We start from the raw sequence: 144,179 nt of genomic DNA on the forward strand, positions 1-144,179 counted from the left end.
TACATAATATTCTCAATGTAATCCATTCATGGGGTTTTTTAAAAGTTTTTCAATATTTTAAATATCCCATTTATAGTGGCCGGGTCATTGGCTCTTATTCCTAAGGTCTGACCTTGTCCCACTATATATTTTAAGCTTTTTATTTTATTACCCATACACTTACTCCACTGATATTATTCCTTTGGGGTCTTAGTGGGTATTATCTATACAGCCTTATTATCTGTTACGTTTTATTAAGCTGCTTTTTTCACTGCAGTAGATTCCTATTTTGCGGTTAGCCCCTGTGGAACGCATAAAGGCGTCCATAGAGAGGTTTGGACCGCACAGTAGTTTCTCTCCAGACCGCCCCCACCTCCTCTGACACTCACATCGCAGTGTAGTCATGTGCACCTATCCGCTTGTCACACATGGCTACACAGACTCTCTATCAGAGTGTGGTTTCAAAATGAAGCGTGGAGCGCACGCTCCGCCGCCATCTTGCTATACCCTGGAAGCGCAGAGATTCAGCGCTCCTTATTTCAGGCTACCAGCCCCTTTTAAGTTTTTTTTTTTTTTTCTGATCTTGTCTGCAAATCTGCTATGGGGCAGCCACACCCATGACACTTGGAGCACACACAAGGATGCTATTAGACGCAGGTGCTAATGTGAGTAAGCTAATTGCCTCCTCCCAGATGGTGAGTTGCATTGTGGGGGTTTTGTATAAATATTGTTGCTGGCCACAAGAGAGGGATACCCCTTTGAAAACGTGTGTTGACACGAAATCAGGGATGACCTCATTGTTGCCATCGTTTTTCTGATATGCGCTGTATTCCTTACCGATATGTAAGTGCAAATTTTTTTATTAAATTTTGATTGATTTTTACGGTGTCACACTATGGCGTCCCCCCTTCTCTTTTTTACATTCATGTGGGATCTGTAAACACGGATGTTTATCTCCTGCAATTCCTGAGTGAGAGGTTTTCCAGTCTGGTTCCATGTTCCAGGAATTTCGCTTCACATCCATCCACCCATATTCCCATCCTGCAGAGACTTCATACCTAGTGTTCAAACACTTATCAAGCCCGATCGACTCTGGAAAAGTAATTTTCACAGAGTCCATTCATTCTGGTAAGCCTGCATCTATACCGGTGGTGGGATTTCTTTCTTTATTTGGAATTCTAACTCCATTCACATTCGCTTCATCACTGAAAGTTATTGTTTTAAATCACTCAATTCCGGTTTGAGTTGATTGGTCTTTGGACTATATGATATTCACTTATCACGTGGCACCATTTGGACTTTATATGTATATTGTTTGACGTATTTTTTCCTTTTCATGTGCATTTTTCATTTATTTTGTTTATGCAAAAACAATTTTTCTGACTTCATTGTCACATTTATTTTGATTGTATCAGAGCGCTGCACTCCTTTGTCCACATTGTTTGTTTGCTTCTCACTTTTCAGTTGCCGTGTCCAGCAGCTTGATACTTATATGTTTTGGCAGCGCAGTAATTCATACCACACTAACAAGCTGAAGTTAGAAGCTGATTGGCTACCGTGCACCAGATTCTGAGTGCACCAGTTTTTGTAAAAATCTCTCCCCTTGTGTTACCAATTGAGTCAAATTATGCCAATGAACCTCAGTTATAGTTACAATCAATGCTCCAATCATTATCCCTCCATGGTTGTTAAACCAGCTTTAGTAGCTCATATGATGGCCCAAGCATACATGGATATAAGAAGAAAGGGGAGAGAAGCTCTTCATTAAACACTGCTTTATTAAAGGGGTTGTAAAGGTTTGTTTTTTATTTTCTAAATAGGTTCCTTTAAGCTAGTGCATTGTTGGTTCACTTACCTTTTCCTTCAATTTCCCTTCTAAATGTTTTTTTTCTTTGTTTTCTTTGTCTGAATTTCTCACTTCCTGTTCTTCCTCATTAAGCTGTTCAGTAAGCTGTTCTAAATGACTTTCCACCGCTCAGATGATGGTGGAAAGCTTACTGAGGATAAACAGGAAGTGAGAAATTCAAACAAAGAAAAAAAAACATTTAGAAGGGAAATCGAAGGAAAAGGTAAGTGAACCAACAATGCACTAGCTTAAAGAACCCAATTTAGAAAATAAAAGACGAACCTTCACAACCCCTTTAATCAAAATGTTAAAAGCCAATGCACTTACATATAAATTCTCAATGATTGCTTGTAAAGCAGGAAGTGCCACTTTCACTTTACTCGTTGTGCGTGCAACTGAGCCAATGAGGCGTCACCTGGAAGTCCCACCATACGTGTTTCATAATCAATATGCAACATCCTCAGAAGCAGATACTCCCAGCTTCATCTCTGCCAAACATAACAAACTGCTATCTGTCCTGTAATATTACAATACCTAAAATACTCTTATCACAATATATACCTTCATTATCAGAATGAAAACAGCAGAATAGAATAAAACATGTAAATTCACTAATGGTTATGAATAAATAAGGTATATCAGCCTCATAATTAGAAATAAAATAAATAAGGTATATGTATATATTCAGTACAAAAGTGTGCCCATTTTGTGGATCCAGCAAGTCAAATTTTTTATACCACTTTTTTCAAATTTGGTACCCCTCCAATGTTTTAATTGGTCAATGCCATAAAAAGATAATACTCTAGGGTCCTTATTATGAGACGCGCTGTAATTACGGAAGCCTCTTTATATTATCTGTATGTTCTCCTACTCATACCCCGAATTTTCTGTTTGTTCTGCCTACAAGCTGGAGTCCACAAGGGCATTCCAGCAGATAGGTAACATGAGTACTATCACAGAATGTGATTTATTTTATTTTATTTCATATTGCTTCCTTGTAGTGTTGGATTAGAAGTACATGCTCTACAAAGGATACACCTCCCACATGTGTACATGTTCTACAGGGAATACACCACCCACATCCAAAAAGTTTACAATTTTCTTTGGGGATCAGAAAACTTATGAAAATGTCTGTCCTCAAAGAGGGGGCTTTTCTATAGATGAGTTGTGGTCTTGCATGGAGAATATTCGCTAACATTTCATCTCTAAACAGTATGGGCCAATGTTTTTTTATAATTCTTTTGAATGTCCGTTAATACTCTATGCCATAATCATTCCCTTTTCTTGATTTATCCTTCAGCAATTCTTCCCTATCCAGAGTTTTCACTTGTCTTTTAATATCTTCCAGGAAACTGTTTTGTACCCCTTATTTTTAAATCTTTCTATTCGAATACCAGTCTGTAATTCAAAATCCTCCTAATCCTCACAGTTTCTTTAAATCCACATGAGCTGCCCTTTCGGTATTCCCCCTAATCACCTGACCTACGGTGGTGAAAGCTTGCTCTTGGAATATGTCCATTTCATTCTGTCTCCTTGAACTGAGTGCAGGTACCAAATTTGCTATTTTTTTTATACACTACCAGGTTCAGAAAGATTATTTTTTCTCTAATCCACCTTCCTGTGAAGGAAATGTCATACTTATGTTAATATATCTCCTTCATAAATTCCTCTACCAAACCTTCCTATTCGATGACTATGTCATCTGTTTACCTCTTGTACGACTTCATATGTGGGCGTGGTTTTCCATAGATCTCCACCTACTCCCATGTGCTCATAAAAATATTAGCAACATCATGATCATATTTGGCTCCCAAGTGAATGCCCCTCTTCTCTCTCTAAAATCTCTTATTGTGCCCGAAAAAATACTACCCAAAGCTAGTTCCAGGGCTTCCATTATGAAACGTATCAGTTTGCTTTTGAAACCTGACTTGTTTAATGCTCTTTTTAGCATTTCAAGAGTGCCGGACTGCCTTTTATTAGTATATAATGATTCAATATTTATGGTGGCCAAAATGCAATCATCCTTAATTGATACATCTCTTAAAATCCAAATTCAATTTTTTTTCTGTCTCTTATGCCTCGTAGTTCAACAGGAAACCCGCGTTTTTTTTCTCAGCAGTAAAACTGACAGAAAAAGTGTGATGGAGCATACACACGGTCGGTTTTCCCGACAAACACCTCACATCGCACTTTTCCTGTCAGGAAAACTGATCGTGTGTACGAGGCATTAGATAAGATGGGTGATCCTGTGCCATTGGTTGCAGGCAGTAATCCAAATACTGCCCAGGCCTGGAAAACAATGAGTTCACCCCGCTAATAATACTGTAAGTCTCCATAAGTCTCCCCCGCGTTTTGTTTATTTGTATGCATCTTGGGTACCTGATAAATAACTGTAACCTAGGTGCCTTGGGGACTAGAAACCTAGCTTCCTAAGCATGCCTTCTTTCTGGCCTTTCTTCATAATTTTCTTGCGTTTTACTTTGTATTTGTTACTTAGATCTGATGGTAGTATCTCTCCCTCTTATAATCCACTTTATTTAAAGTGTCACTAAACCCACATAATAAAAAACTATAAATGCTGTTTTCCGTATTCAGCAAAAAAACCTGGTTGATCCTGCTGCTCATATCCCCAATTCAGCTAGGGATTTTTGCAACTGGGGTGGCAACTCTTCACATGCTCAGTTTTCAGTAAGTTTCTATGCTGAGCATGTCCTCCTTATCACATCTGAGCAGCCCATGTTACTATAGAGTCACACATGTAGGCATATACAGTGATAAATGACAGCCCACTACCTCCCTCCCTCTCCTCCATGCCCACTAACCAGTTTAACTCAAGGAGGGCGGGATATTACATGTAGATAAATGTAGGCTTAACCTCCCTTTTATCCCAGGACACAGGCTGGAGGGACAAGACAAAGCCTGTGGCTGGCAGAAATCCACCCACACCATGTTATTTCCACAAAATAATACAGATTTGATTTCAAATATATATATTTGTATGCTAATTTTAAACAGTTTATTGATATTATTTATTGATTTTTACTCTGTATCCCAAAAGCTGTTTTTTTGTGACCAGCAGCAGAGGACTAGAAGTTCCTCCTGCTTATGTTTCCCTTCAGACAGGCTGGGAAAGATCTGGGTCACGTGACAGCTGTATATCGAATTAGGATTTTTTTTACTATTATTAAAATAATAAGAGTGCCATTATCCACATACGGAAATAAGAGGGACAATGTAAATTAAATAGTGTTTGTTTAGTGTCACTTTAAGACCTAAATTCTCCCTCCTTTGTCCGCTGGTCTTATAACAATGTTTTTCCTCTCTTCTAATTCCCCAATGCCTGCCCATACCTCCTTTATATCTCCAATCAGATTTACTGTTATGCCTTTTATATCATATTATACCATTGCCTTGAAAACATCCATAAAATGATTATGATTACCCCCCATTTTGTGCTTAAAAGTACATTGATTCCTCTGCCCATTTAATCCTCTGCTTGTTTTTCCATATAGCATTTTTTTAATATTGAGTTTTCTGACAAATCTCTGGACATCAATATATTGATTTGTTTATATATGTATCTGGAGCAAATTTTAATCAATGCTGTAAATTCCTTTTCTATAAACATTACATCACTGAGATTAAAAATCTTTTCTCCTTGACACCACTTGGGCATCCTGGAGAGACCACATATTGTGCAGCCTCAGCCTCTTCTAGCTTGGATATTGCCTTACTGTCTCTGGCTGATCACCAATTTGAACAATTGGTCTGAGCAAACCACAATTCCACCGATAGCAACCCTTTGGTTGCTGTCAATAATTAAGTGTTGAGTCCGGTGTGAACAGCAAGTTCCTGTTGTGTGAACTACAGTTTATATATATTTCTAATATTCTTTGAATAGTTTTATAATATTTCTGGTCATCTTTATTTTGCTTGCCTTTGAGAACTTATGTCAGTTAAGATGGTGCCTGAATATGCAGAGAACCCCTACTCTCTCCATGTAGGAGGAGTGGTTTTGTCCACAGGGACCGATTGTTCAGGACTTAGGGGAACCCTCACGTATCCTACAACACTGACTCACGGTCTTCGTTATTATTTAACTGTATGTAAATGATGACTATTTTTAGGGATTTATTTATTATTATTTTTTTGCATTTTATATAAGTTTTGTGCATTTGAAAACTTTAAATAAAGATTATACAAAAAAAAAAGACCATTCTCCTAACACTCCATCTTTCTTTATTTGATTTTAAACAGCAAAGCAAAAATTTCACAGAAACCTAGGAGGCATTCCTCTGGTTTAGACCAATCAATTCATATATAGCAGGAATATCAACGTAACATTCAAAAAAAGAAAGTAAATCATTTTCCATCCTGTCATTCTCCATACATAAACGGGGAGAAAAGGAGAACCATAGTACATTACAATTATTCTCTCTTATCCTAATTCCCTTCCCCTCCCCAGCCACCCCAAGTCTACTCCATTAATCTACTCCACTAGTACCATTTTGCCTCAATACACTTTTGCCCCCGTCCCATTGGGAAACCCATGTCCCATCGGAATTGGGGCAATTAATCTGCCCCTCTCTACTTTACCTCCCCTATGTCCCCCCATCCATAACATAACCCAAAAACAAAATCCAAAAACAGATACCCCCAAAAAAAAAAAAAAAGAACCGAGAAGAAGAAAAAAAGCGCACTATCGTTTTCCTATATCGCCTCCTATATCGCCTCACTGACATCTCCATATCCTGCAGCATAAAGAAAGACCACTCATCTGGAAGTTGCTCCCCGCTAAATATTTGCGTTATTTCCCGGACCTTGCTCCAGTAGCTTAAGATCTTGGGACAGGCCCAAAAGATATGCATTAGGGTTCCTCCTCTCTTCCCGCACCTCCAGCATCTGTCTATCATGTCTGGGTAACACTTATTCAATACCTCCGGGGTCCGATACCACTGCGACAAGATTTTGTAATTCATCTCTTGTGTCTTTACACACACAGATGATTAAAAAATATTCAGAATTATCTTATTCTTATTCTTATTATTATTTTTTTGCATTTTATATAAGTTTTGTGCATTTGAAAACTTTAAATAAAGATTATACAAAAAAAAAAGACCATTCTCCTAACACTCTTTTTTTTTTTACTCTGTCCACTCCTACATCCTCTGTACTTCTTTTGTTTTCCTCCCCGGTTAAAGTGGTTGTAAACCCACTTTTTTTACTTTTACCTACAGGTAAGCCTATAATAAGGCTTACCTGTAGGTAAAAGAATATCTCCTAAACCTGTACGGTTTAGGAGATATTACCCTCGCAATGCGGGCGGCGCATGCGCAGGGGGGAATCCACGGCGAAAGGACCGGCATCCGCCGGACCCTGCCGATTTTAAATCTCCCGCGCGCACGCGCGGGAGTGACGTCATTGCCGCTCCAGCCAATCACAGCGCTGGAGCGGCGATACCCGGAAGACACGCCGGAGCAAGATGACATCTCGCTCGGCGTGAACCAGGTAAGTGTTCCTCACCTCGTTCCGAGGTAAGAATTTCATAATCAGCTAGTATGCGGTGCATACTAGCTGATCATGCATTTTGCCTTGCAGGTTTGAAAAAAAAAAAAAGTTTATGCGGTTTGCAACCGCTTAAAGCAATGAGGGGTAGGTGGGCTGTTTTTAATCTTTCTTGTATTTCTGTAAGTGTACACTATTGCTTATATGCAGTATTTATTTCACTTGGCAGAATTGCATTCTTATTACAAAATTACAAAAGCTAATTAGCCATTGTCTTGGACACCAGCTCCCCCCCCCCCCCCCAAAAAAATGTCCTCTAACAAACCAGGCATAACCATTTGTTCAGGAATCTCAAAAAAGCCAGAGGTGTGATGGATCTTGTAGTTACCTGTCTCTAGTGGAAATAATTTTAGAAACATTCAGTAAAAGAAGAGTATGTGCTCTGCTATGTTTTGTTGCATTTTCCGGTGTTATTACTAGCTTAATCAACTGACATAATTTTTACCTATAGGCAATGTCACAGCACCTCCAAGTGGTAATAAAAAAGTAACAAGTCCAATTTCTCGTATGGTGTCTACAGTATATGCAGCATAGAAATACAACCATAAAGATCAATAAATTAGGGAAACGATTTTTAAAAGTATACAAAATAGTTTTGCAGGTTTTACAAAACATTGCATTTAAAGTAAACCTATGTCCTTCTCAATGAGACTGACAGTGCTCTCTAATATTGTATAGCATCAATTATCTTTAAATGAAGTTTTTTTCCACTGCATAATCTGGAACAATACCAAGCCAGAGCAGCAAATATTAACTTTTGTAAAATCTCTTTTCATATATGCATTCGCACGCTTAGCAATTATATTGTGGGATGAGGCCTGGGGTATTTATCTCATCCCTGCTACATGAAAGTAAAGAGATTACTGGGTAATTCCTGGTGGTATTCAAGAAATAGAAAGGACCTTCTGCCACCTGTTGGATGCCGATTTTTTTATTTTTTTGGTATATGTCAAAAACTGTGCCAGTTTGCTGTACGTTTTATTTATACAGGCTGCCTTTAAAAGCATTTTACAATGGAACTAAACGTGCATCGTACAAAAATCGATTTTTTTTTCATCTAGGACCTGTTTTTATTACTGTACTATATTGCAACTAATTACTCCCCCTCTTCTCAATGACATAGTGGAGTGTGTGGTCAAGAAACAGAAATACACATTCAACTGGGCAAGAGTTTGCAGTAACAGCCAAATAAGTTAACCACTTGACCTCCGGGAGATTTTACCCTGCTTTATGACTAGGCCATTTTTTTGCAATACGGCACTTTGTTAATTTAACCACTGAAGCCCCGGACCTTTAGGCAGCTAAATGCCCAGGCCAGGTTTTGCGATTCGGCACTGCGTCGCTTTAACAGACAATTGCGCAGTCGTGCGACGTGGCTCCCAAACAAAATTGACGTCCTTTTTTTCCCCACAAATAGAGCTTTCTTTTGGTGGTATTTGATCACCTCTGCGGTTTTTATTTTTTGCGCTATAAACAAAAATAGAGCGACAATTTTGAAAAAAATTCAATATTTTTTACTTTTTGCTATAATAAATATCCCCCAAAAACATATATACAAATAATTTTTTTCCTCAGTTTAGGCCGATACATATTCTTCTACCTATTTTTGGTAAAAAAAAATCGCAATAAGCGTTTATCGATTGGTTTGCGCAAAATGTATAGCGTTTACAAAATAGGTTTTATTGCATTTTTATTATTTATTTATTTTTACTCCTAATGGCGGCGATCAGTGTTTTTTTTCCGTGACTGCGACATTATGGCGGACACTTCGGACAATTTTGACACATTTTTGGGACCATTGTAAATTTTCACAGCAAAAAATGCATTTAAATTGCATTGTTTATTGTGAAAATGACAGTTTGGGAGTTAACCACAGGGGGCGCTGAAGGAGTTATGCTTCACCTAGTGTGTGTTTACAACTGTAGGGGGGTGTTGCTGTAGGTCTGACGACATCGTTTGTGTCTCCCTATAAAAGGGATGAAACGATCGATGCAGCCGCCACAGTGAAGCACGGGGAAGCCGTGTTTACATACGGCTCTCCCCGTTCTTCAGCTCCAGGGAGCGATCGCGAGGGGGCGGCTATTCGCCCTCATCCCGGATCGCTCCCCGACGATTTCCGACCGCCTCATGTAGCGGGGGGGGCGGGGGGGTGCCCCGATCGGACCCCCGACTCGCGGAAAGGCAGGGACGTACATGTACGCCCATATGCCTGTACGTGCCGTTCTGTGGACGTATATATACATGCGGCGGTCGTTAAGCGGTTAACTGACAATTGTGCGGCCATGCTACGCTGTACCAAAATAAACATTTTCTCCTTTATTCCCACAAACGGAGCTTTCTTCTGGTGAAATTTGGTCACTTCTGCGTTTTTTTTTTTTTGAGCTATAAACAAAAAAAGACCGACAATTTTACTTTCTTACTTTTTACTTTTTGCTTTAATACATATACAATAAAAAATGTAAAAAATCTAATTTCTTTGTAAATTTGGGCCAATATGTATTCTGCTACATATTTTTGGTAAATAAAATATCACAATACGCGTATATTGATTGTTTTACGCAAAAGTTACAGCATCTACAAACTATGGCATATATTTATGAAATTATTATTATTATTTTTTACTAGTTTTAATGGGAGCAACTGAAAATACATAAACATATATATCACAGATTTTTTAACCTAATAACTAGCTTTCCACTGGATACAAATAATAAAGAAAACGCTAAAGCCTAAGAGGCCCATAAAAACTCCTGTACAACTGTTCAAAAAATATTTTAAAGTGTATGTCAAGGCCAAAAAAAAAAAGAATTGGTATCTCATGTTTTATCACCTTACCTGCTTGCTGACCGTATAACTTACACATACGACGGCAAGGCTCTCCTGCACTAGATCACGTGCCTAGTACGTGATCCAGCACTTCCGGGTTGGGGGCACGAAGGTTATTCACAGCGGGAGGCGATCAGCAGGTACCACGGACGCTGGCACCTGCTGATTGTTCGTTACACAGGCAGAACAGCAGTCTGCCTATTTAAGCAAGGCAGATTGCGGTTCTGTCAATGGGGGAGGCATTGATCCTGTGTTCCTGCAAAGCAGGGACACGGATCAATGCCTTTCCCTAGTACAAGCACCTCCCCCGGTTTAGTAAAACACCAGCTAGGCATACAAAACGTGTCAGTGTCCTGACTGTCCTCTGTAATATTGCAGTCCCGCTAAAAAGTCGCTGATCACTGTCATTACTAGTGAAACAATATATATATATCCCATCATTTGCATAATTTGAGGAAGTAAGTATGACATGAAAGTGAGAATAAAGTGTCTTTCACGCTACTATTGAGTATTTGTGAATAGAGGGAAGCTGAAGCTAAAAAGCTGTAAAAAAAAGTATGACATGGTTGTTAATTTATTTTTTTAAACAGACTTTTAAAATCACATTAAGCACGATAGTGTGAAACGCGTTTGCCAACCTCCTCGGAGCTATATGTGAATTGTTTGTCTCTATTTTTGATAGAATTGCAATAAAAGACTAAATTTTTCATGCTGGAAGTGCGGCCATTCTTCCTTTACTTTCTATTTGGATTCAGGCCAGGCAGGCATCTGGCTTTTTTACTGACTGCCTATGTCATTTTTGGAGGCCCTAAAATCCCTAGGACAGTACAAATACCCCCCAAATGACCCCTTTTTAGAAAGTAGACAGTCCAAGGTATTTAGTAAGAGGCATGGTGAGTTGTTTGAAGTTGTAATTTTGTTGTCATCATTTTATGGAAAATTAGGAAATTAAATAAACTTTGTTTTTTTTCACAACGTTGTAATTTTAATAAGTTAATTATCGCACACAACATAAGCATACTTATAATTACACTTCAAAACACATTCTGCTATGTCTCCGGAGTATGGGGATACCACATGCAGGGATAGACTGGCCATTGGGACTACAGGGAGTTTCCCGGTGGGCTGATGGCTCAGTGGGCCGGCTTCAGTGACAGCAGACCGCCGCCCCCCTCCGCTCCTTTGTCTCTCCCTTCCCACAGTGCTCACCTCCTCTCCCTGTCCGCAGCGCTCAACTGGGGGGAGCAGAGAAGCAGGTGGAGGAGTAGGGGGGACAACAGAGGAGCATGGGGAAGCGGACAGACAGCTGACTCAACAGCTATGGCCTGGGTGAGTTTCTCACTTCTGCCTAAACTTGTCCCATAAGGGGGGGCACCGAACTGATTCTTTGCCCCGGGTGAAATAATGTCTAGCTTCCCCACTGGTACTGCCTATAAGAGTACCAGTACCAGCCGTTCTACTCTAATAAAGTAGAATGGCTAGTGAAGGGGGAGAGGGGGCTTGGGTGGCCGAGGGGGGGGGGTGTGGGAGTTGTCCGGCCGCCATGGGAGAGACCTGTCAAAGTGGGCCAGTCTGGATGAAGTCCAGGGCCAAATTTTTGTCCCAGTCCAGCCCTGACCACATGTGTGAGACTTTTTCACAGCCTAGATGTATAGAGGGTCCCAAAATACAAGAAGCATAAATTAAGCATTTAATTTGCTAATACCTATCACACTTTTGGAGGCCCCAGAGCACCAGACAGTAAAAAAAAATACAAAATGACCCCATTTTGGAAAGCAGGTAATTCCTGAAAGGCGTAGAGACTATTTTGAAAATGTCATTTTTTGCCACAAGTTTTTTTTTTTTCCCACAATGTTTTCAATTTTTTCGATATTTCTAACACATACTTAGAATACTTAGAATTACACCCCAAAACATAATCTGCTACTCCTCCTGAGTATAGCTATACCACATGTGTGATACTCAGAGCTTTTTTTCTCAGAAAAAAGGTGCAGGAACTCAACCACGACCCTGTTCAGTTTTCACAAACAGTAGAAGGGTCTTAAAGGGGCATTAAATACCAGAATTGCATAACATACAGAGTGCAGAGTTCAGGGGGGTTACACACAGAGTGTAGAGCTGTCACTTGAAAACACAAAAACCGGACTTCTGTGTTTACAAGTGATTGTGGTGAGCAGGCACCAAAGGGTCTGAGCCAGAGGTGGTGGAACTGAGTTCCCCCAAGTTCCCCCTGAAAAAAAGCCCTGGTGATACTTTTTCACAGCCTGGCCACACAGAGGGGCCCAACATCCAAGGAGCAACTTCAGGCATTTTAGGAGCTTAAATTATGTATCTAATTTCCTGACTACCTATCACATTTTTGGAAGCCCCAGTGCACTAGAACAGCGGGAACACTCTTTCAAAGACTTTATTGTTTTTGGAAGATGCAGAAACAAAAAGAAAACATATTTTTTACACAAAGTTTCCAATTTAGTAAGATAGGGCCAGATTCAGAGAGAAATACGTTACGCTGCGGCAGCGTAACGTATCCCATTTACGTTACACCGCCGCAGGTTTACAGTGTAAGTGCCTGATTCACAAAGCTCTTACCTGTAAACTTGCGGCGGTGTAACGTAATTCCACTTGGCGCAAGCCCGCTTAATTCAAATGGGGCGGGCACCATTTAAATTAGGCGCGTTCCCGCGCCGAACGTTCTGCGCATGCTCCGTGTTCAAATTTCCCGACGTGCATTGCGCACCGAAGTGTTTTTTAAAAATGCGACGTGCGTTACGGCGTTTCGTATTGCCGGACGTCTTACGCAAAGAAAAAAAAATTCGAAATTCGACACGGGAACGACGGCCATACTTTAACATGGCTGATCTAAAGATAAGCCATGTTAAAGCAGGTGTAACTTTGCGACGGGTAAAAACGACTAGCGACGACGTACGGGATTGCGACGAACGCGCGGATCTTCGTGGATCGCCGTAACTAGTCATTTGCATATTCTACGCCGACCGCAATGGCCTCGCCACCTAGCGGCCGGCATAGAATTGCATCCTTAAGATCCGACAGTGTAAGTCAATTTCACCTGTCGGATCTTATGGCTATCTATGCGTAACTGATTCTATGAATCAGTCACATAGTTAGGACGTCCGGAACACAGAGATACGTATCTCTTGCAAGTTGCATGTCCTCCTCCATTCCTGAGGGGGGGGGGGGTGGTTTTGATGCTACTGTGCTGGGGTCATTTACATGCACTGGCAGGCCCTGCAGCATAAAACAGATCAAGACCCGGAGTTGTAGCACAACTTTTCTTTCCTCTTCTTGCTCACACCACCCACCTGGGAGCCTCAGCATGCAGCCGCGGACTACAACTCCCAGAAGCCACAGGGGCGGCCGTCACGTCAGTGAAGTCAGCTAGCTAGCTGACTTCACTGACGTGACAACCGCCGCCGTGGCTTCTGGGAGCTGTAGTCCGCAACTTCCTCTGAGACAGACGATTGACTCGCTCAGAGTGAAGCTAGCTGACTTCACTGACGTGACGGCCGCCGCCGTGGCTTTTGGGAGCTGTAGGGCGGGCCTGCCAGTTAAATGCTTCCACGCATGCGTCAAAGTCATTCGACGCATGCGAGGGATGGCGGGCGCTCGGACATGTACGGTAGGTCTGTACAGACGACCGAACATGTCTGAGCGGGCAGGATTCCAGCGGACTGTTTTAAAACAAGTCCAGGAATATTTGTCCGCTGGGAAAAGGCCCGGCGGGCAAATGTTTGCTGGAATTCTGTCCGCTCGGTCCTACACACGACCGAACATGTCTGCTGAAACTGGCCCGCGGACCAGTTTCAGCAGACATGTTTGGTCGTGTGTACGGGGCCTTAGTGTGACAGGCAGTTAGTGTTAGGTTCAGGGTAGCCCCCGTACCCCCCCTAATAAAGTTTTAACCCCTTGATCACCGCCCTAGTTAACCCTTTCACTCCCTATTGCCAGTGTCACTAAGCGATCATTTTTCTGATCGCTGTATTAGTGTCACTGTTGCCGCTAGGTAGCTAATTTTTTTTTATTGCAATTTTTTTTACTAAAGACATGTGGCTGAATACATTTTGGCCTAAATGTTTGACTAAAATTTAGTTTATTTGATTTTTCTTATAACAAAAAGTAAAAAATATAGATTTTTTTTCAAAAATGTCGCTCTATTTTTGTATATAGCGCAAAAAATAAAAATCGCAGAGGCGATCAAATACCACCAAAAGAAAGCTCTATTTGTGGAAAGAAAAGGACGCAAATTTTGTTTGGAAGCCACGTCGCACGACCGCGCAATTGTCTGTTAAAGCGACGCAGTGCCGAATTGTAAAAACCCCTTGGGTCATTTGGCAGCATATTGGTCCGGTCCTTAAGTGGTTAAGTCAATTTAGCCCTGGTTCACACTGGTGTGGTTTTGAAATCGCGCTACTTCAGCGATATTTCAATGATGCACATTGGTGCGATTTGCACTGCCAATTTCATTGCAGCTTGCTACATCCTTAACAGAAGTCTGTGCAAGTCGCAAGGAAATCTGTAAAAAGTAGTGGAGGAACCTTTTTCATAATCGCTGTGACATGAGAACGATTCCAGTGCTGGCAATGGGTTGCGACTTGTCATGCGCTTTAGAACTGTCAAATGGCATGACAAGTCACATCGGTGTGAACGGGGGCTTAGGTTTTGCATAACTATTTTTCTATTTTACATTTTACCTACTAAAAAAAAATTGTTTCATTAGTACACTGTAACATTTTTTTACATTCATGTTTGGAAAGTGAATACAGGTCAGTTTAAGTTTGATATGGTCTTGAGCAGAATTTACAAACTTTAATGTTGTTCAATATTAAAACGCCTTCAGCTAAAAATAAAAAATGTAAAGAGAGAAACGAAAATATATGCGCCCAACGTGGGGCTCGAACCCACGACCCTGAGATTAAGAGTCTCATGCTCTACCGACTGAGCTAGCCGGGCGACTGAGAAATCTTCTTTGCATAATTTTCTGTGGGTGTGTTCTGCAGTTGAAAACGTATGCACCAATACACAGGAATTCTTTCATAATGTAGCTGAAACTTCTATGTAAAGCATTGGTGGTTCAGTGGTAGAATTCTCGCCTGCCACGCGGGAGGCCCGGGTTCGATTCCCGGCCAATGCAACTAAGTTTTTTTTTTAATCTTTAGTTAGATAAAAAAAAAAAAATGTTTATAGCCATGCCTAACATTGGAGACAAAAAAGGAGGACAATGCTCTGACTACACAGTAGACATGTGCATTCGTTTTCGTCTGAATGCATTTTCGTACGAATTTCGGGAATTTTCATTATCGTTTTAACAAACGAAAACAAACGTGCAGAATCCGAAATCCGAAAGATTTAACAAAAAAAATGCTTTATTTTCGTTTTAGTTGCTGCAACAGTTCGATATAGATAGGAGATTCGACATGACGCTGAAAAAAAAGCAATCTGTGTCTATCGAACCTGTGGTTGAATGTGCCTAACCTTAACTCTATTAATCCAATATTATTCTACATAGAGAGGAAAGATTTGTCATAGAGAGAAAAGATTCAACATTATAGAGACAGTGTTGGGGTAGACCATTCGATGTGAACGATAAAGATTCGACGAAACAGAGAAAAACATACAAATCTGTCATTGAAGGCTTATGGTGTCTGTCGAAAGTTCTAAGAAAATTTGACAAGCAGCTAAACTGTACAACGCCACAATCGTACATTTCTGGACAAATGCTCGGCCCATATGCTATAGAAGAATTCAAATGTTGGTTGACTAGTAATAATTAATTTATAAATATAATTATTACTAGTGTCATACAACATTCAAATTCTTCTATAGCTTGTAGGCGGAACATTCGACCGGAAATGTACGATTGTGGCGTCATACAGTTTAGCTGCTCCGTCGAATCTTCTTAGAACATTCGACAGACACCATAAGCCTTCAATGACAGATTCGACCTTAATTCCAATTTTTGGATGAATGCATTTAACGAAACAAAAAAATGAAAACTAATTTTCGGGAGTAACTAAATACATTTATTTTTCAGATGAAAACGAAATTCCGAAACAAAATAGTGCACATGTCTACTACACAGCAGAATTCTAAAGTGTTTGTTAGCAGGAGATTTAACTTTTTAACTTCCAATTTCCATAAATCAATTTACTGCAAAGAAAGCATTTACTAAGAGATGGGTGGGCGTGGTCACATGTGCCTGCCAGACATTAACCCCTTGATGCTGCCACTTAGTATAAGGTGACCAGATTTTTTAAATGAAATCCGGGGAAATTTTTTTTTTGGCAAACGGTAAACTATTTTATAAGCATATTTTCCTCAAATGATATGTGGTATGTGGTATGTGTTTGAGGAATGATTGTATGATATATACGTTATTTCTCACATTTCGTTCTCGAGATAAAAAAACTTAAGTACAAGAGGGGTGCAAAGTGTATGGCGGTGAGTAGTATGTACAGGAGAGGGGAGTGGAGTGTATTATGGTGAGTAGTATGTACAGGAGAGGGGTGTGGAGTGTATGGCGGTGGGTGGTATGTACAGAAGAGCTGTGTGGATTGTATGGCGGTGGGTGGTTTGCACAGGAGAGGAGTGTGGAGTGTATGGTGGTGGGTGGTACGTGTAGAAGAGGGGTGCAGGGTTATGGCAGTGGGTGGTATGTGTAAGAGAGGGGTGCGGAGTGTGTGGCGGTGGGCGGTATTTACAGGAGAGGGGTGCGTAGTGTATGACAGTGGGTGGTACGTACAGAAGAGGGGTGCAGAGTGTATGGTGGTGGGTGGTATGTACAGAAGAGGGGTGCAGAGTGTATGGCGGTGGGTGGTTTGAACAGGGGAGGGGTGTGAAGTGTATGGCGCTGGGTGATATGTACAGGAGAGGGATGCGGAGTGTATGGCGGTGGGTGGTATTTACAGGAGAGGGGTGCACAGTTTATGGTGGTGGGTGGTATTTAGAGGAGAGGGGTGCAGAGTGTATGGCGGTGGGTGGTATTTACAGGAGAGGGGTGCAGAGTGTATAGCGGTGGGTGGTATTTACAGGAGAGGGGTGCAGAGTGTATGGCGGTGGGTGGTTTTTAAAAGAGAGGGGTGCGGGATGTATGGCTGTGGGTGCCCATCAAATGCACGGCACTTACCTTGTCTCGGTGGGGCAGCGGGTCACGGCTGTCATATAACATATCCCCAAAAAATCGAATTTCATCATAAATTGTATTCTGCTACATGTCTGGTAAAAAAATAAATACAAAAATCCCAATAGGTATATATCACGGTAATTGGTTTGTGTGAAAGTTATAGCGTCTACAAACTATGGTATATATATTTGAAAATGTATCAATCCTGAAGTACTGATGGCTTATCTCGCTTCTTGAGGCCCTAAAATTCCAAGACTGTACGAATACCCCCCCCCCCCCAAATAAACCCTTTTTGGAAAGTAGACAGTGCAAGATATTTAGTAAGATACATGGTTAGTTTTTGAAGTTGTAATTTTTTTTTTACAGTTTTTTTTTAAATTGAATTATTATTATTTTATTTATTTTTTACAATATTTTTAAATACTATAACCAGTGCAGTACATGGCTGATGTGGCAGTGACTGGTGACAGTATGGTAAATAAATATATATTTATTCATTTTTTTTTCAGTTTATACAATTTTTTTCAATTTTACTTATTTTTTAATTTATATACTTTCAGCAGAGTAGTTCATTGTTGCCATAGTAACACTGTACTTCTCTTGGGGGATTAGAAGTAGGGTTGTCCCGATACCGATACTTGTCCTCGGGCAAATGCTCCGATGCCTAATCTGATACTTTGTAATACTTTGTCAGTAGTGCTCCGATCCCCCGCTGTGTACCGCTCCTGTCCCCCGCCGTGTACCTCTCCTGTCCCCCATGTACTGCTCTGGTCCCCCTCCGTGCTCCACTCCTGTTCTCCTCCGTGTACCGCTCCTGTCCCCCATGTACTGCTCTGGTCCCCCTCCGTGCTCCACTCCTGTTCTCCTCCGTGTACCGCTCCTGTCCCCCATGTACTGCTCCAGTCTTCCTCCATGCTCTGCTCCTGTACCCTGCTGTGCTCTGGTCCGATCCCCTTCCATGTACTGCTTGTGTCCCTCGCCCTGCTCTGCTCGTGTCCCCTGCCATGCTCTGCTCCGGTCCCCCTCCATGTACTGCTTGTGTCCTCCACCGTGCTCCGCTTGTGTCCCCCGACATGCTCAGCTCCTGTCCCCCGCCGTCCTCCGCTCCCCTGTGTACCGCTCCGGTCCCCCGCCATTTCACTCTATAGCTTAGTGCTTAATCATAGCTATGATTAAGCACTAAGCTATAGTGTGAAACGCGTCAGCTTGTATCCTGTTTGCTGTGGCATGTATCCTGTGATCCTATTTTTACAATAAAAAGCAATATTTTTGGAGTGCAGCTGTCCAGACATTCCCCTTTATTTTGCATTACTATATGCATTGCCAGCACCCGTGGCTTTAGATCCAGTGAAGAGGCTCATCATTTGCATCTTCAACCTTGAGCGGTGACTTCCTGTCTCTATAGGAAACACAGCTGTTATGTTAGGGAATGTCATCCAACCGTGGATGACATTCCATACCTTATTTAGGAAAGTCAGTGGGACAGTTTGGGTTTATCCAGACTGATAGCTGTTCTTTTTTACCTCAAAAGAGGCTAGGATTGCTTGCACTGTGCTGATCCTTCCACCTCCATATGCACAAACATAGCTGTAATAAAGATTGTTTCAATAAATCCCTATATCCCTACCTATTGAGGGGGTGAAGTAAAACACACAAAGGATCAACACTAGACAACAGCTCGGCTGGGAGCAAGTAATTCAGGCAAGTTTAAAGAATATGGGCAGCTCTTCTCCCTTGGATACTAAATGCCACATATCTCACTGGGAGCAATTTAAACTCCTCTTCAAAGAGTGTTGCAACTGTCTGAAACCCGATGCCCTCGCCTGGTGCCTTCATCCTGCTTGGGTGACGGAGTCCACAGTTGAGCCGTTAATAACAGAGAAACAGACTGCCTATTGGCTGACCAAACTGGAACCCCCCAACTGGTTTGGGATTCCTTTAGGGCGGTTACCCGGAGAGCATACAGTGTCTTGAAAAAGTATTCATAACCTCTTGAAATTTTCATAAATGTATTTTATTGGGGTTTTGTGTGCTAGACCAGCACAAAGTGGCACATAATTGTGTTGTCGAAGGAATATTTTATTTTTGGTTGTAACATGACAAAATGTGGAAAATTTCAAGGGGTATGAATACTTTTTCAAGGCACTGTATATATTGGCCATTAAGACTGCTGGGGTGAATGGGAAGTGCATGGGAAGTGTAGTTCCGTAACAGCTGGAGGGCCGTAGTTTGAGGATCCCTGCTCTAAAGTGTTCAGGTTTGGCATCAAGTAAAGGTGGCAACCCTATTCTACTCTTGTTCCTGGTGAATTTGTAAATGGATCCTTTGGTCCTCTTACTCATTTATCTGATGTAAAACAAAATATTCCCCTATACACTACAGACACCCACCCTCCCCACACCCCTCCCCACACACACTTTATTTACATGAATATCTCTGAAGCACATCTTGTTGTAAGCAATACAACTGTCCACTAGAGGGTGATAAATGATCAGAAAATTATAGATTAATAGTCATGAGCTTAATTATGCTGGTGAACTCAATTATGCCTAATATTTTTCCTTTTATTTAAAATATTGTAACATATATGTAGCACTTTTATGCTCATTTTATTGTGATTTGATGTACGTAGATAGGTTTAAGGGGGCTTTCAGTGTATGGGCTACTTTGGATTAACCAGTTAACAACCGCCCTATAGACAATATACGTCTACAAGGCAGTTGCTTAACTCTGGGAGGACATCCATGGACGTCCTCCCAGAATCGCGCTCCCGCGTGCCCTCTGGGGCGCGCACACAGGAATGTCCGTGACCACCGCATGACGGATCCAATGACGGAGCGATCACTTGTAAACAAACCGGCGTCATGTGATGACGCCGGTTCCTCCCTCCCCTCTCTGTACCGAACAGTACAGTGTGAGAGGAGAGGGGGGGGGGGGAGAGAGCAGATGCAGCACGAGTGCTGTGTGGGCTGGATCTGTGACACATGCAGTCACAGATCCAGCCAGCCATCCAGCACAGGGCAGCACAGTGGTGCAGTGAGTAGCACTTTCGCCTAGCAGCAAAAGGGTCGCTGGTTCCAATCCCGACCACGACACCATCTGCCTGGAGTTTGCATGTTCTCCCTGTGCATGCGTGGGTTTCTTCCGGGTACTCCGGTTTCCTCCCACACTCCAAAGACATGCTGGTAGGTAAAAATTGGATCTTGTCCAAATTGGCCCAGTATATATATGTTTATCTGTGTGTATGACTGTGTGTCCCAAGCGTGTCATGATCCTACGGGGTAAAATGACCGCACCAGCCAAGCAGACTCTGGCTGGAAAAAAACGCCCAGAGGCGATTCAGTTCGCATGAGTTGCGCTATACAAGTCATTCATTCATTCATCCATCCCTGCTCAGCCATCCCTGCCCCATACTGTGCAATACTACACACCTATACTGTGCAATACTTTGCAATACCCCACACTACTCTGCAATACCCCACATTACTCTGCAATACCCCACAATACTCTACAATACCCTGCAACGTCGCCTATGGGGATTTTTAAGTAGTGAAGTTTGGCGCCATTCCACGAGCGTGTGCAATTTTGAAGGGTGACATGTTGGGTATCTATTTACTCGGCGTAACTTCATCTTTCACATTTATGCAAAAGAATGAAGAAAAAAATACTAAATCTGCTAAATTTTATAACAGAAACAAAGAAAAATTTTTTTTTTTTACAGAGTTTTCAGTCTTTTTTCTCTTATAGTGCAAAAAATAAAAAACCCAACAGTGATTAAATACCACCAAAAGAAAGCTCTATTTGTGTGAAAAAAAGGACGAAAATTTCATTTGGGTACAGTGTTGTATGAAATTGTGAGAGCACCGAAAGCTGAAAATTGGTCTGGTTATTAAGGGGGTTTACATGCCCAGTAATCAAGTGGTTAATAAACAGGATTACACTATATTGCTGTTCCTTGATTTAATGACTTTGTGTGGAGCTCCTGTGCCTGCTGTCCCCGCCCTGCTGGTGATGATCCGTGACAAAGTGGCTGATGTATTCGCTTACCTAAGGCTCTGATTTTTCAGTTTTCTGGTGAGTTTAACCCCCTTGGGGAGAGTGCATCACGTGGTGGATTGAGATCATTGTTTTCCCTGGTGGAAGGTGCATGCTAGGATTACTACTACTGAGACACCATTCAGCACTTTGGATTGTTTACATCACCTTGACTACATCTAAGACTTTCTTTATTCAGTGGTTTTTACCACGAGTCTATCATTTTTGATTTTTTAGCGCTGTTTTGTGTATTTTAATACTACAGAGACTGAACTGTTTTATTCTTATACTGTGTTTTAATTTTCCTTTTAATTTTTTAAACGGCTGCTCAATGGTTGTGTATTGAAAAACATTTTACCATTCTTGTCTCGGTTGGTGCTGCGTAGGGATCTGTGGGTTTGATTTGGCGCTGAGTGGGTGTTCTGCAGGCCTTTATTTACACCCCTCTATACATATATGTAGCACTACCCTTGCAGGAGTTGCTGATGTTCAGATCCCCACTACTGCACAGCCAGTGTATCAGTTGTGGACAGGGATGGACTGGCCATTGGGACTACAGGGAGTTTCCCGGTGGGCCGATGGCTCAGTGGGCCGGGTTCAGTGACAGCAGACCGCCGCCCCCCTCCGCTCCTTTGTCTCTCCCTTCCCGCAGCGCTCACCTCCTCTCCCTCCCGCAGCGCTCAACTGGGGGGAGCAGAGAAGCAGGGGGAGGAGCAGGGGGGACAACAGAGGAGCATGGGGAAGGGGACAGACAGCTGACTCAACAGCTATGGCCTGGGTGAGTTTCTCACTTCTGCCTAATCTTGTCCCATAAGGGGGGGCACCGAACTGATTCTTTGCCCCGGGTGAAATAATGTCTAGCTTCCCCACTGGTACTGCCTATAAGAGTACCAGTACCAGCCGTTCTACTCTAATAAAGTGGAATGGCTAGTGAAGGGGGATGAGGGGGCTTGGGTGGCCGAGGGGGGGGGGTGCGGGAGTTGTCCGGCCGCCATGGGAGAGACCTGTCAAAGTGGGCCAGTCTGGATGAAGTCCAGGGTCAAATTTTTGTCCCAGTCCAGCCCTGGTTGTGAATTTGTTTTAACTGATTTATGACAAATGTCCCCATACTTGTGTAATTATATCTCTCACCCACAGGTTGTTTAGTAAGTCGTGTTTTAAAGATGGCTGGCGCATATTGGTACGTATAGACCCCCCCATTAGTATAGACCTCCCTCAGTGCATACCCCCCTTAGTATAGCGCCCCCCTGTACATGCCCATCTACATAATAATTAAGGAAGTGTACAGACCTCAGTCAGTGCAGCGCAGATGGATATAAACACTCACAGTGATGTGTGTCCCTCTGGCTCCTCCTCCTGTGTGGATGTAAACAGGGAGGAGTTGGGGGCGGGCTTCAGTCCACTCCGCTGAGAGATCTGAGAGGTACAGATCACAGTGTAGGGCAGCATGCAGTGTTAACGGTGTCGCTACCAATGGGTGTCACCCCTCTGGTGGGTGTCACCCGGGTGCGGACCACACCCCCCGCCTCCCCCAGCAATGCCACTGCTCAAGACATATTAATATTCTACGACCAAGTTACTTTTATTGTTGTGTGTACATGGGCATGGTGTATTATTCCAGGAGAAGAAAAGAATGCACTATTATTGTTTGTACTGTTCTTTCTGAGGTTGCACTGTAAATTTATATAAGACAAAGTATACAGATGATGTGAACGCTCTTAGCCTTTGTACATTGTTTCTATTGTCTATATGGACTGTATCCTGATATACAGTATATGTATTGGAAGTGCCTTTTTCTTTTGTTTCAATAAAAACTACTTGAGTTAAAACAAAAAAAAAAACATGTGGAAGAAGGTGCTCTGGTCAGATGAGACCAAAATGTAACTATTTTCCTAAAAGCAAAATGCTATGTGTGGCAGAAAACTAACACTGCACATCACCCTGAACACACCCTCCCCACCGTGAAACATGGTGGTGGCAGCATCATGTTGTGGAGATGCATTTCTTCAGCAGGGACAGGGAAGCTGGTCAGAGTTGATGGAAAGATGGATGGAGCCAAATACGGGGCAATCTTACAAGAAAACCTGTTAGGCCGCGTACACACGGTTGGTCCAAACTGATCCAAACTGTCCGTGTGTACGGCCCATCGGTCTGTTGTCCTTCGGACAAAAATGTTAGAACTTGCCTTAAAATCGAACCGATGGACCGCTGACCGATAGGTCCAAACCGATGGTTAGTACACAAAAGCATCGGTTCAATACCCGCGCATGCTCAGAATCAAGTCGACGCATGCTTGGAAGCATTGAGCTTCGTTTTTTTTTCAGCACGTTGTGTGTTTTACGTCACCGCGTTCTGACCCGATCGGATTTTGAACTGATGGTGTGTACGCACATCAGACCGTCAGGCCACTTCAGCGGTGAACCGATGAAAACGGTCCGTCGGACCATTCTCATCGGTTTGGACCGACCGTGTGTACGCGGCCTTAGAGTCTGTAAAAGACTTTAGACTGGGGCAGAGGTTCACCTTCCAGTAGGACAACGACCCTAAACATACAGCCAGAGCTACAATGGAATGGTTTAGATCAAAGCATATACATGTGTTAGAATGGCCCAGTCAAAGTCCAGACCTAAGAATCTGTGGCAAGACTTGAAAATTGCTGTTCACAGACGCTCTCCATACAATCTGACATGGTTTTGGTTGTAACATGACAAAATGTGGAAAATTTCAAGGGGTATGAATACTTTTTCAAGGCACTATGGGCCAGATTCACAAATGAGATACAACGTTTCTATCTATGCGACTGATTCATAGAACCAGTTACGCATAGATATCCCTAAGATCTGACAGCTGTAATTGTTTTACACTGTCGGATCTTAGGATGCAGTACCGCGGCCACCGCTGGGGGGGAGTTCGCGTCGTAAACCAGCGTCGGGTATGCAAATTAGGAGTTACGTCGGATCCACAACGGTTTTTCGCGTTCGCTACGTCGGCGCTAGTCTAGTTTCCCGTCGCAAAGTTACACTTTTTTTTTGGTGCCTTAACTTTAGTCAGCAAGTGTATTGCTGTCTAAAGTATGGCCGTCGTTCCCGCGTCGAGATTTAAAAATCAACGTAGTTTGCATAAGCCGTCCGGGAATACGGAAGTACGCTACGCGCGTCGCCGTTCAAAAAAATTACGTCACGGCGCGCAAAGCACGGCGGGAGTTAGGAAATGGAGCATGCACAGTAGGTCCGGCGCGGGAGTGTGCCTAATTTAAATGGCACACGCCCATTTGAATTGGCCCACCTTGCGCCGGAGACCGCGGGCGTAGGTTTTCATCGCAAGTGCTTGGTGAATCAGGCACTTGCGATGAAAAATTGCGGCGGTGTAACGTATCTAGGATACGTTACGCCGCTGCGATTCTACGTGAATCTGGCCCTATGTGTATATATATATATATATATATATATATATATATATATATATATATATATATAAATATATATATATCTGTCTCTCTCTATATATATATATATAGATCTATATAGATATATATACAGTTGTGCTCATAAGTTTACATACCCTAGCAGAATTTAAGATTTCTTGGCCATTTTTCAGAGAATATGAATGATAACACAAAAACTTTTCTTTCACTCATGATTAATGTTAAGCTGAACCCATTCACTATCAATCAACTGTGTTTACTCTTTTTAAATCATAATGGCAACAGAAACAACCCAAATAACCCTGATCAAAAGTTTACATACCCCAGTTCTTAAAGGGTCACTAAAGGAATTTATTTTTTTTGCTGAAATGACTGTTTACAGGGTATAGAGACATAAAAGTTAACTGATTCCTTTTAAAAAATGATTAAAAATAGATTAAATTCAATCATATAACGTGCCTCTAGTTTCACTTTCGGTTTTAAACTGGTTTCATGTTTCTGTGAAGTAAAGAGACCCACAGAACAAAAACAAACAAATCCAGGGCAGTGTTTTGTTTTTAAAATGAATCTGATTGGTTCTGAGGAGTTTTAGACACACAGTAATGCAGGGCTCGACAAATCCCAGGCGCCAGGTCGCCATGGCGACTAGAAATAGTGTCTTGGCGACTAGCTTGGAAGGTGGGGAAAAAAAAGTTTTTTTTTGTGCGCTGGCACCATCTGGTGGTGAGCCGTTGGTATTACAAGTTATTACCACCAGATGTGAGCTGGCGCCATCTGGTGGTGGCCGTTGGTATTACAAGTTAAGCATTACAAGTTAAACAGCAATTCTAATGTAATTTTTCACTATTTTCACTGCCATCTTCTTCCCTCTAATTAGAACCCCCAAACATTATATATATATTTTATCCTAACACCCTAGAGAATAAAATGGCGATCGTTGCAATACTTTCTGTCACGCCGTATTTGCGCAGCGGTCTTACAAGCGCACTTTTTTGGGAAAAAATTTCGCATTTTTTAATTAAAAAATAAGACAACAGTAAAGTTATCCCCATTTTTTTAAAATATTATGAAAGATAATGTTACGCCGAGTAAATTGATACCCAACATGTCACGCTTCAAAATTGCGTCCGCTCGTGGAATGCCGACAAACTTTTACCCTTTAAAATCTTCATAGGCAACGTTTAAAAAAATCTACAGGTTGCATGTTTTGAGTTACAGAGGAGGTCTAGGGCTAGAATTATTTCTCTCGCTCTACCAATCGCGGCGATACCTCACGTGTGTGGTTTGAACACCGTTTACATATGCGGGCGCTGCTCACGTATGTGTTCCCTTCTGCGCGCAAGCTCGTCGGGACGGGGTGCGTTTTCTGGCTCCTAACTTTTTTAGCTGGCTCCTAGATTCCAAGCAAATTTGTCAAACCCTGCAGTAATGACAGCTTAGACCACCGTGAAAAGCTCCCAGTATGATGGTTATAAGGAGCCAGACAAGCAGGAAGTGTGGAGATCACAGCAGAATTACAGCTACTTCAAAGCAAAAACGAACAATGAGGACATGAAACCAGGACTGCAGTAAGGTAAAGGAAGCTATTTAGCTAAAAAAAAAAATTCCTTTAGTGATCCTTTAATACAGTGTATTGCCCCCTTTGACGTCAATGACAGCTTGAAGTCTTCTGTGGTATTTGTGGATGAGGCTCTTTATCTTCTCAGAAGGTAAAGCTGCACATTCCTCTTGGCAAAAAGGCTCCAGTTCCTGTTCATTTTTGAGCTGTCTTGCATGAACTGCACATTTGATATCTCCCCAGAGTGGCTCAATGATATTGAGGTCAGGAGACTGAGATGGCCACTCCAGGACCTTCACTTTATTCTGCTGTAGCCAGGGCTGGACTGGGACAAAAATTTGGCCCTGGACTTCATCCAGACTGGCCCACTTTGACAGGTCTCTCCCATGGCGGCCGGACAACTCCCGCACCCCCCCCCCCCTGGCCACCCAAGCCCCCTCTCCCCCTTCACTAGCCACTAGCCATTCTACTTTATTAGAGTAGAATGGCTGGTACTGGTACTCTTATAGGCAGTACCCGGGGCAAAGAATCAGTCTGGTGCCCCCCCTTATGGGACAAGATTAGGCAGAAGTGAGAAACTCCCAGGCCATAGCTGTTGAGTCAGCTGTCTGTCCCCTCCCCCATGCTCCTCTGTCGGTCCCCCTGCTCCTCTGGTCCTCCCCCTGCTTCTTTGTCCCCCCAGGTGAGCGCTGCGGGGAGGGAGAGGAGGTGAGCGCTGCGGGAAGGGAGAGACAGAGGAGCGGAGGGGGGAGGCGGTCCGCTGTCACTGAAGCCGGCCCACTGAGCCATCGGCCCACCGGGAAACTCCCTGTAGTCCCAATGGCCAGTCCATCCCTGGCTGTAGCCAATGACAGGTTGACTTGGCTTTGTGTTTTGAATCATTGGGTGTTATTTGCGAAAGGCAAACCCACTGTGCAAAGTGCACTTGAAATTACACTGAAAGTGCACTTGGAAGTGCAGTCGCTGTAGATCTGAGGGGAAGTTCTGAAATGAGGGGATGCTCTGCTGATTTTATTATCCAATCATGTGCAAGCTAAAATGCTGTTTTTTATTTTCCTTGTATGTTTCCCTCAGCTATACAGTGACTGCGCCTTCAAGTGCACTTTCAGTGCAATTTCAAGTGCACTTTGCACTTGTAGGGCCAGATTCTCAGTGGAGATATGACGGCATATCTCTAGATACGCCGTCGTATCTCTGCGTTGCGCCGTCGTATCTATGCGCCTGATTCTTAGAATCAGTTACGCATAGATATCTGTTAGATCCGACAGGCGTAAGTCTCTTACGCCGTCGGATCGTAACTGCAAATTTACGCTGGCTGCTAGGTGGCGCTTCCGTCAAATTCCGCATCGAGAATGCAAATTAGCTAGATACGCGAATTCCCGAACGTACGCCCGGCCGACGCAGTAAAGTTACGCCGTTTACGTTAGGCATTTCCCGGCGTATAGTTACCCCGTTACGTAACAATGTTAAGTATGGCCGTCGTTTCCGCGTCGAAATTTGAAAAAGTTATGTCGTTTGCGTAAGCCGTCCGTGAATGATGCTGGACGTCATTTACATTCACGTCAAAACCAATGACGTCCTTGCGACGTACTTTGGAGCAATGCACACTGGGAAATTCCACAGACGGCGCATGCGCCGTTCGGGAAAAACGTCAATCACGTCGGGTCACAGTACATTTACAGAAATCACGCCCCCCTGATCCAAATTTGAATTAGGCGGTCTTAGGCCGGCCGATTTACGCTACGCCGCCGCAACTTACGGAGCAAGTGCTTTGAGAATACAGCACTTGCCCGTCTAAGTTGCGGAGGCATAACGTAAATCGGATATGTTACGCCGCCGCAAAGATACGCGGTTCTATGTGAATCTAGCCCGTATTTTGCACTTGTAGTGCAAAGTGGATTTGCCTTTTGTAAATAACCCCCTTATGGGCCGTACACACGACCGAACATGCCTGCTGAAACTGGTCAGCGGACTAGTTTCAGCAGACATGTTCGGTCGTGTGTAGGCCCAAGCGTGCAGGATTCCAGCAAACATTTGCCCGCCGGGCCTTTTTCCAGCGGGCAAATATTTCTGGACTTGTTTTAAAACAGCCCGCTGGAATCCTGTCCTCTCGGACATGTTCGGTCGTCTGTACAGACCTACCGTACATGTCCGAGCGCCCGCCATCCCTCGCATGCGTCGAATGACTTCGACGCATGCGTGGAAGCATTGAACTGGCAGGGCCGCCCACGTTGCCGCGTCATCGTCGCGCGGATTTCTGTATGATGGTGAGTACAGCCACCATACAGAAATCCCCGGGCAGACATGTACGGTGAAAACGGTCCGGCGGACAGGTTTCATCGTACATGTTTGGTCGTCTGTACGCGGCCTTAGTCTTAAGTTTTGTTGAGGGCAGTTAAGTGTTAAAGTGACTCTGTTCTTTGTCCATACATGGTCACTTAAAGGATCACTAAAGGAAACATTTTTTTTTAGCTAAATAGCTTTCTTTACCTTACTGCAGTCCTGGTTTCATGTCCTCATTGTTCGTTTTTGCTTTGATGTTGCTGTAAATCCTCTCTGTTCTGGACACTTCCTGGTTGTCTGTTTCCTGATCACCACAGTACTGGGAGATTTCTCACGGTAGTGACTAAACAAGGAGGTGTGATTACTGTGTGTAAAATGAAACAGGATTGGTGCAGAGCAATTTTAGACAAAGTATCACTGCCCTCTATTAGCTCTCTGTACATCAGCGAACCAGGAAACAACAGCAAAAACGAAACTAAACTGTAGGTACATTATATGATTTTTATCTATTTTTAATCATTTTTAAAAGGAATCAGTTAACTATTATGTCTCTATACCCTGTAAACAGTAATTTCAGCAAAAAAATAAACAAAATCCTTTAGTGACCCTTTAACTCCCCCTTTCCCCAACAGTTTATACTCACCTTTCCTGTGTTTTCCCACCACTCCATTCATTCACCAAGAGCAAAGTGAAATACCCGGCACTTCTGGGAATAAGTGAGCATGTGACTCAATGGAACAAAATGAATAGCCCTGTGTGATAAGTTGGTTTGGGCTTACTCAGGACTTTGTTTTCATTTGCAGAAATGAAGAAAGTTGAATATACAGTATGTTGCTGGGACAAAGAAAAACAAAGTGACTCTTTTACTTTGCACTGCATGGGCAAAAGAAAGGGCCACAGTAAGGGGACGTCGTTTGACAGCCATGTTCCCATAAGATTTTATTTGCATTTCAGTTCAGAGAATGTCTACTGTGGTGAAAGGCCTCTTGGCCACTGACTTTTGTTGTTTCCTGGTTCTGTGAAATAGACCAAGTGGGTTTGCCTTAAAGCGTTTGTTACCCCAACATTTCATATTCCTGATAAGTGCCTGCTGTGTCATTTATTTGTATGAGAAAGTATCCTGTTCTCTTTGTATTGCTTCCTCATGTGTGAAATCTCTGGTATTCCTGCCATTCCCTTTGCTTTCCTATTAAAAACCGACCACACTAAGCTGGAGAACACATCGTGGTCAGTTCTGGGAACTCAGTGTACTCTCCTCCAATGATCAGACTTGTCCTGAAATGCACAACCATTCACTGGGAAGATCAGCGTGCTGTTGCTTCTCCTCCTCCAGTTCTTACACAGCTGAGAACAGAGGAAATGTGATCACTTCTGGGAAAAAGGGTATTTTTTTTATATCTATACACAAATGTTTTGCCTTTCATTTCTATTTTAAACTGAATGGGTTGTTTTACAAGGTGAGGGTTTACATACACTTTAACTCTCGTTTATTTGGGGATGATTCAGTGTCCCTTTGGATTACAAAGACTGTTAAATTGAATATTCATTAATGGAGCAGTGTGGCAGCCATCTTTAAAGCGACGACTTTGAAATTCTTGTGTGTAGAGTGTTTCCAGTGCTGGGGGAAGCCATCTTTGCTGGGTCTGAATCGAGTTTGCTAGAGCTGTCTGATGCTGTGCTGTCCAGGAGAAGAGTGCCCATAAGTGACTGCTGCTGCCATCATACTCTGTGTAATGTGATGTGTGAGGCCGGAATCACACTAGTGCGTTGCGTTTTTGAGTTGCGTTCCCGTTGCGAATTTCTCTAGAGGGTGTTCTGCGGATCAACTGCGGTTTAGCTGCGGATCGGGTGCGATTTATAAAAAATAATTACTTGAGCTGCGTTTTTGGTGAGGGCCAATCATTGTTAGCTGTGTGATGATGTAGGTAATAAAAGGGAGTGACCTTTCTTGAACTCTTCCTTTTTCACGAGCATTCAGTATAGTGTGGAATAGGATTTGGATTTCCTAAGAAATGTGTGCTGCCCTGCCCATGATCATGCCTACAGTTGTTGCTGCAACAGCAGCAATCTTGATGGAAGTTGAAAGGAGGAGAAGGAGGAGTAGAAGAAGAAGATACTGGGTTCATCCTATCATTGCAAATAGGGATGAAAGAGGGCAGTTCATTATATTATATGAAGATCTCCGTGGGCATGAGGACAAGTTTTTTAATTATACACGCATGTCAATAACCAGGTGATTATTTATTTAATTTTGCAAAACATTTTCTTTCTCCATTGTTCCATATTAAATTTATAATTAAAAATTTTATTTTTGTTTGAAGTTTTGATGAATTGTTAGGACTAACGTACCATAGTTTGGAGCGCCAGAACACATGCTTCAGAGCAAGCATCCAGCCTGCACAAAGATTATTAATCACATTAAGGTACTTTTCCACACCTATGTGCATTTTCAAATTGATGTTGAAGCATGTATTCATTTTTGGTTTCAACTATCCAACATCTGTACTTATAAATGAACAACCAGACATAAGATGCCCAAAAATATATTTATTTTTTACTTCTTTCACAAAAATAAAGAAATAGACAACATATTTTTGCTTGGACTAATATAAAAAATATAAACTTTGCCTTCAAGTTTTCCTCTGGATTAAACTTTGATTCAAAATATGCACACATGCTTGTTTACTGTGGGCATAACGTAAACTTTAGAGATGTTGATATGTTTTGGGAAATAATGGTGTGTCTGAGGAGTATTGACTTGCTGAGGTAGATTCATCAATCTCGGTGCTTGAAGCATGGCTAGACTCGACATGGTGCTGTGGCACATGGTGCTGTGGGCCATGTTGCTGTGGGCCATGTTGCTGTGGGCCATGTTGCTGTGGGCCATGTTGCTGAGGCACATGGTGCTGAGGCACATGGTGCTGTGGGCCATGTTGCTGAGGCACATGGTGCTGAGGCACATGGTGCTGTGGCACATGGTGCTGTGGCACATGGTGCTGTGGCCCATGTGTCTGAGGCCCATGTGTCTGAGGCCCATGTGTCTGAGGCCCATGTGTCTGAGGCCCATGTGTCTGAGGCCCATGTGTCTGAGGCCCATGTGTCTGAGGCCCATGTGTCTGAGGCCCATGGTGCTGTGGCACATACATCCCCTGCATTTGTGTTTGTGGCATAATTGAAGGGAATGTGGATGGGATGGGATATGGAGTTCGCCTCTGTTGTACCTCATATATTGAAGTTGGCTCCTGAAAGCTTGAAGTGTAGGATGGAGGAACATAGGGGTAAGGTTGGTTTCCTGGGTCTGGGTACTGGCCTGACATTGGTAAGTGTATCTGTGTTGTTTCTTTAGTTACATATGGCCTTTCCAATGTATGTTGCTCGCTTGGCACTGTAAATGACTGCAGAACGTGTTCTACTGTGGTTCGCATTTCTAAATATCTCTCAGGTACAACTTTTTTGATCAATGGTACAAAATTAAGCGCCAGTATTGTAGCTGGACATAAGAAAGCATCCACCTTTCCAGCCATTTGTTGTAACATCTCTAGAAGACGCTCGCTTATGTCCATCTGCGATACTGGCGTTCGCTTACGTGCCACTTTGGCAGGCCGCGCAATGGTTGTTGGAGCTGAGGAGGGTCCAGGCATAGGCTCAGGCAATCCAGAGTCAGTCTCTGGGTTTGTGACCCATAGATCTGACCCAAGTGGCATTTCAGGTATTTCCTCATTTGGATCAATGCAAACTGCTGGCACGGATTGGGCCTCAGATTGGCTCTCTGGTTGATCCTCCAGGACATCCTGTTCGTCCCAACTTGCTTCGGTCCTGTTTTTATTAAAAAATAGAAACATTACTAATGCTAAATATATAGTCACGATACATAGATGATGTAGAGGATAACTTACTCTCTCATCTCTATGAGTGGTTTCAAGAAGGCAAGGTCCTCTGCATACATATAGGGTACTCTAGCTGGTGCCCCCGAGCCACTCCTCACTTCTCTTAGATGTTTGTTGTATTTCTTGAAGGCATCACGCATGCTTCGCCAACGATTCTTGATGTATACCACTGTAAAAAAGAGAAGATAATAATTATTTAATATTTCTTATTTGTTCAAGGTACCTAGCTACAGGAAATTCATTTGGAAGTCTCCACTATGAGTTTAAGGTTGGAAAATCAACTATATCTGGCATTGTACATGAAACATGCCTTGTTATATGGAATGTACTAAAACCATTGGTCTTCAAAAAGCCTACAAAAGAAGATTGGTTGAAGATATCAGATGAATTCTGGGAGAGATGTAATTTTCCAAACTGTGTGGGAGCCATCGATGGCAAGCACATACGCATCCTGAGGCCATTTGATAGTGGGAGTCAGTTTTTTAATTATAAAAAATATTTTTCGTTTGTATTAATGGCAGTGGTAGATGCCAAATATAATTTCATTTATATTGATGTGGGTGCTTATGGTAGCAGCTCTGATTCTGGTGTATTTAATCATTCCACATTTGGGAGAATGATAAGGGCGAATAGTCTGGATTTACCAAACGATTCCTCCTTGCCCGGAACAAATGAGCCAGCCCTCCCATTTGTTTTTGTAGGGGACGAAGCGTTTGCCCTTGGTAAAAATCTTCTTCGACCATTCTCAAGTAGAGCGCTGAGCAATGATAAAAGAATATTTAATTATCGGCTCACTAGGGCACGTCGAGTAGTAGAGTGTGCATTTGGAATTCTTGCCAATAAATGGAGAATATTGCACACCGCCATCAATCTCAGTTTGGAGCATGCTGTCTCTGCTGTGAAAACTGCGTGTGCACTGCACAACTATGTGCGAGAACGTGATGGAATTGATTATGAGGATTCCATGATGCATAATATGGAGGCGGCACAGTGGAGTTTGACTAGGGGCACTAGCAGTGGGAAATTGATTCGAGATCAATTTCTTAATTACTTTCTATCGCCAGCTGGCGAGTTACCTTGGCAGATGCAGGCAATTTAAAAAAAAAAAATGTGGTGTTGTCATTAAAATATATGGCCCTTTAAATATTAAAACCTAAAATACTAAGCTAAAAATGTCACTATGTGTAATTTGAATGCATCTTGAAAAAAAAAGATTAAAGTTATCTTTTGGCAGCATATTAAGGACTCCGAAGTGATTCTCTACCTGCAATTGGACAAAAACACCACAAATTGGCTTGGTGATACTGTTATGTGTGTTCTGCTGGGTGTCATTGTACAGAGGATGATGTCTTTGTAAGACCACCATGGCCAATAACGTCATAATAGGATGACAAATACAGATAGTCACTCCCCCAAGGATCTGCAAACATACTTGGTAAAGTGAGTTTACATATTTTGGTGATAGACACACGCAGACTCATACAAACAATGACCAAGGGTGTGGGAATGAGTCACGTGCCACCAGCAACACGGGGACAGGGTGCATTAGGAACACCATGCCAAGATATAAAACATGTGGCATGGTATGGGTTAGCAGACTTTACATGTCCACACAGAATGCATGCTTGGATAAAGGCCTGCTCTGGATTTGTGTGCGGTATGCACTGTAGTTATTGGGGTCTACTTAGAATTATAATTTAATAAGTTAGGGAATGAAAAAATAAAACAAACTTACCTTTGTCAGCTTGAACTTGGGATGAGCACATGCTCCACTCTGGCAAAAGGCTTTTGGTAATTTCAACCCAGGTAGTTTTTTTCAATACATTGTCCTTATATTTAGGATGCCGGGTGTCATAGATTTGTGGGTTCTCCCTGACAAGGCGGATAAGCTCCTCGGAATCCACACAGTCCTTCACCTTAGCAGTGACTTTTTTGCTCCGTTTTTTGGACATGGCTACTCACCTCAGCAGCATGAAACAGACAGAGGAGGAACTAGGAAAAGGGGGAGGTGGTGGAGGAGAAAAAAAAACTTCCGTTCAAACCGCAACACACCTGCGATTTAGATGCGTACCCATAGAAGATAATGGGACTGAATTCGCACCTGAGCCGCACCGCAAGACATAAAAACCGCACACGGTTTGGAGGCAATGCGCAGTGCGGATGCATCGCACATATGTGAACCAGCCTCATTGAAAACAATGTATTTTAAAATGTCCTGCGATTTGGATGCGGTTGAAACCGCACTCAATTCGCTTAGGTGTGAACCTAGCCTGAAGGGACCTGGATCTCAATGATTGTGTCTCTTGCAGGATGCGGCAAGTGACTGTGATTATCAGCAGACCCCTGACCATCAGGGAGGACCGCTGGCTATTATTGCCCCTGTTTCGTCACATATGGTTACCCATCACATTTGGCTACCCGCTGGAGTGCGCATGCGCGACGCCCATAAGCGTTCCAACACTTTTACAAATGCTAAATTCTCTTCGAAAAGCAATTACTTAAATGTTCACAAATTCCTTTCAGCTAAATTCTCTAGCTATATTCTTTGTCACATTTGGCTACCCATCACATTTGTAAAAGTGTTGAAACGCATATGGCGGCATCGCGCATGCGCACTCCAGCAGGTAGCTAAATGTGATGGGTAGCCATATGTGACGAAGCACCCCTTTGGATTACAAAGACTGTGCTAGAGAGCACTCCCATCATTTTTAAGGAAGTAAAAGAGTAACTGTCTCAGCAGAAAGAGAGGGATCACAGCAACTTTTTTTCCTGTCTGCCTTGAACTTGACTTTTACTTTTAATCAAAGCATGTGTCCAGAGACCCAGAAGGGGTGGCCTTGGTCTGGTTAGAGACTAACATCGTACAAGTTCATTTATTGTCTGCTGGGAACTGTTGTGCTTTCTTCAAGGGCCCCAACTTTGCCAGCCAACATTTTTTTTATCATTCACTGGCCAGTGACTGGGACTGTTATAGCAAGTTAGGACTGTCTTTATATACTGTTGCTAGGTAAATGCAGTTCAGTTCTGTTAATTACTGTTAGGGCCCTTTCACACGGGGCGGATCAGTAATGATCCGCCTCCATGTGTCCGTAAGCTCAGCGGGGATCGCTCCGTATATCCCTGCTGAGCCGGCGGATGACAGGGCGGTCTCTGGACGCTGTACAGAGACCGCCCTGTCTTTTCTCCGCTCTCCCCTATGGGGGGATCGGATGAACACGGACTGTGTGTCGGTGTTCATCCGATCCGATCCGCAGACGGAAGAAAAAATAGGACATTCTTCCGTCTGCAAAATCGGATGTTTGCGGAGGTGGACGATTACGAGTGTCAGCGGATGTTTATCCGCTGACATTCCGCAATCACATAGGGACCAATGTATGTCCCTTTTTCATCCGCAAACGGATGGATGAAAAACGGTCCGCACGTCTGAAAGGGCCCTTAGTCAAAATACCACAGGTGTTTCACGCAGAGTAACGTTATTGTCTTATTGTTTGTTTGTAACTTGTGTGACAGGAAGTCAGATAAATCTGTGGGTGTTGTCACAGACGGGAGATACGTTTCTGCCTTGTTTGGACAATACAACAATTATTATTAGGTGTCGGCTGCAGAAGTAGCCAGAAAGATTTAAGGGCGTTGGAAAACTTCAGCTGTTCAGAATGAGGCAATTAAGGCCTCTATAAGTAATCCAGAGGATTACCACTGATTGCTGCATCCTGATGCTTTTTGAGTGAAGGAGAGCAGTAGCAGAAATACTTCTGAAGAGGTGAGGTGCTATTGATTTTTCCGTGTGATAAAAATCAAAAACTTTTGTTTTCTGCTGTATGATCAGCAGTGTCTGCCCAGCAGTAGGCTGTGCTAGACTCCATAGATAGGTTCCTGTGTGGTGAAGGTAGATGCCCCAAGTGGCCAGGGTTTATTTTATGTTTGATTTTGTTTATGCTGTTTGGATGCTTGCACTTGTTTCCAGCAAGATGGAAGAATAAACCAAAATCGTTGTTTTCAACCGTCTTCGGCTGTTTCTCTGTATAATTCAGTGTGTAGTGAACCCATCCAGAGGGTTACACACCCCGCTACCGAGCTAACCCCTTACACTTGCTAATCCTCTCATCTTTTAGGCTATGTTTGGAAAAAAAAAATTCTTTGAAATACCTCAAGGTGTGTTGGTAAGTGTTGGGTAAGCGAGCTGTGTCATCTTCTGGTGTGTATAGAAGTCACACAACAATTCTGTGACTCCTCTTGGGGTGGCGCTACAAATAAAAAACGTTGTTTGTTATCGTGACTTAGATACAGATCAGGTCATCTTTTAGTAACAATGCAAGTAAAAAAAATCCAGCTTGATAAGGTCGCTGAGTTTTTTTCACCTTGCCTTTTTAGCATTCCGCTCTGTCGCACTGAACTACCTTAACATATATCACACTGTCCCCATGAGCCGAACAACATTCCTTATTGTTGTTTCATTTAACTGATGTCATGTTGGCTACGCCTCTCAGGAAGCTCAGGTTGTGGTGAAGAACAGGATTTCCAAGTCTACTTCAAGTATGCAAGCATACAGTATCGCTGAGCAGAACTGCTACTGAGAGTATGGCTGTACAATGCCGTATAACACATTGCAGTGTTATGACCGGACTGTCCTATAGGCTGAACAGAGAATGAGAACACTCCATAGACATATACTTCAAGGAATACTGGTGTGCTTGACTTCTGTCCATGTGGTTTTTACAGGTAAGACTTTGTATGCAGGACCATATTTTGACAAATACTAGATGGTAGTAACATACCCTCAGGCATTGGTAGGGTCACCTGGTGCTCAATCATCGATGTAAAATGTGATTTACTTAAACATTTTTGTCAACCTGTACAAAATATTGTATGAGATTCTATACATACAGCATACTTTTTTCTTTTTCATAATTTGTAACTTGGGAGAAACTAGTAGAACAGGAAAGAAAAACATGGTTTCTTCTCAGGAAACACTTAGACATGGGTAACAATCACTCTGTCAGGCATGTGGTGACAGACTGGTTTTGGGGCTGTGGTACTAAGAACCGGCTTGGTGCCCTATATACTGCACTGTGCGAATTACTGAAATACCACACGCTAAACTCCAAAGCAAAACATTTTTAGAGTTTACTAATGGAAAATGCTTCTAATCTCAATGGTTTTGATGCAGTTACATAAACAAGGCAAATACTGTATTTACAGTATCTCACAAAAGTGGGTACACCCCTCACATTTTTGTAAATATTTTATTATATCTTTTCATGTGACAACACTAAAGAAATTACACTTTGCTACAATGTAAAGTAGTGAGTGTACAGCTTGTATAACAGTGTAAATTTGCTGTCCCCTCAAAATAACTCAACACAAGTGAAAATGTCCATATTGGGAACAAATAACCACTTTCCCTCCCTGAATCATGTGACTTGTAGTGTTACAAGGTCTCCGGTCTGAATATGGGGAAGAATTAACACGCTGCTATAGAAAGGTGAAAAAGCTGCTGGCACTAAACATACAGAAAGATATGTGACAGAATTGGAAGTGGGATATGTGCAGCGCTAATGGAGAGGACAAAATCTAATAAACAGGTTTTGTAAAAGGAGATCAAAATATAGGCAAGTAAAACATGGTATCACACGATGACTACTTGAAATGTGAATGGGGAGCGGGTGTGTTAAATTTGGTATTATCGCTCTCACTCTCTCATACTGGCCACTGAAAGTTCAACATGTCATCTCATGGCGAAGAACTCTCTGAGGATCTGAAAAAAAAAATATTTTTGCTCTACATAAAGATGGCCTAGGCTAAAAGAAAATTGCCAAAACCCTAAAACTGAGCTGCAGAACAGTGGCTAAGACCATACAGCGGGACCAACAGGACAAGGTACACTCAGAACAGGCCTCACCATGGTCAACCAAAGGAGTTGGTCATGCCGCCCAGCGTCATATTCAGAGGTTGTGCTCATACTCAGCTTCATATCCAGAGGTAGTCTTTTGGAAATAGACATATGAATGCTGCCAGCATTGCTGCAGAGGTTGAAGGGGTAGGGGGTCAACCTGTCAGTGCCCAGACCATACGCCACACACTGCATCAAGTTGGTCTGCATGGCTATCGTCCCAGAAGGCAGCCTCTTCTAAAGATGATGCACAAGAAAGCCAGTTTGCTAAAGACAAGCAGACTAAGGACATGGATTACTGGAACCATGTCCTGTGGTCTGATGGTCTGGGGCTGCATGAGTGCTGCTGGCACTGGGGAACTACTGTTCATTGAGGGGAACATAAATGCCAACATGTACTGTGACATACTGAAGCAGAGCATGATCCTCTCCCTTTTTAGACTTGGCCGCAGGGCAGTATTCCAACATAATAATGACCCCAAACACACCTCCAAGACGACCACTAGGGATGAGTTTCGTATTCGAGTCAAACTCATGTTCAATCGTTCGTCGAATTACGAATGTTTTGGGCCGTTCGCGCCAAATTCGAGTGGCGTGTCACGGCCCATAATTCACTGCGGCATAGCAGTGCATTGCTTGCTGATGATGGGCCAAGCATGCACTATGACCCGCATGCTTGGCCAATCACAGCTTGCAAAAAACGGAGAGCCATAATTGGCCAAAGCCAGGGTGGCTTTGGCCAATTATGGCTCAGGGGGTTTAGTACACGCCCCACACTATACAAGGCTGCCTGCAGGTCGGCCTTGTGCAGTGTGTTGCGGTGGTTAAGAGAGAGAAGAGAGAGAGAGAGAGAGAGAGAGAGAGAGAGAGAGAGAAAGAGTGTCATTTTTTGTAGGTAGATAGAGCAGGCAGGCAGGCAGGCTAGTCAGTTAAAGTTACAGTGTGTAGAGGATATATATATGCATCCCAGGTGTTGTATATATATTTATACACTGTATAGTTTAGCTAGATCAGCTCTTCCTAATTTACTGACAGGCAGGCAGGTGATTGTGCTAGCTGCAGTATTCTCTAGTGGTGTACTGCCTGTGTCCTCTTCAGTGTGCACCTAAAGCTACATGGTGTGTGTACTGCCCGTGTCCTCTGCAGTGTGCACCTAAAGCTACGTGATGTGTACTGCCCGTGTCCTCTGCAGTGTGCACCTAAAGCTACGTGGTGTGTACTTCCTGTGTCCTCTGCAGTGTGCACCTAAAGCTACGTGGTGTGTACTGCCTGTGTCCTCTGCAGTGTGCACCTAAAGCTACGTGGTGTGTACTGCCTGTGTCCTCTGCAGTGTGCACCTAAAGCTACGTGGTGTGTGTACTGTCTGTGTCTGTGCTATTTTTCGCAATGATTTTCATCCATATTGCAGGGACCAAACATTACATTAAAGCCGCAAGCAATTTTTAATGACTTTTTTCTTATAGTAATCTCATTTTGTGCAGGGACAGTTCTAAACACGTGCCACTTCACAGGCATACTATAGACACCCAGCAGGTACGATATTTAAAGGAATTTTTCATTTTTTTTCACTTTAGGCATCATTAAAATCACTGCTCCAGAAAAAACAACCATTTTAAAACTTTTTTTTTCTCAAACCCGTTTTACGACAATAACTTGCATATTAGGCTATAAAATGAGCACTTTTGAATTTGAACGTTCGAGTCCCATAGACGTCAATGGGGTTCTAAATGTCTAAATGTTTGCGCGAACGATCGGTCCGTTCAAAGGTTCTGGTGCAAACCGATAGGGGGGGGGGGTGTTCGGCTCATCCCTAACGACCACTGCTGAGGGTAGAGGTCATGGACTGGCCAAGCCTCCAGACCTAAACCCTATTGAGCATCTGTGGGGCATCCTCAAACAGAAAGTGGAGGAGCGCAAAGTCTCTGACATCCACCAGCTCAGTGATGTTGTCATGGAGGAATGGAAGAGGACTCCAGTGGCAACCTGTGAAGCTCTGGTGAACTTCCTGCTCAAGAGGGTTAAGACAGTACTGGAAAATAATTGTAGCCACACAAAATATTTTGACGCAAATTTACACTGTTATACAAGCTGTACACTCACTACTTTACATTGTAGCAAAGTGTAATTTCGTGTTGTCACATGAAAAGATATAATAAAATATTTACAAAAATGTGAGGGGTGTACTCACTTTTGTGAGATACTGTATGTTATACTTTTACTTTTCTATGCACTAAAAGCTCAGGGGCAGATCCACAGAGCTAGTACGCCGGCGTATCTACTGATACGCCGGCGTACTTTCAAATTACCCGCGTCGTATCTTTGGTTTGAATCCTCAAACCAAGATACGACGGCATCTGGGTTAGATCCGACAGGTATACGTCCTCGTACGCCTTCGGGATCTAAGATGCAATACTTTGGCGTCCGCTGGGTGGCGTTCACGTTGTTTTCCGCGTCGGGTATGCAAATTAGCTATTTCCGTCGATCCACAAACGTACAATCGGCCGGAGCATTTTTTTACGGCGTCTCTAGTCAGCTTTTTCCGGCGTATAGTTAAAGCTGGTATTTCGTTGTGTATAGTTAGACCTGCCATGTTAAGTATGGCCGTCGTTCCTGCGTTTATTTTTAATTTTTTTGCGTAAGTCGTTCGTGAATCGGGATGGACGTAATTCACGTCTAAGTTAAAAAAAATTACGTTGTTGCGCCGTCATTTAGCGCAATGCACGGCGGGAAATTTAGAAACGGAGCATGCGCAGTTCATTCGGCGCGGGGACGCGCTTCATTTAAATGAAACACGCCCCCTAATCGCCGTTTTGAATTCCGCCGCCAGAGATAGACTACGCCGCCGTAACTTACGACGCAAATTCTTCCAGGATTCGAACTAAAGCCAGGTAAGATACGGCGGCGTAGCGTATCTCTGATACGCTGCGCGGGTGCAGATCTCTGTGGATCTGCCCCTCAGTTTCTAGGAAAAGCTTTCTTCATTGGGTCAATACAGATACCGAGAGATCGAACAGAACAATAAAACAACTGGTACTGTTAAAAGGGATTGTATGGTGGTTTTGTTACATATTTTTTTTTTTTCGTTCGGTCACATTTAAAAAAAAAAAAAAAAAATATATATATATATATATAAAAAGCATATCCTTCAATAACGTGTATTTGCCTTAATCCATAGCACCTACTTGGGTCCAGTTCGCACTTTCCTTCCTCTGTAATCTGCTTGTGTCACTTATGACAGTTTTCCCCACCCCATCTATAGTAAGGCCTCACGACCGTTTTCCTCGAGAGATTCCATCAAGAAACTTGGTGGCAGAGCTTTTTTTGCAGAGGAAAACGGTCGTGTGTATGTTTTTTATCGAGAGAACTGTCGAGGAACTCGATGAGAAAAAAAGATAACAAGTTCTCTTTTTCCTCGTCGGGAGTCTCAATTTCCTCGTCGTGTTTCTCGTCGGACTGGTTTTCAACGAGAAACGCGTTTGTGTGCATGCTTAGAAACCCGCGCATGCTCAGAATAAAGTATGAGACGGGAGCGCACCTTCGGTAAAAGTAGCGTTCGTAATGGAGATAGCACATTTGTCACGCTGTAACAGAATGAAAAGCGCGAATCATTTCTTACCAAACTTTACTTAACACGCGGTAACATGAGATTAGCAAAAGCAGCCCCAAGGGTTGTGCCAGTAGAATCGAACTTCCCCTTTATAGTGCCGTTGTACGCCACCGAGTTTGTGAACGACGAGATTTTGTCTTGACAGTGTGTACGCAAAGAAAGCTTGTCAAGATTCTCGACAAGCCTGACAAGGAACTCATCGAGGAAAACGATGTTTCATTTACGACAAGTTCCTCGGTCGTGTGTACGAGGCCTTAAGCCTCGTACACACGACCGAGAAACTCAACGGGCGAAACACATCGTTTTCCTCGTCGAGTTCCTTTTTAGGCTGTCGAGGAACTCGACAAGCCAAGTTTCTCCATTCCCATTAAGGAAATAGAGAACTTGCTCTCTTTTTGGCTCGTCGAGTTTCTCGTCAGTTTCCACAATGAAAATGTACACACGACCGGTTTCCTCAGCAAAAAAATATCTCCCAGTAAGTTTCCTGCTTGGTTTTTGCCGAGAAACTTGGTCGTGTGTACGAGGCCTGACACTTTTCATGCAGTTTACTCATTATACTAAATACAACTTTATGAACTACTTTATCAAACATGTTACAACTCACAGACAGTCAGTTGTTTCAAGAAGCAAGGTTTGCGCAACATCAATAAAAGGGCTACTGTATTGCAACACATTATTATTATTATTATTATTCAGATGCTGTAGTGTTGTTGCTGTTCCTTGTCTTTCCTCTGCTTATGTATTCGTCATATTTTCTGATTTGTCAGGTAGTATGGAAGGGCTACAAATCTTACATCTTTGAGGGTCAGGATCCTCATTCGTTTGTAGGATTTTTATTTTTTAGGAAACAAATGAATATTGATTGGCCTCCTGCAATTATAACACAAAATGCCTATTAGATGAATAAATGGTACACTTTAGGGTTGATTTAATAAAGGCAAAGGGCCAGATCCACATACATGTAGAACGGCGCAGCATATCAGAGATACACTACACCGCCGTACCTTACCTGGCGCATTTTCGAATCCTCATCGATTTCGCACCGTAAGTTACGGTGGCGTAGTGTATTTCTGGCGGCGGATTTGAAATTGGGCGGGTTGGGGGCAGGTTTCATTTAAATACCCGTGCCGAATGAAATGCGCATGCGTCGTCAAGAAATTTCCCGCCGTGCTTTGCGCGAAATGACGTCGCAACGACGTCATTTTTTGAACTTAGACGTGAGTTACGTCCATCCCTATTCACGGACGACTTACGCAAAAAAAAAAAAAATTCAAATTTCGACGCGGGAACGACATGGCAAGTCTATGTATACGCCGAAAAATACCAGCTTTAACTATAAGCCGGAAAAAGCCGACTACAGACGACGTTAGAAAATGCGACGGATGCGCGTATGTTCGTGGATCGTCGTAAATCGCTAATTTGCATACCCGACACGGAAAACGCCACCCAGCAGACGCCAAAGTATTGCATCTTAGATCCGAAGGTGTACAAAGACGTACACCTGTCGGATCTAACCCAGAAGCCGTTGCATCTTGTTTTGAGGATTCAAAACAACGATACGACGTGGGAAATTTGAAAGTACGCCGGCGTATCAGTAGATACGCCGGGGGACTTCGTCTGTGGATCTGGCCCAAAGAGACTGTGCAGTTGCTTCTGAGCTTAGCATATGAGCAGAAGCGTTGCTGACTTCCATCATCCAATCATGGGCAAGAAAAAATGCTGTTTTTATTGAATTCATTGCATGTGATTGGGTATTCCTTGCACAGTGAACCTTTACCTCATTTACTAAGCTATGGAGCAGCTGCAAAGTGCATAGTCTATTTGCCCCTTTGTCTTTTTATGAAGAAAACCTGATGCTGCCATTGTTCTATCAGCTTTCTTGGGATAATAATAAATCTCAATGAAAAAAAAATAAAAAAAAATGAAAGGATCACAAATACACACACATGCACCATTTTGCATGTACATAGTAAACACCTACCAGACAACACATATTCGATTCCTCACACATGCCAGAGGTAGAAGAAACATTTTAGGGATATCATTTAGATTTAGATGTAAACTGATGTTGTAAAGATTTTTACTGCCTCTACTATTTACATTTTTAGGTAATGTAGTGTTACAGTTTCATAAGAGCACCCAAATTAATTTAAATAATAATTCCAAGTATTGGCATGTTATATATAGTTACACTGGTCCATCTTCAGAAAAGATCACACACACTGGCCCAGATTCTCAAAGGGCTTACGACGGCGCAACGCCATGTACGCCGTCGTAAGTCCTAATCTGGGCCGTCGTATCTATGCGACTGATTCTTAGAATCAGTTATGCATAGATATCCATTAGATCCGACAGGCGTAAGGCTCTTACGCCGTCGGATCTTAACTGCAATTTTTTTTTGCTCGCTAGGTGGTGCTTCGGTTGTTTTCCCCGTCGAGTATGCAAATTAGCTAGATACGCGAATTCCCGAACGTACGTGCGGCCGACGCAGTAAAGTTACAACGTTTACGTTAGGCTTTTCCCCGGCGTAAAGTTGCCCCTGCTATATGAGGCGCAACCAATGTTAAGTATGGCCATTGTTCCCGCGTCAAAATTTGAAAAGTTACGTCGTTTGCGTAAGTCGTCCGTGAATGGGGCTGGACGCCATTTACGTTCACGTCAAAAACAATGACGTCCTTGCGACGTCATTTGGAGCAATGCACCCTGGGATTTTTTACGGACGGCGCATGCGCAGTTCGTTCGGCGCGGGGACACGCTTCATTTAAATGAAACACGCCCCCTACCCGCCGAATTTGAATTACGCGGCCTTACGCCGCGTGATTTACGCTACGCCGCCGCAACTTTACACGCAAGTGTGAATAAAGCACTTGCATGAAAAACTTGCGGCGGCGTAACGTAAATGACATACGTTACGCCGCCGCAGAGATACGCCCGATCTACGAGAATCTAGGCCTATATATAACATTTTGTTCTTAAAGAAGAACTGCAGTCTGCTGACATAATTTGTAATAAAAATTTCTTTGCCATTCTGAAGCTTCCCTCCAACCACTTTGCATATTATTTTATATATACTGTGATTCTGTACTTGCCAAATATGCTGCAGAAATCTCCCTCCACTGAGTCTGGCTGCATCCATTTTTACAGTGGGCAGCTGAAGCTGCTTTCTCTTTCACTTCCTGGATTTACACAGACACACAGAGGCACACCTCCAGCTCTGCAGCTCTCATAGGCCCTCTTATGACTCATCCCCCCCTCCCTTCCTGCCAAACTTTCATGAGCGTGAGAGAGAGCTATGCATGATGTCATAAGCCTAGGCTTTTTACCAGACAAGAAAAGGGAAGTGGGCTGTATAAGGTATTTACTGGCAGAAAAAAAAATGTTTTACTATCCAAAGTTAAAACAACAAGGGCAGAAGATTTAATAGCTGGAAAGATGGAATAATTACTGAAGTTCCGCTTATTACACTTTAATTTAAATGAAAATAAATATTGGTAATATGTTCTGGTAACTACAGAATATTGGGCACAATTTCATTTTGCATAAAGCTCTCTTACATGTTTTTATACTTTTTTTTTTATGTTCTTACATTTTACATAATAGTACATAATAATTATAATAATAATAATAATAATAATAATAATAATAATATTAGTGAATTATTCTCTCTATTTTACAGTGGATGTAAACCCACTCTCATCCTTTTTAAACTACTGCCATAGTGCTGATCTATAAGGATATAGATGCCTCATGTATGTATCCTCACCTGTCAAATGTCTCCCCTCTGTCTGTTATAAGAACTGGAAAACTGCAGATTCTGTGGGTGGGTCTGTTGTCTGGAGCTCGGAGGGTGGAGTCGTGATGTCAGTAGACTCCCCGCCCACCTCTATACTCCCCTTGTCAACATGCATTTTTTCCTGTGTATTCCTTACACTAAATTCTGCTATGATCATTAACATGCAGTCAAAATCCAGAAAAGTAACCACATGTTTCAGGCTAGTGCATGATATATGTAAATAACCTGTCATTCACAGCAAGGGGGAAGAACGGACAAAAGGTTTCTCCTGTTTGTCTGTTTATCTCACTGAAAAAAGAGGATTGCTCAGAGCTGGATTAACTCTTTGTTGCAAGACTGGGCACAGATGATAGGAAATCTTATACTCTACATTGTGACAGCAAAATAAAAAAAAATAATTCAGGTTTACATCCACTTTAAAGTAATAGTCAGCAGCATAAATCTGATGGTGGACTTTTAGGCTGGGTTCACTTCACACCTATACATTTCTGTAATGCATATTACTGTATGTACGGTGGGTGGTCCCAAAGTGATTAATACAGCGCGCGTGAACACATGACATAATGAGCATTAAAGTGTGGGCATTCATTTTCTGACCTTTGTTGTTTACAAGTAAAAAGCTGTATTTTTTCCTAGAAAATTACCTAGAACCCCCGAACATTATATATATATATATATATATATATATATATATATATATATATATATATATATATATATATATATATATATTTTTTTAGCAGAGACCCTAGAGAATAAAATGGCGGTCTTTGCAATTCTTTATGTCACACAATTTTTGAGCAGCATTTTTTCAAACGCAATTTTTTGGGAACAAAATACACTTTAATAAATAAAATAAAAAAAGCATAGTATATTCCCCCAATTCTTTTGTATAATATGAAAGATGATGTTACGATGAGTAAATAGATACCTAACATGTGATGCTTCCGCTCGTGGAATGACGCCAAACGACAGTACTAAAAATCTCCATAAGCGACGCTTTAAACATTTCTACAGGTTACCAGTTTAGAGTTACAGAAGAGGTCTAGTACTAGAATTATTTCTCTCACTCAGACATTCGAGGTGATACCTCACATGTGTGGTGCAAACACTGTTTACATTTTATTACCTTTTTAAAATTTTTACACATTCCGGGCCAGATCCACGTACCTCCGCGCATTTTTCCGTCCGGCATAGCATATCTCAGAAAGAATTTGCGTCGTAAGTTACGGCGGCGTAGTGTAACTGTGTTGGCGTAAGGGCGCGCAATTCAAATAGATAAGATGTGGGCGTGTTTTATGGCAATTCCTATTGACCCCACGTAATTGACGTTTTTTTTGAACGGCGCATGCGCCGTCCATGGGAGTATCCCAGTGCGCATGCTCTAAATTAACCCGCAGCATGCCAAAGCTTTCGACGTGAACGTAATTCTACGCAAAGCCCTATTCGCGAACGTTTTACGCAAACGATGTAAACGACGGAAAATTTGACGCTGGCCCGACGTCCATACTTAACATTGCGTATTCCTCATAAAGCAGGGGTAACTATACGCCGAAAAAAGCCTTACGGAAATGACGTAAAAAAATGCGACGGCTGGACGTACGTTTGTGGATCGCCGTATCTAGCTGATTTGCATATTCTCTAAGCGGAAATCAACGGAAGCGCCACCTAGCAGCCAGCGGAAATATGACGTTGTAGTCGCTCGGGTCTTCCAAGGGCATAGAGATTAGTGGTGGCCATCTTGCCATTGCTTATCTCTATGTGAAGAAACTACCAGCACTGAATAGTTACAATCGGTAATGTTAGCTTTGGAACCACTGGGAAGCAGCAGGGGCACCTCTCTTGTTGCTTCTAAAAGGGATCCCGTGAGAAATTCGCAAATTCGCCACTTCTATTGGAATCACTTTTTTTTTAGAAATCTGGCCGCCGAATGGAAAAAACTATACTGGGGATATTGCATCTAGTGCCGCAACATGGGTTGTTTTAACCCCTTCTTCGGCCGCTAGCAAGGGATAAAAGCACCATGCTAGTGGCCAGAAAGTGCCGCTAAAAACAACGGTAAAGCACAGCTAAAACGAGCAGCGCTTTAGCGCTAACGCACGGGCGGCCCCAGTGTGAAAGGGGTGAAGCTGAAACATCCAGTGTAGGTTATTGGGACAAACAGAACCCAAATCCTCCATGACCACCAGTAAATGTTCTGTAAATATTAGTTTTTTATTAGTTCTATAGATAATTGATCAACTTTTATTAGACATACAGTGGAAACTTGGATTGCGAGTAACAAAGTTAACGAGCGTTTCGCAATATGAGCACTTTATTTTAAAAAGTCCTAGTTCGGTTTGCGAGTGTTGTCTCGCAAAACGAGCAGGATTCAGGCCGAAGCGGTGTGCAGTACCGCGTTTGGCCTGATATGGGGGGCGGCGCCGGAGCCGAGTGGCGCCGATCGGAAATGCATGGAAAGGCCTGAGAACAGCTCGGCGGACCTCGGCAAACCTCGGAAAGGCTCGGGAATGAAGTCTTTCCGAGGTTTGCCGAGGTGTCCTCGGGCCTTTCCGCCCGTTTCCGAGGCACTCCAGCACCCCCACACCTCTGGTCACATGCGGTATTGCATGCCATTGAAGTCATTTACATTGACTTCAATGGGGGAACTTGCTTTGATATGTAAGTACTTTGGATTACGAGCATTCTCCTGGAACGGATTATGCTCGTAATCCGAAGTTCCACTGTACTTTTTCTGTTTCCGTATGTACAGTATAACACTGAAATTGAATTCTATTTTTAAGGAAAGCCTTTGCATTTTCACTACATACCTTTTTTTTTAGACCCAGTGACATCGTCACTAGATCTCTGTACTTCTCTATACAATGTAGGCAGGTCTTGTCTGGTGGGTGGGGCTGGCAGTATTCTCTACATAGCTTTCTGAAAACATTACAGCACCCTGTCTCAGTACTCCTCTCAATAGTTCACAGTTCAGTGGGCTAGCTCCAGGGGGACTTATGCAAATGGATGTCCATCTGGAGGAGTGGTATTCCTAGGAACACTTGATTGCATTCAGGCTACCCTGGGCAATGCCTACATGTGATATTTAGCCTGAATGAGTGAAAAAAAGAGCCAGATGGTGTTGTATGTTCTCCAGCCAGAAAATGGCAGAATCAATTTCACGTATTGCAGTTTCTAGTGCACATTGTGAAAAGCTTGCAGCATAGAGTGAAATCAGAGTAAGCAAAGTTGAAGTTCTGCTTTAAGAATTATGGGCCAGATTCACGTAGAATCGCGGCGGCGTAACGTATCCTAGATACGTTACACCGCCGCAATTTTTCATCGCAAGTGCCTGATTCACCAAGCACTTGCGATGAAAACCTACGCCGGCGGCCTCCGGCGCAAGGCTGGCCAATTCAAATTGGCGTGTGCCATTTAAATTAGGCGCGCTCCCGCGCCGGACCTACCGCCCATGCTCCGTTGCTGAACTCTCGCCGTGCTTTGCGCAAAGTGATGTCATTTTTTTGAACGGCGACGCGCGTAGCGTAATTCCGTATTCCCGGACGGCTTACGCAAACGACGTTATTTTTTAAATTTCGACGCGGGAACGACGGCCATACTTTACACAGCAATACGATTGCTGTGTAAAGTTAAGGCACCAAAAAAAACGACTAACTTTGCGACGGGAAACTAGACTAGCGGCGACGTAGCGAACGCGAAAAACCGTCGGGGATCGTCGTAACTCTTAATTTGCATACCCGACGCTGGTTTACGACGCAAACTCCTTCCAGCGGCGGCCGCGGTATTGCATCTAAAGATCCGACAGTGTAAAACAATTACACCTGTCGGATCTTATGGCTATCTATGCGTAACTGATTCTATGAATCAGTCGCATAGATAGAAACAGAGATACGACGGCGTATCAGGAGAAACGCCGTCGTATCCCTTTTGTGAATCTGGCCCTATAAGACTAGCTGGAAGCATTGCTTAGGATTGCACACCGAACACTGACTATTGAATAAAATCTGTGACAGGAAGCATCTAAAAAGTATGTTTAAACATAAACATATTTGTGTGTAGAGCTCAACAAGTTAAACTGGTTTGTAAGTAAAAAAACAAACTTGAAAATATGAGAAATGGCATTTGAAAACAAGGCCCTGACAATATTGTCATGTGGTGGGAGATTTAGATATGTTGGTAGATAGCTAAAGCTGAACTCCAGGAAAATGGCTAAAGACACAGATGAAATACACACAGGAAATTTTTTTTTCTCCATTTTTGAGATTTGCACATGTAGCATACGGGCAGGTGGGGCCTACAGGGGCAGATTGTTTGTCACGTCCTCCATTCTTCCTCATTAACTCGTTTGGCGCCAAATACTGGGTCACATGGAAGGCCTACCCCATGTGGGTTCTTCTAGGCTACATTAGGCAATGAGTTACTGTACAGGGTCGCTTTATTCACACAAGTGTGATACCCTTGCTTTGTACCGTTTTCACCAATGCCCCAGGACAAGGCTGAGGGTGCCGTAGGGGAATACTCGACCTTAAGGTGGGCCTCCACTTTTAGAGATGAACATACACCATGCACACTGACACCACAACTGCTCTCCAGTTAACTCTCAGTTCCTGTGTCAATGTAAACCTTCTTTCTAGTGTGCATTTAGAAGCGACAGGCTGAGCCAATGTCCACATCCACCTGTCCAGCGATTTCCACAACTATTCCCAAATAGTGGAGTGGGCCCTGCCGTGCACTCTGCGCGTGCTCCGCACATGCACTCAATTCAACTCTTGAACTTCCATACCTCTGTACAGGATGGTTACATCTGCGGTGAAATCCATTCCCATCTCTATGGGAGACAGACCACTGTCAGAAAGAGTGCCAACAACATCTCCCTCACTGCTGGAGGCCAGGACACCTATAACAGGTACACGATATCGACAGGCTGCCTATTACACTTCCATTAGACCCCTTTCACATTGACGTGTTTTTAAGGCGGTTCAGCGCTAAAAATAGCGCTGCTATACCGCCTGAAAAAATCGTGCCCTGCAGGCTTCAATGTGAAAGCCCAAAGGCTTTCACACTGAAGCTGTGCGGTAGCAGGACCGCTCCAAAAGTCCTGCTAGCCTCATCTTTAGAGCGGTATAGGAGTGGGGTGTTTACTGCTCCTATACAGCTCCTTTCCATTGAAATCAATGGGAAACTGAGGTAATACCGCCCGCAATGCGCCTCTACAGAGGCGCATTGCGGGCGGTAATAACGCTTTATCGGCCGCTAGCGGGGGTTAAAACCACACCGCTAGCAGCCGAATATCACGGTAAATACGACGGTATAGCGGGGCTAAAAATAGCGCAGCTATACCATCACCGCACCTCCACTGCCCAATGTGAAAGGGGCCTAACTCTCAAGAACCACATATGTCTTCTTATTTCTCCATTCCTCACGTATACCCCAATGTGTTAGGACCCACTAGGCAAACCCTGTGTGTGCCGATTACTTGCAATATATCTCTTTAGTAACTTTGGACCAGGCAGTGACAACGTTCAACATTTTACTTAATAAAAGCTAACAGGCAAGGCACTATACGTTCCTAATTCCCTGATTATGACTACTGACTGAGTGCTGCCCCAGCATACCTGAAGAAGTGTTTCCAGCAATTACAATCCTTCAGAGGCACTCTCACGCAGATGCAAATCCTTCAGAGTTATTCTCCAGTACTGGTGTCTGCAGGGCAAACCCCAAGTTACATGCTTCTACATGCAGGCATTGGTGACCGACATTCTCCTGCTTCTCTGAGTCTCATCCTCCGTCTCAATCCCTTATGGGTCTCACAACCCACAGCAGTGCTAGACTCCCGATGCTGTGCTTGGGGGCAGGAAGGAAGGAACTGACCACTGACTCATCTTATATCTCACAGAATAAAGTGTGCCCGACCCAGAGCAGAACCAATATCAAGAGACTGGCTTGGACGGCACTTAACTAACCGTTTCAACCTGCTCACACACGGCCCGTCACACAGCACAGGCAGACAGTGCCCTGGTATTTCTCTACTGCAGTTACCTAAGGCTTCATGTACACATGAAGTTTTTACAACCTCTCCTGAACGATTTAACTTGACAAATAGTAACCCACGTTTAAAACATCTGTTTTGCCGCATTTACGTGTCGCGTTTAGCAGTGTTTCCCTCATTTGCGTTTAGAAGCGTTTAAAAAATGTTTTTTTTCAAAATAGCCAAAAATGAAAAACGCCTGTAAACGAAACGCAGCTAGATGCGAGTTACTGCGTTTATCCGTGTTTAGAAGCGTTTGGCGCTTAAACTCAGCTTCTGAACCTATATTTTTGTGTTTCAAAAAAAGCCTCTAAACTCAACTGCCTAGAAAGGACTGTAAATGACCCTGTGTACATGTACTGATAAGATAACATAGAGGAGAATTCAGGAGCAGTTGGAAAATGCCCCAATGCTCCAAAACGCCCATTTACCAGCAGCAGTGTACATGCGGCCTAATGCACCAAGGTCTTGTTCCTGCCCCCAGCCTGTGATTGGATAGAAATAGTGAATCAGGACACTGCTGAGCTCATCTCTCTGTCACTCTGCTTCTCTTGTCAGGAAGCTCAATGTTAGCGCATGAACACTACACAGCTGACTGTCTTCTCGTGCTGTCTCTTTCTAAAGCCTCGTACACACGATCGGATTTTACGATGGGAATTGTGTGATGGCAGGCTGTTGTCGGAAAATCCGACCATTTGTATGCTCAATCGGACAATTGTTGTCGGATTTTCCGACAACAAATGTGGGATAGCATGCTTTAAAATTTTCAGACAACAAATGTGTGTTGTCGAAGTCCGTTGGAAATAAATCAAAAGTACAAACACGCTTGCTCCAAAGCATTGCTAACCATAACACAACATTAGCAGAAGTTGCCCAAAGAGTGGCGCTAAAGAGCTGAAAAATCACATTGTTTCGTGTTTGTTGGCCAACAATTATTTGCCGTTTGTATGCAATACAAGTTCCTGGCCAACGCCCTTCGGACTAAATTCTGAGGCTTTGTCCGCGGAAAATCCGATTGTGTGTACAAGGCTTTAGTCTGAGCTTTGCTGTGCAGTAGACTGCTCAATACTAAGTCAAAATCAGGTACACTTGATGATTTTATGTTTTTTTTTTTTTTTAAAAGAATGTTAAAAGATTTATTTGTGGAATAAAAACAGGACATTAGAAAGCATATTTGCAGGCGTAGCTGCTGTAATAAACAGTAGATTACAAACAAAAATGTGACCATTTAAAATAGGTCAATTGTTACATAATGTTTTTAACAAGACAATCATTGGATACATTGGACTGATGTTTCTGGCGTGTGAATAAGGCTGTGTTTGTTTCATCTTGGGACTAGCAGATCACTGTTTGCTAAGTCTCTGTTCTCTCTTTAGCTATCAGAGACTGTCAGGTTAAACTACGCATGGTTGCTGTTATAGTTTAATAAATTATGTTGTGGAAGTCAAGAAAATAAGAAAGGAGGGGGAAGTAAGTATGGTATCAGAGGGATTGGCTATGAATTTTTTTTTGGGAAGGGTCGGGAGGTTTATCTGGGTTCTTGTATAGTAAAGGTGAGTAAAGGGGGAGGTCGGGTTGAGAATTTGACCCTTCAGGTGAATGGGTAGGGGTACGATGTACCCCATACTCATTCACATAGGGTTGGGGGACCCTTACAAAGGTATGTCAATTCATGAGTTGCATGTATTCGTCGGTAGCCAGCAAGACCATATTTTCCCAAATTTGGGGGGGGGTGTTTTTTGCTTGGTGAATGAGGTCCTCCATTTCTGCAGTTTTTTGTATGTGCTTAAACCAGTCAGCTATAGTCGGTGGTTCTGAAGAGCGCCATTTAGCTGGTATGCACATGTTTGTGGCATTCACCATATGCATGGCAAGTGAGCAAAGGTAAGCATTTTTTGGAATTGAACAATGGTGTAACAAAAACTGTGCTGGTAAATATTCGAGAGTGTAAGTGGTAATTTGGTTTGTGAGTTGATGGACCTCCTTCCAGAAAGGTTGGAGTTTGGGACAGGTCCACCAGATGTGTAGCAGTGATCCCAGCTCCTCCTCACATCTCCAGCATTGTGCAGAGACTGATGAGAATATTGTATGTAATCTATAGGTGGTCCTGTACCATCTCGAGAATATTTTAAAAGCGCTCTCCTGGGCATACACATTTCCAGATACCTTGTGGATAGAGAGCTATTCTTATGCCGCGTACACACGATCGGTTCGTCTGATGAAAACTGTCTGATGGACCGTTTTCATCAGACGTACCGATCGTGTGTGGGCCCCATCGTTTTTTTATCCATCGGTGAAAAAACTAGGAACTTGTTTTAAAATTATCTGATGGTTAAAAAAACTATAGAAAAAAATCGATCGTCCGTGGGCACGTCCATCGGTTAAAAATCCACGCATGCTCATCAAGTCGACGCATGCTCGGAAGCATTGAACTTCATTTTTCTCAGCACGTCGTTGTATTTTACGTCACCGCGTTCTGACACAATCGTTTTTTTAACTGATGGTGTGTAGACAAGACTGATGAAAGTCAGCTTCATCGGATATCTGATGAAAAAATCCATCAGACCATTTTCATCGGATGAACCGATGGTGTGTACAGGGCATTACACTCTTGATTGAGAGTTCTTGCTCCCATTTGCTACTAGCTAGGTTAGCTTTGGGTTCTATGGCTTTGGTAAGGAGCCGCTTGGTAATTTGGGGTTCTTTATTCTGTGCCTGAACAACCTCAGCCCCTCTGGCAGACCTGGTTAAATAAAATCACTCCAAACACAAGTGCAAAAGACACCAAAAGAAATCAAATAGACTGCAATATAATAATTTACTAGAGATTACAGTGCCTTGAAAAAGTATTCATATCCCTTGAAATTTTCCACATTTTGTCATGTTACAACCAAAAACGTAAATGTATTTTATTGGGATTTTATGTGATAGACCAACACAAATTGGCACATAATTGTGATGTGAAAGAAAAATGATAAATGGTTTTAATTTATTTTATTTTTTTACAAATAAACAAGAAAAGTGTGGAGTGCAATTGTATATAGCCCCCTTTACTCTGATATCCCTAACCAAAATCTGAGGCCCCGTACACACGCCCGAGGAACTCGACATGCCAAACACATTGAGTTCCTCGTTGAGTTCTGTGTTAAAGCCGCCGAGGATCTCGGCGAGCCAACTTTCCTCATTGAACAACGAGGAAATAGAGAACATGTTCTCTATTTGGCCCGACGAGTTCCTCGTTGGCTTCCTCTGTGAAAAGTGTACACACGACCGAGTTTCTCGGCAGAATCCAGCTACGATCGAGTTTCTGGCTGAATTCTGCCGAGAAACTTGGTCGTGTGTACGGGGCCTCAGAGATGATACCGCTCTAAAAACTGCTGATCCCTTGGCTTTGGCTTTGCTTCCGTCCCACTAAACCAAAAGGGTGCTGGCTATGCACAGGTGCATTGGATAGAAGAAGATCCTGGACTGCCGCACTCCTTAAAACGATGTCTTTATTGTACAAATGAAATCCAAAAAACAACCAAAGCGATACAGTCAAAATGAAGTGAACAACAGGAAAAAGGCGGCTGACATGTTTCACAATCATGTGATGCTTACTCATGAGCTATGAGAAGTTGGTGGCCAAAGGCCCGCAATCCTATTCCTTTTTGCCCCTCCCTTTCCACCATGCCAAAACACAATTTTTCAGCAAATAATACACACAAACACAATATAATACCCAATTTTTGGTAAAACATAAAGATCATGTTACGCAAAGAAAATAGATACAGTACGTAACATGTTACACTTTAGAATACTGAATACACCCGTGGAATGGCGTAAAAATACGGTACATAAAATCTCCATAGGCAACGCTTTAAATGTCTTTAAAGGTTACCGGTTTAGAGTTAAAAAACAGGTTGGGCACTAGAATTTTTGCTCTTGCCCTGGTGTTCTCATTGATAACTCACGTGTGTGTGCGAACACTGTTTAAGTGTGGGACCTTAGTATCAGGAATCAAGTACTCACCGAGACCGAACTGCCGAGGGTGGTTCACCTTTACGACCAAGCGCGCCCGCCCACTGAGTTTTGGAACAGGTGGCGGAAGCACGAGGCGGTACCGGTGCCAGTGGAGAAGCGTTGACCGGTGACGGTTGTAGATGACAGGTGCTTCTGGGTGACTGCAGACGGAAACAGGAACAAACGATACTGAAGCCGGATAACCGGTACTGAAAGAGTCCAAGAAACAAACTGGAAAGTCCGGGGTGCAAGCCAAGGTTCGGGGAGCAGAGAAGACAGCAGATCCGGGTCACAAGCCAAGAGGTTCAAGGGCAGGAGAAACAACAACAGAGTCCAGGTCACAAGCCGAGGTCGGGGTCAGAAGAGTTCAATAGAGTGGTGAAGCAATCCGAGGTCAGGTTCCAGGTGAGAGGTGAGTCGAACGGAATTCCAACAGGAAATGGTTTCCAGAGACACAGGTTCAGGAAGTAGCTGACGATAAACCAGCAACCTGTCTACTGACAGGAGCTGGTTTAAATAGGGCGGTCACGCTGGTGATTGGCCCCGAGAGGTCACATGCGTATGCGCACACGCCTAAAGTGCCCAGTTAGCCGCCGGGAAGCCAATCTACTACGCTGGTGTGTTAAAGGAGGAAGTACAGCGCTTTGGCCCTGACAGTGCCCCCCCCAAGGGGCGGACTCCGGACGCCTAAACTGGCCATCAACTCCGGATGCTCCTGGTGAAAAACACGAATTAGCTGAGGGGCATGCACATTTCTTGAAGGTTCCCATGAGTTGTCTTCTGGAGGGTAGCCCCTCCATTTGATCAGGTATTGGAGTTGTCTCCCCTTTTTTCTACAGCTCAAAATGGCCTCGACCTCAAACTCCTCTTCTCCATCAATCTCCACTGGTGGTGCAGGAAGAGCTGCCCTTCCCTGAAAAGGGTCGGGGATGGTAGGTTTTAGGAGGGAGGCATGAAAAACCGGGTGGATTCTATAAGAGTTGGGTAATGAAAGTTCAAAAGCTACTTCGTTGATCTTGCGTTTGATTCTAAACGGGCCAATGAATCTCGGACCTAGCTTCCGGGCAGGAACTGGTAACTTCAAATTAGCCGCGGAGAGCCAGACCTCTTCCCCAATTTCAAAAGAGGGACAGTCCTTCCTTCCCTTATCATAGAATTTCTTATAATCCTCTTGGGCTTGCTGCATTACATCCCTGAGTTTTCGAAAGTTAGACTGTAAGGTGGTTATACGTTCCTGGGCAGCTGGGACAGGTATCTCCGGGAGAGGGTCTGGCAGGAAGGCCGGGTGAAAACCGCAATTAGCCCAAAAGGGTGTTTGGTTGGTGGTAGTGTGAACAGAATTATTGTAGGCAAACTCCGCGGTGGGCAATAGAGATGACCAATCATCTTGGGAGGCAGAACAAAAACATCTGAGGTAGTGTTCAAGAGTTTGGTTCGTCCTTTCCGTTTGCCCGTTGCTTTGCGGGTGGTAGGCCGATGACAAACATGTTTTGACTTCCAGGGATCTGAAAAGCTCTCTCCAAAATTTAGAGGTAAATTGGACCCCTCTGTCTGAGACAATGGTTTTGGGGACCCCGTGAAGCCTAACGATTTCTTTGAAGAAAATTTTCGCCGTTTCGGCAGCAGAAGGGGTTCCAACCATGGGTAGAAAATGTGCCATTTTAGACAGGCGATCCACGACTACCAGGATTGTCGTGAAGCCCTCCGATGGAGGTAAATCTACGATGAAATCTAGAGCAATATCAGCCCACGGACGTTCTGGAACTGGCAGAGGCTTAAGTAACCCCCAGGTCTTGGTTTTAGGACCCTTGTTGCGTTGACAGATTGCACATGAAGAAATGTAAGTTTTACAGTCTTGTTTCCATTTTGGCCACCAAAAATAACGGGAAAGTAGTTCAGAGGTCTTCCTTGCCCCAAAATGACCGGCTAACTTACGGTCGTGGAAGGTGCTCAGAACTGATTGCCTGATCTCGGTGGGAACGTAGATCCTGTCTTGAAGCCAAAATAAGCCATCGCGCTCCTTTAGTGACGATGATACTGGGTCCGAGATTTGTCTGGATGCAATTTTGATGGAATTTAACAGATCAGTTTCAGAAACCAAGAGAAAATTCCGGGAAGGCAGGATGGTACTTGGTTCCGCTGTGCAAGGAGTCTCTGGGAACATCCTGGAAAGTGCGTCCGCCTTTCCATTTTTCGAACCAGGCCTATAAGTAATATGGAAATTAAATCGTAAAAAAAAAAGAGCCCATCGAGCTTGTCTAGGTCTCAAACGTTTTGCGGAGCGCAAGTACTCGAGATTTTTATGGTCCGTAAAAATTATAATCGGGTGAATTGCTCCTTCTAACAAGTACCTCCACTCCTCGAGGGCAAATTTGATAGCGAGGAGTTCTCTGTCCCCTACGTCATAATTCTTCTCTGGAGTTGTTAGTTTCCTGGAGGCAAAGGCCACGGGATGGAGTAGGGACTTTAACCCTTGCCTTTGTGAAAGAATGGCTCCTAGGGCTGTCTCAGAGGCATCCACTTCCAAAGTAAAGGGCAACTTTGGATCAGGGTGCCGTAAGACAGGTGCTGAAGAAAAAATCTTTTTTAGTTTCTCAAAAGCTTCCTGAGCCTCCTGCGACCAGTGAAAATGGCTGCCTTGGTGGGTAAGTTTGGTGATAGGAATCACGATGGCAGAAAACCCGACAATAAATCGCCGGTAGAAATTGGCGAAGCCAATAAACCGCTGCACTGCCTTCTTATCCACTGGTGTCGGCCAGTCTAAGATGGCTTTGATCTTCTGGGGATCCATGGCGACCCCGCCGGTGGAGATGACAAAACCTAGAAACTGTATCGTCGTTCTTTCAAATTCGCATTTTTCGGCTTTCAAAAATAATTTGTGTTTCCTGAGGATAGTAAGAACTTTCTTGACGTGGTGCCTATGAAGCTCAAGAGAAGGGGAAAAAATGAGGATGTCGTCCAGGTATACAACTAAAAAATCGTCCAAATACTCACGAAAGATATCATTGACCAGATGTTGAAAGGTGGCCGGGGCATTGCAGAGCCCGAATGGCATGACGAGATATTCAAAATGACCGAACCGTGACCTGAAGGCGGTCTTCCATTCATCCCCGACTCGGATTCTAACAAGATTGTAGGCACCCCTCAGATCCAATTTGGAAAACACCTGGGCATCTCGAAATCTCTGAAAAAGCTCTGGTATGAGAGGCAACGGGTACCTATTTTTGATGGTGATCCGGTTAAGTTCTCTGTAGTCGATACAGGGTCGTAACGAGCCGTCTTTCTTTTGAACGAAAAAGATACCTGCCCCCGCTGGAGAAGAAGAAGGTCGGATAAAGTTCTTTTGTAAGTTTTCGTCGATGTATTCCTTAAGAGCCGCAAGCTCGGTTTCAGATAACGGGAAGATGCGGCCGAAAGGTATTTCAGAACCAGGTAAGAGATCAATCGGGCAATCATAAGGCCGATGGGGAGGGAGAGAGTCAGCCTGCTGTTTATCAAAAACGTCTTTAAATTCATGGTAAACAGAGGGGACGTGAGGTGGAAGTTCAGGTGAGGTTACCACAGTTGAACAGGTGGCTACCGTGGGTGCGCAGCAGTTTTGGGCACAAAAGGAAGATGTAAAGTTGACCTCTTTCTTCAGCCAATCGATGCAAGGTTGATGTGTTTGCAACCAGGGGAGTCCTAAAATAATAGGAAAAAGCGGTGAAGGAATGAGATCTAGTCGTAGAAATTCCTGATGACCTGAATCGGTAATGGCTAGAAGAGGCACAGTTTCCTGTGAGACTAGTCCCGATTTAGGAAGAGAGCCATCGGCCAAATGTATTTGCAGGCGTTGATCCTTATTGCGAAGGGGTATGTGGAGTTTAAGGGCTAAATTGGAGTCCAGAAAATTACTGCATGCACCTGAATCAAGGATGGCCGGGAGGCGGATGGTCTTTTCCGTTAGCTGTAAAGAGACGAAGAGTACAAGATGAGTCTGAGAACTATTTGAGACATGAAGGTTGAAAACGGGTTGAATCGGGACCTTACTCGGTCTTATGGGGCAGGTGCGAAGAAAATGACCGGTGGCACCGCAATACAGACACAAGTTATTCTGGCGTCTACGCAGTCTTTCCTCACTGGTGAGAGGGGTTCGAACCAGTCCGAGTTGCATGGGTTCCGGGTCTGGAAGACTGCCGTGTTGAGGAGCCACAGGAGGGGATGCAGCTGGAACTACCCTGGGTGGAACCCAAGCAGGGCGTGAAGTCTGGAAGCGCTCAGTGCGTCGTTCTCGTAAACGTCGGTCCAGCTGGGTGGCGGACTGGATCAAGGCCTCTAACGAAGCGGGAGCCTCGGTTCTTGCCAACTCATCCTTGAGAGTTTCTGAGAGTCCCTGGCGGAATTGGTATTTTAGTGCTGCGTCATTCCAGCCGGTGTCAGCTGACCATTTGCGGAATTCCGCGGTATAATCCTCTACCGGACGCCTCCCCTGGGTTAGATTATGGAGGACGGTCTCAGCAGAAGCCATACGCTGCGGGTCATCATATAACTGAGCCATATGATCAAAGAAAGAGTCCAGTGAATCTAGGATCGGACTTCGTTTTTCCATTAGGCTGTGCGCCCAAGCCTGGGGTTCTTCGGACAAGAGGGAAATAACAAATCCAACTTTCACGGCCTCGGAGAAAAAAGTTCTAGGCTGGAGGTCTAAGTATGAAGTACACGCGTTTTTGAACGCCCGGTATTTTCGGCGTTCGCCAGAAAAACGCTCCGGAGGAGGGACCCGAGGTTTCCGGGTGGATCAATCCGACAGCTGAACTGGGAATGGACTGTGATGAGGAAGTCCCGACAGCAGATGCAGCAGGTGGGGGTGCTACCCCAGGAGACCCAGTGAACTGTTGTAGACGGCCATCGACTTGGACATATCCCTCCTGAAGTTTCTGCACCGCCTCGGTAAGCGCGGACACCTGCTGGCAAAGTGTCTCGAAAGGTGAACGCACCCTGTCGGTCTCGGACATTTTTTTGTTTTCGGCTGGTTTATACTATCAGGAATCAAGTACTCACCGAGACCGAACTGCCGAGGGTGGTTCACCTTTACGACCAAGCGCGCCCGCCCACTGAGTTTTGGAACAGGTGGCGGAAGCACGAGGCGGTACCGGTGCCAGTGGAGAAGCGTTGACCGGTGACGGTTGTAGATGACAGGTGCTTCTGGGTGACTGCAGACGGAAACAGGAACAAACGATACTGAAGCCGGATAACCGGTACTGAAAGAGTCCAAGAAACAAACTGGAAAGTCCGGGGTGCAAGCCAAGGTTCGGGGAGCAGAGAAGACAGCAGATCCGGGTCACAAGCCAAGAGGTTCAAGGGCAGGAGAAACAACAACAGAGTCCAGGTCACAAGCCGAGGTCGGGGTCAGAAGAGTTCAATAGAGTGGTGAAGCAATCCAAGGTCAGGTTCCAGGTGAGAGGTGAGTCGAACGGAATTCCAACAGGAAATGGTTTCCAGAGACACAGGTTCAGGAAGTAGCTGACGATAAACCAGCAACCTGTCTACTGACAGGAGCTGGTTTAAATAGGGCGGTCACGCTGGTGATTGGCCCCGAGAGGTCACATGCGTATGCGCACACGCCTAAAGTGCCCAGTTAGCCGCCGGGAAGCCAATCTACTACGCTGGTGTGTTAAAGGAGGAAGTACAGCGCTTTGGCCCTGACACTTAGCATGTGTTTGTATTTGTGCATGAGGTAACATATGAAAGGCTCCAGGAAGTTGGATCACTAGCAAGAAGAGACACTTGAGCCAGTGAGAACATTACTTGTCTGTCATTCGCACTGCCTGCAAACTAAACTGGAGCGAGCAATGTGAACGTTGCCCGTTTTGGCTCCAGTAAGGCCCGGTGAGGAGGCAGTGTGATGTGCATTTCAGTGCATTGCACAGTTCCCTTTTTTTTAGGTGCTCAAAGTGACACTTTCATGTCACCACATAGCAGCATGGTGCACTGTGCTGCTGTCGGGTGACATGCAGTGCCATTCATTGCTCTGAAATAAAATACATCAAGTCTGCATTTTATTGCAGCTCACTGCACCGACCCTGAAGGCTGGATTGTAGCCAGGGCTCAAGTCCTGCGGGAACGCGTGGGAACGGAGTTCCTGCACTTTTTTCACAGCAGGAACTCAGTTCCCTTTGCAGGACTAGAGCAGCCGAGCCAATCCTTCACTAAGCGGCAATGCCCAGCTCGAGTCACTGTCAGGGGCAGGCGAACCTTAGTAATCCTTTATATTACTGGCCACTTCCTGTATATGGAATCCTCAGGTAGTGGGCGGGTATTCCGTCACTTCCTCGATGCCGCAATGTCTCCTGGGAGCTTTTGTCATTGTTCCCAGGAGACATTGCGGAGGTCTGCCGTGATTTATCGCAGGATTTAGAAAGAACTTGCTTGCGGCGGGGGAGTGGATCTTGGGTGGGAGTTCCCACACTTTTTTCCCCAGGACTTGACCCCTGATTGTAGCAAAAACAGGGAGACATAGAAAACAAGTGCTTTCTGCTTTCTAGGTGCCCTAGCAGTGACTGGCATTCTTCCAGCACAGAAAGTGCTGTTATTAGCAGGATCCCCTTTGTAGACTTCGATGTTGCATGGTTTAGTTAGTTTGGGGCTTTGCAGTGGATATTTTTCCCACCAGATTCTCTGTTCACAATACATAACTGTTCATTGTATGTAAGGCTCTCTGTTTGGATATATTTCTTTTACATTTTTGTTTGCATTACAGTTTCACAATTTAAAGCACAAATTCAGTAAGACTACTTTCACACTGAGGCATTTTTCAGGTGCTAAAATGGTTCTTGCCTTGTCTGAAGTTACTAAAAAGGTGTATGATTAGTATCCGGCACACACACGGTTAACCAGTGGGACCTTAGCACATTGGGTAATGAAGACTTCAGTATGGAGTAGAGTATCAGTAAGACATAAGTAGTTGCCAAGAGTAACAGAAGTGTAAACTGCAGCCTGTCGATAGTGTATACCTGTTATGGGTGGCACGGCGTCTAGCAGTGAGGGATATGTCGTCGGCACTCCATCCGCCCATGGTCTATTTCCCACGGCAATGGAAGCGGATTGCAGAGGTTCCCATCCTGCACAGAGATATGGCAGTTCAAGAGTCAAGTTCTGTGCACGTGCTCTGCTACTGGGGAATTGTAGCGGAAAACGCTAGACAAGTGGATGTGAACATTGGCTCAGCATTTCCCTCCGAAAAGCAGGTTATAGTGAAGATCAACATTGTCAAAGGGAACCAAGAGTCAACTGGAGAACATCTGCAGCACATTAGACATGATGTATGTTAATTTCAAGTGTGGAGATCCACCTTAAGGTTAAGTATTCCTCCACAGCAACCTTAGCTTTATCAAGGCACTGGTGAAGATAGCACAAAACAAAGGTACCCCATGTGTGTGTATGTAAAGTGACCCTGCAACAAAGTGCCTAATGTAGCCCAGAAGACCCCACCACGGGGTAGGCCTCTCATGTGACCCACACTTGACTCCCAACAAGTTAATGGGGAACATGGAAGATGTGACAAACAATTCTTACAAGCTAGCTATGCATAGAGCTACATAGGGCACATATAAGGCTCTTTCCTTATCTTTAGAATATCTCCTAATACATTGTGTTTTGGTTTCTACTCTCCAGTAGCTGCATTTTTTTCTTACATTATTGGGATTCCAGAACTTGAAGAACTGGATTACCGTTTAGTAAAGTGGAATTTAGTTTGAATAAGCATTAGCCTTTTTTTTGTGGTTCTTGCTTATTTTACTTGGATATTATGTTTAAAAAATCTGCAACAATACTTAAACTAAGGCCCCTTTCACATGGCTGGGTAGCTGCGGCCGCAAGATACCTGAGGCAAGAACTGGCAGATTATTGCTGCTGGAATGACCAGGTTATGTGATCAGCAGCATCCGCTCAGCCCATTTAACCAAATGGTGGTCTGACAGCAGGTGCTGCTATTCTAATGTAGCCACACACAGAGCAGTCAGCAGCGGTTAGCGCTCAGAATTTGGAAGCTCATGGCGCATGACGTGTGTAAATCAATGATATAAGAGCCATCTTAACTGGTCCGACACAAGTTGGTCCGACTTTAAAAAAGGTTTATGCACTACTTTGATACGACTTTGGTCCTACTTCAGTCCATTGAATATCATTGAAGTTGGATCAAAGTCAGATCCTTGTCCTAACCATCCAACTTGTGGCATCCGACATGGTGATTACAACAGCAGTAAAAGGAGATGATCTCACACTGGGATTGTTTTGATTGGTCAAAGGACAAGTCAGACTATCTCCAAAGTCGGAGCAAAATCTTATCTTGTTGATTCAAGTTGGATGGAAGTAGAACCGATGTAGGACCCATGTTGCAGGGCAAAGTAGAATGACAGTCGTACAACAGTTGAGTAGTACCAGTGTGAACCCAGTATAAAGCCTCGTACACGCGGTACGATTGTTGGACAACCAAGCGTCAGATGTTTGTCAAAACAACATGTGTCGGGGTCCTGTTTTGCATACTAACATTACACAATTGTTGTGCCACAAGCACAAATGTAGTGACGTATTACGAGGAATTTCAGCTCTTGAGTGCCACCCTATGGGCCCCTTGTGCTAACTTTGTGTTTGGTGAGCATTGATTCCAAACATGCGTGTTTGTACTTTTGACTTTTGTGTGATGGATTTGTGTGCTGACCATACAAAAATCTGACGTGGAACCATTGTCCGCTGAAAATTTTCTAGCCTGTCAAACAACATTTGTTGGCCGAAAATTGGAAAACAATTGTCTAAAAGAGCGTACTAACGGTAAGAATTTAGGACAACCGTCTGTCAACAGACAATCCCCTTCCAACAATCATACCAAGCGTTAGGCTGGGTTCACACTGATATGACACTACTGTTGTACGACTATCATCCTACTTTGCCTTGCTACATCTGTCCATCATCAGTCCTACTTCCATCTGATTTGAATGAACAAGATAAGATTTTGCACCGACTTTGAAGTAGTACGACTTGTCTTTTGACCAATCAAAACAATTCCATACTGACAAATTATTTTTACTGCTGCTGTAATCATCATGTCGGATGTCACAAGTTGGATGGTTAGGACAAGGATCCTACTTTGATCCAACTACAATGATATTCAGTGGGCTGAAGTAGGACCAAAGTCGGACCAAGGTAGTGCAGGGAGCATTTTCAAAGTTGTAAGGACTTGTGTCGGACCAGTTAAGACAGCTCCCATAGGGAAACATTGATTTGCAGACGTCATGCGACATTAGCTCCCAATGTCGAAGCTTATGTCGTACCAGTGTGAACCTAGCCTAATGCGTGTATAGGCCTTGAAAGGTCTTGTTTTCTGGTAATAAGATACTGTATGTTTGTCTTATATGCCCTCGGAGCATGAGGTGATACACCTGTCGTTAATTGGAAGGACACCAACCTTTTTTCACCTAAGGATTAACTGGTGTTTGGACACTTTTATCACTTTAGGCTCCATGCGCACTGGACTCTAAAAAAGCTATAAAAAACGCCAGTAGCTATAATGTGTTTTGGATTATATGGACTTTAACAGTTTATATCCTCTGATAATATATTTAGGAAAGACTTTGCTATATATCACTATTTTGACAGCGCAACATTTTTTATGAGTGCTGCTGTTGTGTCACATATTATCAATTACAATTAGATCACTAAGCGCAATTTTCCCATATATACAATTTATGTATTCAAACAAAGAATTGAATGTCAGTAAGCATATCATTTAAACAATCTAATATGTTGAAATAATTGAATATGTGTTGTTCTTCCCTTTTCCTTTTAAGTAGGCTGTATGGAACACAAATGTGGAAGCGTTGATTTGTAAAATGGATGTAGTAGCAATGATCTCTAGTAGTCTCATGAGTTTGGGAGACTATAACATATTAACCATTTCTGACCATCTCCTATACCATATCTGTAGTCTCTAACCAATTTCTGTTTTATGTCTGCTGTCTCTGAGAGTTTTCTGTAGTATTACATTTACTAAATATAAGGAGTGGCCCTTTGGTTAACTCAGGGGCCATACTTAAGGCCCCTTTTATAAAAAATAAGGTAAACATGAGAAATAATCCTGACAGTGCGGCAAATCCAGAAGAACAACATCCTAACTAACGCTTTGTACAAAAATGTCGGGAGCTCACATGAACAGGGCAGGATCAGGACTGGGAACAAGGGAAGCGGATCGGAGCAGGATACAGGGTACTGGATGCAGGGTACAGGAAGCAGGTCACAGAAAACAGGAATAGGCAAGGGACGCAGTTCACAAGCAGAAGAACATTCTAAATTTGCATGTCTTCCATAAAGTCATTGTTTTCAATGACAGTCGTTCATATACATGCGTTGCGATTCCTCTATGAATGCGATAAAAAAAGGGTTTTGTGCGAGTTTACAGAGTTGCGTTGTGAATTTAGTTTCCATAGACATCAATGAAAATCGTTCTGGAATCGCATTGATGGTTCACATATGTGCGAATTCCACCACACTACTCAAAAACCATGAAGTTAACACCTTTCTTTTTACATTATGATTCCATTGGCTAGAACATCAATCGCAGCTATGTCAAACTCCTGAAATTCGTGGTAAAATTGCGATAAAATCGCGGTAAATTCACGGTATATTCGCACCTCACACGGGACAAAAAACTGAACAAATTCACAATGCAGCAGTGTGAACCGAGCTTTAGGAAGATATTCTGTTATGTAATGCAAAAGGACATTATTAAGGAGGTCATGATGGTCTCTGCCGGATTAGGACTCAGTGGATAGATTTATGTGAAAGGATTGCTGATTAATGAGATCTGGAAAGCCGGGTCTTTCACCCAATAGATTATTGTGCTCATTAACACATGTTTGTCTCCTAGCAAACTATTGGGGGATGTATTTATACTTTTGTGTATTGTAAGTTGTGAGTGAGGAGACGGCAAGTCTACCCTAAAGGTCTTATCTCTGAGTCACCTAGTCTGGGTAATGATTAGTGTTGCTCACGAATATTCGTATTGCGAATATTCGGCTCGAATATGGCATATTCGAGTATTCGCGAATATCTCGAATTTCGCGGCCAATATTCGCTATTCCGAATATTCGAATTTTTTCAATTTTATTTTTAAAACAGATCACATCCTATCGACGTCTAAAAGCATTGCTGGTATGATTATAGACCCTGGGCCGAGTAGCTAAGCTGAGGCGATCCTTTTATGTTGCCGAATATAAAAAAAAAAAAATTGCGAAATTTCGCTAATGCGAATGCAAAAATGATTGCGAATTTTTGATAACTGTGGTAGGAGAACTCTGATTGGCTCTGATGCAAAAGAAAGGCGGAGAAAGTATTCTCGAATATTCGGAAATCGAATATTCGGAATATTTTATCAAAAAAAAAAAATTTGTGAAATATTTTGACAACTGTGGTAGGAGAACTCTGATTGGCTCTGATGCAAAAGAAGGGCGGAGAAAGTATTCGCGAATATTCGGAAATCGAATATTGGTGATATTTTATCGAAATTTCACTAATGCGAATGCGAAATTGATTGCGAGATTTTGACAACTCTGATTGGCTCTGATGCAAAAAAAGGGTGGAGAAATTTCCGAATATTCGCGAATACTTTCTCCACCCTTCTTTTGCATCAGAGCCAATCAGAGTTCTCCTACCACAGTTGTCAAAATATTTCACAACATTTTTTTTTTTGATAAAATATTCCGAATATTCGATTTCCGAATATTCGAGAATACTTTCTCCGCCCTTCTTTTGCATCAGAGCCAATCAGAGTTCTCCTACCACAGTTATCAAAAATTCGCAATCATTTTCGCATTCGCATTAGCGAAATTTCGCAATTTTTTTTTTTTTATAAAATATCACGAATATTCGATTTTAGCGAATATTTCACGAATATTCGGCTATATATTCGTGATATATCGCGAAATCGAATATGGCGTATTCCGCTCAACACTAGTAATGATTAGATAACTAGCTCATGTTAATTATGTTTCTGGGTTACAGGTGTATTGTTAGAGTAATATGAGCAGAAGGGGGGTATCTCCTCTTCTCCTGGATATAAGACTGTATCTTTGTTCTAATAAAAAGTCCATGTACAGTAACCAAACAAGTATTGTATTATTTATGGTTCTCAGTGGTTGGAATATCTGATATCTATATTCAGACTGGAAGGAAGCGGTATATGACGAAAGCACTAAAGTGGAGTGTGGGGACATTTATTTACAAGTTCAAACTTCTGGTCAGTTGTTAAACTAGAAGCAGAGGAAAATGTTATTTACCTATAGTAACAGTCTGAGCTAGGGCACATGCTATCTCATTATATTATTTGTTTTCAACCATAGACTTTGTATCAGTAAAACATGCTATACAGTGCTCTTTTAAAGTGACCCAGGTGTATTTTTATCAGTGCAGATTGCTGTTATGAAACATTTAATCTCATATTTTTATATTTTCTAGAACCAGATTTGCTTCCACCTCCGGAGAACGTTTTTATACATTCCACCAACCTGATCCATATCTTGCACTGGAAACCATTGCCAAAGTCCTGGGGAAATGTGACATACTCTGTCCAGTCACAAGGGTATGATTAGTATTTAATGTTAAGGTTTAGAGACAATGCAGCTAATTTCTTTACATTTGATAATGATTAGTATAGCCTTTTAAGTGTTTGTAAACCCACAAAAGAAAAAAAAAACCTGCAAGACAAAGGCATAATGAGTTTGTATACATAGCATCATTATGAAATACTTACCTTAGATCGAAGCCCCCACATCGCTGAGACCTGAGATATGTCTCCCGGAGTTATATCCGGGTATCGCGGGCTTCGGCGATTGATTGGCAAGAGCCACAATGACGCCACTCCCACGCATGCACACGGGAGCCGGCAGTTAAGGCACAGCAGCTGAAGAAACGGCACGAGTGAGCTGTTTCTTCAGTGCACATGTGCCGATGACGTCGGCACATGCTGATACAGTGAATATTTCCTAAACGGTGCAAGTTTAGGAGATATTCACAGTACCTACATGTAAGCCTTACTATAGGCTTACCTGTAGGTAAAAGTGGTGTGTAATGCCCCGTACACACCATCACTTTATGTGATGAAATTTTTTTTTTCTGTGAAGTAAAAAATGACGTTTTTGAAACTTCAATTTTCAAAGACGAAGTTGCCTACACACCATCGTTTTTCTCACAATGCTCTAGCAAAGCGAGGTTACGTTCACCACGTTTTTCCATTGAAGCTCGCTTCATAAGTAGCTTCTAGGCATGCGCGGGTGAAAAAACGTTGTTTTAAACGACGTTTTTGCTACACACGGTCAATTTCTGTGAAGTAAAAGTTGACGTTTTGAAAAACGACACATAAAATTTAAGCATGCTTCAATTTTTTTTGGTCGTTTTTTAGAAGACATAAAACAACGTTTTCCCCCACACACGGTCAATTAAAGTGACGTTTTTAAAAACGTAATTTTTTTTCATCACATAAAGTGATGGTGTGTACGGGCCATAAGGGTTTACAACTACTTTAATAAATAGGACTATATTTACCTGTCTTCCCTTCCAGGTCAAAGAATGGTTTTAGCATTGTTCAGAATAAAGTTTGAGTTTGAAGGCTGAAAAAGTTCTCAAACTACTACTTTGAAATGTATAGGTTGTTAAGCTGAAAGGTTTATTACAAGTCAAAGTCCAATAATGCCAGATTCCTATGTCATTTGCATGTGGTTTTGTTGTATCTATCCTTTTCTGTTTCTTTGCATAAATCCCTATGTGACTCATAGAAATACTGACCTGTGAGATACAGTCATGATGTTTCTGATGCTAAACTCTTGGGAATAATGGCATTGTTTCAACAGGAGAAACACTAGATAAGCAGACCTAACATCAGATATATTTGTAAGCTACCCCTGAAAGGGCTGTTGGATTTTAGCAGAAAACAGTATAAAGGCAGCCAGGCACAAAGCTAACAGTTCATTTACTCCAGCTCAGAAAACAATCAAGGGCAGGGGTCTCCCTGATCTAGGGGATGTCTTATTTTAGGTTTATTACTGTAGAACTTGAACAGAAGGGGGACAATGGAGACTGGGATATTCCAAAACACTTGCATGCATATTTAAGCTGAGGAGTGAGGACACTTAGCAGTAGAACAGTGACTAGGTTCACAGCTGATGACCATGAACAATAAAGTGTACTGTAGCACAATTGTAATGGTATTTTATATTTTTTTGGGGTTGAACTAGATGGACTCCTTTTTCAACCTAACTAACTATATAACTATGTAACTAATGGACTGTAACAATCTGAACTCTTGCAGCTGATGACCTGGGCAATCTGTGATAGCTGGAACAGTCATACATCCACAGCTGTGGACCATTAATAACTGCAGCACAGTGTTCAGGCTCTACTCACAGATCCAGGGGGGAGATCACGTTTGTGGGCTCTGTCCATAGCATGGAGTAGTCTAGCAGCCCATCCTGGAAAGCTCCAGGGGCAAGCAGCCCCCCGGAGCATTAGTAGTTCATCCATGCAGGCAGGATGACCAGGCTCCAAAAAGTCCTGTCTGTCCAATCTCCGGCCTATTAACCCCTTCCCTCGACACCTACTGGGCACACCTCCTCAGGGATTGGTCAGGGGGTAGTAAATATTCAGGCTGGGGATTTGAATTTTCCCACCCCAATCTCTGGAAGTTTCTCAACAAAGCCAAGGGAAACAATCAATGCAACAGCTATAGCCATTAGCCATGGGCTATTATCATGACCATATGTGATCAAATACATCAGCCAATATCCCCTACTGGCGGCTTGTTGTCATTCAACAGTTGGCCAGGGAGCTGTAATTTGTGGCAGGAATGCAACAGTAATGGCCTGTCATGGTGTGTCGTCATATCTGTGGGTTGTAGAGGCACTGTTCATTGTGACTGGGACTGGATCTACAACGCTAGACAAAGTGAATGACATTGGATTTACATTGGGGCACAATGTTTATGTATTGATTTTTACAGTGTCTGTACATTAATTTACCTTTATGTGAATGAGAAACAGGGCGGTATCTGGAAATTTAAGGCTCCCCTGGCAAGGTATCTCTCAATGTTGAGGGCATGTGGCTTGGTCTGGTTAAGGAGGAGAGTGCTGCACGCTCACTGCCCTTCCTTTTCCAGGCCCCCTGGGTTTTGCGGGAGACCCCATGCTGTAATTTTTTATTCTTTTTTTTTGCGGGCTCCCTCTCAAAATAAAAACCAGTTCCTTATCCAGGCATGCAGCCTGTGAAGCCATGAAATATGTGGGCAGTGAGCATGCACCATTCTCCTTAAAAAAACAGGACACATGCCCTGCAAAAGGAAGAAAAAACATAAAAAATTTGCAAGGGATTCCCCATGGATTGCTTTACAAGTGGTGGTAGGGGGTTCCCTCCTCTTCTCACTGCCTTCCCTGGCTCTTCCGGTCCATTGGGGAACCTGGGACTGCAACCGGAGGTCCTGCCGGCTGATCATAGAGCTAATCGGAGGCTGGAATAGCCCTGATCATCTCTATGGTCTAGGATGGGGGCTGGCAACCTGTCGATCACGGTCCACCTGTTGACCACAGGCAAGTGACAGGTGGAGCATGAACAGGTTCCTGCACCACTGTCAAGTGTCTACAAGTGTCATTTTTGTATTGTAATATTTTCCTGTGCCGCTGACAAGTGTCTACAAGTGTCATTTTTGTATTGTAATATTAGCTAAAATTACCTTTCCATTCATTCTTCATGTAGTTTGGCGCTGTTCCACAGCCTTTCGTATTTTTAAAGTGTGACATATTTGGTAACTTTTTACTTGGCATAACATAATTGTTTTATATTTTACCAAACAATTGGGTACTACATTGTGTTTTTGTGCATAAAATGTAATTTGTTCCAAAAACTTTGCATATGAAAAACTTCTGCCGAAAATACCTTGTGCCATAAAAATTTGCAAACACCTCCAAAATTTTTACTATAGGGCCTCTGCTCTACAAAAAACAATATATAATGTTCGGGTGTTTTATGTGTTTTCTAGTGAAAAATACAGATTTTTACTTGTATGTAAGAAACGTCAGAAAAAGGCCTAGTCTTCAAGTAGTTAAGGTGGGTGAACTGGTAAGGGTGGCCTTTTGGTTTGCCCGTTAAGTGAACTTCAAACAGGCAGAGTTCAGGTCAAATCAAAAGCTCTTCCCTATGGTTAACCTTAGTTCTCACCTGATATTCTGACTCAAGAAAAGGGGCTTAAAAAATGAAGACTGAAATCTAAGAGCATGTCCTACTTCTTCATAAAGCCATAACATTATTTCATATGATTTTTATTCTGATATTTTGGAATTTTGATATCATCTGGACATATTGATTCATTTTGACTTTGCTTCATTATGGATTTCTTGTTTTCCCAGAGAATACGAGCGAGTATATAAAAATCATACCTGGAATGACATTTATCAATGCCAATCGATCTCTGAGCACCAATGCAATGTTACTTACGATGTGGCCGCTAATGTCTTGTACGCATTTCGGGTTCGATCAGAGCAGGAAGTCCAGCGAACATCTGTCTGGGCTGAAATGGAGAAACTGTTCAACAGAATGACATGTGAGTATTGGTTCTACCAGTTATAATTTTCTTCTTAATTTCTTTTTCTTTAACTATTTTTTTATGCAGTCTCTTTTCAGAACAAATATTAGCGGTGACGATCCTGGGGGTGATACTGGATTAGATTAAATTTTATTTGATTCTTACACTTCCATCTGCCCATATCCAGCACTCTATGGGTAAAATAGGAATATAAAATTAGCTTATGCTTTGATTAGCCACAATTAACTGTGGAATCCATATAACACGCCAACACAAACACTGATCCAGTGATATTGCAGAAGCAATGATGGAGGTTGATAAATTTGTCTCAGCCCCCGTTCACACTGATTCCAACTTTGAAAGTCGCATGATTTCAAAGCCTCAGGTCTGTGCGGCTCAGGTGCGACTTGGCTGACGTTTGTGTGATTTCATGCACAGATGTCTATGCAAGTTACACCTGATATTAAAAAAAATAGTGCTGGAACCATTTTTTTTTGCAAATCAGTGCAGCACCGCAAAGTCAGAGTTGCACTGATTTAAACATTTGGGACCTATCAAATCGAATGACAAGTTGCACCGGTGCATTTTAATTATAGAATAACACAACGCTCCCTGAAAATGATATATACAATTACTACAAGTGTCATTTTTGTATTGTAGTATTAGCTAAAATGCCTTTCCATTCACTGCCAGATGTGATTTTCTAAAACCACTGGAGAAAAGGGCTATGGCTCTTAGCTATGTTAACAAAGAAAAAATAATAATATATATACACACACACACGCACACACATATATGCACAGGTACATCTCAAAAAAAGGGAGGTGGAACTACATGGGGTGTTCTGAGAAGACTTGACCAATCCCCAATGTGCATTGGCAGGGGGCAGGCCTCCCTAAATACTCAGGGTCAGCCCGGCTGGGGAGGGGATGATCGGCTGGAAGGCAGATGGAGTGTTAGGCTGCCTGGGTCTTTGAGGGAGCTCCCCAGTCTGAATGGAGTGACCTTGGGCCTGGGCTCGGGTGTGGACGGGACCCTCTTACAACCCACAGAGGCTTGGCAAGGGTGACAGACAGATCACTACACTCAACAGCCCCTACGGGGGTACCACTACAATTATTTTGATTAATTACACACTGGGTGATATATTTGAAGTATTTCTTTCTTTTAATTTTGATGAGTATGGCTTTCAGCTAGTGAAAACCCCAAATCCAGTATCTCAGAAAATTCGAATATTACATAAGGCCAATAAAAAAAAGCATTTTTAATACAGAAATGTTGGCTTACTGAAAAGTATGTCCATGCTTAGTATAGTATGCACTCAATACTTGGTCAGGGCTCTTTTTGCATGAATTTCTGCATCAATGTTTCGTGGCATGGAGGCAATCAGCCTGGCGCAATGCTGAGGTGTTATGGAAGCCCAGGTTGCTTTGATAGTGGCCTTCAGCTCGTCTGCATTGTTGAATCTGGTGTCTCTCATCTTCTTCTTAACAATAGATTCTTTATAGGGTTTAGGTCAGGCGAGTTTGCTTGCCAATCCAGCACAGTGATACCATGATCATTAAACCAGGTATTGGTACTTATGGCAGTGTTGGCATGTGCCAAGTCCTGCTGGAAAATTAAATCAGCATCTCCACAATGCTGGTCAGCAGGGGGAAGTATGAAGTGCTCTAGAATTTCCTAATAGAGGGCTGCGCTGACTTTGGACTTGATAAAACACAGTGGACCAACACCAGCAGATGACATGGCTCCCTAAATCATCACTGACTGTGGAAACTTCACAATGGACCTCATGCAACTTGGATTCTGTACCTCTCCACTTTTCTCCAGACACTGGGACCTTGATTTCCATATGAAATGCAAAATGTACTTTCATCCGAAAAGAGGACTTTGGACCACTGAGCAACAATCCAGTCCTTTTTCTCCTTAGCCCAGGTAAGATGCTTCTGACGTTGTCTCTGGTTCAGGAGTGGCTTGACACAAGGATTGCGACAGTTTTAGCCCATGTCCTGGATATGTCTGTGTATGGTGGCTCTTAAAGCACTGACACCAGCCGTACTCCACTCCTTGTGAATCTCCCCAAAATCCTTGAATGGCCTTTGCTTCACAATGCTCTCAAAGCTGCGGTTTTCTCTGTCGCATGCTCACATTTTTCTACCACACTTTTTCCTTCCATGCAATTTTCCGTTAATATGCTTGGATACAGCTTCTGTAGCAATGACTTTTGTGACTTACCCTCCTTGTGAAGGGTGTCAATGACTGTCTCCTGGACAGCTGTCAAGTTAGCAGGCTTCACCATAAGAGCCGGTTCACACTGGGGCGACCTGGGATTCGACTTCAAGTTGCCCCAAGTCGCGCGGTCGAGAAAATGAATGGAAGTGAATGGGAGCCGTCTTAATGTACACTACTGAAGTCGCTCCGACTTCAGAAAAGTTTCCTGTACTACTTCAATCCGACTTCTAGGCAACTTGTACCCATTGATTTCAATGGAAGTCGCCTCAGAAGTCGGATCACTGTCTTAACTGAAGCAACAATACAGGAAGATAACATACATTTCTCAGGCAAACCCCTCCCTCCCACAGAGCTGATTGTTGTTTGATTGGCCACTGGAAAGCCTCCTGTCCTGGAGGCGACTTGAAGTTGCCTTGTACTGTCCTGGAGGCAACTTGAAGTTGCCTGATGATTCATACTCAAGTCGTGTCCAAGTTGCCTCCCAAAGTTGTGCTGCCCTTGTGTGAATGGGCTCTGATTGTGTAACCTACTGGATCAGACTGATAGACCATTTAAAGGCCCAGGAAACCATTACAGGTGTTTTGAGTTAATTAAACTTTAATTTAACTTTTTCACAATATTCAAATTTTCAGAGATACTGAATTTTGTGTTTTCACTAGCTGTAAATCATAACCATCAAAAAAAAAAAAAAAAAAAAAAGGAAATGCTTGAAATATATCACTCTGTGTGTAATGAATCTATATAATATATGAGTTTCACTTTTTGAATTGAATTACTGAAATAAATTAACTTTTTGAGGATATTCACATTTTTTGAGAAGTACCTTTGTGTGTATGTGTGTATATATATATATATATATATATATATATATATATATATATATTGTAAGGGGTTAGCTCAGTAGCGGGGTGTGTGACCCCTTGGATGGGTTCACCACACACTGAATTTATACAGACAGGCAGTCGAAGACGGTTGAAAACAAAGATTTTGGTTTATTCTTCGATCTTGCTGGAAACAAGTGCAAGCATCCAAACAGCATAAACAAAATCAAACATAAAATAAACCCTAGCCACTTTGGGCGTCTATCTTCACCACACAGGAACCTATCTATGGAGTCTGAAAGAAATAAATGATGGTGACTGCGCTGTGTGAGGAAGTGGAAAGAGCAGATGCACAGGGAAGTGAATAGCAAAAACCCACCACTGAGTAATCGCTAAAACCAGTGGGGGTGGGAGGTCTGTGGGTCAGTAATGGTGAACAGCAATAGGCATAAATTAGATATTAACATACACTATAATTAAATTAAATAGTGAACATCACAAACATGAGAAGCATGTAAATCCAAACAGCTTAGTTGATGTGAATGGTGCCAGAAAGTTCAAATATAACACACTCCAGGTGGAGTCCCAGAAGTCCCAGACGAGGGAAGATGTGGGACCGTAATAAGGTAAAAAAGGCAAATGACACAAATAAAGTCTTAAAACCCACCACTGAGTAATCGCTAAAACCAGTGGGGGTGGGAGGTCTGTGGGTCAGTAATGGTGAACAGCAATAAGCATAAATAAAATATTAACATACACTATAATTAAATTAAATAGTGAACATCACAAACATGAGAAGCATGTAAATCCAAACAGCTTAGTTGATGTGGATAGTGCCAGAAAGTTCAAATATAACACAATCCAAATGGAGTCCCAGAAGTGGGAAGATGTGGGACCGTAATAAGGTAAAAAAGTCAAACACAAATAAAGTCTTAAAGTGCACTGTGAACGATAATAGAGGCCCAAGGGGGTATCCCATGGTAGAAGAGCAGACTTTGGTGCGCACACCTCTAGTGGTGTAAAAGGCTCACCTCCAGGCCATAGCACGGACAGCCTAAAACCAATTTACACACCATGGGCCAGATCCACAAAAGAGATACTCCGACTTAACTGCTGTTCAGTCTGTGTGTAACTTTGGAAACGATCCTCAAAAGGCTTTTTCCAAAGTTAGGCAGAAGATCCGGCATGTGTAATTGAATTACACTGCCGAATCTTAGGATGCAGTACCGCATCCGCCGCTGGGGGCATTTCGAGTCGAAATGCCGTTTCTAGTATGCAAATTAGCACTTAAGGCGATCCACAAAGCTTTCCAGCTTCCTTTTTGCGCCGTAAGTGTTATTTTGCAAGTGTAAAATTAGGGCTGGTTCTACAAAGTGTAAACTAGTCACACCTTGTAAAAGCCCATTCCAGCGACGGCATTTGGTATGCTTTCCCGAGGGAGAACTCCACGGCAATTTGTAAAAACAAAACCGGCATGGGTTCCCCCCCAGGAGCATACCAGGCCCTTAGGTCTGGTATGGGTTGTAAGGGGACCCCCCCTACGCTGAAAAATCGACGTAGTCCCCTCAAATAAGGGGGCCCCCAGATACCGGCCCCCCACCCTAAGTGAATGGATATGGGGTACATCGTACCCCTATCCATTCACCTGTAGGCAAAAAGTTAGTTAGTAAACACACAACACAAGGCTTTTTAAAATATTTTATTATTCTGCTCCGGATGCCCCCCCTGTCTTCGTTATTAGCTCAATTAGCAGGGGGGGCTTCTTCTTCCGCTCTCCGGGGGTCTTCCACTCTCCGGGGGTCTTCCACTCTCCGGGGGTCTTCTCCGCTCTCCGGGGGGGGGCTTCTCCGGACTCCGGGGGGGGCTTCTCCAGACTCCGGGGGGCTTCTTCCATCTTCTCCCCTCTTCCGCTGTTGACTCGGCGAACCCCGGTTCTTCTGCAGCTCTCCGGTGCCTTCTTCTTCAGCGCTGGCTGCCTGCTATGTTTGTGTGTTAGCTCGATTTCAAACAGGCAGCCAGCGCGGTCTTCTGTGATAGATAGAGGAAGTGCACCTATCAAGACGGATCGCATAAACTCGCCGTTCGTAGGAGATAGGCCCACTGCTATAGGCCTCCATGTGAGTGCATGTGCATGTGATATATTATCTTCCATACCTGCAGTCACAGTATTATGCCATATCTGCCCTTGTCTTTCACTTTCAACATGACCATTTGATGTGGAGATTTTGATGTCACCTCTACCCTGCTGAGCCTGTGAACATACAGTGTTTAATTGGTTTTAGGCTGTCCGTGCTATGGCCTGGAGGTGAGCCTTTTATACCACTAGAGGTGTGCGCACCGAAGTCTGCTCTTCTGCCACAGGATACCCCCTTGGGCCTCAATTATCGTTCACAGTGCACTTTAAGACTTTATTTGTGTTATTTGACTTTTTTACCTTATTACGGTCCCACATCTTCCCTCTTCTGGGACTTCTGGGACTCCATTTGGATTGTGTTATATTTGAACTTTCTGGCACTATCCACATCAACTAAGCTGTATGGATTTACATGCTTCTCATGTTTGTGATGTTCACTATTTAATTTAATTATAGTGTATGTTAATATTTTATTTATGCTTATTGCTGTTCACCATTACTGACCCACAGACCTCCCACCCCCACTGGTTTTAGCGATAACTCAGTGGTGGGTTTCAAGACTTTATTTGTGTTATTTGACTTTTTTACCTTATTACGGTCCCACATCTTCCCTCTTCTGGGACTTCTAGGACTCCACCTGGATTGTGTTTAATTTGAACTTTCTGGCACCATTCACATCAACTAAGCTGTTTGGATTTACATGCTTTTCATGTTTGTGATGTTCGCTATTTAATTTAACTAGAAAATGCATTTCCTGAGGAAAATGCGATGCGTGGGAATGCTGAATTGCTGAGCCCGCGCCAAAGCCATTCACCATAACCACTACACTATCTTTAGGACACACAGATCCTTTCTCTATCTGCAAAGTAGAGAGTATCCTGACTTCCTGGTCGCCCCTCAAGAGGTTTCCCCCCCCCCAGGTCAGTGAGGAGAAATATTGCACTGAGGTAAGGAAAGCTATTTATGGAAAGAAATACCATTACAAACGCTTTTAATTCACAGACCAAATACATGAATTAAGCCTTCAAACAAAACTTAATAAATCCACAACTGTACATGCGATCGATACAGCGACTACACCGTTTGAAACACAAGGCTTTTGTGAACGCATCGATATGAAATTTATGTTGATAAACTTAAAAATGTGGGCATGTCAGCGATTTAAAAAAGGGTGTCTTTGTGTGTTTTGCTGGGAATTTTTTTTAGACGTTTTAACATGAGAGTCAATGACAGAAAATGTGGTACTCTTGTCCTTTAGAAGCTCCACGAACTAAAAATAAAATGCGTATCACAATACTGATCACATTGCCTGAAACCAGACAAAAATACCTACGTTTTGATATATAAATTGTGTATGACAAGTAGATCTTGTGGGCTTGAGAGCAATTTGTTTCCCCTTTTTTAAAGATAATTTTTTTCAATGATCTCCACTCTAAAGGTCACATGACACACTCTAAAACTGTTCCATAGGATTACATTATAACCGATAACATTTTCTGAAAAAATCACTAAACGTAAATTGCTTTTTCACAAAAATACCGTAAAAGATATCAATCTGAAAAGTCATAGCCGGATAGCTGAATATTTTGTGACCGCTTTAAAGTTTGTTTGGTGTCTGTAAGTGAAAGTATAAAGGAGCTGAAACTTTTGGCACCGCGTGTGATTTGAAGCGGTAAAAAGGATGTTCTCATTGACTTCAATGTTAAAAAAAAGTGTCTAAAAGCTTAATATTTTAAAAAGTATAAATAGTACAAATTTTTTTTGAAAAAGTCCCATCGTTAGCTGAACGAGATGAACATTTTAATAGTTGAATGGTCTCAATAGCTGAAAGTATGCAGAAGTTACGCAGAGCCAAAAAACGTACGGAATAAAAATAAGAAAAATAAGAAAAAACGAATATCAATACTGGGAATGCTTATTAAAGCATTCCCACTAAATATCAATACTGGGAATGCTTATTAAAGCATTCCCACTAATAATAAAAAACGAATATCAATACTGGGAATGCTTATTAAAGCATTCCCACTAATTATAGTATATGTTAATATTTAATTTATGCTTATTGCTGTTCACCATTACTGACCCACAGACCTCCCACCCCCACTGGTTTTAGCGATTACTCAGTGGTGGGTTTTTGCTATTCACTTCCCTGTGCATCTGCTCTTTCCACTTCCTCACACAGCGCAGTCACCATCATTTATTTCATTCACATATTTCTGGCCAGGACCGGTTTCAGGTAACTGCAGCAGTGCCCCCCCCCCCCCCATAGTATTTAGCACCGATAGCGCGAGAGCCCTTCCAATTTATATCTATGGAGTCTGGCTCAGCCTAGTGCTGGGCAGACAGTGCTGGTCATACAGCAGAAAAACAATAGTCTTTTGATTTTTATCACACAGAAAAATCTATATATATATATATATATATATATATATATATATATACACAGTATCTCACAAAAGTGATTACACCCCTCACATTTATGCAAATATTTTATTATATCTTTTCATGTGACAACACTGAAGAAATTACATTTTGCTGCAATGTAGTAGTGAGCATCCAGCTTGTATAACGGCATACATTTTCTGTCCCCTCAAAATAACTCAACACAGCCATTAATGTCGAAACCTATGGCAACAAAAGTGAGTAACCATTTTCCCTCCCGATGTCATGTGACTTGTTAGTGTTAGGGCTCTTTCACATTGAGCGCCCGTACAGGTCCGTCTGTCAGTTTTTTTTGCGGACCTGTACGGGCGCTCCCTGCTCCTCTATGGAGCCGTGGATGTCAGACATGCCCGCTGACATCCGACCCGCTCCGATCCGCCAAAGTGTGACGGAGGAAAAACCTACTTTTCCCTCCGTCTGGCGGATCGAATCAGGTGAACACGGACATGCGGTCCGTGTTCATCGGATCTTCCCATAGGGGGGAGCAAAGAAAAGACAGGGCGGTCCCTGCACAGGGTGCGGGGACCGCCCTGTCATCCGCCGGCTCAGCGGGGATCAACTGATCCGCCCCGTGTGAAAGAGGCCTAACAAGGTTTTAGGTGTGAATAAACAGGTGTGTTAAATTTGGTGTTATCGCTCTCACTCTCTCACACTGGTTACTGGAAGATCTAATTGACACCTCATGGCAAAGAACTCTCTGAGGATCGTAAAAAAAATTGTTGCTCTACATAAAGATAGCCTAGGCCAGGGATATGCAATTAGCGGACCTCCAGCTGTTGCAGGACTACAAGTCCCATGAGGCATAGCAAGACTCTGACAGCCACAAGCATGACACCCAGAGGCAGAGGCATGATGGGACTTGTAGTTTTGCAACAGCTGGAGGTCCGCTAATTGCATATCCCTGGCCTAGGCTATAAGAAGATTGCCAAGACCCTGAAACTGAGCTGCAGCACAGTGGCTAAGAAAATACAGCAGTTTAACAGGACAGGTTCCACTCAGAACAGGCCTAGTCATGGTTGACCAAAGAAGTTGAGTGCACATGCTGCCAGCATTGCTGCAGAGGATGAAGGGGTGGAGGATCAGCCTGTCAGTGGTCAGACCATACGCCGCACACTGCATCAAATTGGTCTGAAGAAAGCCTCTTCTAAAGATGATGCACAAGACAGCCAGCAAACAGTTTGCTGAAGGCAAGCAGATTAAGGGCATGGATTACTGGAACCATGTCCTGTGGTATGATGAGACTAAGATAAACGTATTTGGTTCAGATGGTTTCAAGCATGTGTGCTGGCAACCAAGTAAGGAGTACAAAGACAAGTGTGTCTTGCCTACAGTCAAGCATGGCGGTGGCAATGTCATGGTTTGGGGCTGCATGAGTGCTGCCTGCACCGGAGGGAACCATGAATGCCAACATATACTGTGACACACTGAAGCAGAGCATGATCCCCTCCCTTCAGAGACTGGGCTACATGGCAGTATTCCAACATGTTAAGGACCCCAAACACACCTCCAAGATGACCACTGCCTCGCTAAAGAAGCTGAGGGTAAAGATGGCCTGGCCAAGCATGTCTCCAGACCTAAACCCTATTGAGCATGTGTGAGGTATCTTCAAAAGAAAGGTGGAGGAGTGCAAGGTCTCTAACATCCACCTGCTCCGTGATGTTGTCATGGAGAAGTGGAAGAGGACTCCAGTGGCAACCTGTGAAGCTCTGGTGAACTCCATGCCCAAGAGGGTTAAGGCAGTGCTGGAAAATAATGGTGGCCACACAAAGTTTGACACTTTGGGCCCAATGTGAACATTTTCACTTAGTGGTGTACTCACTATTGTTGCCAGCAGTTTAGGCAGTGTTGAGTGACAGTGTGTGTTGAGTTATTTTGAGGATACAGCAAATTGTAACTGTTATTCAAGCTGCACACTCACTACTTAAAGCGGGGGTTCACCCTGTTAAAAAAAAAAAAAATGTTTTTTTTTATTATTCCATTACTTTCGGCATCGTAGCGCGAGCTACGGTATGCCGGTCCTAAATGTTTAATCCCCGTACTCACTGTGCTATCGTTGATTGAAGAATCCGGGGAATGGGCGTTCCTATGGTGAGAGAAGGTGATTGACGGCCGGCCCTGGCACGTCACGCTTCTCCGGAAATAGCCGAAATAGGCTTGGCTATTCACGGCGCCTGCGCATAGCCTGTGCGCAGGCGCTGTGAATAGCCGAGACCTACTCCGGCTGTCTTCGGGGAGCGTGACGTGCCTGAGCCGGCCGTCAATCATCCTCCCTCTCCATAGGCACGCCCATTCCCCGCGGGAGTCGGATTCTTCAATCAACAATAGCACAGTGAGTACGGGGATTAAAAATTTAAGACCGGCATACCGTAGCTCGCGCTACGATGCCGAAAGTAATGGAATAATGAGGTGAAGGAGGGTGAACTACCGCTTTAACATTGTAGCAAAGTGTAATTTCTTCAGTGTTGTGACATGAAAAGATATAATAACATAATTACAAAAATGTGAGGGGTGTACTCACTTTTGTAAGATACTGTGTATATGTATATGTATATATATATATATATATATATATATATATATATATATACATATACACACACACATACATACAATTTTCTTTGATTTCTTTAATTTAGTAGCATGAAACGCCAGCTATTAATTTATATATTTATTTATATTTAGGCGGTTTTTATGCAACCTGTAATTATACCTCATTAATAAACACCCTGTCCTGTACAAACTAGTTTTAGCAGGTAATTGAAGTTAATTAAAACAGAACACAGTATTATGTGCGTGGTTCTGCCCAAACTCGTTCATCCATACTGACAACATTGTAATTGGACTTAACACATATTAAAAAAAAAAAAAAAAAAAAAAAGCGCTTGATTTTATTGTTTGTTTTATTTTTACACATATTAAACTAGCATATGTTGCTTAATTCCTGGAGTTCAGCTTTAAAAATATGTGTGGGCAATGCCAAATAATCCGTATGCCGCGTACACACGGTCGTTTTTCGGCATGAAAAAAAAAGTTTTTCGGCTTCTGAAAAGTGTCGTTTTTCGTGTTGTAAAAAATGATCGTGTGTGGGCAAAAACTACGTTTTAACCACTTAAAGCGGTCCTCCACCCTAAAGTGGAGTCCCGCTGATCGGAACCCTCCCCCCCTCCGGTGTCACTTTTGACACCTTTCAGGGGGGAGGGGGGTGCAGACACCTGTCTAAAGACAGGTATTTGCACCCACTTCCGGCCACACGATACGGGCGAAAGACGGGCATTCCGTCACATCCCGTCTGTCGCCCGTTGTGTGCTGGGAACACTCGGCTCCCAGCACACAGCGTGTGAGCCAATCGGCGGGCGCAGCGCGACTCGCGCATGCGCCGTAGGGAACCGGGCAGTGAAGCCGCAGCGCTTCACTTCCTGGTTCCCTCAGCGTGGATGGCGGGGGGAGCAGCAGAGTGACGAGCGATCGCTCGAGCTCTGCTGCGATCGGCGCTGGACTCCAGGACAGGTAAGTGTCCTAATATTAAAAGTCAGCAGCTGCAGTATTTGTAGCTGCTGACTTTTAATATTTTGTTCCTGTGGCACATCCGCTTTAAGGACCTTAGGTGTTTTTCAGATTTGGTGTTTGCAAGACTAAAGCATTTTTTTTTGCTAGAAAATTACTTAAAACCCAAAACATTAAATATGAATAAAATGGCGGTCATTGCAATACTTTTTGTCACACCGTATTTGCGCAGCGGTCTTACAAGCGGAAAAAATTCACTTTTTTTAATAAAAAAATGAGACAACAATAAATTTGGCCCAATTTTTTTATATATTGTGAAAGATAATGTTACGCCGAGTAAAATGATACCCAACATGTCACGCTTAAAAATTGCGCCCGCTCGTGGCATGGCGTCAAACTTTTACCCTTAAAAATCTCGATAGGCGACGTTTAAAAAATTCTATAGGTTGCATCTTTTGAGTTACAGAGTAGGTCTAGGGCTAGAATTATTGCACTCGCTCTAACGATCGCGGTGACACCTCACTTGTGTAGTTTTAACACCGTTTTGATATGCGGGCGCTACTCACATATGAGTTCGCTTCTGCGCGCGAGCTCATCGGGACGGGGCGATTTAAAAAAATGTTTTTTTGTTTTCTTATTTATTTTTATTTATTTTATTATTTTTTACACTGAAAAAAAAAATCTTATATTTAGACTTTAACCACTTCCTTACTGGGCACATATACCCCTTCCTGACCAGGTGAAATTTCAGCTTGTGGCACTGCGTCACTTTAACTGACAATTGCGCGGTCGTGCGACGTGGCTCCCAAACAAAATTTACGTCCTTTTTTCCCCACAAATAGAGCTTTCTTTTGGTGGTATTTGATCGCCTCTGCGGTTTTTATTTTTTGCTCTATAAACAAAAATAGAGCGACAATTTTGAAAAAAAAAACAATATTTTTTACTTGTTGCTATAATAAATAGCCCAATTTTTTTTAAAAAAACATTTTTTTCTCAGTCTAGGCGATACGTATTCTTCTACATATTTTTGGGAAATAAAAAATAAAAAAAAATAAAAAAAATCGCAAGAAGCGTCTGCATTTTTTTCGTGACTGCGACATTATGGCAGACACATTGGACACTTTTGACACATTTTTGGCGCCATTCACATTTATACAGCGATCAGTGCTATAAATATGCACTAATTACTGTATAAATGTGACTGGCATTGAAGGGGTTAACACTAGGGGGGTGAGGAAGGGGTTAAATGTGTACACTAAATTGTGTTCTAACTGTAGGTGGAGGGGGGGTGACTGGGGGAGGTGACCGATTTGTGTCCCTATGTACAAGGGACACAGATCGGTCGCCTCTGTCCCCTGACAGGACATGGATCTCTGTGTTTACACACAGAGCTCCACGTCTTGTCCCTGTAGCCGCAGATCCCGAGTCCCTGGCGGACATCACGGCCGCCAGGCACTCGCATCGGCATCTCAGCGATGCGGCGAGCACGCGCGCGCCGCTGTCGGACGCGCGCACGCGCCCGTGCCGCTGGATGCGCGCGCAAGCCGTCTTTTTACGGCCTGTTAGGGATTCAGAACCACCCCGCGGCCGTATAAAGTCGTACGGCCGTCGGGTAGTGGTTAATGCAAAAAAAATGGAAATGTTGTCATTTGAAAAAATGACATTTAAAAAATTTCTGCATGCTTCAACATAAGGAAGCAAAGCACTGCCTCTACCAAAATGGACACATCCACACAGAGATGCAGTGCAGAACAAGGAATGGTAAGCCAATAATGAGAAAAGATCAGCTGCAGGGAGACCACAGAAAAGGTGATTAAAAATCGCAAATAGAAAATATACACAGTGCCTAAAAAGAAGTATTACATGCTCAACTGCTGCCTTAAAAGTCCAAATTTAAACGAGAAAAAAATAAATAAATAAATAAAACAATGCATATTAGTGACTAGTCGGTTGCCCCCTATATGCATTTTTGGGCACAGCTTTCAGAGGTCCTCTGTAACGGGAATTAATGTACATTTTATTATCTTTTGGAGCCACTAGGGTATCCCTGTAGCCCAACCCACCATATATGTGGCAACTTTTTAAAGTATAAAGTGAACATGGGATTAAATCATATGTAAGAGTTACGGCGGCGTAGTGTATTTCTCGCGGCGTAAGGGCGAGGAATTCAAATGCGGCGAGTAGGGGGCGTGTTTCATTTAAATTAAGCGCGTCCCCGCGCCGAACGAACTGCGCATGCCCCGTCCGTCAAAACTCCCAGGGTGCATTGCTCCAAATGACGTCGCAAGGACGTCATTGTTTTCATCGTGAACGTAAATGGCGTCCAGCCCCATTCACGGACGACTTACGCAAACAACGTAAAATTTTAAAAATTATACGCGGGAACGACGGCCATACTTAACATTGAGTACGCCACCAGATAGCAGCTTTAACTATACGCCGGAAAAAGCCGAACGGAAACGACGTAAAAGAATGCGACGGCCGCTCGTACGTTCGTGGATCGTCGGAAAAAGCTAATTTGCATACTCGACGCAGATTACGACGTGAACGCCACCCAGCGGCCGCCGGAAAATTGCATCTTAGATCCGATGGCGTACTAAGGCGTACGCCTGTCGGATCTAACACACATGCCGTCATATGTTGTTTGGTGGATACCAAAACAAAGATACGACGAGCAAAATTTGAAATTACGCGGCGTATCAACAGATACGCCGGCGTAATTTCTTTGAGGATCTGCCCCAACATGTCCATTTCTCCTTCATATCAGTCACTAAAAATGTAAGATGTTGATTTTATCTCACCTACTACAAAGCTGTCATAACAAACTAGACTTGCAATAAGGTATCAACTTAACAATAACATACAATGGAAAATCTTTCCACACATAGGAAGGAGTATGTGCAGGTTTCTAGGACACTCCCAGTCAATTCAAACCCCTTCATACTGTATGTGCTCTCTCTCCCCGTCAAGGTGGCACCGAGCTCAGCGATACTGTGATTTAGGAGATAGTGGACCACACATCTGCCTGGTATACACATTACCTTTTTTTTATTCAACCCAGCAGGCTGAACAAAAAAAACTGAGGAGGTCTCTATACAGATTATGCGGTTTTCGTTAAGCGATCTTCCCACTATGCTATTGTGTTCTGACAGGGGGACCCCCCCTCCTCCAGAACACACTGGTGATTTCCTGAGAGCACTGATCGGATGTTGATCGGCTGCTGTTTTTCCAGCGTTTGACAGAAGCCGGTCATTAGATCAGCTTCTGTCGGACAAGTAGCTGTACACAAGACCCAAAAGTCAGCTGGTTTCTACTATAATGGCTGATTTTGGTGGACATTTGGCGTATGTGTACAGGGTTCTGTGGATTTTTGTCCAAAGGGCATTGGACGTGAACTTGTTCTGCATACAGACGGCAGCCAACATACATGAAACAACATTGTTTTTTAGCTCTTTAACGCCACCCTTTGGACAACTTCTGCTAATGTTGTCTGATGGTTAGCATTAGTTCGGACCATGCGTGTTTGTACTTTGTATTTTAGTCCAACGCATTTGTGTACACACGAACGGATAATCCGACGGAACACATTTGTTGTCGGACAATTTGAGAGCATGGCTATCCAACATTTGTTGTCGGAAATTCCGACAACAATTGTCCGATGGAGCATGCAGACGTCGGATTATCCGTCATTACATGTCCATTGGACAATTGTCGGAATATCCGAACGTGTGTACGGGCCTTTACACTCCTGGAATTTTTGGTTTTCCATCAGACTTCACTGGATGATTTATTTTCAATGGAGTGCTGTTCTGAAAGAGCGGACAGCAAGAAAGGTAGTATTAGAAAGGTAAGTATTCACTCTCCTTTTTTACAGGCAGATCTGTTTTTCATTTTTTGTTTTTAATGTAAGGGTCACTATAAACTGTGAGAGAGCCCTGCAAAAGGAGACTTCATTATTAGCTTCCTGCAGTTCTGCACATTTGGTTTATTTATATGTGGCAACTATCAAATACTGTATGTTGCTTATGTATTTTTTAATAAATGTTTTTCTATAAGGCTGGTTACCTGAAGTCTGTGTTAAAATTTTAGCATGTTTGGTCAGCCTAAAGTCCAACTCCGGAAGAAATTTAAAATGATCTCTTGCAGTGGGGCTGTGTCCTTTGTCTAGGGGAGTGGCGAAACAGCTTTACTTACCTGATCTTCTGCTCCCCCTGTAAATGCCGCACCCCACGCTCCGGCAGGGGCCTGTACCTTGGTGTCAACACGTCCATTTGGTTTATTTTTTACTATGGTGTGGCAACTATCAAATACTGTATGTTGCTTATGTATTTTATAATAAATGTTTTTCTATAAGGCTGGTTACCCGAAGTCTGAGTTAAAATTGTAGCATGTTTGGTCAGCTTAAAGTCCAACTCTGCAGGGTTATAAACTCTGCTTTGTTCTTGATGACTTCGGGATTCTAGACTGCTGGAGCATGAAGGAAATTAAGCTCTAGGGACTGGCTTAGCAGCAGGGAGAAGCAGAAGGTTCGATAAGGAAATCTTCTTTCATTGTTCCCCTACACCAGTGGTCTCCAAACTGTGGCCAAAGGGCCAGATGTGGTCCTTTGCTTGCTTTTATCTGGTTCTTGGGGCACTATTTCATCCACTGATACCAACAATGGGTAATAATAATTCCGCACCCACTTACACCAATGCAAAGGCACAATTATTCCCAATGACACCATCAATGAGGCACAATTCCTCCAAATAACACCATCAATTGGGTGGAATGACACTAACGATGGGGTACATTTTCTTCCAATACAAAGACATACTTGTGGGGCACACCCAAATAAATGCTATACATCTAAGATGGTGCTGCTATAAGACCAAAGACAGTACAAAACAGATTATAGCGCACACATGCAAAAATTACATTTATCCTGTAAGACTAATTAAAAACACCTAAACATTCAAAAATACGGGGGTTTGGTCACACTATATGGTCATATAGTGTTAAGCCCACTTACTGCGACAAAGTACCAGTGCATAGGAGGAATCCCTTCAGTTCTCCCATATAGAGGAGTTTATCTCCCAAGGTTGAGACACTAGGGGCCAAATTCTCAAAAACATGTGTAAATTTAGGATTATCTAACTTATGTCATTTAAGTTACGGCGCCCTAAGTTGGTGTCGTAAGTACCGTATTCTCAGTGCATTTGTGCACAAAATTGCGCCATCCTTAACTTAAGTTTCAATGCGTAAGGCGTGGTTATGGCAAGTGGGAATGAAGTGGGCGTGCTTCATTGTAATGAGCCGTGACCCCATGCAAATGAAGTGCCGGCCGTACTGCGCATGCGCGCACGAATCTGGACCTCACTGCGCATGTGCAGAACTTTTGTCAGCGCAATCAGTGAGATAGGTAAAAGGCCAAGCGTACTTAGTTTGAAGATCACCCTGTGTCTAAATAGCCCCAGTCAAACAGACTTCAATTGCAAAAGTATTTCCCTGTGTTCCCTTCCTAAAGCAAGTTGCTTCTGCTTTGAACGTTTGTCAGTGTTTGTTGGTAAGATTTGTTTGTGAGAAAAGTGTTTGTGGAGTTGGAGGGTATAGTTGGTGTTTGTTTTTGATAAGTGTTTGTTTTTTGTTTTCCTTTTTTGCCTGATTGTTTTTGATAAGTGTTTGTTATTTGTTTTTCTTTTTTGCCTGATTGTTTTTGATAAGTGTTTGTTATTTGTTTTCTTTTTTGCCTGATTGTTTTTGATAAGTGTTTGTTATTTGTTTTCCTTTTTTGCCTGATTGTTTTTGATAAGTGTTTGTTATTTGTTTTCCTTTTTTGCCTGATTGTTTTTGATAAGTGTTTGTTATTTGTTTTCCTTTTTTGCCTGATTGTTTTTGATAAGTGTTTGTTTTTTGGGTGAGTTCCCTGTTGCTGGGTGTTGTCTGTCATGGCTCCCAAGCGCAGGAAGCTTAATTTTACCCTGGCAGAGAAGCATATACTTGCTCAGGGCGTCATTAAATTTGGGCGATTTCTCCATGGCCCTGAGAGCCACAACACCACCCCGGCCAGGAGGAAGGAGATCCTTCAAAAGATCACCGATCGGATCAATGCGGCGGGGGGGGGGGGGGGAGACCAGGACCATCGCAGGAGTTCAAAAAAAAAAAAATGACTTGAGGAGCGTGTCCCGGAACAAGCTGGCAACGCTGCATGCCCATACCAGGGGCACTGGAGGAGGGGGACCCTGCCCAGTCAGGATGAGTGAGGAGGAATGGGCAGTGGCCCAGTGTTTCCACCCACAGCAGGTGGTGGGCCTGCCTGGCTTTGACAATGATCCTCTTATGAGGACAGGTAATTTTTTGGAATTTCTATCTGGTGATTAGCATGTGTGGGTGGGGGAAGGGAAGATGTGCCAAGTGTGTGGATCCAACAACCTGTGATTGTTTTGTGTCCTCCCCAGATGGCCAGGAGGTTGCAGCCCCATCAGCCCAGGAGGTTGCAGCCCCATCAGCCCAGGAGGTTGCAGCCCCATCAGCCCAGGAGGTGGCAGCCCCATCAGCCCAGGAGGTGGCAGCCCCATCAGGTCAGGAGGTGGCTGGCCCATCAGGTCAGGAGGTTGCTGGCCCATCAGGTCAGGAGGTTGCTGGCCCATCAGGTCAGGAGGTTGCTGGCCCATCAGGGCAGGCTGCTGCACCACCCCCAAGACAGGCTCATGCAGAGTCCCAAGAAGGGCAGGATTCGCCATGGGAGGGGAGTGCCCACAACTCCCCTAATTTGGATGTTGAGTGGGAGGAGGATGAGGGGGAGGAAGATGACAATATTCTGATTGGGCAGGAAATAATGATGGGCCAAGATATGACCTTTGAATCATCCCCTGAGGGAACCCCACAGGCGCCCAGCAGTCAGGCCACCATCATGGGTCGCCCCTTCCAACCCTCCTCCAACATGCAGCAGCACCCATGGCTCACTCCAACTCCTCCTCCAAGGCCACAAGCCTCAGGGGCAAGTAGGAGGCCGACCCCGGAAAACAGGGGGGGTTGGTGCGTCTGCCGGTCAGTCTGTTGAGGGACAATGTCCGGCAGACCCGCAGTCTGTCTGCAATACAAAAAACAATGACCAAGGTGGAGCGCAGCCTGGGTGCAATGAGGGAGTCACTGGGTGACGTGGCCACCAACTCCGTGGGGGTCATCACCTGTTTGTGGGACCTGAGGAACGCCACAACAGGTGTGGCCCAGGAGGTGACTGCCCTCACCCAGGCTGTGCAGGCCAATACCCGGGCTGTGCAGGCCAATACGGCTGACATTACTTCCTGTCTGACAAGGATAGCCGTTGCCTTGGAGGGAAGGCCAGCAGGAGGACAGACACCAGGGGAGGCTGCTTCCTCCCCTGTACAGTCCCCCACCCCTCAAAATACTCCCTCCCCTGCACAGTCCCCCCCCCTGAAAATACTCCCTCCCCTGCACAGTCCCCCCCCCCTGAAAATACTCCCTCCCCTGCACAGACCCCCCCCGTGAAGATCCCCCAGTCGGCCGTGGCCGTCCCCGTGGCCGTGGCCGTGGGCAGCCCAGAAGGAGCACTCGGCAACATCCTTAATTTGCAGGGGTACTTTTTTTTTTTTTTATACTGTACTTATGATTTGGTTTATGTGTGTGAATGATGTGTGAATGTGGGGGGGTGGCATTCCTGAAAACATAAGGGTGTCACCCTCAGTTTTGGTGGAGTAGGGATCCCCAGGACCAGGGAGAAGTCATCCTAGGTTCCTGAATGGTGTATGAATGCACAGTGACATAATTGGAGCCGTGGCGGGGCGTTACTGCTCCCAAGTACCAAAGGGGGGGGGGGTACTTGGATCTAATCCAATTCGATGTGCATGTGATGTGTCTGTGCTAGGGACCACAGTGACGTGCATTCATGCATTCTCATTGTGAGATAATTAATGTGCGTTTTGTAACAAAAAAAAAACATTCTCATTGGCATATAAGTAATGTGCATTTATTTTGCAAAGTAAAGATTTAAAGGTCACATAATCTCTGTGATTTGTTCTGGGCAAAGCAAAAACAAAAAGATAATTAGGATCCATTTACTGGGCAAAGATGCCTTCAGACAGTTGTCTCCTTATTGCCTGGCCCTCAGCAGACCGGGTAGAGGGGTTTGGGGGGGGGGATTGCCTGGGTGGGGGGTTAGGTCAGGACATATCTCCACATACATGCCCCTTCTTAAAGCAAAATTGTGCAGGATGCAACATGCCCCAATAATTTGGCATACAAAGTCTGGGGAATACAATAGTGTACCCCCAGTCTTGTCAAGGCATCTAAATCTTGACTTTAGAAGGCCAAAAGTCCGCTCTACTATAGCCCGGGTCTGGATGTGCACCTCATTGAATTTCCGTTCTCCGGGTGTTTGGGGGTTCCTAAAGGGGGTCATCAGGTGGGGTCCCAACGCATATCCTGAGTCACCTGTAAGGGAAAAGACAGGAGGATATTAGTCATGCATGTGCCCCTTGTGATGTCTGCATCATGGGGGGGGGGGCATACCTGACACCAATGTCACTCACCAATCAGCCAGCTGTCTCCATAAACGTTCATCTCAAAGTCTCTGTAGATCTTGGTCTGCCTTAGGATGTAACTATCATGGCACGAGCCTGGAAACTTGGCACAAACGTGCCAGATGAGGCCATGTGCATCTACGATAACCTGTACATTTATCGAATGCCAGCCTTTCCTATTTCTGAACAGGTGTTCAGTATCATGGGGGGGCTGTAGTGCCACATGGGTGCAGTCTATCGCCCCGATGGTCTTAGGAAAGCCAGCAATATTATAAAAGTCTGTCATGGCTTGCACACGCTGGTCCTCCTGGGTGGGCATGACAAACTGGTTGCTCATGCGCCGCAGTATGGCAGGGACCACCTGATGGACACATTTGCTCATGGTTGACTGCACCATCCCAGCCACACCTCCAGATGCTTGCTGGAATGAGCCACTCGCTAAAAAATGGAGGGTTGCCATCACTTTTTCAAGAGGTGTCAGGGCATGGGAACGTAGGGTTGGGGCGATTAGATCCTCATGAAGGAGTTGGGTGATCTCCAGGATGGCCTCCCTATCAAAACGGTAGTTGCCAATCACCTCATAAGCTGGCATTTGCCAAATATCACGCCGTGGACGATAAACACGCGCCTGTGCCCTCATCCTCCTCCTCTGTGCCCTCCTCCTCCTTTGTGCCTGTAAGGCAGCAAGTGCCGTCAAAATCATCGCTGGTCCTGGCATTTTTCAACAAATAACCTTCACAACTAGAGCTCTAACCTATAGTCACTACCTTCAGCAAACCCTTCCACAGCATGTGTAAAATTAGGGCTGGTTTTATAATGTGGAAATTTAGTCAGAAAAACTAACAGGTGCGCACAGGGCGGAAAATACGGCACACACACTTAATTCTGAGAATCGCCCTAACTCCCTCATTTGCATCTTTGCCTATCAAAAACAGCGGCGAGCCTAGCGTAATTTGCGCCCGGGAATGCGCAGGTGTAACTAATTTAAGTACGGCTGAAAATACGGAAATGTTTGCTTAAGTCGTTTTGACGATCGTGCGCAAATATACGTGCCGTGTAAATTTAGAAAAATGGAGTTAAGTCTGCGTATCTCTTTTGAGAATTTGGCCCTAGGTTCTTTCATTCTATTATTAACAGGTTATGACCCACTAATTCGGGGTACTTTGTTGCAGTAGGTGGGCTTAGCACTATATGACCATATAGTGTGACCAAACCCCCGTATTTTTGAATATGTTCAGGTGTTTTTAATTAGCCTTGCAGGATAAGGCTGGGTTCACACTATACTGCACAACAGTAGTACGACTTTCATCCTACTTTGCTCTGCGACATCGGTCCTACATCCATCTGACTTTAAAGTGGAGGTTCACCCGCAAATTTTTTTTTAAGATTAGATTCATGCTCCTTTTGTCTAGGGGAATCGGCTAGTTTTTTTAAAAACGAAGCAGTACTTACCGCTTTAGAGAGCGATCTTCTCCGCCGCTTCCGGGTATGGTCTTCGGGTCTGGGCGTTCCTTCTTGATTGACAGGCTTCCAACAGGCTTCCGACGGTCGCATCTATCGCGTCACGAGTAGCCGAAAGAAGCCGAACGTCGGTGCGGCGTTATACGGAGCCTGCGCACCGACGTTTGGCTACTTTCGGAAAATCGCGACGCGATAGATGCGACCGTCGGAAGCCTGTCGGAAGCCTGTCAATCAAGAAGGAATGCCCAGACCCGAAGACCATACCCGGAAGCGGCGGAGAAGATAGCTCTCTAAAACGGTAAGTACTGCTTCGTTTTTAAAAAAAACTAGCCGATTCCCCTAGACAAAATGAGCATGAATCTAATCTTTTTCCCACTGTCATTGGGACCTTTTCTACTACCAATGGCCACAGTCCGACCCCCCCTAAGGTCTGAAGGACAATAAACTGGCCCTTTGTTTAGAAAGTTTGGAGACCCCTGATCTAAACCCAAAATAGCAATTAACCCTTACAGTGCAGACACAGCCCCACTTCAAGGAATATATTTTAGTTGCCTGGAGTTGCGATTTAAGTATTTGAAAGACTTAGATCAGCTTGCAATTTGCTGAAGTTTCTCATTAGTGATACAAGAGAATTGATTTATGAATATATAGTAAATGTCTTTTTTCTTTTTTTGATAGCGATCCTAATTCCACCTAATATAACCCTTCAAGCTCATGGTCGTAACACTTTAACATTAAACATTGAAGACCTTGGTGAAGCCTTCCAGTATTTTGTGTATTTCTGGGAAAAGGAAAAAGAAAACCCGGTGAGTACATATAGTCTAAACTGACTGATATAAAGACATAGGAGCTGGGTCACATCAATTGTAGCTGTAAAGGTTTATGCACACAGCCATTTTGTGATAGATTTTACATACTGTTCAAAGTGTGGACAGGGTAGTCTTGGATGGGAGTGTAGTTTTAAATTTGGTCTCAAATCACTTGAAAACCTAAAACCCTGTACACACAGATGAGAATCCAGTCGGAAAAAAAACTTTGGGATTACTGGCAAGATTTTCTTGCCAATCCCTGGGTACAGACGCACATTCAAAAGAATCAAATTACAGATTAGACATTTTTATAATATGTCAAAAAAAGTTATATTTTATTTCCATCATTTACACTTTCAAAATTACAGAAAAAAGTGGCGTCTGCAAAAGTTTGGGCACCCTGCAGAATTGATAGCATGCACTGCCCCCTTTGCAAAGCTGAGACCTGCCAGTGTCATGGATTGTTCTCAATCATCGTCTGGGAAGACCAGGTGATGTCAATCTCAAAGGTTTTAAATGCCCAGACTCATCTGACCTTGCCCCAACAATCAGCACCATGGGTTCTTCTAAGCAGTTGTCTAGAAAACTGAAACTGAAAATAGTTGACACTCACAAAGCTGGAGAAGGCTATAAGAAGATAGCAAAGCCTTTTCAGATGTCAATATCCTCTGTTCGGAATGTAATTAAGAAATGGCAGTCATCAGGAACAGTGGAAGTTAAAGCAAGATCTGGAAGACCAAGCAAAAAATCAGACAGAACAGCTCGCAGGATTGTGAGAAAAGCAATTCAAAACCCACGTTTGACTGCAAGATCCCTCCAGAAAAATCTGGCAGACACTGGAGTTGTGGTACACTATTCCACTATAAAGAGATACTTGTACAAATATGGTCTTCATTGAAGAGTCATCAGAAGAAAACCTCTTCTACGTCCTCATCACAAAAATCAGCGTTTGAACTTTGCAAATGAACATATAGACAAGCCTGATGCATTTTGGAAACAAGTTCTGTGGACCGATGAGGTTAAAATAGAACTTTTTGGCTGGAATGAGCAAAGGTACGTTTGGAAAAGAAAGGGCACAGAATTTAATGAAAAGAACCTCTGTCCAACTGTTAAGCATGGGAGTGGATCAATCATGCTTTGGGGTTGTATTGCAGCCAGTGGCACAGGGAACATTTCACGAGTAGAAGGAAAAATGGATTCAATAAAATTTCAGCAAATTTTGGATAGTAACTTGATGCCATCTGTGAAAAAGCTGAAGTTAAAGAGAGGATGGCTTCTTCAAATGGATAATGATCCTAAACACACCTCAAAATCCACGGGGGAGTACATCAAGAGGCGTAAACTGAAGGTTTTGCCATGGCCTTCACAATCTCCTGACCTCAACATAATTAAAAGAGCAGTGCGTGACAGACAGCCCAGAAATCTCAAAGAACTGAAAGACTTTTGTAAGGAAGAATGGGCAAAGATACCTCAAACAAGAATTTAAAGACCCTTGGCTGGCTACAAAAAGCGTTTACAAGCTGTGATACTTGCCAAAGGGGGTAGTACAAGATATTAACTCTGCAGGGTGCCCAAACTTTTGCACACACCATTTTTTTGTTTTCTGTAATATTGATAGTGTAAATGATGGAAATAAAATCTAACTTTTTTTTCACATATTATAAGAATGTCTAGTCTGTAATTTGATGCCTTTTGGAGATTTTTCCCTTCTTTCCTTGGCTACGTTATGCACATTAATACAAATTTTTACCTGAGGTGCCCAAACTTTCGATCCCCACTGTATGCTCTAAAAAACATCAAGAAACTTTCCAGGGCATACCTCCTACGTCCTGATTCTCCCCTGCTGCCTACACTTCCCTCCTTCTATTATAGGCCATTGTTAACCATTAAACTGAAAGCTTGGAATTACTATGTAGTACATAGCAGGAGCAACTGTCAAAATATAGCCATTCCTCACTAGAATGACACTTGCAGATAGTCGGCAATTTTCAATGAATAATACACTATAACAATGTATTATTACATTGTAAATACTATTTCATTCATAGCTCGATCAATGTGGTGACCTTTGATCTGCCTATGACATCAGAGGAGAGATCCACAGGACCCCTTCTCACCAATTCACAAAAAGCCTTGTATTCAGTGAAAAGGATGCAAGGCTTTCTGCGAGGGCCCGTTCAAACTAGCTTTGATCTCTAAAGAGCGATTCATATACATATAGCTCTTCAGAGAGCATTAGTTATACAGTAAGGAGGCATTATATTGAATCTTCATCACCTGCATTAACCACTTGAAACCTACACTACCACACCTCAACCACATGCATTGCACATGCCTGAGGGGCACTTGTAGAATGGCTCTATTCTGAACGGGTTGTGTTTGTCAGGCGCTATGACCGTGACCTCAAATCAAAGCATGTGCACACCCTTGACTGCTGCCTCTGCAGCTAAAGGGGGAGCGGTTGAAGGGGGGGAGTAAAAATATGGCTCATCCGCAGGCTTCACCTCATGTGTGAATGAGGAGGAGGAAGGGGAGAGTAAGCAATTCTATTCTTTACTGTACACAACATGGAACTGTCAATCTGAGCTGTGGAACTTTCTGGCATAATAAAAATAACCCAAGAAATATATGTCAGCGCAAAGTGGAACTGCACACATAGCTAAATTGAACATGCCTCGTCCTTAATGATATGGTAATTGATATGGTAATTGTGAATGTGAAAAGAAATGGGACTTTAATGGCACTACAACTCAGGTATCCTTAAAAAATGTAATTATTTTATTAGAATTTACAAAAAGATTAAAAATGTTACATTGGTACTATCACTCAATTTCTTAATAAACAATAATGTGCATTACTGGTGTCACCATCAGCCCTCATAAATGGGTTAGAAACCCCAAGTATACACAACGAGTATGAAAAACAAGTCCCTGTTTCCCAAGACACCCAATAATGGCTGCTTAGAGGGGAAGTGATGTCCAGTTCATAGTCCTGCTCGACATGTTTCGTGACAGGCGTGCTTCTTCAGGAGCTTAAGGGTTAAAACATTTTTTTAATGTATATGATGCAATAGTAGGGCATTTAGGCCAACCCAAGTCCCCCCAAGGATGGATATGGGGATGCACTTATATATTAAAGGCGTTTCTGCCTAAGAATAAACAGGTAGGTATCCACTTGTCAACAAAGGTGTGGATTTAGTATCCTTTTAGTTAAATGCGTAGCTTATAATTTAGCACTGGATATAGAGTATATTTATATAGGCATTAGTCCTATGAGTAGTGTCCAGGAAGCCTTGGTCCTTGTCTGAAAGAGGGTATCCTTCCAGATGAGCCTCTCTAATGTTCTGGAAATACCCAAAAAAGGACCTTTTGTTTGTGGGCATCCAGAAAGGTGTCCTTCTATAGTGTGCCTCTTCCTCCCAAGCAAGGTCTAAAGTGCGCCAGCAGAGCAGCCACACAGGTCTCTCTTGTTTGGTTGCCTCCTCCCTACATGCCCTACTATAGTATCATATATGTTAGAAAACCAATTTTAACCCCTAAGTTCCTGAAGAAGCACACCTGTTGCAAAACATGTCGAGTGGGACTATGAACTGGACATCTTCTTCCCATCTTTTTTGGGTATCTTGGGAAACAGGGACCTGTTTTACATACTCATTGTTGTGTATACTTGGAGGTTATAACCCATTTATGAGGGCTGATAGTGACACCAGTAACTCACATTATTATTTATTAATAAATTATATGATGGTATTAATGTAATTTTTTTTATGTTTTTGTAAATTCTAATAAAATCATAACATTTATAAGAATACCTCAGTTGTCGTGCCATTAAAGTCCAGTTTCAATTTCACATTCACAATTACCCTAATACATTTTTTTTAGCCTTCCCCTTACCACCTTCTGGATCTATTTGGAAAAGGTATGCACAAAACTTCTCTGGACCATTCACAATAAAAAAAAGTGGTACTTTCTATTACAAAAATGCTTTAAAGCAGAACCAAAGTCTGCAATACTTAACTCTGCTTCAATGGTTGAAGGTCCCTGGCCGGCACGGGAATCTTTTCCTCCAGCTTTTTCTGGTGCCTGTGTTTTGCCCAGAGTACAGTCATCCCAGCACACACTTAGGCCCCGTACACACGACCGAACATGTCCGCTGAAACTGGTCCGCTGACAAGTTTCAGCGGACATGTTCGGTCGTCTGTACGTCCGTCCGGACAATTTTCCGGCGGATCGGACAGGTTTCCAGCGGACAAATGTTTCCTAGCATGCTAAGAAACATGTCCGCTGGAAGCCTGTCCGTCATACATGTTCGGTCGTCTGTACAGACTCACCGGACATGTCCGATTGGCCATAAGCCCTCGCATGCGTCGAAGTGATTCGACGCATGCGTGGAAGCATTGAACTTCCAGGGCCGCGCACGTAGCCGCGTCATCGTCGCGGCGACGGCGCGGCCACGTCACCGCGTATCGTGTCCGCGCGGATTTCTGTTTGATGGTGTGTACAACCATCAGACAGAAATCTCCGGGCAGACATGTCCGCTGAAAACGGTCCGGTGGACCGTTTTCAGCGGCCAGTCCGTCCGTGTGTAAGAGGCCTAAGTTGGAATGTAAACTGAATTGCAAAGAACTATGAACAATCATGTAAGTTTATTTTATTGAAGAAGAGACATTTTATGTTTCTCCTCCAATAAGAGGCTGCCTGCTCGCATTTTTTTTAGTTCCATTTTAAAGCAAAAATAAACTCATCGATTTAACCGTTTCAAAAACAGTTACATTCCAGGAATGCTGGTAATGGTAACTGTCACATTTATTTGTGCTCTCAACCATACCATCATATGGCTGGAATCATAACTGATCACATGTGTAGCACCATGGCAGTTGAAGATCAAACAGAGGCTGAGATGGCAGCTTCCTTGGCTGAAAAGGATAGCAGGGTTTAGTTCCGCTTTAAGCAATGTGAATAAAAGCAGACCTTTATGCGCACGTCTACAGCAGTATATGGTTTGTCCACCCCCTGTAACAGCCTATTTTGCTGGATAGGTTGGCTTTTTTTATGGAGTTCAATCTTATTGCCAGCTACCTTTTAGTAGATCAGCTGGCAATAAAATTAAAGCAGATCTTCACTGCATCTGAGCACCCAAAATGAAAAACACTATTTAATTATTTTATTTAAAAAAAAAACTCACCATTCACCCATGTCCATATGCTTTATTTTGTTGAGAAACAAACATTTCTGGCTGCCGCCATCTTGAGTAAGGGCAGGTGATTAATGTGGCATTTACTTCCTGGAATCCATCTGTCCTTTAGCTCACGAATGCATGCAGAAGAGTGTATACCTAACTGAGAAAAACACTTTAAAAGGTTAAAAAAGGAAAATATTATTTACGTTCATATCTATGTACTAATGCTAGCAGTATGAGGATTAAACATAATCAACGTTGATTGGGAGTGCGAAGTTTCACTTTAAGTTACAGGGGAGACCTAGAAAACAAAAACTGTTGTGTTAATACAAGTGACAGACTGTGTTATATGAAAGAGAGAAAGGAGGGTGCACCGACATTGTGCATTACCAAAAATAATATTAACCACTTGCTTACTGGGCACATATACCCCCCTCCTGCCCAGGTGAAATTTCAGCTTCCGGCACTGAGTCGCTTTAACTGACAATTGCACGGTCGTGCGACATGTTTCCCAAACAAAATTGACATCCTTTTTTCCCCACAAGTAGAGCTTTCTTTTGGTGGTATTTGATCACCTCTGCGGTTTTTATTTTTTGCGCTATAAACAAAAAAGTACGACAATTTTGAAAAAAAAATACAATATTTTTTACTTGTTGCTATAATAAATATCCCAATTTTTTTTTTTTTTAAATTTTTTTTTCTTTCAGTCTAGGCCGATACATATTCTTCTACATATTTTTGGTAAAAAAAAAAAAAAATGTCAATAAGCGACTGGTTTGCGCAAAAGTTATAGCGCCTACAAAATAGGGGACAGAATTATTATTTGTTATTATTATTTTTTTACTAGTAATGGCGGTGATCTGCGATTTTTATTGGGACTGCGACATTATGGCGGACACATCGGACACTTTTGACACATTTTTGGCACCATTCACATTTATACTGCGATCAGTGCTATAAATATGCACTAATTACTGTATAAATGTGACTGGCATTGAATGGGTTAACACTAGGGGGTGAGTAAGGGGTTCAATGTGCACCCTGCATAGTGTTTTAACTGTGGGGGGAAGGGGGGTGACTGGGGGAGGTGACCGATCTGTGTCCCTATGTACAAGAGACACAGATCGGTCTCCTCTCTCCCTGAGAGGACGCCGTCTCTGTGAGAGCCGGCAATGAGAAATGATCTCATATGTTTACATATGAGATCATCTCTCATTGGCCGCACAGATCGCCTACCAAACGGCCACTCCGATTGGCCGTTCACGGCGATCTGTGATTGGCTGTGTCCAAGGGACACGGCCAGCACAGTTTCCCAGCTGCGCGCTCGGGAGCGCGCGCGGGGAACGAGGAAAGGGGCGGACGTCATTCGGCTATAGCGCTGGCCTCAGGTGGTTAATAAAAGTATTACAGCAATGTTTATACTCACATAAAAACATGGTTAACAAGCATATCAAAGCATCAGCAATAGTAACCGGTATCTCTAGGTCTATAGTGTGAACGGAAGATGTTGGAGGACCAGATGGTATTGCAAGGAGGTTAACGCGTTTCAAGGGAGAACCCTCTTCTTCAGAGCCAATGATGATTCATCGCTTTGGCTCTGAAGAAGAGGGTTCTCCCTGGAAATGCGTTACACTCCTTGCAATACCGTCTGGTCCTCCAACAGCTTCGGTTCTCACGTCTCACTATAGACCTAGACACACCGGTTGCTTTTGCTGATGCTTTGATATGCTTGTTAACCATGTTTGTATGTGAGTATAAACATTGCTGTAATATTTTTATTAAACATTTTTTTGGTAATGCACTATACGTTTCAGTTCCAAGGACACCCATTGTTTCACACGCATAAGCTTTTAGTGAGCATTTTGGTGTGTTGGTGACATATATCTCATCTATGAACATGGGTATCTGGGTATATTGAGAGGTTTTCTGTACATATTTATCATATTTGAGTTGCTAAGAGGTGCTTTTTAAATAGACTAAATAAATGAGAAATTAAAACATTGCATTTGAGGGACAAAATGGGAAAAGTAATACAAATACTATACACGTGTGGCTTATATACTGCTTTAAATTGTAGGTGGAGAATATGAAGTTAAGTAGGAAGGTTACATCCACTTCCTTCGATCAGCTAGTGGGAGGGCGTGAGTACTGTGCGTCTGTGGTTGCATTGGCAATACCTATCAGCAAGAACAGCAGCAGGAGTGACTTAGCATGTGTTAAAGTTCAAGGTAACATAATAGCTATAAACTCTAAAAACACAATGCATTCATCTATTTTATGCAAAATCTGTAACTGTGGTTGTTAATTCCGGGAGAAAACAGCTGGTGAACAGTTCATTACCGATGTACTTACTTTTACTTACACTTGTGCGACTCCAACGTTGGCCAATATTGAGTGCGACTTTGGAGTGTGACTCTTACATGGTCTGGCTCTCAAGTCGCATCAGAGTAGTTCAGGAAACCTTTCAAAGTTGCTGTGACTTTAAGTCGCATAGATATGAGCAGGTTCCATTGAAATTAATAGTCTGCGACTTGTCATGTGACTTTCTATACCCAAAGTCGCACAAGTGTGAACCGAGGCTTTACTCTTTTTTGCATTTCTGTGAGATTGTGACATCTGTTTAGGAGGGCTCATTTTATTAGTGGTATTGTGCATGATAAAATAACATTTTATTTTTTAGAAACATTTGATGATACATGACCAAATATAGTGCACATAGAGTTCTGGTTAGAAAGATGTATTTTTCCTTATTTGATATGCTCAGCACCATAATGATCTCTACTAGTGATATTCCTCTTATGCAGATCCAAGTATGATATTAACATTAAGCATATCTTGGATTGCTGTTCTGCCCCTTGTAATCTATTGGCTGGCTGTCATGGTAGACAGGCAATATGACTTTCTGGGTCTAAGCAGTGCTCCTTCTAGTCCTTTTGTAGAGATCTGGAGGGAATGGTTCTCAAATCCCACAGCCAATTCAGTGTCTGAAACCTATACCAGCAGCCCACCAAGACCCAACCTAACCCAACTTTGAATGCTACACATGCAAGCCTGCCCAACTATAATATCTATACAATGAGATCTTGTAAAGAGGAGCCAGCAATAGCAATTGGCAATATGGCACCATGGTGGCTGCATTGACAGAACACAAAAATGATACACCACACTTACTTTTCACTGTGTCGTTTTTATTTTATTTTTATAAGCACCTAAAAAAACAGCGGTAGGCAGCTGTTAAAGTGGTTGTAAAGGCAGAAGTTTTTTTTATCTTAAAACATTCTATGCATTAAGACAATAAGCCTTCTGTGTGCAGCAGCCCCCTTTAGCTCCCCTAATACTTACCTGAGCCCCCTCTAACCAGAGATGTCCACAAATGTTTCAGACCTCCAGGACTCTTCTGATTGGCTAAGACACAGCAGCGGCACCATTGTCTCTGGCTGCTGTCAAACTCAGTTAGCCAATGAGGAGGAAGGGGGCGGGGTCGAACCAAAGCTTTGTGAATGAATTTAAGGGCATAAGGCAAGGTTAAAAGGAGGAGGGGCAGCACTTTCATGGTACCATCAAAAGCATTGCCAGTCACATAAAATCAGAAAAAGACTTTATTATAATATATGAAAACGAAAAAAATATATTTGTAAAGATACACAATTACAATACAATTAGATCAAGGATAAAATTAACCCATTATTGAGGCTTAACTGTAACTATAGTGTTTACCCATGCTATTAAGCACCACATATAGTTTAGTTGGTGTGCACAGTTAGCCAATACTCATACTCGACATGTTTCATGGTTTAAAGCACTTTCTCAGGAGCTCAAGAATTGGGAGGACAATAATCCTACAAAATAGAATATAGATACACAAGTATACAATTAGTAAAATGTGCAAAGACACTTGTTGAATGCAATTTTAACAGCATGTGGTAATCCCCAGAGTGCTTACCCTGGTTATCAGATACATCCCAGATGGGGAAACCCAATTAACTGGAGGTCACAAGATTCCTCCCTGGACGAGTGAGGGAGCAGGCAAAGATGCCACCAAGGGCTATGTGAATAGAATAGCATAGATTTTATAGGGACTCCCATCTTTTGGATACAGTTTACCCATCCCAGGCCTTGAATCTGCGCTTGGGATTCCCATTCAGCAGCCACTTTAAATTAATGGGTTCTCCCATTGATAATTATCATCATTAGCACTTGGTACGTAGCACTTGGTACATATAGAATTAAGATCCTTCTTTATCTTACTATGTTGCATCAGAAATATACGGTATATATTTAGTATCATTTACTTACCATGATAGTAAATATGACATCAAATTAAATATTGCTATTATATTCAGGCTTCTTTGCCTGCTCCCACACTCGCCCAGGGGGGAATCTCGTGACCTCCGGGTAATTGGGTTTCCCATCTGTTATGTACCTGATAACCAGGGTAAGCACTCTGGTGATTACACACAGATGTTAAAATTGCATTCAACAAGTGTCTTTGCACATTTTACTAATTGTATACTTGTGTATACATATTCTGTTTTGTAGGATTATTGTCCTCCCATTTCTTGAGCTCCTGAGGAAGCCGTTCAAACCGTGAAACATGTCGAGTATGAGTATTAGCTAACTGCACACCAACTAAACTATATATAGTGCTTAATAGCATAGGTAAACACTATAGTTACAATTAAGCCTATATAATGGGTTAATTTGATCCTTGATCTTATTGTATTGTAATTGTGTATCTTTACATATACATTTTTTTTCTCTTTCATATACTATAATAAAGTTTTTTTTCAGATTTTATGTGATTGTCACTGCTTTTGATGGTACCAAGAAAACCCTTCTTGCCCCTCCTCCTTTTTCTTTGCCATATGGCCTTAAATTCATAGTATTAGAATAAAGGTACCTTTTCTATCAATACTTACTGGTGAGAGCACTTATATATCTTCTGTGTCTGAATGGACACAGGGAGCTGTCACACGGTTCTGGTGCCCCCATAGCAAACTGCTTGCTGTGGGGGCACTCAGCAGGAGGGAAGGGCATACTACTGCATAGAACAGGCAAGTATAATATGTTTATTTTAATAGAAAAAGAGGAAACTTTACAATCACTTTAACCCTAGAGATGTGCAGGCCAAAAAAAATAGTTTTGCTTCGGATTCTTATGTCAAGTCAATCATTAGGTTTTGTCATATTCATTATGCTAGAGTGATTCGTTTTCAGAATTTGTTTTGTATAAAGTCGTTGTTCCGAATCGGTCCATATTTTCAGAAGTTATTTTATTAGATTGGGATTAATTTGTTATGCTATTTTGTATGCTTCAAACATTAAGGCTCGGTTCAAACTGCTGGGTCCCCAAAGTCGTGCGACTTCCAGTGAAATTTTGCATTGTGACTTTCATGTGAATTTTATGTGACTTTGATGTTTTGCAATTTTGGCTTTGGCCAATTATAACAATGCAGCATGTGATATATATTATTGAACTTAAAAAAAAACTCTGAAGTTGCAAACAAATGAAGCAAATTAATAGAAATGTATTTGTTGTTTTCATTATAATTTATTTCAGATTAGTTGAAGTTCGTAAGTATTGTGATTTGGAGATTTGGATACATTAGAATTAAAAATAACGAAAACTTCATACAAATTTCGATATGTAACTAAATGAATCGCACATGTCTAGTTAACTCTATGAAAAGATTACAGATTCTAATAAGCACAAGTGAAGTGGCTGTACCAAGGGAATATGAGCCAGTGATCTCCAACGCCATGTTAACATTTAATGCCACCAAGTAAGATAAATGACATTACTGTGGGAGACCACCCGCAATGGTAAAAAACAATTATGCACCATTTTCATCATGCATTTCTAGTGCTACTCACTATACTGGCAAAGATCTCATATATTTTGTAGAGGCAGTGGTAGACAGCAAGTTTGGGAGGCATGGTGTGTCAGTGACATTGCCTCACAACCACCAATCAGATTCAACCTATCTTGGAAATGGACATTTGAAGTCTGAAAACTGGAATCTGAATGGTGGGTGTTGGGTAATGCTGACAACTCTAAACACTGGCACTGTGGGGTTAAATTACTAAAACTGTTGAGTGCAAAATCTGGTGCAGCTCTGCATAGAAACCAATCAGCTTCCAGGTTTTTTTTTTCTTTTGTACAGGCTTTACTGAACAAGCTGAAGTTAGAAGCTGACTGGTTACCATACACAATTGCACCAAATTTTGCACTCTTCAGTTTTAGTAAATCAACCCCATTGATACATCAGCCCCTAGTACTCCACACACATTACAATTTGTTATGGTTTGTATATATGTTTTAACATTTTTTTTTTTTAATTGATTTACTTTACAGTTGGTAAGATATATAATTTGCTGTTTGTTCCAAATAATAATCCTTTTTTTTTCTATAGCACTTGAACATAAAGGTTTGATTATTGGCCTCCTATCTGCATTTGTGTTTGCTTTGGTGCCATTGGCATTAGCAGCAAGAAGAGTTATCAGGGTTCTGCGGTACTCCTGCTGCCCACAAGTGGACATTCCTGATGTATTATTGGTAAGAAGACATCATTTAGTGTATTGTATTTACACCACTGCTTTATAAGATTGATCCTTAGGCCTCTTTCACATGGACGGAGCGCTCCATAGAGGTCTATGGAGCCTCGGATGTCAGCGGTGACATGCCCGCTGACATCCGTCCCGATCCGCCAAAGTGTGATGGAGGAAAATCCTATTTTTCCATCCGTCATCGGATTGGATGACAACGGACTCTATGGTCCGTTGTCATCCGATCCCCCGTAGGGGAGAGCGGCGCTCTGATAGGTCGGTCCCTGCACAGTGTGCAGAGACAGACCTGTCATCTGCCTGCTTAGCGGGGATCGATGGAGCCATCCCAGCTGAGCAAAACGGAACCCGCACATGGGCACGGACCGTGTGAAAGGGCCCTTATTTTCCGGATATTTAAAGTTCTGATGCTGAAATGAGGGAACTCTGCTGCCTTTGTCAGCTTACAGGAAATCTAGAGGCTGCTATTGCTGATCTCTCCTTGTAGAAACAGTAGTTACCTGGCTGTCATGCTGACTTTGCTGTCCAGCTTCAACGCTTTCAAGAAATGACCCAGAACAAAATCTCTACCCTTCGTCTGACTTCACTTACTGCATACTTGTTCTGTGGTGAGTAACCTAGACTGCATACCTCCCAACTTTTTTAAAGGGGAATGAGGGACACCTATCAGCAAAAGTATGCAGGCATAGGACACACCCCTTGTCACGCCCCCTTAACCACTTGCCTACTGTGCACATACACCCCCTTCCTGCCCAGACGAGATTTTAGCTTCCGGCACTGCGTCGCTTTAACTGACAATTGCGCGGTCGTGCGACGTGGTTCCCAAACAAAATTGACGTCCTTTTTCCCCCCACAAATAGAGCTTTCTTTTGGTGGTATTTGATCACCTGTGCGGTTTTTATTTTTTGGGCTATAAACAAAAAAAGAGCGTCAATTTTGAAAAAAAACACAATATTTTTTGATTAAAAAAATAGGAACTTGCTTTAAAATTTAACCGATGGATTGCTAACGATAGGACAAAACCGATCGTTAGTAGGCACGACCATCGGTTAAAAAACCCATGCATGCTCAGAATCAAGTCGACGCATGCTTGGAAGCATTGAACTTCGTTTTTTTCAGCACGTTGTTGTGTTTTACGTCACCGCGTTCTGACACGATCGTTTTTTTAACTGATGGTGTGTAGGCACATTAGACCATCAGTCAGCTTCATCGGTTAACCTATGACAACGGTCCTTCAGACCGTTCTCATCGGATGGACTGATCGTGTCTACGAGGCTTAACTCCTGGTTATTAGGTTGCACCCAATATTATATGGCAGTTGATGCCTTAAAATTAACCTGATCTAATGCTAACAACAGTGTTAAAGTGCAAGTGCCTTGTGTTGGACTTCAGGTAAATGTTTGCACTTTGTACACTTTAAATTTACTAGTATTTTCTTTTATTTACATAGATGGACCTAAATACAGTTTCTTTTAGTATCTGATATAAGTATGATGTTTTACTTATAATACTCTTCATGGTTGTCTTTGTAGAATGGACCCTACACTGGTCGTGGAATGGCCAGCAATTTTTACATAGGTCAAGAAAAATGTGAATCGGTGAACACTGTTGAGCTTCATGATCTTATCACCTCCCAGGAGAAATGTACAGATAAATGTGAGATATCCCGATGACCTTTCATAACACAGAGAACACTACTAGGAGTCTATAAAACCTTCAGTGCTCATTTGTCAATAACATGAATAACAGAAAAAAAGACACAGTGGCTGTCCTGGAAGATGTACAGTTCTAAAGAACGTTGGAGAAAAGAATTGTATTGGGCTCAAATAAACTGTGAAATTGACATCAATTCAAGAAAAACTGATAATGGCAGAAACCTTTGGTTGGTTTTCAAGCGGAGACAAATAGGGACTACAATTTCCTAGTTATGAATTCTTAAAAATGCAACTTTTATGTCACTGTATGTACAGTGGACCAGAGGACGTTGTGATTTCTCTAGAATGGGTTTGCTTCCAGTTAACACTTTGTGCATGGACTTAATATGTTCCTTTTGCAACTAGATTTTTCCCAGTTTCTCCGCTGGTAGTGTACAGATGCAATTTAATCAGACCTAGATTACACCGAAGTTGACTAAGGTAACAAAGTGAGTGATTATAATTTTCATCCCAGTTCTTATATTGTGTTTCTGGCTGTTCTATTAGCCTAATGCTGGTGGATACTTTTGAACCATTATTTTTAAATGGTCCTGGATCTGAGCTGAAAAAGCCCAGGTCCATGTGTTTCCTGATTTAAGCAGCACCCTTTGCAATGTGCAGACAACAACCTTGATTGCAGTGCATGTATTGGAGTGTGAGAAGGTGGTTGCACTACATTGAGACAAGAGACTGCAGACTGAGCTTGGAGCTCTATGGGAAAAATCCTGAGAGCGGTTCCCCTATATTTATTAAAACTCAGTTTGACATACACTGAGTGGACTTTCTTACTTTAGCATTGTATCACCTTTCCTGTATACATGTACAGTTAATTGATGTATTTGTGGCCTGGAGGTCTACTTTAAGTAGCTCCTGGTCTAATAAACACAAAGACTTTATCTGGATGCTTGACAAGAGGACATCAAACTGTACACTGACCAAGAATGACTACAGATCTGTCTGTGTGGTCTGTAAAAGAGATGTTTGAATTAACTTGCATTTTATAAATAAATTATTTCAGAAATAAATTGTGAGCATTGTCGTGCAATTACCAGTCTAAATGTTAACAAAGAGTTCTTGGAAATTTTGTATGTTTGGCACATTTTATCTAAGTTAAATTATTTATTGCAAGGGTCGTTTACTGTTTAACCTGCAGTTGGGTTTTAAAGTGGTTGTAAACCCTTTATAACCACTTTTACCTACAGGTAAGCCTAGATTAAGGCTTACCTGTAGGTGCTCGAAATATCTCCTAAACCTCCATTTAGAAGATATTTGCAAAAGAGACGGGCACCGATGTCTATGGCGCATGCCCCGTAGACAACGGCGCAGGCGCACATCAGAAACCTTTAGAAAGGGAAGATTGTGCCATGACTGGTGACTCCCACATGCAAGCCAATCACAGCCCCGGGGGCCGCGATACCCGGAAGAAAGAGGGTGAAACATGGACGCTTCGCGGAGGCGAGGAAATAGGGGACATCGCAGGCTTCGGTTTCAGGTAAGTGACACATAATGGGCTACTATGCGATGCATAGTAGCCCATTATGCTTTACCTTTGCAGGGAAACAAAGAGGAAGTAAAACCCATCTGGATTACTTCCTCTATAAGGTGGCTGCATTTTTTTCCCATTTGATTTCAGGTTAAGAACATTTGTCAGCAGGTATAGGAATCTTTGAGGCGCTGTAGGAGCGGCTCCTAAAGCGCCCCTGCCCATTGAAATCAAAGCGGCGCTTTGCGGGCATTTTTTTCCAACTTTTTTCGACCGCAAATATGATGGTAAAGCGCCGCTAAAAATAGCGCCTCTTTACCACCGACACCCCCACCACCCCAGTGTGAAAGAGGCCTTAAAGTCATCATCATGTGCGATTTGTGCGTGTTTGCTAAGCAGACAGGGCGGCTGGTGATCCTACTCCCTCTCTCCCTCTGTACAGTGTCAGAGGCGCTGGCGCAGCATTGGCAGAGGACTGTATCCATTATGAGGAAACATCCCCTGCACTGCTGCATGTCCCTGATCATCACAGTGCCACTGCCAGTGAGTGTGACCTGTCTGTGTACCACTGTGCGCAGTCACTGTCTCTAATGTTCTATTCCACTCTGCCTTTCTGCCCAGTGCTGTGCCCGTACACCGCATGATCCGACCCCATGGAGGCCGCTCTCTCTCCCTCCTGCTAAATGCCCATACATCGCGCGTTTCCTCCGCATTTATGGGTTCTGATATTACTGCATTTATGGGTGCCGATTTAACTGCATTTATGGGTGCTGGTAAGGCGGTATTTATGGGTGCTGGTAAGGCCGCATTTATGGGTTCTGGTAAGGCCGCATTTATGGGTGCTGGTAAGGCCGCATTTATGGGTGCTGATGTTACTGCATTTATGGTTGCTGGTAAGGCCGCATTTATGGGTTCTGGTAAGGCCACATTTATGGGTGCATTTTTTTTTGTTATGGTTATCTGAAATATGGTTTTCAAATGTTTTGACAGGGGCGCAGTTTCAGTGCTTGCCATAGGCGCCATTTTCACTAAATACGCCTCTGCAAATTCCAATTAAATATGTACTGTATATTACTAATGTAGTGCCATAATAATCCTACATTTGTAATTGAAACTCATTTAACTAAAATACAGAGAAAACAGCGAAGATATGGTTAAATCTAAAAGTGCAAAATGGAAATGGAGAATTACATTTGTACAAAAAGTTCAGCCATCCAAATTATAAGTAGACCCTGTTTTGTAAAATGTTTTATTAGTTCTGCCAGGTGTGATAATTAAAATTGGCCACATGAGGGCAGTGCAAGACTGCATCACGTCTTTTATTCAATTTTTCCTTTTGTGCAACTAAAGCGTGAACATTAAAGTCCCTTCTGCTTAGACAGGTGGTTAATATACAAATGTACTGTCATCTCTTCTTAAAGCAAATCTTTAATGAGGCAAACATGGTGACCATCACTGATCTCCTTCAAAAATGTTAGTTGGCTGTTATGTAGCCCCAATGATCTCAATGCAATCTCAGACACCAACTCAGAACCTGTGTCAATTAGGAAAGTCGGAGAAAGTGAGATGGTTTAATTTGCTTACTTGTTCTGGTTCGGTAACGTAAACCACAGGAGCAAGAAACTCAGTGGCCATACCATTTACGAAGTCCCTGGAGCCTTATGCCCTGTACACACGATCAGAATTTTCGATGGGATAAAACCGATGGAATTTTCTGTCGGAATTCCGTTCAAGCTGTCTTGCATAAACACTGTCAGACCAAATTCCGACCGTCCAAAACGCAGTGACGTAAAACACTACGACAAGCCGAGAAAAATGATGTTCAATATTTCCGAGCATGATTTTGAGCATGCGTGTTTTTTTTCTCCGTCGGAGTTCCACACAGACGATCGGAATTTTTGATCATGTTCTATTTCTAAACTCCGACGGAAAAAAGTCTGATGGGGACCACACACGGTCAGAATATCCGATGACAAAATTCCGTCTGACTTTTTTCATCGGAAATTCTGATCGTGTGTACAAGGCATTAGGCGTCAGTTTTTACTAAATGTAGATAAGTGGGGTGGTGGGATCCCTCTCAATTTCATGTAGGCCTAAATACTACTTATTTCTACTTAACTACCATTTGATACAGCGTAAACAGGTCTTTCAATTTGGCCAGCTGGTACATGAGGGGACCGAAATTGGTCTTGCCCATAGGCCCTCTTGGTGACTTGGTGGTTTCTGTCATTATGGCAGCCAGACAACTGGCATTTTCAGCAATGGAAGCCTACATATTGTAAATGCATTTTCAGTAAACTGCCTAATTACATCTGTATATTTAACACTGAGACCTCTATTTGTTTGAGTGGTTCAGCCCCTATTAAAAATGTTATTGTCCTTATGCACCTCCTAGTACAGAAAGAGGCTTAGAAAATGTTGCTTACTCCATATAAATACTGTACATGAATTAGGTGTAGAAGTCACCCCTTTTCCATAAAAAAGAAAATACTATTTAAAACAGGACCAATCTGTTAAAGCAGAGCTCTACCCGAAAGGGAAAAAAGCTCCGCTTGTTCGCACCCCCCCTTCACTGCCACTTTTGGGGGGGGATCAGTACTAGTTTTGACAGGTATGCGCTTCCACTTCCTGGTAAGATTGCTGCACGCTGATCTACGTAATTTCCGGAACCTCCTCCACCTGCTGATTCTGGGACACATAGAGGTCCCGGAATACAGCAGGATTAGTCAAAAAGCGAAGCACGACTTGCGCATGCACACACTTTCTGCTTCCCTTACTACAGATGCCGGTGCCTACACCCGAAGTCGACTGACGAATCAGCTAGGGGTGCCAGCATTGCGGGATCCCTGAATAGGTAAGTGTCTTATATTAAAAGTCAGCAGCTACAGTATTTCCTTAACATAGGCAGAAAGGAGGGATGAGGATGCAAGATACTCAAAAGTACCGACAGGTAATAGAAAAAATCTTTAGCAGTATTGGGCCCAGTGGCAAAACTACCAGGGTTGCAGCAGTCGCACTTGTGACCAGACCCTGTCGTTTTGCCACTGAGGGGGAGCCCCAAGACCCATCATCTCCCTCTGTACCTCCAACTGTCAGCTCACTATGCAGTAGAGAGGGGCAGGAGAGGACTATCGGCATACCCGTGGTGCCTGCAGGGAGTGGGATCTCCCTCGGCTATTAGTTTACTTCGCCCTACACCGTGGAGGGGCCTCTGACCCGGGCAGGTATTGGCTTCCTTGTACAAGCAGAGCAACTCACCTGTTTACTGAATTCGGTGCCAGCCCAGGTCAGAGACCTATGTGACCAGTCGGTAAGCAGGTTGAAATGCTGGTTAGTGAGACCGCTGCTGCCCAAGCCAGAAGGGAAATACCTGTTTCCCACATTTTGTGCTTGGCTCCAGCTGCTTACATAGAAGAGAGAAGGGAGAATAGTTGCACCTCAGAGAGCAAGCCTTCCTCTGCCACATCCACATGCCATGCTGGGGAAGCTACAAGCCTGAGTTAGGAACTAATTTAGGGTAAAGACTGTGCACTTTATTTTGGAACTGTTATGCTGAGAGTTTCCAGTAAAGCTTTTGAAACGTTGTCATTCCTAGGTCTGAACTTATTTGAGAGGTTCATGGTGGTAATAGCATATTGAAGAACAGGACTGTAATGAACATACAGGGTGAAGTGGAGACATGCCATTGCTAGGGGCAAAAAGTACCAGAGAAGAATGATATGACAGTCAGACAGCTAGAGAGCAGTACTGGCAAGGGTGATGGGTCTTACAATAGGTATAGTAAGGGGAGCAGTTCATAGCCTGCCTCCCGAGTGGTCGGTGCCCCAGCAACCGGGACCAGACCCAGGTGGCGGAGACTCTAGGGACATAGCCATATGGTAAGGAAGATAAAAAGTTAATTACTTGCATACATGTGGTCAGTGCTGGTTCCTGGCAGGACCCATTCTGTCACTAGGAGGGAGGTGGCAGAGTCAAGCTGGACTGGTGGAACGGGACACTGCTCTGTGGTGTCTCCTTCAAAATGTCCCATCCTGAGCAGGTGTATGTATCGTGGGCCTAGGAGGCACCTGTATGACAGGGTCAGGTTATGATACAGAGAGAAAAATATATATAACTATATATACAGATCCATCCTTTTACAGCTGCTTTACAGCATTCCATGCATTGAGCTAAAAAAAAATTCCCATAGCATTTCTCCCACCCCCACCACTAAACATTTATCTAACGCCACTCTCGATCCAGTGGTGTTAATGTTGGAAGCCTGCTATCCTCTTTTTCTGCATTTACAGGCTTTACAAATAGCAATGGAAGCCATTGACTCCTGCTGTTGCCAGTCAAAAAAGTGGAAGAGGGGGGGCCGGGGGCCGAGACGGGCTGTGTGTGTATATGGACGCAAACAGCCCGTTTTCGGACCGTACCCACACGATTGCCCCCATAGCACACAGTTTGCTATGGGGGCACTTGGAGAAGAGGAGGAGCGCTCAGCGCCAGCAGGGAACTAGCAAAGAAAAGGTAAGGGACCACTCTGTGCAATAGTATAGAACAGAGCAGGTAAGTATAAACTTCTTTCTTAAAAAAACTGACTTTAATATCACTTTAAATGATCAGTATGGCAAAAACTGGTATTTCAGATTTTGGAAACTAAAATCAGTGGTTGGGTACTAGGTAGGGTTGCACCGATACGTTACTCATGCAAATGCACTGATACCTGAACCTTATATTTTCAGGTTCGGTTCTATCAGCTGTCAGTGGGATTCCTCCATTGACAGCTGAAAAAAATGGATTCCTCCATTGACAGCTGAAATTTTCGGTTGTTAAGGAGCTGACCCGCCGCATCCTTAACAAAGGATGACTCATTCAGCTGTCAGTGGGGTTCCCCTGTTGACAGCTGAAGTGTCACTAAGCAACACTAAGACAAAAAGAAACATGTAGCTAGATTCAGAAAGAGTTAAGCCGGCGTATCAGTAGATATGCCGTCGTAACTCTGAATCGAATTTTGAAAATTTTACATCGTTTGCCTAAGTCGTCCGTGAATGGGGCTGGACATAATTTACGTTCACGTCGAAACCAATAAGTCCTTGCGGCGTACTTTGGAGCAATGCACGCTGGGATATGTCCACGGACGGCGCATGCGCCATTCGTTAAAAACGTCAATCACGTCGGGTCATGGTTTATTTACATAAAACACGCCCACCTCTTCACAATTTGAATTAGGCGCGCTTACGCCAGCCCATTTACGCTACGCCGCCGTAAAATAGGAGGCAAGTGCTTTGTGAATACAGCACTTGCCTCTCTGACTTACGGCAGGGTAGCGTAAATACGATACGCTACGCCGGCTGAAACATACGCCGCCCTACGTGAATCCAGCTAATTGTTTCTTTTTGAATCTATCTATTTCTTCATCTACAGATCAAAGGGACGAACTTCGATCTGCAGATGAAGTCAGTTTAAAGCAATCTATCAAGTAAAAATAAAATAAAATTTTTGTTTTTTATGTTTCCGTGTTTAACCTCTTATTAGCCCTTAATTTACTCAAATTAACCTTAATTAACTCTCTATTCTCCTCCATTTAATTATTATTTTTCTGGTAATCTTTTTTTTTTTTTGTTTTGTTTACCTCTATTTTTATAAGCTATTAATAAATACAACTTTTTTTTGGTTTGCTTTTTTCGTTAATATTTTTTATACCGTTAACATATATTTACACTAAAAAAAGCACACAATTTAAAAAGAAAAAAAATTTGGCAAATAACTTTTTAATGCTTTGTACCATTGCTGACAGCTGATGTGTAAACAAATCAGTTGCAATAGGTATCGGGAATTGGTATTGGCGAGTACTAAAAAAAAAAAGTATCGGTACTTGTACTCGTAAAAAAAATGCTATTGTGCATCCCTAATACTAGGGTAGGGAGACATTGTTCCTTATCAAGAAATATAAGGCAGGGGTTTCCTATTGAAGAGGAACTTTATTAAGTTTTTAAAAAATTTAAAGTTAACAGTTGCAAACACTCTAGGTGCTGATTTTTAGAAATCTGTCTTCCCGCAGCCGATTATTCTCACCTCTGCGGGTTCTGGGCCCCACCATTCTGGATTTGGGAGCCGGCTGTGACTTCCTGATAAATCACACTCATTTCCTCACTGCACATGCGCAAGATCTTGTGGAGCAGGGAGATTAGTCTTGCAGCCCCCTGGGATGTGTGACGTGTCCCAGGAGTCTGCGGAAATATGAAAACATCCTTTAGTGTACTCTGACATTTGAATGAGATTTACATTGGCGACATTTACATCTGCAAGATTCGCTCAGCAGCTGTCTGCATATTAAATGGAACATATGCTGGCAGAAATGGCTGAGCAAATCCTGTTGAATGTTGATTTAAATCTTTTTGGTAAATATTTGATAAGTAGATCCCATAGTATACGTTTTGTACTGTAATTAGGGGTTTTGAAAGAGTTAATTTCCACCATTTTGACTTCTAATGTGTTGAGTAGATATACAATGGGTGAAGGCCATAAAGCTTTAGGAACCAAAGGGGCATTGGTTTCAATAACATTACAAATCTTGTTGTCCTCTTCACAATTTAAATGTTTGGCTTTCATGACAATTGCCTATGCCTTTCAAATCTGGCCAACTCTGTAGTTGACTTAATCTGTTGAAGATGGAGGCCACCTGCAGGCATGAAGGAAATGTTGGACAACTTGATCTGTCTGAAAAATTAGTAGTGCTTTCATATCAGAGCAGATCAGTAAAGAGTTGAAAGGACAGTGAAGACATGACCGGGAACTTTGAACAATGAGAAATTTCCAGCCTTCTGGCATTCCATGAGGTGCTTGTCAAACCTAGACATGGAAGGGTCACCAGGGAATTGTTCTATTACTAAAGCAAAAACACATGGTGTTTGCAGTGCCTGTTCTACACGTCAACCATTCACAATCAACAGCACTGCCTGTGTGTCCTCATACATAAACATACATATCGGGCACACGCTACTTAACAAAGAAAAGCAATTATTTGCTATATGTCTTACCCTTTAGCTATGTATACTGATATGGGATATTTTCAAACAGAAGCCCATTATCCAGAAACTTTCAAAAACCAGAAAGGAAACAGGAAAATAATTGCCTCTGTGCAGTTCTAACATGACGGGTGCAAATCATTTTCTCTACAGACAGAGCTGTCGAGGAGGACAAATGGAAATTCTCATGTTGTTTAGCATATTTTAGCATCAAAATTGCTGAAATTGTGGAAAAAAACAAAGTATTTTGCTGGACCCCGTACTTTTATATGTCTATCATTTTATTACAAATATGTCATATATATATATATATATATATATATATATATATATATATATATATATATATATATACATATACACAGTGCCTTGAAAAGGTCTTCATACTCCTTAACATTTTGTCATGTTACAATCAAAAACTATGTACTAATACATGTATTTTATTGGGATTTTATGTGATAGACCAACACAAAGTGGCACATAATTGTGAAGTGGAAGGAAAATGATAAATGGTTTTCACAATTATTTACTAATAAATATCTGAAAAGTGTGGCATGCATTTGTATTCAGCCCCCTTTACTCTGATACCCCTAACTAAAATCTAGTGGAACCAATTGCCTTTAGAAGTGAAGTCACCTAATTAGAAAATAGAGTCCACATGTGTGTAATTTAATCTCAGTATAAATACAGCTGTTCTGTGAAGCCCTCAGAGGTTTGTTAGAGAACCTTAGTGAACGTTTCAAACACCAGCCAGGTTAGGGATAACGTTGTGGTAGAGTTTAAAGCAGGGTTATGTTATAAAAAAATATCCCAAGCTTTGAACATCTCATCTAGCAATGTTCAATCCATCATCCCAATGTGGGAAGAGTATGGCACAACTGCAAACCTACCAAGACATAGCCGTCCACCTAAATTGACAGGCTGGGCAAGGAGAACATTAATCTGAGAAGCAGCCAAGAGGCCCATGGTAACTCTAGAGGAGCTTTAGAGGTTCACAGCTCAGGTGGGAGAATCTGTCCACAGGACAACTATTAGTTGTGCACTCCACAAATCTGGCCTTTATGGAAGAGTTGTTTTCTGTACCTCATTCTGGTGCGAACTAGCCCTTAAAGTTAAAAGATTAAAGAAGTGTGACAAAATATGGTCACGACTAAAATTTTGAAAGACCTGGAGCATGCTGGTATAGAATCCAGAAACAGGGTCTGTGCTGCATGCGGTGCTCTGGGGTGAATGGTTGATGTGGTAGGATTATGCCTAACAGTGGGAGTTGGCTAAAAGGAGTTGATTAAACAGAACTGGTGCCTTTTTTCTGTATACAACACATATGCCGCAGTCCTTGTAACTACAAAATACTGCAAATTACTTTGACATTCTTACATTCTTCGAATGGATCGAATGTCCGCGCAAACTTTAGAACCCCATTGAAGTATATGGGACTCGAACGTTCAAAATAAAAAGTGCTCATATGCAAGTTATTGTCCTAAAACGGGGTTGGGGACACTGGGTCTTGCTCAGGGAACATGTATCAATGCAAAAAAAAGTTTTAAAAACTGACTTTTTTTCGGGAGCAGTGATTTTAATGATGCTAAAAGTGAAAAAAAAAAGTGAAATATTCCTTTAAATATCGTACCTGCTGGGTGTCTATAGTATGCCTGTGAAGTGGCACGTGTTTTCCGTGTTTAGAACTCTCCCTGCACAAAATGAAATTTCTATAGGAAAAAAGTAATTTACATAGTTACATAGTTACATAGTTACATAGTTAGTCAGGTTGAAAAAAGACACAAGTCCATCCAGTTCAACCACAAAAAAATAAACAAAATAAAAAACACAATACAATCCCATACACCCAACTCCATACCCACAATTTAAAACTGCTTGCGGCTTTATTGTAATGTCTGGTCCCTGCAATATGGATGAAATTCATTGAGAAAAATAGCATGGGGTTCCCCCCCTCCTCCCAGGTCATTACCAGCCCCTTTGGCCCTATATTTTTTGAACAGCAGTATACATTCAGTGCAAACAAGACAAGGGGCCAGATTCATCAAGAGATACGACGGCGGATCTCCTGATCCGCCGTCGTATCTGTGAGAGCCCACGGTCGGATCTGTGAGATCCCACGGTCGGATCTATGCGACTGATTCATAAGAATCAGTTCCGCATAGATTTCCCTTAGATCCGACTGGTGTAAGTGACTTACACCAGTCGAATCTTATGCCGGGTACACACGAGAGGATTGATCCGCGGATACGGTCCGCCGGACCGTATCCGCGGATAAATCCTCTTGAGGATTTCCGCGGATTTTGATCCGATGGAGTGTACCCACCATCGGATCGAAATCCGCGCCGAAATCCCATCGCGATGACGTGTTGCGCCGTCGCCGCGATGATGACGCGGCGACGTGCGCGACGCTGTCATATAAGGATATCCACGCATGCGTCGAATCATTACGACGCATGCGAGGGAGGGAATCGGACGGATCGATCCGGTGAGTCTATACAGACCACCGGATCGATCCGCTGAAGCCGATTCCAGCGGATAGATTTCTTAGCATGCTAAGAAATTTTTATCTGCTGGAAATCGGTCGGCCCGAAAAAAATCAGCGGAAAAAAATCCGCTGGGTTGTACACACCAGCGGATCTATCCGCTGGAACTGATCCGCAGATCAATTCCAGTGGATAGATCCTCTCGTGTGTACGGGGCCTTAGACTGCAATCTCCCACCGGCCGCTAGGTGTCGTCGCTTTTTTTTACGCGTCGCATATGCAAATGAGGAGAACCGCCGATTCAAGTCCGTAAGCCCGCCCGTCGCTTTTTTTTAACGTCGTTTGCGTTCGGCTTTTTCCGGCGGATAGCTACCCCTGCTATATGAGGGGTAGCTAATGTTAAGTATGGCCGTCGTTCCTGCGCCGAGATTCAAATTTTTACGTCATTTGCGTAAGTTGATCGGGAATACCGATGGCTGCAATTGACGTACCCGCCGCTAACAATGAAGTCCTAGCGACGTCATTTGGAGCATGCGCACTGGGATATTTCGCCGGCGGCGCATGCGCAGTTAAATCGGCGCGGGAACGCGCCTGATTTAAATTGTACACTCCCCCTAGCCGCGGAATTTGCATTCCGCCAGGGGGAGTTACGATCCGACGGTGCAATTTGCGAGGTAAGTGCTTTGTGAATACTGCACTAGCCTCGCTAAATTGCACCGGCGGATCGTAAAACACGTAGATTGAGCGGATCTAAAGATCCGCTGATCTACATGAATCTGCCCCGGGGACTGTAGGTTTGTTGTTAAGTAGAATCTGTTTGTAATTTTGAACTGGTACTTATTTAAAGTGTAGCTCCAGCCCAAAAATCTATTTTTAAGCTTTTTGGAAAACATAGAGAAGGGTTATCACCCCTGTAACATTGGTTTTGCTGTCTGTGCATCCGTTCAGAAGATTTCACCTCCTTTTCTGTCCCAATGACAAATGTTTTTTTTGAAAATGTTTTTTTTTAGTGAAACAAGGATTGGTGATAAAGCATCAGTGGACAGGAGACACCTCTTACAGAAGAGAATTTCCCTTCCTAGGGGTAGATTTCCTCTCACTTCCTGTTGTCTCCATCCGTTTGCAAGTAGGAGTCGTTTGTAAGTTGGATGTTTGAAAGTTGGGGCCTGCCGTATATACTCTGCAGAAATTTGGGCCCTAGGTGTTGGTGTTGCCACAACACTGTAAGTCCTCACAGTTACTCTTGGTGGGCACTGGAACGCCCTGCTGTGAACTATTATATCAAGAATTGCAATTACATGCCATTGTTGAACAGTGTTAGAAAAATTGGGCCTTTGGTGCTGGTGCTGGTGCCACAACACTGTAAGTCCTCACAGTTACTCTTGGTGGGCGCAGGAATGGGCCCTGCTGTGAAATATTAGATCAATAATTGTAATTACATGCCCCTGTCGAACAGGGGCAAAAAAATTGGGCCTTAGGCACTGGTTCCACAACACAGCAGCCCCTCACAGATACTCTAGTTGGAGCGCACTAATGAGCCCTGCTGCAAAGTATTGCATCACAAATTGTAATTACATGCCCCTGCTAAACAGGTGCATAAAAATTGGGCCTTAGGCACTGGTGCTGGTGCCACAACACTGCAACCCCTCACAGATACTCTAGTTGGAGAGCAGGAATGAGCCCTGCTGCAAAGTATTGCATCAAAAATTGTAATTACACGCCCCTGTTAAACAGGGTCAGAAAAATTGGGCCTTAGCCCCTGGTGGCGGTGCCCAGAACCAAACATGTTCTTACAAGCTATCAGCATGATCATTGAGGAGGAAATGGATAGTCACTCAGCATAATAGGATAGTCACTCAGCATGACAGTATAGTCAATCAGCATCAGCATAGGCAGTCTTGAATGGATCTGACATTTCCCCAAAAATTATTCAGTTACATCAGCATCAGGAGCTTGGTAGCTGGTGGTGATCCAAGCCTGATTCATTTTTATGAAGGTCAGTCGATCGACCGAGTCGGTGGAGAGACGCACCCTGTGATCGGTTACAAAGCCTCCAGCAGCACTGAATGTGCGTTCTGAAAGAACGCTGGATGTAGGACAGGCCAGTAGCTTAATTGCATACTATGCAAGCTCTGGCCAGTGATCCATCCTCAAGACCCAGTAATCCAGAGGATTTTTGGTGGGAAAGGTGTCCAAGTCTGATCTTGCCCCTAGGTATTCCCGCACCATGTAAAACAGACGCTGGCGATGGTTGCTGGAACCGGTCATACCTTGGGGCTGCAGACTAAAAAATTATGTGAACACCTCCGTCAGACAGCCTCCTTCTCCACCGCTCCTTCTTTGACTGAACGAAGCCTCAGCAAAATGTTGTCCAGGACCAGGAGTTTGTAACCTCCCAGTCTCTGGGAACGCATTGCACAGACCTTTCTGCAAGGCCTCCCGAAGATGTTTCATCTTCTGCTCCCTTTGTTCCGGCAAGGTAAGGCCCGCAACCTTACCCTTGAAACATGGATCATGGAGGGTTGCCAGCCAGTAATGATCCCTCTCCTTAATAGCACGAATACGAGGATCCTTCCGCAGGCTTTGCAGGATCAGGGAGGCCATGCAGCGTAGGTTTGCTGAGGCATTCGGTCTGGAGTCCTCTGGGTCACTGAGGACGACATGATCCGCAGCCACCTCCTCCCAGCCACGTACAAGTCCATGGGTTTCTTGGGACTGTAATTGATCCCTTGAAGACTGCTGCTGATGCTGAGTGCTAGGCTCCACCTCCATGCTCACACAATCCTCCTTCTCCTCGTCCTCTTCCTGTGTGATAGGCGGGCAAGCAGGAACACTGTCTGGATAAAGGGGGCCTTGAGAGGTAAGGAAGTCCTCCTCTGCCTCCCTTTGTTCTGCCTCAAGTGCCCTGTCCATTATTCCACACAGCGTGTGCTCCAACAGGTAGATAAGAGGGACAGTGTCACTGATGCATGCACTATCACTTCTCACCATCCTCGTGGCCTCCTCAAATGGTGACAGGACAGTGCATGCATCCCTGATCATGCAAGCTCCCCTGACCCTGTCCTGGTGCCATATTGGCACAGATACTCATTGATGGAGCATGGCCAATGTAGAGTTCCAGCTGGTGGGCATGTCACAGATTAGGCGGTTCTTGGGCAGGTTGTATTCCTTTTGGAGGTCAGCCAGCCGAGCACTGGCATTATATGACCGTTGGAAATGCACACAGAGTTTCCTGGCCTGCTTCGGGACATCCTGTAAGCCTGGGTACCTGCTCAAGAACTGCTGCACCACCAAGTTAAGGACATGAGCAAAACAGGGCACATGGGTCAGTTGTCCCTGTCGGAGGGCGGAGAGGAGGTTGGTGCCATTGTCGCAAATCACCATTCCTGGCTTAAGCTGGCATGACATCAACCCCCTCTGCGCCTGCCCCTGCAGAGCTGACATAACCTCTGCCCCAGTGTGGCTCCTGTCCCCCTAGCACACCAGCTCAGGCACCGCATTGCATCTTTTTGCCTGTGTACCTGCGTAGCCCCTTGAATGCCTACGGGCACCGCTGGTTCCGAGAACAAATCAGCACAGGAAGAGGCCACAGAGGAAGAAGAAGATGAGGGGGTGGAGGACAGAGGTGTGTCACAATCACCAGTAGTAGCATTTTGGAGGCGTGGTGGCGGAACAACCTCCAACACTACTGTACCTTGTCCTGTATCCTTCCCAGCTGCCAGAAGAGTCACCCAATGCGCCATGAAAGATAGGTAACGTCCTTGTCCATGCCTGCTGGACCATGAGTCAGCGGTAATATGTACCTTACCACTGAATGCCCTGTTCCACATGCCGGTAGATAGCCGGAATCGCCTTCCGTGAGAAAAAAATGGTGTTTGGGAACCTGCCACTGAGGTACCGCACATTCCACAAACTCACGGAAGGGGGCAGAGTCTATAAACTGAAAAGGGAGCAGTTGAAGTGCTAGCAATTTAGCTAAGCTAGCATTCAATGGCTGGGCATGTGGATGGCTGGGAGCAAACTTCTTTCGGCGCTGCAGCAGCTGGGGCAGGGAAATTTGCCTGGTACAATCTGACGTTGGTGTACCGATAGTAGATTGCCTGCAAGTACTTGGCTGTGACACACCTAATTCTACACCTTCAGTCCTATCAGTGCAGGCTTCAGAGAGGACTGAAGGTATAGTGGGGTTGGAAATCCCAGCTGATGAGGAGCAAGGAGAGGTCCGCTTTGTTCTTTGGTGTGGGTCTTTGAGGTACCCTTGCCAAGGAACTTCATGGCAGGTCGACATATGTCTGATCAAGCATCTGGTGCCCAAGCGGGTGATGTTTTGGCCACGCGAGATACCCTTGCGACATAAGTTGGAAATAGCAGTGGTGCAATCTGATGCACTCGTCTCAAAAAAGGCCCACACCAAAGAACTTTTGGAATAACGCAGAGAGACAACAGCTCCCTGCACATGCAGAGCTCTGTGGTGTGATGCAGTCGGTGTGCTGCCCTTAAGCTGGCCCCTGGAGGGCATCCTGCCTAGTTGGAGATGTGCCTCCTCCTCATCTCTCCTATCAGGCACCCACGTGGAGTCAGTGACCTCATCATCCCCTCCCTTCTCATCACTGTAGCAAACCTGGCAGTATGCTGCAACTGGGAGAACATGACTGCCAGATTGCTGTCCTTCCTCTAGCTGGGTACCATCATCGGAGCCTTCAAAACGCTGCGCATCATCCTGCAGAATGAACCCACCACTGTGGTCAAACAGTTCGGGGGACTCCTCAGGACATGGTGGGGCTAGGGAAGGAGTGACTGATGCCATTGAGCAGAAGGAAGAGGCCACGTTGGAAGCTGCTTTGCCAGACAAAGTACCCTGAGCCTGTGTGAGAGAGGATGAGGAGGCTGAGGACGGCTTGGTCATCCACTCTTCCAAGTGTTTGGCATGTTGCGGCTCAAATAAAGGACGACGGCCACGTGCTGATGAGGATGCACCGTGTCCACGACCAGCACTGTTGCCTCTAGACGCAGAGCCTGCTTGCCCTCTTTTATTGGCTCGTGACTCTCTGCCTCTCCTTGTTGTCCTTCCATACATACTAATGGCCTGCAGGGAGATGTAGCTGCACAAATACTGACAATACGTGCTGATCACTGCCTGTGGTATTAATATGAGAACACCAGCAATTGTATTCTCGTAGCTTTAGGTACACACTGTGCAGATGAGACACTACACCAAGTGAAAATACTTGCAGATCCCTGCCTGTGGTATTAATATGAGAACATCAGAAATTGTATTCACGTAGCTGTAGGTGCACAATGTGCAGATCAGACACTACACCAAGTGAAAATACTTGCAGATCCCTGCCTGTGGTATTACTATGAGAACACCAGCAATTGTATTCACGTAGCTTTAGGTGCACACTGTGCAGAGGACACAGTACACCAAGTGAAAATACTTGCAGATCCATGCCTGTGGTATTAATATGAGAACACCAGCAATTGTATTCACGTAGCTTTAGGTGCACACTGTGCAGAGGACACAGTACACCAAGTGAAAATACTTGCTGATCACTGCCTGTGGTATTAATATGAGAAAGGACACAGTACACCAAGTGAAAATACTGCAGCTAGCACAATCACCTGCCTGCCTATCAGTATATTAGGAAGAGCATACAGGAATGGATCTAGCTAAACTCAATACAGTGTATAAATATATATACAACACCTGGGTTGCATATATATCCTCTACACACTGTAACTGACTCGCCTGCCTGCCTGATCTATCTAACTCAAAATAAATTACACTGTTTCTTTTTCTCTGTCTGTCTTTAACCACCACAACACACTACACAAGGCCGCCACGGAGGCGGCCTTATATAGTGTGGGGCATGTACTAAACCCCCTGAGACATAATTGGTCAAAGCCACCCTGGCTTTGGCCAATTATGGCTCTTCGTTTTTTGCATGCTATGATTGGCCAAAGCATGCGGGTCATAGTGCATGCTTGGCCAATCATCAGCCAGCAATGCACTGCGATGCCTCAGTGAATTATGGGCCGTGACACGCCACTCGAATTTGGTGCGAAAGGCCCATAACATTCGTAAATCGACAAGCGAGCGAACATACGATGTTCGAGTCGAACATAAGTTTGACTCGAACACGAAGCTCATCCCTATTAGAGACACACATAAACCTCAGGGGGCATGAAGAATGCCAATCCGTGATGCAGTGCTTGGCTCGGAACATCACTGGTCGCGGTAAAGAGTCTATGAGGTAGGCTCTTTACCATGTGATCAGCTGTTTTCAATCACAACTGATCCCAGTGTAAATAGGAAGTGCCGCTTATCGGCATTCCTCTCCTCTCACTGACAGCATGTGAAGAGAGGAGAGTGGATAAGCGGCTTTCCTTACAGTGATCAGTAATCCCCATCATTGATGCCTGTCAGTGCCCACTAGTGATGCCAATCAATGTCTATCATTGATGCCAATCAGTGATGCCTTTCAGTGCCCATTAGTGATGCCTGTTAGTGCCCATTAGTGCCTCCTCATAAGTACCGCCTGTCAGAGCCCATCAGTGCCTCTTCATCAGTGCCGCCTATCAGTGCACATCCTTGCCACCTATCAGTGTCGCCTATTAGTGCCCATCAGTGCCGCATATCAGTGCCTCCTCATCAGTGCCCATCAGTGCCATCTCATCAGTGTTGCCTCATCAGTGCCTGTCAGTGCCTCCTTATCAGTGCAGCTTATCAGTGCCCGTCAGTGTAGCCTCATCAGCCACTTCAGTGAAGGAGAAACATTTATTATTTACAACATTTTATAACAGAAACTAAGAAAAACTATTTTTTTTCCAAACTTTTTTTGTTTGTTTAGCAAAAGATAAAAAACCCAGTGGTGAATAAATACCACCAAAAGAAAGCTCTATCTGTCTCAAAAAAATGAAAACATTTTGTTTGGGTACAGTGTGGCAGGGCCGTGCAATTGTCATTAAAAAAAATGAAAATTGTCAGGGGCAGGAAGGGGGTGAAAGTCTGGTATTGAAGTGGTAAAGAAGAACTTCATTACAACCAGCAACTATTGAGACAGTAAACACACTTTGGACAGGATTATGTAATATGCAACATAATGGGGGACATTTACTAAAACTGGTGCAGCTGTGCATAGTAGCCAATCAGCTTGTAGGTTTTAGGCCCCTTTCACAAGGATGCCTCTATCTTGTGGAATCGGCTTGATCAGCAGGGGATCGCTCCACTGATTCCTGCTGAGCAGGCGTATGACAGGTCCTGTCCTCTCACTGTGCAGAGCGGAGACAGACACAGTCCCACTCTCCTCTATGGGGGAATCGTGGGAAAACGGACCACCAGTCCATTTTAATCTGATCCTGATGGTATCGATTTTAAGGGGAACCCCATGCCAAAATTAAAAACAAAACTGCTTGGGGTCCCTCCCAAATCCCTACAAGAACCTTATCCGAGCATGCAGCCCGGCAGGCCAAGAGTGAGCAACCCCCCTTCTGAACCATACCAGCCCACATGCCCTCATGGGGACAAAGCACCTGGTCCCCATATTGATAGGGACAAGGGCCTCTTCCCTACAACCCTGGATGGTGGTTGTGGGGGTCTGCAGGTCGGGGCTTATTGGAATCTGGAAGCCTACTTTAAAAAGAGGGCCCCCAAGATCCTGAGCCCCCCCATGTGAATGAGTATGGGGTACGTATGGGAGTAAGCATGCTCCCATGTTGAGGGCATGTGGCCTGGTATGGTTTAGGAGGGGGCTCTCGTTTGTCTCCTCGCTTTCCTGACCTGCTGGGCTGCATGCTCAGATAAGGGCCTGGTATGGATTTGGGTGGATTCCATGCTGTTTTTTTCAAGAATTTTCTATTGCCGGCATTCATCTGTTTACATTTCAGCTCTCAGCGGGGAAGCCTGCTGACAGCTGATGAAACACTGGTTGTTAAAGCGGTTGTATAGTCAGATTTTTCCCATGTGCACAGGGGATTTTTGGCTGAAAGCCCTGGAGGCGCCGGACCTTGCCTGAAAGAAGTCTCCCGCACGCATGCGCGGGAGTGACAACATCGTGGTTCCAGCCACTCACAGCGCTGGAGCCGCGATACCTGGAAGGCACGCTGAGGCAACATGTCAGCTACCTCGGCGTAGACCAGGTGAGTTACCGACACCTCGTTCTAAGGTAAGTATTTCATAATGAGCTAGTATGCAGTGCATACTAGCTCATTATGCCTTTTGTCTTTAAGGGGTAAAAAAAAAAAAAAGTCCAACCAGCTATTCTTCACACAGAATTTGAATTATAATCGTTCTAAAAATTTGGAATTCGTTAGAAAACGAAAAAAACTAAATTAATAATATGGTATTATTGACACAGCCCCTAATAATCCACAATGGCTCAAAGGTGATGGTCCAGAAATATTTAGATAGAATAAAGGTGGCCAAAGCACCTGGGCCAGATGGCATCCACCCACCTAAAAGAATTAAGCTCTGTAATTTCAAAACCATTGTTTCTAATTTTAGGGACTCTTTAACCACTTCCATACCAGGTACTTACGCAGCTTCCCGCCCAAGCCAATTTTCAGCTTTCAGCACTGTCGCACTTTGAATGGCAATTGCGCGGTCATGCTACACTGTACCCAAACAAAATTGGCGTCCTTTTTTTCCCCACAAATAGAGCTTTCTTTTGGTGGTATTTGATCACCTCTGCGATTTTTTTTTTTTGCGCAACAACTAAAAAAAGGCTGAAAATTTGGAAAAAAAAATACGTTTTTATTTTTTTCTGTTAATTTTTTTGTAAATAAGTTTTCTCTTTCAATTACGGGCACTGATATGGCGGCACTAATGGGCACCGATGAGATGGCACTGATGGACATCGATGTGGGCACTGACTGGCATCTTTTTTCTTTATGCTTTTTTTTTTTTTACAACTTTTTTTTTTTTCTGTTTTTTTTTTTTTTTGCCCACCCTGGTGGTCCAGGGTGGGCATCCCTGGTGGTCCAGTGTGGCGATCCGAGGGGGGGCTGCGCTGATAACCAATCAGCGCGAACCCCCCCTGTCAGGAGAGCTGCCGATCGGCTATCCTCTACTCGCGTCTGTCAGACGCGAGGAGGAAGAGCCATCAACGGCTCTTCCTGTTTACATCGTGATCAGCCGTGGTTGGACACGGCTGATCACGTGGTAAAGAGTCTCCGCCGGAGGCTCTTTACCGAGATCGGAGATGCAGGGTGTCAGACTGACACCCCGCATCACCGATCGCCGCGATGCGCGCCCCCACGGGCGCGCGCGGCATGAAATCCTGCAGGACGTTCTGGAACGTCCTGTCAGGATTTCATAACCACTTCCCGGACGTAAATCGGCCATAGGCCGGGCGGGAAGTGGTTAATGACTGGAATAGTACCATTGGATTAGCGTAGGGCCAATGTGGTGCCTATATTTGAAAAGGGAACATTGGGCCATATTCTCTAAGATTCTAGGCGGGCGGCGCGCAAGCCATTTACACTCCGCCGCCCCAACCTACAGGAGAAAGTGCTGTATTCCCCAAACACTTGCTCCGTAGTTTGGGGCGGCGGAGTGTAAATGGCCCGGCGTATCCACGCGTATATCCAAGGGGGCGGCTTGTATTTAAATTAAGCGCGCCCCCGATTCTAATGAACTGCGCATGCGCCGGGCTTAAAATAGCCCAGTGCGCATGCTCCAGTTCTCGGCGTAAAACGTCAATGACGCCGACGTGTGCGTCATTGACGTAAAGTCGTATTCAAGAACGACTTAGTAAAACGACGTACCCGACGGGAAAACACGACGCGGACCCGACGCCATACTTAACATGGCCTACGTGGGACTTGCGTAAACTTACCCCTCATATAGCAGGGGTAAGTTTACGCTTACGCAAACGACGTAAGCGAAGGTTACGCGATGCAAATTCGTTTGGGAATCGGCGTATCAGGCTCATTTGCATAAACAAATGAGACCTGAACGTAAACGCCACCTAGCGGCCGGCGGAGTAATTACATTTAAGATCCGACAGTGTAAGTGACTTACACATGTCGGATCTTCAGTGTATCTATGCGAAAATGATTCTAAGAATCACTCGCATAGATACACTGGCCAAAAAAGAGAGATACGATGGAGTATCCTGAGATACTCCATCGTAACTTTACTCAGAATATGGCCCAAAGTCTTTACCATTGCGTTCTTCATGCTATTTGCTGTGTGATATTACCGATAAGCATTTTTTCTACCAGTCGAAGGCAAGTGTTCTGACTTTTTTTAAATAAATCCCTGTTATTACGGTTTAACACTATGTAAATGTAGAAGCGTTCTTTGCTTTTTTGGGTGAAATACAGTATTATCAGTGTGATACTAAGAAAAAATGATTCATGTCCTATTGTGGAGTCGGTGGTCCCTTAAAGTGTGTCCTACGGGGAGTGGTTATGGAGACATCCCTCTACTGATGTATATTCACCTCTGCCTGTTTGATTCAACACTGTAGGTTGTTTGAGTCCAGGAGCTTTGATAAGCATATCCAATCCTAAAAAAGTGGTTGATATTCCTCACAGTGGTGACATATGTATGAAATTGGGATTACCAACCACTTGCGATTGGAGCCTTACTGTATCTCTTCTTATTGGGACTTTTCTGCAACACTACTGTGGGATTCCTTCTTTTTTATTAATATTTACATACCCTTTGGCTACCATTCTTCTTATAAGATAATTTTTTTAACTGGTTATGAGCACATGATGATATTATGCTTCACAGAGTATCTTCTTGATCATTTCAATACTTTCACTTTTATTGCAAGATACACTTTATTATATGTTAAAAAACTTTATATATAACTTTATATATATTTACTTTATATATTTCAATTAATTGTTTTAGCACTTAGATTTTCATAGTCACTTTGTCACATGAGTGAATGATCCATGCGGGTCCCTATTGGTGAGGATCCGCATATACCACTCTTGTCACCTTAATAGTGCAGCACATTATAGTATATGATTTTTAACACGTTCTTCTGTCCTGTTGTGGTGCTAGCAGCTTTTTTCCTTTGAGATTATTAGCACAGTATCTTTTTATATATAAGTAAATATAGACCTGTTAGTTTAACTTCTATAGTTGGGAAGAGGCTTGGAGAGTTTAATAAAAAGACCACATAGATGAGTTCTTGTTTAAAAAAAATATTTTAAGCAACAGACAGCATGGATTCATTAAAGACAGAAGTTGTCAGGCAAACCTGATTTATTTTTATGAAGAGGTAAGTGAAACCTTGGACAGAGGGGTGGCAGTGGACGTGGTATACTTGGATTTTGCAAAAGCGTTCCATACAGTTCCGTACACACGGCTCATGTGTAAGGTAAAGTCTACAGGATTGGAAATATCAATTTGTAAATGGATAGAAAACTGGCTAAAAGACAGAATTCAGAGAGTCGTGGTTAATGATTCTTACTCTGAATGGTCTAAGGTTATCAGTGGTGTACCCCAAGGTTCAGTGTTGGGACCCATACTTTTTAATAACTTTATAAATGATATAGGGTCTGGTATTAAAAGTACAATTTCAATCTTTGAAGATGACACTAAGCTATGCAGTGGAATAACGTCCTTATAGGATGTCTCCAACGTACAAGTCAACCTCAATGCTCTGTTTAATTGGGCAACTAGGTGGCAAATGAGGTTTATTGTTGATAAATGTAAACTTATGTACAAGGAGGCTAAGACTATGCAAGCATCATACATACTAGGGAGAGTACAACTGGGGGAATCAATGGTGGAGAAGGATCTGGTGGTTTTGGTGGATCTCAAGCTTAATAATAGCAAGCTGCAGTTTGCAAAGTGAGCAAAATCCTTTCTTGTATTAAGAGAGGTATGGACTCCAGGGAGAGAGAGAGATAATTCTGCCCCTGTTCAAATCATTAGTAAGACCTCATCTGGAATATGCAGTTCAGTTTTGGGCACCAGTTCCCAAAAAGGATATCTGAGAACTAGAGACTGATACTGAGAAACTGATAAGAGGCATGGAGGAGCTCAGCTATGAGGAAAGATTAGAGGAACTGAATTTATTCTCTCCTGAGAAGGGGAAATTAAGGGGACATATGATCAACATGTACAAATACATAAGTGGTCCATATAGTGAACTTGGTAATGAGATATTCACTTTAAGGTCATCACAGAGAACAAGGGGGCACTTTACGTCTGGAGTAGGGATGAGCTTCGTATTCGAGTCAAACTCATGTTCGACTCGAACATCGTATGTTTGATCGTTCGTCGAATTACGAATGTTTTGGGCCGTTCGCACCAAATTCGAGTTGCATTTTACGGCCCATAATTCACTGCGGCATCGCAGTGCATTGCTGGCTGATGATTGGCCAAGCATGCATTATGACCCGCATTCTTGGCCAATCACAGCTTGCTTTGGCCAATTATGGCTCAGGGGGTTTATTACACGCCCCACACTATAAAAGGCCACCTGCAGGTCGCCTTGTGTAGTGTGTTGTGGTGGTTAAAAGAGAGAAGACAGAGAGAGTTAGAGAGAGAGAGAGTGTAATTTTTAGTAGGTAGATAGAGCAGGCAGGCAGGCAGGCTAGTCAGTTAAAGTTACAGTGTGTAGAGGATATATATTTATCCCAGGTGTTGTATATTTATTTATATACTGTATAGTTTAGCTAGATCTTCACTTCCTAATTTACTGGCAGGCAGGTGATTGTGCTAGCTGCAGTATTCTCACGTGGTGTACTGCCTGTGTCCTCTGCAGTGTGCACCTAAAGCTATGTGGTGTGTACTGCCTGTGTCCTCTGTAGGGATGAGCTTCGAGTTCGAGTCGAACTCATGTTCGACTCGAACATTGCCTGTTCGCCTGTTCGGCGAACAACGAACAATTAGGGGTGTTCGCGGCAAATTCGAAAAGCCGCGGAACACCCTGTTAAAGTCTATGGGAGAAATCTAAAGTGTTAATTTTAAAGGCTAATATGCAATTTATTGTCCTAAAAAGTGTTTGGGGACCTGGGTCCTGTCCCAGGAAACATGTATCAATGCAAAAAAAAGTTTTAAAAACAGCAGTTTTTTCAGGAGCAGTGAATTTAATAATGCTAAAAGTGAAACAATAAAAGTGTAATATTACTTTAAATTTCGTACCTGGGGGGGGGGTGTAAAGTCAGCATGTGAAAAAGCGCATGTTTTCCGTACATAGAACTGTCCCTGCACAAAGTGTCATTTCTGAAAGAAAAAAAGGCATTTAAAACCGGCTTTGCGGCTCTAATGAATTGTCGGCTCTGGCAATTCAGAGATGATTCATTCATAAAAAATAAAAATAAAAAAGCTGGGTGTCCCCCCAAATTCCATTAACAGGCCTTTCAGGTCTGATATGGGAAAGACCGGGCTTTCCCAGTGACGTACGAGGGTGCGTCAGAGGGGGCGGGGTCACGTGAAGGGTGGCCGCTTCCCCTATATAAGAAATGTCACAGCTCCAGCGCGTCATTCCGCTGGGCTGTGTCCAGCGGAGAGAGGAGCTCCCCTGTTGCGCTCTGGACGGATTGGATCTTCTCATCGCTGGACCGGACCACTGATCATCCGTCGCTGGAGAGATCATCCATCACTGGATAGAAGACCACGTTGGAGCGGGGGGCCGACAGTGGATTCACATCGCTGGATTATTATTTTTTTTTATTAATAAAGGATTTTTTTCTACGGTGTCTGTGTGTTTTTTTTAACTATTTAAACTTCCTTTGTGAAATGGTAGAGGTACAGTGTACCCCATTACCAATTTGCATAGGGGGGGGCAGGATCTGGGGGTCCCCTTTGTTAAAGGGGTCTTCCAGATTCTGATAAGCCTCCCGCCCGCAGACCCCCACAACCACCGGGCAAGGGTTGTGGGGATGAGGCCCTTGTCCCCATCAACATGGGGACATCCTCCCCATGTTGAGGGCATGTGGCCTGGTGCGGTTCAGGAGAGGGGGGGACCGCACTGTGTCCCCCCATCTTTTCTGCGGCCGGCCAGGTTAACGTGCTCGAATAAGGGTATGGTGTGGATTTTTGGGGGAACTCCACGCCATTTTTTTTTAAATTTGGGATGGAGTTCCCCCTAAAATCCACACCAGACCTGGTATGGATATTTGGGGGGAACCCCACGTCATTTTTTTTTAATTGACGGCGGGGTTCCCCTTAATATCCACATCAGACCTGAAGGGCCTGTTAATGGAATTTGGGGGGACCCCCAGCTTTTTTATTTTAATTTTTTATGAATGAATCATCTCTGTAATTGCCAGAGCTGCAAAGCCGGTTTTAAATGCCTTTTTTTCTTTCAGAAATGACACTTTGTGCAGGGACAGTTCTATGTACGGGAAACATTTGCTTTTTCACATGCTGACTTTACACCCCCCCAGGTACGAAATTTAAAGTAATATTACACTTTTATTGTTTCACTTTTAGCATTATTAAATTCACTGCTCCTGAAAAAACGGCCGTTTTTAAAACTTTTTTTTGCATTGATACATGTCCCCTGGAGCAGGACCCAGGTCTCCAAACACTTTTTAGGACAATAACTTGCATATTAGCCTTTAAAATTAACACTTTAGATTTCAAATGTTCGAGTCCCATAGACTTTAACAGGGTTCTAAAGTTCACACGAACATTTGGTGTGTTCGCAAGTTCTGATGCTAACCGAACAGGGGGGTGTTCGGCTCATCCTCACTGCCTAGCTACCTCTGCACTGTTCGGGGAAAGAACCTGTTAAAACTAAAGATATTTACATGGCTCTCTGCTTTCTCCTCCTTCTAAAAATGAATTTCCCGTGCAACTGCTAGGCCCAGATTTTTTTTTTAAAGCTATTTTTATTAGGTTTAAGACAAACCAACAAACAGAAAAACACACAAAAAAAACACCAGACAACCTGGTCTAGGCCCATATTTCTGCTGCTCTCTTTGGCTTATAAACACCACTGCTGCCCAGCTGCCCAGACATCACTTCCTGAAGAGCCAATCATGGCGAAACATATGTTGGAGCGGAGGATCCGTCTTTTTCGGGTCCATATTTGATACCCCACATCAGGTTTTGCCCTTCGGAGCAAACCCCCAGGGATCAGCTGACTCACACACGCTGTTTATACCTACTCCCAGGCCATGCACTATTACATGTGAGTGTACCTGCTATCATTGCTGTGGTTTTTACTTTAATAAAAAATTACTACACTATGAGACTTTTATTTGTGTCTAATGTGGAGTATTGTTTTACATTCTAGCCCCTTCCTGAGTGGCCATTGGAGTGGATTTATGCCATTAGTAGAACCAATCTGGTGTTCCCAAAGCGTTTTTTGATAGTCCTGTAAAAAGGGGTCAAACAGCTCTGGTGAGTGGCCATCTTCATACTGAGCACTCGTGGTGGAAGATCTAGAAGTTTTATCTCAGAGAATTCCATTCTGGTGTTGGTATTTTTTCACTTATGGACTTTATGCTTAGTAATTTTTTCATTAATGTGCACATTTAAGTTTGATGCAGTGTTTTCTTTGTGACAATTTTTTTACATGAACATGTATAGCACCTTATTCTTCACTTTATAATTCCACACAGTTTAGTGATCTGTTCACTTTAAAGGGGACAGCTGTTGATTTATATGTTCTTATCCCCAAAAGGCGCCTTTTTTTGGTATACATGTTTGTTTACCTATACAATCAGGATGCTGGTTTCCAATAAAATGTGGACCCAATGCAGGGAGAAAATGGCAAAACCTGTTTTCTCCCCTCAGAACAGACACCTTACATAAGTGAGGATCTTGGGTGATATCCAACCCTTCTTACACTGTGATAAGGGGCAGCACTGACACAATATATTTCTAGACCTAGCACTCGGATGGCCAGATGCCCTGATGTCATCAAAAGCGATGCAGGGACCATACAGTAGCTCTGCATTGAATGCGTGGATGTCAAGGGGCAGTCTGCCATCAGAGAATAGCAGAGTGCCATTTGCCAGGGGAGCGGAGGATCTGGAAGTAAAGCTTCCTTTTACCATCTATCAGACAGAAAAATTAACTCTGCTTGCAGCCCCATTGTATGGGAAGACTTTTCCTGAAGGTGGGCTTTAATGGTCAAACTGTGTGAATACTGAATGCTGTAATTTCCTGTATTAACTGCATACAGTTATCAGAATGAAATATTTTTCACAATAGTTGTCCTTTAACCACTTAACCCTCGGACCATATTGCTGCCCAAAGACCAGAGCACTTTTTGCGATTCGGCACTGCGTCGATTTAACTGACAATTGCGCGGTCGTGCGACGTGGCTCCCAAACAAAATTGGCGTCCTTCTTTCCCCACAAATAGAGCTTTATTTTGGTGGTATTTGATCACCTCTGCGGATTTTAGTTTTTGCGATATAAACAAAAATAGAGCGACAATTTAAAAAAAAATGAATATTTTTAACTTTTTGCTGTAATAAATATCCCCCAAAAATATATAAAAACATATTTTTCCCTCAGTTTAGGCCGATACGTATTCTTCTACATATTTTTCGTAAAAACAATTGCAATAAGCTTTTATTGATTGGTTTGCGCAAAAGTTATAGCGTTTACAAAATAGGGGTATTTTTATGGCATTTTTATTAATATATTTTTTTTACTAATAATGGCGGCGATCATCGATTTTTTTCGGTACTGCGACATTATGGCGGACACTTTGGACACTTTTGACAAATTTTTGGGACCATTGGCATTTTTATAGCGATCAGTGCTATAAAAATACATTGGATTACTATAAAAATGCCACTGACAGTGAAGGGGTTAACACTAGGGGGCGGGGAAGGGGTTAAATATGTCCCTGGGTGTGTTCTAACTGTAGGGGGGGTGGCCTCACTAGGGGAAATGACTGATCTTCTGTTCATACTGTAAAGTTCGGGGGACCAGCTTGATCGCAGGACACAGGCTTTTAAATCAAAACTGAGGTTTATTAAACACAAATGGCTTCACAGCAGCAAAAACAAAATAAATAATCAGTCTCACCGACTTGTAGAGCTCAGAACTGCTATCGCAGTTAAACAGTCCTTGCAGGTAAGTTCTCACGTAGCAGGCTTCCAGGCAGGACACTGCCAAGTGCTTTCACAGCTTTCCACAGCTTTTCATAGCTTTCACAGCTTTTCACAGCTTTTCATAGCTATCACAGCTTTTCACAGCTTTTCATAGCTTTCACAGCTTTTCCTTGTCCAAAATTACCATGCATAGTCTCTACTACACTCCTTCACTCTCACCTACAACTTCCTGTCTTTTCTTTAAGCCACATCCTTGGACAGGTGTGTTAACCCTTTCCGTTCCCTTAAAGGCACCACAGTCCAAACAGAGGGGAAATATAACGTTCTTCCAGGACCCAGCCACGGCGTCCTGTACATCCCCCCCCCCCTGTGCCCCAACGCCAAGGAGGTGGAGGCAACAGTGGAGCCCAAACAATGGACTCGGGAGGGGGCATCGCCATTTTGATGCAGTCTTCCGGGCCTATGCTCCACTACAAACTTAAACTCTTGGAGCGCCAGGAACCAACGTGTAATCCTGGCATTAGTCCCTTTACCCTGCCTCATCCATGTTAAAGGGGCATGATCAGAAATGAGCCTAAACTTCCTCCCCAAGAGGTAATACCTGAGGGACTCCAGAGCCCACTTAATGGCCAGACACTCTCTTTCAATTATAACATAGTTTTTCTCCGCTGGTGTCAACTTTCTACTGAGGAAGACTACTGGGTGCTCCTCACCCTGAACAACCTGTGACAATACAGCTCCCAATCCTACATCGGAAGCATCAGTTTGGGCAACAAACTCTTTTGAAAAATTGGGTGCTATCAAGACAGGGTGTTGGCACAGTGCTGACTTGAGCTCCAAAAAAGCCCTTTCAGTGTCTGCATTCCACTCCACCATGACTGACTTCCGACCCTTGGTCAGATCGTTCAATGGAGCCGCCAATGTGGCAAAGTTGGGTACGAATCTCCTGTAGTATCCCACCATGCCCAGGAATGCACATACCTGCTTTTTTGTGAGGGGGCGGGGCCAATTATTTATAGCCTCTACCTTGCTGACCTGAGGTTTCACCACCCCTCTACCCACGATATAGCCCAGGTATTTCACCTCCTCCATTCCCAAAGCACATTTTTCAGAGTTTATTGTAAACCCCTCCTTCCAAAGAGAGTCCAGTACTGCCTGGACTTTGGGCAAGTGTGATTCCCTGTCTCTGCTAAAAACCACTATGTCATCCAAGTACACTGAGGCATACTCCTGATGAGGTCGTAAAATCCTATCAATTGCCTGCTGGAATGTGGCTGGAGCAGTTTGCAGTCCAAAAGGCATTCGTTTGTACTGAAAACTCCCCTCTGGGGTAGAAAAAGCAGTTTTCTCTCTAGCAGCCTTAGTTAACGGGATTTGCCAATACCCCTTGGTAAGGTCTAATGTTGTGATATACCTGGCTGGACCTAGTCTCTCAATAAGTTCATCTACCCGGGGTATGGGGTAGGCATCAAACCGTGAAACCTCATTAAGTGTCCGGAAATCATTGCAGAATCGCAGAGCCCCGTTGGGCTTTGGTACCAACACAATCGGGCTCGACCACTCACTCTGCGATTCTTCAATGATCCCCAGGTCTAGCATCTTCTTCACTTCCTCTGAAACGTCCTTTCTTTGAGCCTTTTGGGATGTGGTAGGGCCACACAAAAACTTTGACTCCAGGTTCTGTGATAATATCATGCTCTGTGACGCTAGTTAGCCCTGGCAAGTCTGAAAACTTCTCTTTATTTGTCTGCAAGAGCTCCTTTGCCTGCTGACTTTGGATTTTAGATAGGGTATTTGCTACTTGGACACTCTCCACCCCAACCTGAGGCTCAAGTTTTGCACTAGCCAAGGAGGTCACTGGTTCCCTGTCTGTCCAGGGCTTTAACAAGTTGACATGATATATCTGATACGGTTTCCTCTTACCTGGCTGGTGGACTCCACAACTTAAAGGGTAAATAATCCAAAAAAGTGCTTTTTTTTACCACTACATAGAATATACTGGCTTTTAAAATTGAAAAATGCAGCAATTTAGAATTTGGATGAAAGGTTTAGCACTGGGAAACAATTTTTGAAAGATAAAAAGTGCATTTTATATACAACTATATAGATCAGTCCAAAATGAGGGACAAATGAGTAGGAAAGAGAGGCAGAGGGACATTGCTCCAAATAAGGGACAGTCCCTCAAATTTAGGGACAGTTGGGAGCTATGGGTTTTCAGCTTCCACCCAAAGTATGTCCTAGCCCGTGAGTTGGTTCGGTTGAAGTAGATTGTATGCTATTCTGGGAGAGGAGGGGGGGTGTTGGGACATATGTAGGGGAGGGGGGGTGTTGGGACATATGTAGATGGTTCATAAATTGTATGAAGCACTAAAAATGTGTTGTATAAATCAATAACACTGTATATAAGTGTGTATATGATTTGGATATGCACACACATACATGCACATGTCTAATATATATATATGTATATATATATATATATATATATATATATATATATATATATATATATATATATATATATATATATATATGTATATATATATATATATACTGTATATGCATACATGTGTATATATTTATTTATATATGGATTTATATTGAACTGGACTGTCCCTTAAGATTCAGCAAGTTCCCATCCAGAGTCTTATCAGGTTATAAAAGCTTGATCAGCTTTCGTAAGGCAGCGAAATTGGAGTTGGGTCCACAGCATAGAGCCAGCAATTTGGTCCCTTTTGTGGCTGATAATTACCCAGCACTCAACAAACCCTCACTTCTCAGCACTAGCTGTTCAACTGAGTGCAATTTGCTGCTTTTTTATCTCTTGTGGCAGCAGCAGAATCCAGGCTCACTCTCCCCCTCCTCCATACAATTACCTCTTCCGATTAATAAGGAGTGTGTCCGCTTGACAGAGAGGGGCTATTCTACGGCGGACAATGTCCTCCTTACACAGAGCGGGTGGCTATTTTGGAAAAGCATTAGATGCTGCTTCAGCCCTTTATATTCAGGTGGATTTATGCAATGCTCTCTGCCATTTCAAAATCCCATTTATTATTTGTATTTAGTCCCCCCCCCCCCCACACGCACCTAAACTCTGTGACCCTATTATTTTCCTGACTAGTAATTCCTAGCGGCAGATGATTAAGTGGCTTAACCTATCCCATTCAGCACATTTGCTCCTGCACTGGGAGATTGATTTGATGGCTGATAGTAAAAACATGTATGTGCCTAATAATATCAAGGTCTCATTATCTGACGACGCACAATCAGCACTGGCTTTAGGTGATGTTCTGAATTCCATCATTGGCTGCGATACTTTTTAATGGAAGAAAAAAAAAAAAAAACCTCTATCCCTGCAGAGGCATCAGGCATGTGACACTGAGCACACTTCGTTCCCAGAAACCCCTGTGTCAACTTTGTCCATTGATTCTAGCGAAGAGAGTTTGTGCAAGTTGTGCAACGGGGGTGACACCAAAAAGAAAACATTTAGGTTGCAATATTTCTCATTGAGTCCCCTGCATAAGGCCTCAAAAAAGAACATGTTAATCTAAAGTTGAGGTAAGTGATTCATTTATTTTGCTTACTGATTTTAATTTTTTTTTTGGGCTGGATTTTGTCATATACATATTTAACACAATCACATTGGGGTTGCATTTTTGTGTGTTGAGGTGCATTGCATTGGGCAGCCCCTCCTTTTGAATATGCTGTGAATGCAACACAACACGTGAAATAAAAGGGTCCCTTGTTTCTGAAAATGCATTACAATGCATTACAATGTGCAGAGCATTTGCATTCAAGCATTGTGGTGTGCTATAGTGAAGTTGCAGGTCAGTGCATTGTATGTGTGCATTGGGGTGCAAATAGCAATGAATGGCAATGCCATAACTTGTATTACCATATTGCGCATTTAAGACCCATTCACACCTGAGCGTTTTGTAGCTTGAAGCCTGAAGCCTGAAGCTACAAAACGCTGGAGGGGAAAAAATCTATTTATTCTCTATGGAGATGGTTCACATCTCCACTACAAAACGCCTGAAGCCAGAAGTTCCAAAACACCTGAAGCTCAAACAAGTTCTGTGACTTTTTTTAGGCAGATTTGGGCGTTTTTCTGCTTTTAACATTGGTGACCCTAGACCTGTCCAAAATCGTGGTAAAAAACCACAGCAAAAATTGCAGCAAAACGCGGAAAAAAACACAGCAAAAAACAAGGAAAACGCTACGCTCAGGTGTGAATGCAGCATGTGTGTTGTTGTAAATCAGCTTGTAAATCATACAGGACCCTGAATGTGCTGACTTAGATGTCCTGAATTTGTAACCATTTCAAACTTATAGAAGCAGGTGGTTAAAGCATGAGGCCTTGAAGATATACAGAAAAAAATAAACAATTTTGTTCTTATTTAGCATTAAAGGATAAGTTCACCTTTTGTAACATGTTACATGTTACACCCGTATTTAAAGCGTGGGTTCTGCGGTCCTGACGTTTTTCTTTTTTTTTTGGTTCCTTAAACTCTTGTTATATTAAAAAAATATTACTCACTTCTTTTATGTCTCTACTGCACCGCAAACTCCGTTGGCATAAAATCTGACTTTATAAAATTCTCTTCATTCTGTTTCCATTCTGCTTGTGGGCAGCGTGAAGCCCACAAGCAAATGTTTCCGGGAATTCGATCTCCCATCATCACGTGACCTGCTTCATGGGTCACGTGATGACTAAAATCCTGTGATATTTCGTCAATCTGTCTTATCACTCGTCTCCTGGGAAGCTGGACGCTGTGCTCCCAGGAGACATTGGGGCGCTTGGAATGTAATGACACGCCCACTCCCTCGGGAGGGATACCCGGAAGTGCCTTGAATTGTCTCCTGAATCAAGGTATTTGAATAATTTAAAAGATTATCGATAGCGGATTTTCCATGTATGTATTGTGCCGGTCTTAATAAGCTGCAGTTTGTATTGAGGGTGAACCTCAGCTTTAAGGTGTTACATGTTACTTTTGCAGCATCCCCCATACCCCTATTTACTTTCTGGACTCTATCTGCCCTTAGCTCAGTCATGCATGCAGGGGGGTGTGCTTAGCTGAGAAAGCCCCTCCTTGACACCTGGGTTGTATGACATCATTTGCCTAGGCATAGAAACCAGGAGGTACCTGAATAAATGGGAAAAAAGTTTAAAACAAGTAAAGATAATAAATCTTCCTATCTACTTACTAATGCTAGCAGCATAAGAATTACAAATAATCAATGTTGATTGAGAAAGTGAAGATCTATTTTAACTTTTGAGGATCCAAATAAGAAAATTGTCACTATACTGGGACCCAAGAAGAGAATATATATATATATATATATATATATATATATATATATATATATATATATGTGTAGTGCCCTGCTCATGTAGGCTCTAATCGTAAATGTAGTTATCTGAGGTGTAGTTTAGCTCAGAATATTATGACAAATTATGGGTTTCTGTTCCAGTTTAGCTGCGTTGCGCATCTTCCACTTGCCTGCGGGTGTCGCTGTCACCGGGAGTCAAGGTTGGAAACGCAATGGGTTGGGTATATTGAGTGCCCTCTTCCCAGAGGCAGCCCAGAGGCAGCCCAGTGGGCGTGGTCCCCACAGCTGTGCATTCTGGGGAGGGGTACATAAGGGACAGACACCGTTCTGGCGGTGGGGATGTGTTAGCAGTCTTTTGGCCTCAGGGCCTGCTGGCCCGAGGCTTCGCTACTGAGAGTAGGCCCAGGAGTTTCTGGGGCCTACTGGTCTAGGGATGGTCCTGCGCTGTCTTCTCTGCAGGAAGAAGACGAACAATTGAGGATTCAATTAGAGGACGCATCCTGGCTAATCTACCTCACAGTGCGGCCAGTTTGACTGAATGATCCTGGCACCGTGAGCTGTGTAATTTCTTTGGAACTTTGCAAAGTGCATGTGTGGTTACATTATCCTGTGGCAGAGGACCGTGTAATGACTTGACAGCATTCATCAAGTCTGTGGCAGAGACCTTTGAACGAGTTTCGCACCGGCTGCTAGGTCAGTGAGAGAGGCCCATCCGGTGGTTGCTGAATCCAGTGTGGAAACAGTTTGTCCTTTGGATCCAAGATCATACCTGTGATCCGCAAAGCAAGGTACCTGAATCTTCCCTAACCCTCCACCCCTCTGACGGAACTTGTTTAATAAAACCCTTGAAAAAAAAGAAACCAAGTGTTGGTGTGGACATTTGTAACTCTTCAAGAAGGACCCCTAGGACAAGCATGGTGAACAGTAAGGTAATGGCAGGCCCAAATCTAAACCAGCAGCTACGTCGGGGGTAGTGCTATATATATATATATAATCACTACCAGTCAAAAACTTTAGAACAGACAATTTTCTTCAGTTTTTAATGAAATTTACACAGTTTAATGTCTCAATGTAATCTAAAAATAAAGCATAAAATAGAACAATTGGATAATAAAAAAAAATCGTAGAATGATTTTCTTTAACAAAATGTAGTCTAAATGTTTGTTTTATCAAAGTAGCCACCTTTTGCAGATATAACAGCTGAACACACTTGTGGCATTCTTTCTACAACTGAAATCAAATATCAAGTTCTTCCAAACACTGTTGCATAAGTTCCCACATATCTGACTGTTGCAACGGTAGGTTGCTTTGCTTTAACCATTCTGTACAGTTCACCCCAAACCAGCTTGCTGGGGTTTAAGTCTTGAGACTGTGCTGGTCATTCCAGAATTTGTTCTCACCTTGTTCTCTTCTTCTGAGGTAGTTCTGACACAGCCTGGAGATATGTTTTAGGACATTCTCTTGCAGTAGAATGAACCCCCAACCAACTAGGTGCATTTCAGAGGGTATTACATGACACTGCAAAATGCTGTGGTAGTAATTTTGGTTCAGGGTGGCACTCAAGCAAGTCGCCGACTCTGGATCCAGCAAAAGAGCCCTAGACCATCATGCTTTCTCCTCCATGTGTGACAGTTGGTGTCACACACCAAGGAACCACCCTTTCACCTACTCAATGGTGTAAAAAAACCTGCGTAATAAACCGAAGAGCTAAAATTTTGATTAATCGATCCATAAGATCTTCTTCCAGTCTTTAGTAGTCCACTGGTGGTGCTTCTTGGCCCAGACAAGTCTCCTCTTCTTATTTTGTCATCTTAGCAATGTTTTTTTTTACAGCCACTTGACCTGTCAAACCTGCAGCTCAAAGTCTTCTCTTCACAGTTGAAACTGAGAGTTGCTTACTTTTCATTAGTGCTAAGTAAGGATGATCTCCAGCGTGTTCGCACAGTACACGTGCAGACCCCGCCAGAAATTCTGCACGGCGCTGCACTAATCACAGGCAGGGAGACATTGTCCCGATGCTCGGCTGTAGAGATCGGGAAATGTCTCCCTGCCTGTGATTAGCGCAGCGCCGTGCAGACTTCCTGGCAGGCTCTGCACGTGTATTGTGCGAACACGTCAGAGCTCATCCTTAATGCTAAGCTGTGCTTGAAGCTCTTGAAGGTGCTTGATTTTAGTGTAGCAAACCCCTGAGGGAGCTGCTTTTGTTTGTTCAGTCCGTTACTCTGCCTTTCAACCCCAATGAACTGTTCCAGCCCCTCTGGCACACCTAGCAATGTGATTAATGGAATACCTCAACAGGAATACACAGTTCTGTTTGTAGTTTACTTGAAGAAAAGTAAAGTTTAGGTTAACATTAGTCAGCCAAGACCTGTAAAAGTACCCAGGACTTGGTTGAAACAGTTTCAAGAAAACAGTCAGGAACACTATGCAAACAATGAAAGCAGTAGGTAACAATATGTACAGATTAAATAGACTCCCCAATAACTTTTGGTGTGTGTGGGATGCTGTGGCTAAAGGGGAACCCCAGGCCAGTCTACAATGCTTCTAGTACACACCCAGTGAAATGATCTCAATACCCGTGGTGTGTCCTCTTTAAGAGCAACCGCGGTAATGTCCCGGAGGCAAAGCTTTGTGTTTAATTATCTTCACGGGCAATGTAGGAGCTCTGTGGAAAATATTTGGATGTGGTATTCTATGAAAAGCATTAAAGGTTCCTGGGCAAAGCCCCCTCACCAAATCCTGTACAAAGTCAGCGGTCCTCCCCTGAGCAATCGATCTTAGATGCAGGTATGTCGCAGTGACATTCAGTCCTTGAGCTGTTGCAGGGTGTCCTTCTTTAGCATAAACAATCTGTTCCTCTGGGCTGGAGTTGCAGGCTGTGTGCTTCTTGGTAAGCTGTGATTACACACACACACACACACACATAGAGTGCAGGAGATGCTCTCCTGATGGGGTGCAGGCAGAAACACTCTCTGGCCTAGTCCCTCTGGCTTTTTATCTCCTCCCCCACAGTCCTTTGCTGCTGTCTGATGATTGGCCCAGGCTCTTCCAATAAGGAGTT

At 43.3% G+C, this 144,179-nt stretch overlaps 2 protein-coding genes and 2 non-coding genes across 4 annotated transcripts; 3 read left to right on the plus strand and 1 right to left on the minus strand.

Annotated features, from left to right (window-relative positions):
- Window positions 1-15,111: 15,111 nt before the first annotated feature.
- TRNAK-CUU lies at window positions 15,112-15,184 on the minus strand. The gene has a single exon. It is a non-coding gene; the product is annotated as a tRNA-Lys (tRNA).
- A 110-nt stretch (window positions 15,185-15,294) lies between these two features.
- Window positions 15,295-15,365, plus strand: TRNAG-GCC. The gene has a single exon. It is a non-coding gene; the product is annotated as a tRNA-Gly (tRNA).
- A 15,085-nt stretch (window positions 15,366-30,450) lies between these two features.
- On the plus strand, window positions 30,451-33,779 carry LOC120936410 (protein ANTAGONIST OF LIKE HETEROCHROMATIN PROTEIN 1-like). Its single transcript, XM_040348717.1, has 3 exons — window positions 30,451-30,887; window positions 30,976-31,077; window positions 32,761-33,779. Exons 1-3 carry the CDS (start codon window positions 30,667-30,669, stop codon window positions 33,638-33,640), a joined length of 1,203 nt encoding a protein of 400 aa, XP_040204651.1. The 5' UTR covers window positions 30,451-30,666; the 3' UTR covers window positions 33,641-33,779.
- A 3,257-nt stretch (window positions 33,780-37,036) lies between these two features.
- IL20RB (interleukin 20 receptor subunit beta) lies at window positions 37,037-108,843 on the plus strand. Its single transcript, XM_040348718.1, has 7 exons — window positions 37,037-37,260; window positions 68,348-68,471; window positions 72,283-72,476; window positions 94,253-94,380; window positions 101,639-101,789; window positions 105,974-106,116; window positions 107,657-108,843. Exons 1-7 carry the CDS (start codon window positions 37,188-37,190, stop codon window positions 107,795-107,797), a joined length of 954 nt encoding a protein of 317 aa, XP_040204652.1. The 5' UTR covers window positions 37,037-37,187; the 3' UTR covers window positions 107,798-108,843.
- Window positions 108,844-144,179: the final 35,336 nt, after the last annotated feature.

Source organism: Rana temporaria, chromosome 4 (genome assembly GCF_905171775.1).
Source record: "Rana temporaria chromosome 4, aRanTem1.1, whole genome shotgun sequence".
In the NCBI taxonomy this organism is placed as follows: domain Eukaryota; kingdom Metazoa; phylum Chordata; class Amphibia; order Anura; family Ranidae; genus Rana; species Rana temporaria.

Coding starts and splice junctions, on each gene's coding strand:
- LOC120936410 (XM_040348717.1), top strand. CDS start 30,667: ATGTGTGCTGCCCTGCCCATGATCATGCCTACAGTTGTTGCTGCAACA. Junction 30,888..30,975: donor ACACGCATGTCAATAACCAG/GTGATTATTTAT, acceptor TTTTGTTTGAAG/TTTTGATGAATTGTTAGGAC. Junction 31,078..32,760: donor AGATTATTAATCACATTAAG/GTACTTTTCCAC, acceptor TATTTGTTCAAG/GTACCTAGCTACAGGAAATT.
- IL20RB (XM_040348718.1), top strand. CDS start 37,188: ATGAGAACACTCCATAGACATATACTTCAAGGAATACTGGTGTGCTTG. Junction 94,381..101,638: donor AAAAGGAAAAAGAAAACCCG/GTGAGTACATAT, acceptor TTTAAATTGTAG/GTGGAGAATATGAAGTTAAG. Junction 101,790..105,973: donor AGCATGTGTTAAAGTTCAAG/GTAACATAATAG, acceptor TTTTTTCTATAG/CACTTGAACATAAAGGTTTG.